We start from the raw sequence: 121,896 nt of genomic DNA on the forward strand, positions 1-121,896 counted from the left end.
GTGCGAGGAACCAAAACTAAATGCAGTTGGTCTCTTATGTACTTGTACAAATATGTAAGACATGATACAATCTTTAATCTTTACAAGGAATACATGTGAACGGGCAAACACAATTGTTAATGCAACATTATTAAGTCATATATGTATACACTATCACACACACACACACACACACACACACACACACACACACACACACACACACACACACACACACACACACACACACACACACACAATGATATTATGCTGCAAGGCGTGCTGAGGTAGCTGCTGTCGAATAGTAATTGTAATTAAAATATTTTCGTCATTCACGTGAATTCAAATGTTGGAAATTTCGTAACAACAGTTTGTCATCTATAGATTAACAATAGTATTTGAATAGGGTCCCAATGTGCAGTAAATAATATATAGTTCTAACAGCAGCAATAAGAATATAGATGAAGGAAATTTTACGGACACAAGTTTCATTTGAGTGCAAGAACCTTGTCATCACTAGAGCCCATATATCCGTTTGGCTGACACATCGGTTACTATTTAACTTTATTTTTTAAATAAAGCCGATTTGTCCTTTTTAAAATTGTGAAACACTTTGAGTTGTGCTTAACCCATTTTGGGCGGAACCCCTTTTTATGTTTTAAACATTATGTTATAATTTAGCTATTGAAAAATAGCAGATCTACAAGCTCATAGCACGCCACTGAGTGGCGCACTACAAGCTTGTAGGTCTGCTATTTTTGAAAAATTGAGCACCACTAATACAGAAACATGTCAGAAAACTGTCAGAATTTAGAAGATGTTCTTTTAATTTCGACGTCAGGCCTAAATGGATTAAGCGGTTCAACAGAATAAAGTTTCACTATATTTGCCTATTTTACATTTACTTATTTTCTTGTTGATTGTATAATTTAAGTTAAATGTCATTCTACTCATAATAAATATAAACTTTAGTTAAATAGATTTCAAGATTTATTTTCTATTACAAAATATGGGTAATTGGTAGTCTAGTACTCTCCAAAATGGGGATCGGCGTCAGACCCACACATTGTCATCCCTCTTTTAACATATTACTTTAACGTATTACTTGACCAAAAACAGTAATGTTATAATATTACATTACTATGTAAAACATAGTACACATTACATATTCCTCAGGTTTTGTTGGCTGCCTTTTGAAAATATTGCCGCTTTATTTTATATTGATATCTACAGTACATCATTCTGGAATATAGAGCAGGAAAAAAAAAGAGTTCAAAAGATGAGAGACTGTCGACTATTTTGTTTTATAGCCTTGCAATTATTCAGTTTGGCTGATCGGTGACTCTTATTAGTTCAATAAATTTAAGTGTATTGGGGGGGGGGGGGGGGGGGAATAAGTAATATAATATTACATTTTTAAGGAATAACATGTAATAAGTAACATTACTCTCCTGAGTAATATTGCCCAACACTGCCCATTGAACAAAAGGTTCCATGACACAATTAAAGTCCATTATTCAGTCTTGTGAGTGTGGTCAAAATCCTTTTGATCAACCATGGGACGAGACGTCATACAGCTAGGTTCCAGTCAGGTATCCTCCGCACAAGAAAAGTCTTTCCATGTCCAAAAAGAAAATCATTGACATTCCACCATAAATATCCGTCGAGCGCATTCATAAGCGAGGCCTTTGAAGTTCCACCTCGGAGGAGGAGAGAGAAAAAAAGAAAGAAAAGAGAAAAAGAAAAATCCATATTTTTCCACAGCGAATGTTTATAATTAGCTCTACTGGGGCACTCGATTGATGAGGATTCTCCAAAGGATGAAGTTTGCCAGTGTACATAAAAATGCAGTGTGTGTGCGTATGTCGAGACAGTCATTGTTGGTCTGTTGCAAGGAGAGGTGCTTTATGCTATATTCGAGGTCCACTCGGGAGGTATATCAGACAGGTACACAGATGTGCCATAGAGTTTGACCTGAGCTGGATGATGCCCTACTGGATCCCACTACGGAGTCGCACAAAAGCATCAAAAGTAGCCAATCCGCGAGCCCAAAACGCGGCGCCAAGAGAAGCAGATCTGCTACTTTTGCTATTTTATTATTTGAATCTTGGGAAAGTAACAGCTTTGGACATATGAGATTTCCGCCCGACAGTGCCGATACATATTGCACGCTCATAAAAAAAAGGTGAAGTCGGATTTGATGTAGGCGAGCAATTATGTGTGAATCAGGAATCACAGAGTTCGAGCGGAACGGTTGAACTTCTGGTGTGGCATTGGCAAAAAAAGAAAGATACCACTGGAATACAACAAAATACAACGCTATAGCGTTGTTGAAGAGTACAGTATAATTACAGAGAGGGGTCGTATAATGCACAGAGCGGAGGAGGTGATGATAAATGGCAGAGGAGGAACAGGCTTTTGGAAGGATTCAAAAGGCGGGCTGAGAAGTCCTACAAGTATGTCCGTTTTTTTATCGCCCACAGCTGCTGTAAGCAGATGTTAAAAACGCTTGTTCCAAGTCAGCGGGGAATGATAACGCTTCTATAAAACTCACATGCAATTTAGCCGTGTCGTTTATTCCAGCGCAAGTGAGAAGACTGACAAACGGTCCCACACAATGGCCCTCGCTTGCAATTTAGAACGTGTACGGTGGGAAAATCGGAGGTCTAATGTAACACTGTGTCTAACGTCGTCAACTTTCAACTATTCAGGCATGCAAAGGACTTGTAGAAAACCTGTTTTAAGACTAAACATCTTTGAATTCCCTAGTTTCTATGAGACTACTAGAGCCTAGCAGAACAGGACTTGTTTAGAAATGAATAGGGAGTCGTCCTGGGAGGAATAATCCCATCCCTCAGCAAAACATTTGACATCACCTCCCTAAACGTCCACTGAGATCCCTAATAGGATAAATACATGTACATTGGGATGAAGGTGTGGACACCGTCTCTTGTCTCTTCACAAGAATGTGTGATTTTTTTTATGTTGTATTCAAACTATAAATTATTATAGTTCCTTACGCTGTGATTTCCTGCGTCTCAGGTTTCTCAGGGTTTCGGTTCAAAACTCTATAGATCCATTTTGAATAGCAGAAGCAAAACAAAAAATAACAACATTACAGATCTGAACTTCTGAACATGAGAACAGAAGTTCTGCTCCCAGACGGATCATCCGCGAACACGGAAATCCTGCACAGAACCAGAGCAAAAAAAGATCAAACGCGCGAGAATGAGGAGCACGATCGTCTGGTACCTCTTTACCGAAACCTTTTGAAAAGTGTAGAGAATAATCCGCCGCGGCGAAATTCAGCAATCGACGCAGGATCTAATAATGAGAAAATCCAACCTTACGACCAAAACATTTCCCTGTGTCTGTTGGGTAGAGAGTGTTAAAAGTTCCATCACCAGCATTTGGCCAGGGGCGTCAGCGGAGTTTTCACCCTCCGGCTGGGGCTGAATATGTCCCTCACCTCGGTCTCCAGCCGCACTCCTGGAACCTTGAAGACGGACACATCTGTAGAGGGACAGACCAAGGGACGTTGGTCAGAACAGGTCAGCGGCAGTGGTGGAAAAACTACTCAATACTGCAATATAGAAATACTCTGTTACAAGTAAAGGTTAAAAACAATACGTGTTTGGTATCAAAATATACTTAAAGTGCCAAAAGTAAAAGTAATCATTGTGCAGTCTCATTTCACAAGTTCAAAATGTATAAAAGATCTTTTGAAAAAAGCCGATCTACGAGCTCACACTGCGCCTCATCGCGACGCATTGTGAGCTGTTAGATCTGCTATTTTCAAATGCCTGAAATATGGAGTGGTTAGTGTGTTTTGTAATGAAAATTAAAAAGTAACTATTAACTAAAGTTTTCAATTAATTGTAGTGGTGTAAAGGTACAATATTTTCCTCTGAGAAGTAGTTGACTAGAAGTAAAAGTACTGAAAATTGGAAATACTCCAGTAAAATAAAAGTACCGAAAAATTGTGCTTAAATAAAAGTACTTAGTTACCATTGAGAGCGTGCAAATGGAACAAAACGGACCCGCGTACACATCCCGTTCGGTTCCATTTGCACACACTCAGGCCCCTTTTCCACCAAAATACCTTTGGTTCTAGAACTTTCACGGAATTGGCGGCCATTTTTTGGTTCAGGTTCCGAACCAGCTTTTAAGGCTTCTGAACCAATTCATTGTCGGTGGAAATGCTCCGAACCCGTTCAATATTAGGTGGGAAAAAAAGAACCGATCAGGTTCAACTCCGGTGGGAAAGGGGCCTCAGAGTTACAGAACCGTAAGGGTCCATTTGGCTCGGTGTGTCAATGGCGCTCAGGGCTCACGCACATACATAATATAAAGTATCAACATGATGTAACAGGGAGCCTACGTGCACGTGGAGTCTACATTTTAGGCAGAGAGTAGTGCAATGGGAGTCGAGGGCTTTAACCACCTCCCAGGGACCTACACCCCCCCCCCCCCCCCCCCCCCCCCACACACACACACACCAAATAGCAGATGTACTTTGTCCGCCATTTATTACATTTTTGGATGTGCTACCTTTTGAATTTGTTTTGAATTCCTATTTTTTTATGTATAGTGGATTTGGGTTTAGCACTCCATGATGCGCAACGTCTTTTTGTCATTTAGCAGATATATAGAATAAACTCACAATGAGGTGCAAAGCAATGTGAGCTTGTAGATCTGCTTTTTCCATCAAATGTTTGCCTATAAAATGTCATGCCCAGAATAGGAAAGCTAGAGTTCACGTGGATAAACAGGTACGTAGGTGAAAATAATTCCTTGGCAGACGTTAACAGGGTAGAATTCAGCATAGAGTCGATATGACTAATAGTTGCTCTCATTAAAACACTCTCCACCAGCAAAGGAGGGGAGGGGGTGGGGGGGCGTCATCATTTAAAATAGCTAGACAGAAAATAATGGAGAATCTTCTTTCTCAGCCAATTTATTCGCTCCCTTTTCGGTTCTTTTTGTCTTGGTTTCTTGCGGTCGACTTCCTGCTGCTCTACTGATGATCTCTCTCTCTCTCTCTCTCTCTCTCTCTCTCTCTCTCTCTCTCATTTATCTCTCTCTCTGTCTCTCAGTTTTTGCTTTCAAGGTCTGGCGGGTGTCTGCTGTGTCTGTTTCGTGTGCTCATTCTCTTTTCTCGCTCTTCTTTGTCTGCCCCTCTCTCTCTCTCTCTCTCTCTCTCTCTCTCTCTCTCTCTCTCTCTCTGTCTCTCTGTCATACAGTGAATGTCATACTCATATGTTCATAACCCTTTCATTCCAAGGACCCCCGGTTTGATAACCCTATATGCTAGGCCAAGGAACTCCGTTTTAGACGAGTGTTAACTCGGGGGTGCCAATCTGCACTATAAAATCCTCAGTGTTAATGTAACCCTGAAAACACCATTGGGAGCTAAAATAAAATAAAAACACACACGGACGCGCATGCACACGCACACGCACACACACAGTTACTTTACAGATTTTTGCAGATTCAGATACTGCAGGGAATACAAAACATGCATTAAGACAGTGACACATGTCATCATGACACATTATCGGTTGCCCAGCCTGACCGTTACCAGCTTAAACCACATTAAATGAATGCACACACATTAAATGCATTACTCATTACATTCCAATAAGGCGATGGTGAAATGGACCTGCACAATGAGAACTTGCTCTAGTTGTAAGTGTACTGCATATTCCGATACCTACCTACGACATTTAGTCTAAAATAATCTATACAGGAGGATTTCTACATTGTGATTATTGCTACTTTAAGCACCCAATTTGAGTGCTTCTTCTACAGCTGAGGAAAGGCAAGTTGATTTGAACAAAAACAACAGACGCCTGCATCTGCCATCAAACAAATTCCCGCACCTGCCCCCCTCCAAACAACAACATTGTTTTAAAATGTGAGGGAATCGCCGGTGCTTGTACTTTAAAACCTGCTTTCTTTTCTGCCAGCTGGCCCTGCGGTGGTACTACTGCTACACCCACGTTTCAAAGAGCAACAGCCAACAGCCAACCCACAGTCGTCACTCTACCGCCAAATTACCCCCAAAACACTCATCGTCCTTAAAAGCTTCCACTTAAAAGAACATGGTTGTATTCCCCCCCTGCCACCGTCCGTCCGTCCGTCCGTCCGTCCGTCCTTGGGGAGACGGGTGGGTTGTCTGTGTTTGGCAGCACACTCTCCGACAGCAGTGAAAGTGTAACCAAACGGACCCGCGAGAGTCCGCTTGGTTACATTAAATGAACGCTGAGGATTTGACAGTGTAGCTAGACAGGCAGCCGGCCTTCAAAACCTACGGTACACTTCATGTGTGCGCACATGCGTGTGCGTGTGTGTGAGTGTGAGTGTTAGTGTTAGTCTTAGTGAAGCGGCATAGCAGAGCTGCTGGATATGGCGGATATGTTGAAAGAGCCCATCTGTGCGGCCCGGCGGGGGGTCCGTGTCTTTAATCAGACCCTCGCAGTGCACACGGCGACAAAGAAAAACACACACACACACACACACACACACACACACACACACACACACACACACACACACACACACACACACACACACACACACACACACACACACACACACTACCTTGTAGTCAAAGCTGTCAATGATACGTGCACAATGTGTATGTGTCGCTGCATGGGTGTGTTATGTGTGGGTATCAGTGTTGAAAGATACAAAAAAAAAAAAGTATCCGGGCAGCATTTTGAATTCTCCCACTGCTGTGTGTGTGTTTGTTAACCACTTTAAATCCTCTAAGACTTTAGTCAACTGGACACGAGTTGTCTCTGTATTAGGGACACTTCTTTCCCTTTTTGTCTACAACAAATGTCTTTGTCGAAAATAGCCGATCTACAAGCTTGTAGATCTGCCAATTTGTGGCTAAGTAAGTATAGACCCAGGGTGCTGGGGTTCAAGTGGTTAAATAGACGGACAACGCTTCGACCTATGAGGTATCGATCAGGTTCATGGACCTGATGACGACAGAAGAAACCTTGTTCCTTTATTTTGGACTGAAGCAGATTCTAAAAAGCCTTCTAAATCCTGACCTAAGTTTTCTGAAAAACGTCAAATATTTATATAGCAGCATCAATTTCTTGTCATTTTTTAATACTGCACATACTATACAGATCCCCAAGAGGGGTTCCCGTCCAGAAGGGTTAGATCACCTAAAGGGGTTCCCGCCCAGAATGGGTTAAACGTTGTTCGTTTAATAAATATTCACTCAGTGGTAGGCAGCATTCAAGATGGTGTGTGGAAAACGTTTTAGTTTTTTCAGTTTTTTATCTTTGAACTTGACATTTTTTCATCCAGCAGCACCCGTGGAAATTCGTTCAGATTGTGCATGAATTATTATCCTTGAACTGTGTGTGTGTGTGTGTGTGTGTGTGTGTGTGTGTGTGTGTGTCGACGTGCGTGTCTGCCCGACCGCGCAACGTGCGCGTACATGCTGTAAGACGGAGGAGAGAGAGACCATCATTAGAACACAAAGTGAGTGTGCGCTGCGTACTGTCTCGTAGCTGCGTGACGGGCGGAGGCAGCGTGCTGAAGTAGGGATGGTTCAGGGCGTCCTGGGCAGAGATGCGGTCCTTGGGGATGGCCATTAACATGTGCTGGGCCAGGTCCTCCGTCTTGTAGGGGAGCTGGGAAAGCCTGCGGGGAGAGAGAGGAGAGAAAACATTATCCCTGATCAGTCCACCATGTTTGCTACAGCTTCTCTCTCACACACACACACACACACATACACACACACACACACATACACTCGACGGGTACAAGGCCGGCTGCCTGTCTAGCAATACTGTCAAATACTCAGCGTTCATTCTCACAGCGCACGCACACACACACACATGAATGAATGAATGCACACAACACAAACACACAGGTGTGAGGTGTCTGTGATCATCAGACATATGAAAATACAAAAAACAAGACATCAATCCACATGTTATCCAAAGCAGTGGTTCGCTCATTATCCTGTCTGTCTGTACTCCTTGCTCTACCACAACAACATTGCCAATTTTATAAGCTCACTATTTAGAGTGTGCGTACGTACGTGTGCGTGTGTGTTTATGTGTGTGCGTGCATGTGTACTTTCATAATTCTATTTTTGCGAGGACCAGATGACATAAAGAGGAGAACGTGTAAACTATTAATAATATCCTGTGGTCCTCACTGTGTGACTGTTAGGGAGGTCGGAGGTCATGATTTCAAGGTCAGACATTTGGAGGAACCGAATTGAGTATATAGGTTTTCTTGGCTTAAAATCCTCTTAGCAGACATTCTATCGAACTGTGCTTTCCTCAGTTTCCTGTGATTATTTTCCTGCAAACTGTTAATAAAGTATTCAAACAACCGTGGAATGGTTCCAATTTCCAATGGAAATCAACAGAGGATCCTCACATGTATAGTAATACTAACGTGTCTGTGCGTGCGTGCGCACGTGTGTGTGTGTGTGTGTGTGCGTGCGCACACGTGTTTTTCTCTACATAGCCGTCCGTGCATTTGGAGAAAGAGAGCCTTTGGTCTCACCAGGGGGCCCGTTTAATTAAATCTACGGACAGGCAGAAAAAAAAGAAGAAAAAGGAGGAAAAAAAGATATAGCGAGAGAGAGAGAGAGAGAGAGAGAGAGAGAGAGAGAGAGAAAAGGGGTTTTGGGGTGTAGTAGGGTGGGATGGGGCGGTGGGTCTCTCCCATTCATCGGCTTTGAATAGACTTCCATTGAAGATTCGACCCAAACTCACCCATGCCCGCCCAATATCACTACTATACCCCCTTCACTGTCACTCTTCTTGTTTCTGCCCTCTCTCTCTCTCTCTCTCTCTCTCTCATGTATGGAAATGTTTGGAATGACTTTGATGACCACAAGAATTCTCTCTCTCTCCCTCTCTCTCTCTGATTTCTCCCCCTGTGCGTTTCTTTTGCGTCGCCATCGTTTTTTCAGTGGTGGAAAATGTACTCAATTTTTTTACTTAAGTAAAAGTATCAATATTGCAGCAAGTAAAAGTCCGGAATTCAAAATGGACTTGAGTAAAAGTTCAAAAATGTTCACATCAAAATGTACTTAAAGGACAACTTTAGTTTTTTTCAACCAAGGTTCATGTTTTAGGTTGTTATTAGAGAAAGTAAAAGGTGAGTGTAATCTTTTTGTCCATTTGCTGCTTTCTTTAGTTTTTGGGATTTTTCGAGCATGGGGCTAAATATGTATTTCTTTACAAAATGTTATAGCAATTTATTTTTTTATTCTTTACTATAGTCCTACTAGACCCCAATAAATTACATCTGGCCACAAAAGATCACAGGATCTACTGAATGTGTCAAACTTTCAGAGACATATTGAGCCTATGACACACACAGTGTGGCTTCCCCCCAGTAGGCCTCCTTCACATTCAGTAGATCCTGTGATCTTTTGTGGCCAGATGTAATTTCTTAGGGTCTAGTAGGACTATAGTAAATAATAAATTAATAAATCGCTATAATTTTTTTTTTTTAATAAATACATATTTAGCCCCATGTTCAAATGCCCCCGCCCCCTGTCAAAAATAGCTAAAATCCCTCATCTTTTACTTTCTCTCATAACAACGTAAAACATGAACCTTGGTTGAAAAAAACTAAAGTTGTCCTTATGTAAAGTACCAAATGTAAAAGTACTCAGTATTCAAATGTATAAACATCTCTTGAAAATAGCAGATGCGTCGGCGTCGCGTTCATGAGCTTGTAGATCATATATTTTCAAATGGCCAAAATATATGTGGTTAAGGTATGTTTTGATACTAATCGAAAGCTACAAACGAAGTAACTAGTAAGTAACGTAACTAACGTTTTCAAATAATTGTAGTGGAGTAAAAAGTACAATACTTGCCTCTGAGATGTAGTGGAGTAGAAGTAAGTATTGAAAATTGGTAAAATACCTCAACATTGTGCTTAAGTACAGTAGTTGAGTAAATTTACTTAAATTACTCACCACTGCGCTTTCTTGGCATTGGCAGAGGACACGTCCGATGGGCGAGGTATACGTGCGTGCCAGTTGAAACTACTAACGTTGTGCTTTTTCCACAAAGACCCGAGGCAAGAGAAAACAAAACGTTGTTAAGCTTGATCTCCGTCCGACCGACCGCCGTCGAGTGCATTTCAATCAATGCGTTTGAAACGTTTCCAAAAAAACATAAAAGACTAAAAACAAAAACAGTTTTTCCAATCGAGAGATGGGGAAAAAAAACCTTGGAAAGCTTTAAGCCCGATGGTCGGCCGATACCTCATCGTACCAAGTTACTGACGAGGCCGATCTACGAGTCCGCAACGAGAGTTGAGTCAAACAGAGTCATGGTGCTGCTATTGTGCATGTTGGCTCACTGGAAACACTCTGCTCCACCAGTGGGTCTCAAAGTGTCCTTGAATGGGTTCCAAATAGCCCCGTACGAGTGTGTAACTCTGAGTGTACAAATGGAACCGAAAGGGTCCATTTGTACACTCTCAGAGTTATGGGTGCATGTCCTTGAAATTAGAAATTAAAAAAAAATTGGATCCACTGCACACTAAATGGAACAGAGCATTAATTAGTATCATCGGTAACACCTGTGAAGGAAGCAGCCCGGAAGCAAGGAAGCTTAAACAAGGAAAAGTCATGGTCACGTGACTGGGCCGACACTCTCAGTGGCAAATCTCGCAGCGGAAGTTCGATGAAATACAGCAGTGGATGGAGCCGGCTGGACCAGCTCATGAACAAACACTATTTATAAAACATTGAGACCTTTAGATGTGTACACTGTGTAATTTTAGAGGAATCTAAAGAGCACAAACTAGTTTCTGAACGTGCCAAGTATCACAGGACTCCACCGTTTCCTGTCTGGCAAGCAAATCTTGCGATACCCAAGAGACAGAAACGATACTTGCCGCTGTTTAGATGCCTCAATAACATGATGTACTGTGCACATCGAAAAGCAAGTTATTGGAAAACAACCAGTCATATGTACTCTTTTATATTCCTGACCCGATTATATGACAAAGGTTCAATGTTTCATAATTAGTGTTTGTTAATGAGCTGGTCCAGTTGGCTCCATTCACTGCCATGCATTTCATCCAACTTCCGCTGCGAGATTTGCCACAGAGAGCGTCATGCAGTCATGGTCACGTGACCATGACTTTTCCTTCTGTAAGCTTCCTTGCCCGGAAGCAAGGAAGCTCTTAGAAGGAAGTGAAGTGGTCACGTGACTGGGCTGCGCCATGACACTTTCATGAACACTTTCACAGGAGCCAAACTACACCCGGAAGTTCGGCAGAATGCACTGGAGCCAATGAGAGCTCAGTGACCAGCTCATGAACAAACATTATTTATGAATGACTGAGACCTTTTGTAAAGTGATCGCTTCTGGAAAATAAAATAATATATATAACACGTTATTTTAGGCTGTCTTATTTTTTGATGTGCATACTACTTAATGTGATTTATTTTTTCAAAGAGCAGAGAGCAGCCCAGGCAGAAAACTTACTATGTGCTCTTCTATAAATACCTCAATAAAAATAAATAGTTATTAAGTCGAAAAACAACCACTCGGAAAAAACGTGTGATATCACTTATGTCTTCTTTCATATTCCTGAACCAATTATATGACAAAGCTCGCAATCGTTCATGTATAATGTTTGTTATGAGCTGGTCCAGCCGGCTCCATTCACTGCCATGTATTCATTGCACTACCGGTGTGAGTTTGGCTCCCATGAAAGTGTCCATGAAAGTGTCATGGCGCAGCCCAGTCACGTGACCACTTCACTTCCTTCTAAGAGCTTCCTTGCCCGGAAGTAGGAAGAGTTGAGAAAACCCTTGGTATGGAAGGAACTCCTGGCTATTGCAAAGCTTAGACGAGAACGTCGGCTAAACGCCTGAAAATGTACCGCTCCATCTGTCAGCGGTGGAAAGTAACGTAAAGTATATTTACTCAAGTGCTGCAAGTAAAATTTGGTATTTCTGTTTATTTTTGTTTTACTATACTGGAGTATTTCCAATGTTTTATTTACTTTAACTCCACTACGTCTCAGAGGCAAATATTGTACTGTTTTACTCCACTACAATTATTTGAAAACTTTAGTGAAAAGTGATTATTTAATTTTTTATTATTATCACTTAGCTGTATATTAACCAGATTGGCTATTTTCAAAACTTCTGCATGAAGAGTACATTTACTTTTGGTACTTTTTGGTACATTTTGCTCCCCGTACTTTTGCACTCAAGTACACATGGTACTGAAAATGTTTGCAAGTCCTAAATGTGCGATTTGTGAGAGCCGCCCCACACACTAGTGCTGATTCCTAAACAATCAACACAATATGTAAAATGATCTTTCGTTCGTGTAGGGCTACACAGGCAATTTGGACATCAGCCAAGAAATGCTATCGTCATCCAGTTCAATTAGTCCGCTGACTCCATGTGGTGATTTGAAGGTTGGGCATTCACTGATGATGTGTTCAACAGTCTGTGGTTTTCCACATTCGCAGAGATCAGTGGCAGACACTCCAATCATAGACAGACAGACAGACAGACAGACAGACAGACAGACAGACAGACATTGGAGGCATGTCGCTGTGCAACATGCATCGTGCATTGAGAGCATGTAGATCATCTATTTTCTCTGTGCAACATGCCTCCAAAGAAGACATGATGATGGCTTCTATGGATTCAAAAATACTGAAATCAGTCGTGGCGACTGAGAACTTTAATCCATGAGTACACTTTGAATACCAACCTTTTTACCCTTACAGAATATGTCTACACTGTGGTAAGGTATTGATACTGAAATAAATACTTTAGTAAAGAAAAAAAGGAAAGAAACATGCGAGTACTTTGTCAATCCCCCCCCCCCCCCCCACTCCGTGTACACTGCTACAAGACTGGAGCAGTGTTAGGTCAGATGTCAGTGTGTTGCTAAGAGAGAGAGAGAGAGAGAGAGAGAGAGAGAGAGAGAGAGGGGAGGGGGTTCACCCAGCTTGTCAGACAAAGAGTCTTCTGTGCGTACAGACGCTTCCTGACTACCTACCTCCTAGTCTTCTCTCCGGTGGTGGAAAAAAGTAACTAATTATATTTACTCAAGTATATACTGTACTTTAAGCACAATTCTGAGGTGCTTTTACTTTACTTGAGCAGTGTCCATTTTTCCCAATACGTTATACTTCTTTTATAGCTAATTTCAAAAAGGTTGGTACATTCAATTTTGTTTCACCAAAATGTACTTTTACTAAAGTAAAATGTACTTTACTTTAAGTACATTTTTTAATATAGGCCTTTTAGTTAGTAGAGTATTTTTACAGTGATATTGCTACTTATATTTTACAAAAATAAAACACACACACACACACACACACACACACACACACACACACACACACACACACACACACACACACACACACACACACACACACACACAAACGTGTGTGTGTGTGTTGTGTGTGTGTGTGTGTGTGTGTGTGTGTGTGTGTGTGTGCGTGCTGTGCTGTGCTGCACATATAGTATTGATGCAGTCGCAGGTTAAACAATCTGAAGTACAATCCAACAGTAGTCGGAGCACCACAAACATCTGTTAAACATCTGCATTAGCCTACTTAATTTACAATAAGTCAACCATTAGAAAATGTAGAAGAATATACTAGCAGTCGAGACCCAAACGAGAGATTAGACGTTTGCCCGAGACCCATAGACTAGTGAAAATAGCAGATATACAAGCGCATAACGCCTTCCGTTTTGGCTACTGTATAGAATGTGGTCTCACTTGGAAAAGAGTTATTTTTTAATTTTCTTAATCTCACTGTGACTTCCTGGATAAATAAAGTTTAAATGCGGTATATTTGCTTTGCGGGTTAAATGTGCTTTGCAAATAAAAGTGAGTTGACTTCTACCTTTCTTAGTTGGAAGTTTTACATGGTCGTTTTACATACACGGGCCAAGTACCTGCTGTGTAACTTCAAAGGTACGGTACACGCACATGAATGATTTTCAAATAAAAACAAATATAGGCTAGATATTATTATTTCTGGAAATATTTCTTGCAGATGTGTGCTTTTTTTGTCCTTAAAGGAGCACTTCACCACTTTTCAACCTATCTTCATATAATTGGTCCTCACTAATGATGATGAAAATGGCACAATTTCTTTCTACTCGGTCTGCATTCCATATACAGTATGTGATTTATCTTGCTTGTTGAAAGTATAGTAGCTCTGGATAAGAGCGTCTGCTAAGAAACTGTATTTTTATATTGCGGTATCGGTACATTTAAGTAAAAATATTCCTTCCACCGCTGAAAGAATTGCAGAAGCCCGTTAATACCAGAGCAGCGGCAGGGTTGATTTATGTTATCTCTCAGCTGATGTTTTCCACTTCGGAGGTTGTTTAAGTGTCTGGCAGCGCGGGCCAAAGCACAGCTCGGCTCGTTCAAATATTCACAGACCACATGCAAATATGACTTAACCCAGGTGTATATGGGTCTCTGGCCAAACGTCTTACATCGGCACTTTCCATCGGGGGAGGGGAGTGTTGATGAACGCCAAAGAAATGCCGGACACAAACTAGAGAGCAAATAAGCAGTTATTAACCACTTTCTGAAAGGCTGCGTAAGTTATATGGTCAATATAATGCACAGCTAAAAAGAAATACCCTGTGGTAAATGTAAACGGACAAAATGTAAAAGAAATGGACCGCTAAACTCTGAGCATGCACAAAATGGAGCCAAATGGAACCGTATGGGTCCATTTGGTTTCATTTTTACACTCTCAAGAGTTAAATTGACACTCTGTACATTACTGTGCATAAGTTGCATGACCTGCTACATTAACCATTTTCGCTTTCCGCCCCTTTTGGAAAAACTAAATACAATTTCAATGTGACATGGGAGACTGAGGGTTTTGCATAAAACACAAAATGGTCTCTAATGTGTTCGCTGATTTGATTTGCAGGGACTGTGGTTGAGGAATGCCAACTCCTTTGTGTGTGTTCCCATGGATCCAATGTAGGTATTATTAAGTCACAAGCTGTTAATACGTTTCATTGGTTCAATATTTCGTAAAACCCTCAGACAGACCCAACCACTTTCAGTTAAAACTATTTAAAAAATAGCAAGAGCTAGCAAAACGCATCGTACCGTGACACGTTGTGATCTTGTAGTTGGGCTATTTTTTCTACTTTTGTGCGACAATCTAGAATGACAAAGTAGCACGTTCATTTACAAAATAATAAAAATAAAGTTGAAATATGGATGGAGATAATACAAGGTTTCTGCCTGACGGCAACGATTATAACGTTCTTTGGCACAAATCAACAGTCAGGGTGCTCGAGTGGCGCAGTGGTAAAGTGCCCACCACTGCGGAGGTTGTGGGTTCGAATCCACCGTGATGCATGTTTGGGCTTTGTCGTAGTACAGTAGTAGTAACAGTAGTACAGTAGTACTAACAACTAGCCCATGGGAAGTCGGGTGGGGAGTGTGATTTGTCACCCTATGGGCTGGGAGGCGGCAACTGTCAGCGGGTGGAGTGGGACGGGGGCTCTAGTCTACGTCCTTCCCGGTGGGAGCTCCTCACTGGTATGGTGAGTCAGTGGGATACGATACAGCAGCGACAATACACAGAAATGTGTATGGGGAGGAATCGATTGGCATTAAACGACTAAATTGGGAAGAAAAGGGGGTTAAAAAGCATGTCTCACCTTTTCCAAACGGTTCTGAACTGCTGTGCTTCACAGGGATGGAACCATTCTGTAAAGAGAGAGAAACTGTGTTGATTTTGACAGCATAGTATATTATAATTTCATTTAGTTTTAGTCATAGTCTTTTGAATAAGATTTCATTTTGTTTCACTCATCTGAGGCCTTTTAGTCTAGTCTGAAATTGTAAAATTTAGTCTTAGTTTTAGTCGTCATTGCTTAGTTTTAATATAGTCAGTGAAAAAATGCAGTCGACGAACATTTTTTGTCATGGTTTTAGTCGACGAACTGAACACAGACAGGACAGAGAGAGCGAACGCATGCAGCAGCATGGTTTCAAAAGCACTACGTCTGCAGGAAAACATTTTATATTTGAAAACCTCGAGTCTGGAACAATACTTATTGGGGTAACAAACACCACACACTATATATCGTCGCTGTCGGGCAGAAACCTCCTATCTCCATATTTTAACTTATTGTTTTTTTTGTAAATTAATGCCCCTATACTTGATCATACTACAGCGTCACTCAAAAGCATAAAAAGCAGCAGATTCCACAAGCTCGAGTCGCAACGCGAAGTGTTTTGTGCTTGTCCATCTGCTGCTTTTGCCGTTTGTTTTTTATTTGAATCCTGAAAAGTAACAGTTTTTGGGGACCCCCCCCCCCCCCCCCCCACCCGACAGAGACGATATAAATAATAGCTAAATAACAGAAGATCCAGTTGGCCAAAGTGTGTCTTGTAAAAATACAGAAATGTGAGTTCCCCACAGCCCCTTTAAAATAGTTTTATAACTAATATTAAATCTTGTGCTGCCATCAGCCGTTTTATTACGAGTCAAGGTCATTACCCACCGGCAGCGATGTGAGTAACCAGCAGCACAAATGTATGAATAATTCAGACGCACATTCTGACGTGCCTGACTATTAATTGGTCAGATGTGTGCATTCTGATGTGCCTGACTATTAATTGGTCAGATGTGTGCATTCTGATGTGCCTGACTATTAATTGGTCAGGTGTGTGCATTTCGGAACTGAAACATTGGAAAACTCGACCTTGATACCCCCCCTAAACCCCCCCTGCAACATTGCTGATGTGAAAACGTGAATTGACTAGATATAGGTATGTCAAATTGCAAATGAAAGCATGAAGAAGAATGCGATTTGGATGCAAGGGCCTTTAGTGCAACCTTACTCCACCCCGCTTCCCCATTTCACTGGAAATATTCCGCTTGCGATCGTGGAACCTGGAAACTTTGAAACGTAATGCTACTGGATATACTCCGATTTAGAAATGTAGGGTTTTTTTTTGTGGACAAGGAAATCAGCTCGTCAAAGATTGAATACCAGTATCTCCCTGTGACCTCACTCGCACGCACACACAAACACAACACGCACACACCTGCATAACCCCATCTCCTCCCACGCATCTCCCGACTCTTTGGCCACTAAACGGTTCTAATTCCACTGCTTGATTCTGGGAGATGAGCCGCAAAACACAATCCCCCCGAGTTTGTCTCTCCCCCATTTCCGTGTTGGACCACATTTCAGAGGCAGAGCAGCAGAGGACGTGCATCGTCTGATTCTCCTCGCAAAAGGAAGGGCTGTAACTCATCCTTTTGTCTCCTTAGTGTCTCTCCCACGCAGCCGGGAAACCGAGGGCTATGGAGTCGATATGGCTGTGGGACCGAACCCAGTGCTCATTATCCCTGCCCCGAAAAACAAAGTCCTTAGCGGGAGCGAACGAACGCCAAGAAATCTCGGGCTGAAATTATGATGCAGCTAAAACCAAAGCAGTAAAAAGACGAATACCTTTGAGGGAGGGTTTTTTACGGTAAGGAGAAGCACAGTGGCTTTGATGAGTGATGAGTAATGACGCCGACTCGCGAGGGGAAACACACGACCTCTGTTCTGTGGGTTTCTGAGGATACACTCACTTGTCGAGATTTTAATGGGAGGGGAGGCTTTTACTGGTGGCGCGGGCCAGTGCTTTGGGGCATTGGAAGGTTCGTCGGTGGAGTGGGTGTCTGTGTGTGGGGCCGATTTTCTTGTTATTTCCACCTAAAAGGCAGTGGTGGAAAAAGTACTTGTGTTATAAAAAGTATCAATACTGCAACGTAGAAATACTCTCTCATTTGAGTAAAATTACCAAAAGTAGAAAATACTTATTATGCAGAATTTTCAAACATTTCAAGTTTTCAAATGTATAAAAACCTTTTGAAAATAGCAGATCTACAAGCTCACAATGAGTTGCATTGCGACGCTTATAGATCAGCTATTTTCAAATGGCCGAAATAGGGCTGAAGTCGTTAATGTATGCTTTGTAATAATAATCAAAATCTACAAAAAACTAAAATGTAGTGGAATATTTGGATCTGAGATGCAGTGGAGTAGAAGTAAAGTAAAGTATTGAACTTTTGAAGTGAAAATACCTCAAAATTGTACTTAAGTAAATGTACTTTCCACCACTTGACCATCTCAGTGGCCTTGTGGTTAGAGTGTCCGCTCTGAGACTGGGAGGTCGGGGTTCAATACCTGGCCGGATCATACCAGACTCTAAAAATGGGACCCAGTGCCTCCCTGCTTGACACTCAGCATCAAGGGTTGGATTGGGGGTAAGTCCCTGCGACATACTAGCGCCATGTCCAGGCAGTGTACAGTACTTGTACATCAAGCTGCCTCACGCTACAGAAACAGGAGATAGGCTCCTGCCCTGTGGGCCTCATGGCTCGGCAAGGCTACTTACTACTTTCCACCACTGGCACAAAAGGCACAAAAGAAATGCAGTCCCTTTTTGGATTCTAGGACTCTTTTTGGATTCTAGGCCTCTTTTTGGATTCTAGGACTCTTTTTGGATTCTAGGCCTCTTTTTGGATTCTAGGCCTCTTTTTGGTTTCCAGGACTCTTTTTGGATTCTAGGACTCTTTTTGGATTCTAGGACTCTTTTTGGATTCTAGGCCTCTTTTTGGATTCTAGGACTCTTTTTGGATTCTAGGCCTCTTTTTGGATTCTAGGACTCTTTTTGGTTTCCAGGACTCTTTTTGGATTCTAGGACTCTTTTTGGATTCTAGGCCTCTTTTTGGATTCTAGGACTCTTTTTGGATTCTAGGACTCTTTTTGGATTCTAGGCCTCTTTTTGGATTCTAGGACTCTTTTTGGTTTCCAGGACTCTTTTTGGATTCTAGGACTCTTTTTGGATTCTAGGCCTCTTTTTGGATTCTAGGACTCTTTTTGGTTTCCAGGACTCTTTTTGGATTCTAGGACTCTTTTTGGATTCTAGGACTCTTTTTGGTTTCCAGGACTCTTTTTGGATTCTAGGACTCTTTTTGGATTCTAGGACTCTTTTTGGATTCTAGGACTCTTTTTGGATTCTAGGACTCTTTTTCGCCCACTTGGGGTTTGAGTTCTACGAAGACAGTAGTTTTAAGTGAACTTGGGAGAACCTTTTCAACCCATACGAACTGCACACACTGCACCGAAAATAAGCCAAGTACAAGCTCACAACGCATCGCGGAGCAAGCCCTGTTTGAGCTTGCAGATCTGCTGTTTTTGGCACGCTATACACCGTTGTGCAGTGTAAACCAGGCTTTGGTATGATTTATGGGATGAAGGGCTTTTACTGGTCGCTTTAAAAGTGTCGGATAATATTTTGGTCACGGCGAAAACAAATTAATCTGACTCTCTTTGTCGCTGTCTCTCTCACACGTGTGCGCATGCACGCATGGCACACACGCACGCGTGGCGCGCACACACACACACCTCCATTGCATACAGTGTGCAAGACACATTTTGATCATGCACATAAAACCTACTGTAAGCACAGAGGCTGCACACATGTGCAGGCACGCACACGTGTACACACGCACACGTGCACACACACACACACACACACACACACACACACACACACACACACACACACACACTCCCCTTCCCGCATAACATAAACTACAACTTATGCCGACGACGAGACACACACCGTCTCAAACACACCTTCCAATGCACGCTTGCCATTTTGCTTGGCTCATTTTTTCCAGTAGCAGCGTTGACGTTTGCCCTGTGCGGTGTGTGTGTGTGTGTGTGTGTGTGTGTGTGCGCGCGCGCGCGCGCTGGCCACCCGCCCCACCCCGGCCTGCCGAGAGCAGCCCGGTCCAGGCCTTTCTATCGGCCCATTCAGCCCCTCGGGCACATCTGGAGGGTACGACCAGGTAGTCGAGGGAGGGCGCCACCCAGGAGCAAAAAGGGAGAGAGATACTTTATTTCCCCCACCTTTTTTCTTCTTCCATTGCACAAGTACTGTGCTGTGTACTGTACAGTGGTGGAAAAAAGTACCCTTTTTTAAACTTAAGTAAAAGTATCAATACTGCAACATAGAAATAGTATTACACGTAAAAGTCTGGAATGACAAATGCATTTAGTACAAAATGTATAAAAATCTTTTGAAAATAGCATTTTAACTATTTTTTTCCTAATAAAGTTGGTCTTATTTTGTTTTCTGTAAAGCGACATTGAGTATCTAGAAAAGTGCTATATAAATTGTATGCACTATATTTATTACTAGACCGGTGTTCGGCTGTATAGAGCACCAAGTCAGGGGACGATGGAAGTTGGAGATCCATGCCCCACCCGGCTATGCAATACCCGTTCCACCCATCTGTCTGTGTCCCTTTTATGCCCATATATGGAGATTTCTGTATCTGTCTCTCTGTGTCCTTTTATTCCTATATATGGAGTTCTGTGTCAGGCATGCCGCATGCCCAAATATGGAGTGTTGTGATGTCAGGCCAGCTGACATCACAACAGGCATCACAACATGCTCCATATATGGAGGCCAGCTCCATATATGGAGCATTGGGCAGGGGCCCTGTCTAGAGCCCGGGCAGAGGCCTTTTGTGGCGGTTCTGGACAACCGTGGGTCTGACCGGCTCGACACGGGCACTGCACTCCCTGTGGAACGTGTATTTGAAGTCGGTGGGGCTAACGGTTCTTGAGTTCCGTGAACCGTATACGTACAGAGAAATGCTGTGCATTTATAGATAGATTTAGTATTATAATCATTTTTAAACAAATATATTTTATGATATGTTGCATTTCAATTGTCTTTTGCGTTTTTGTGTGGCTACTGTTTTTTACAGTTTTTTACTGTGTTACTGCGAAAGTGCTGCACTACCAGTAGTGTCCCGTGAGGACAAATAAAGTCCCTTAAATCACCTTGCTTTACCTACTGTATAATGACATGGCCAATTTAAGGGATGCCAGGTTGAATGTGGGTTAGCTCAGAGAGAGCAACAAAAAGGACCCGTAACCTTTACGGCTGTAGCCCCACTGCACCAATAAAAGTATGTTGGTATTAGTGCAGTGGGGTGAACCAGAAAGCAGCAGGGCTGGCCAATGATATTGTGTGGGCCAAATTAGGATGTGCTATTGCACAATATTGTGCTGTGCTATTGCACGCAACACAATAGACCAACACAGCGCTCTATGCCAACGCAGATATTATTGCTGACAGCTGGAAACCTTGTACGTCCAAAACATTTCAATTTTTAAAATGTATTACAATCATTTGAAAATAGCTCACAATGCGTCGCATCGCAACGCACTGTGAGCTTGTAGATGTGCTGTTTTCAAATGGCCGATATATATAGGGCTGAAGTGGTTAATGTATGTTTTGTGATAATAATCAAAGTAACTATAGTAACTAATGTTTTCAAAAATATATAGTGGAGTAAAAGTACAATATTTGCCTCTGAGATGTAGTGGAGTAGAAGTAAAAGTATTGGAAATTGGAAATACTCAAGTAAAGTACAAATACCTCAAAATGGAACTAATTACAGGACTTAAGTAAATGTCCTTAGCTACTTTCCACCACTGATTACTCCGCAGTGTCCCGTCTGCTTCATTACACACAGTGTCAGAAGAGGGATCCGAACCCACGGCTCCATTCGGAGGCCAGAACTGGAGACCCGTCTCCTTCATTATACAACAGAGATACAGGGTTTCTGCACGGCACCGGGAAATAAACTATTAAAACCCCTGACGATTCCTGCTCTACTGCTGGCTCCATGTTATGCTCTACATGGGTGTTCAGGAACCGCACACACACCCGCACTCGCTTGCATACGAACAGAGCACTCTGCAGTCTTCATTGACTGTACTGTAGATATGTATACACGTCTCGGACACACGCGCACGCACACCCACACACACACACTGTCAACTGCATCTCAAAACACAGATGGGTATATTTTGAATCTGTCATAGAGGTGCAAGCCTCCACACAGCTGGCACGCACGCACGCACGCACACACGCACGCACGCACGCACGCACGCACGCACGCATGCTGAACCTTCTCTCCGCTCGTCTGTCATCCCCGTAGCCTCTATGCCCTGTTTACTTTTAACATATTTTATGCAGAAGAAAACAACTTTCTTCCTGCCAGCACCTCCTCTCTCCCTCTCTCCCATCTCCTCCTCTTATGCTATATGCTTCTCAAGCGTTTTCATGTCATGTCCAGGGATGGGAGATCATGGGACGATTATTCGCTTTATTGAGATAACAAAGCGCTAACAATAATCGTATCACAGTGATTCATACACCAGGATGAATTAGCTTTTTGTGGAGCTAAGCAAATTCAGTACCACTTTAGGCCCATCATAAAACTGACCTGTAAAGAGTGCATTTGATATGCTCTTAATTTCACTGTACACAAATTGCCAGAACGTGTTGTCAGCTTGTATAGATTGGCGACTGTTCACCCTCGGAATAGCGATGCTGGGGGTTCAAGGGGTTAACAAAGGTGGCATTTTAAGTTTTAAGCATATTGTGAAATTCATATATGTTATTTGTCTGCGGACGACCACCTGAAAAAGATTTGGTGCCAAAAAGTCCCAGGACCCCCAAAAGATGTTTGTGTTAAACACAATATATGAAACAGGGTTTAAGTGGTTGAATCTAAGCCACCCCCACCCCCACCCCAGCTGATGTCTGATGTCGTCTCGTGCTAACCCAGAACGGCGGGCTGCAGACAGGGGGAACTTTGTGACGCCTGCACACACTAATCTGTGCATTTATTCACAATTTATAAGATCCTGTGTTTATTTATTCCTGTCTGGGCAGAGAGTTCTCTCTCTCCCTCTCTCTCTCTCTCTCTCTCTTTTTTCAGCACTTATTGAGGCGTTTCTTTGGAAGCTGCCGAGAGATGGGAGAGATGGAGGGAGGGATGGAGAGAGGGAGGGATGGAGAGAGGGAGGGATGGAGAGAGTGGGAGATAGAGGTGGAGAGAGAGAGTGAGCTGCAGCAAAGAGAGGGGGGGGGGTGTGCTCACAATTTATACTTAAAAAGTACTGTACTGTAAAAGTACCAATACTGCAATATAGAATACTCTGTTACAAGTGAAAGTCCATAATCAAAATTAACTTGAATAAAAGTACAAAGATATTGGCATCAAATTAGTACTCCAGTTACATACATTTCAAATGTATAAAATCTTTTGAAAATAGCAGATCTTTTCAAATGGCCGAAATAGGGCTGAAGGGGGTAATGTATGTAATGTAAATCTAGAAAGTAACTAGTAACTAAAGTTTTCAAATAATTGTAGAGGAGTAAAAGTACAAGAAAATGGTAAATACTCACGTAAAAAATACTTAAAAATTGTAGTACAGTACTTTCCACCACTGGTGAGAGGTTAGTGTGTCAGCTGCACCCTCACCACGCACTCTGATGGAGGTGTGTGTGTATGCATGCATGCGGGCTTATGTGTGCACGCGTGTGTGTGTGTGACTGTATGTGTGTGTGTGTGTGTGTGTGTGTGTGTGTGTGTGTGTGTGTGACTGTGTGTGTGTGTGTGTGTGTGTGTAAGAGGAAGTGCTGGCTGAGTTGAAGCAACTCAGCGTGGGTCTGGATTTAAAGATCTGGCTAAGTGAATAAGGCCGATTGCTGTTTCTAATTAAAAGATTATTTATATATTTACGTACGGTTAGATTTACTGTAGTAGCGTTGTTTTCAAATGCGTTCCCTATACACACAGTAAAAATCCCAGGTGTTAATTTAACTCAGAGAGGGTGTGAAAATGGAACCCGAATGACATGAATATGAGCGCAGAACGGTGGTGTAAAGTAAATACATTTACCCAAGTCAAAGTTTGAGGTACTTTTACCTTACTGGAGTATTTCCAATTTGTTATGGTTTTACTTTTACTCCACTACATCCCAGAGTCAAATATTGACTATAGCTTCAGCCCTATTTACACTTTGGCTATTTCCTAAAAAGAATTATACATTTGAAACCTGTGAAATGGGAACTTACTTTTGGAACTTTAAGTATATTTTCATGCCAATACTTTTATACTTTTACTCAAGTAAATTTGGAATTCCGGACTTTTCTTCTGACTGAAAAGTCCGGAATTCCAAATTCGGAGTATTTTGCAGTATTGGTATTTTTACTTAAACATTTGAGTACTTTTTCCACCACTGAATGTGAGCGCGGAGTCAAATTCCTTGTTGGTACAAAACAACACTTGGCTCAATGAAGCTTGTCCCAGTGTGATGTGAAGTTACGATTACGAAGCCAGTCGTAAATCTGTCTTGCTGCGTTCACACGGGCAGATACAAAGATACAGTCTACCATTCATTTTCAATGGAAGCCAGCGACATGAAGATACAAAGATACATCCAATGTTTGTAGCTGCATGCTGCAAAAGCTGCAAGAGCTACAAAAAAGTTGAGCTGGTTTCAACTTCAGCTACAAAGAAAGATACGAAGATACAAATACGCTGTGTAGCTTTGCATCTTGCATCTGCCCGTGTGAAGGCAGCATCTCTAATGTGGGTTATGCTCCCTTTACAGGCTCAATAATGGCCCAACTATCTGTGTACTGTATGTGTAATGCCTCGTGACCGTTGCATAGGCCTGTCGGAATCATTGCATAATCACCTAATCGCAATTATTTTGCATGTAATCATCATAATCGTTTCCATGTTGAAACATTTTTCATGCATTTTCTAAAAATGGCACGAATGGCAGGTCTGCAAGCTCATAAAGTACTGCACTTCTATAAAATAATCTAATATAAAATAATCAAATAAGTCAGTAATCTCTTATAATATTTGCCATATCTGTCCTGTCCAATTTGTTATTACGAAGCCTAAAAGACATACAGAAATTAATATGTTCAATGCCAAAAAATGAAATGCCGGTGAAAATCATTCAATTATTTGTCTGACATTTTAATCAGGGTTTCCACCCTGGTCAAATGAGAGGCTGGACATATAGACCGATTCAGTAGCGGGTCTCATGGTCGCAGCCTACGTATTTCCTGTAGGCGGACTCGACATAGCTGCGGGAGTAAAACCCTCACCAGGCGCACCTCTTCCACTACAGTGAACGGCAGAGTGACTGATGTTAGTTTGCCTCAATCTTTACTCCTTTACCTGCTTTTTTACTAACACTAACATTACAAAGATGCCCAGAACATCGAGATGAACCTGTGTAGTTTATGGCTGCTCCAACAGTAGTGGCAACATAAAAATAAAATAAAAACGGAATGTCTAATATCCACCGCGATGGCGGAGACCAGAGCCATTGAGTAATGGTTGAGACGAAGCAGTGAAAGATACATAACGCCAGTCTTACCCAATACCAAATATTTCTGTTTTATTAACACAAGGCTGCTGTACTTTATACCTCATACTTTAAATGCTTAGTATGAGGTATAAAATACAGCAGCCTTGTGTTCATAAAACAGAAAGATTGGGTATTGGGTAAGACTGAAATTATGTATCTTGCAGGATTCTTCACTGCTTTGTCTCAACCATTACTCAATGGCTCTGGTCTCAGCCATCGCGGTGGATATTAGACATTCCGTTTTATTTTATTTGTTATGTTGCCACTACTGTTGGAGCAGCCATAAACTACACAGGTTCATCTCGATGTTCTGGGCATCTTTGTAATGTTAGTGTTAGTAAAAAAGCAGGTAAAGGAGTAAAGTTTGAGGCAAACTAACATCAGTCACTCTGCCGTTCACTGTAGTGGAAGAGGTGCGCCTGGTGAGGGTTTTACCCCCGCAGCTACGTCGAGTCCGCCTACAGGAAATACGTAGGCTGCGACCATGAAACCGGTACAGAATCGGTCTATAGAGAAAACGGGAGACGTGACACTGACACACATCACATCACAGATGCTAGTACGGTAACAGATGCTTATCACGCCATGTCTGTCTAAGGTGGAATGGGACGGTACAGAGAGTTAACTACTAAACCAATTTTGACCCGAGGACGATTCTACAAATGCCTTCTAAATCCTGACAGTTTTCTGAAAAACCTATGTTTCTATGTCAGTGTTGTTCTCAAACTATTTCATGTCAAGGACCCCAGAATTATATGTACTAGTCCTTACCCGTTGTGAGATATTTGCCCCCCCTTGTGGCCGTGAAGGGTACTGCGCCCGGGTGCGTTTGTAATTGACTAATACATTAATTAATAATCATTAATGTGTCAAAACGAAAAAAGCCCTCCATATGCATATGGTCAATGCCTGTGTGAAAAGTGGGAGTGATTGGTGCAGGCAGTAAGGAGTTACCGCACTGTTTCTGACAGACACACACACAGACACACACACACACACACACTCAGACATTCGGTTAATTATAGTATGATGATATGATTTGGCCGCAGACCCCAATCTCAAAATATGTTGTTCCAGGGACCCCCCAGAATCAAAGACTTGAGTTAAAAACGTTCGCTCTGAAAGAATATACAGTATATATATTCAAAGATTTGCGACACATTTTCACGATTTTTCAAAAATAGCAGATCTAAAAGCTCATGAGCTTATAGATCTTGAGCTTGTAGAGCTTGTAGATCTGCTGATTATATATGCCTTCGTGTTTGTGTGTAAATAAGTGTGTAATAAGGATTTCACTGTGTAGAACTACTAGAACGTCACTCACAAAACCTCACTAGTGATTCCTAGACTGACAATTATTCTTCTGGAATGCACAGTAAACCTCAACTCTATGACATCACCTAAAGCCTCAGTCCTGTCCTAGCAGGAAGTCCTTTTATGGTAATAACATGGCATCACCTGTGTCATGCCTGGCTTCCTGGTACTGTAGGGCGGGCTCTGTTGCCATGGCAGCCAGACCATCACTGACTCAGCTCTCCTGCCCTACCTTAAACCAACAACTAGATCTTTGTTTTGTTTTACCCTGCTCGCTTCACTCATCACATGAATGAAACAACAGCCCTCTGTTGCTGTCAAAGCAGTAAATTAATGACCTGCTGTATTTCATCATAACCACAGTCCCACACAAAATGAGCACAAAAAAAACAAATAACCGAGCTATAAAGCTCACAACGGTGCTGTGAGCTTCATTGTATATCTGAAAATGTTAACCCATTAAGACCGTAGGGTGATTCTACAAATGCCTTCTGAATCAGTAGTTCGTCAAATTGAAATTTGGACGACTTGCGTAATGTATGCATAGCATTCCCACATGGATGGGCATGCTGTTAACAAACTGCCGTTTCGTGCCTGCCTGTGTGAGTGTGTGCACCAGCCTGCGTGAGTATGTGCATGAGTCTGTGCCACACGTGCATGCATGTCGTCACGCACAGTACAGATGCACTGCATATTGATGAGCAAGCAACATGTAGGCAGGTGCAAGTGTAGGCAGGCTGGCGGACACCCACACACAACCACTGCACGTGTGCGCATATACCCCACACACACACACACACACACACACACACACACACACACACACACACACACACACACACACACACACACACACACACACACACACACACACACACACACACACACACAATCTTTATTTTATTTGTTATAATTTGTATATTTGTTATTATTCTTGAGCTAGGTTTTACCCTAAGCCTGAAGCAGAAAATAGCTGAGCTGGTACATCTGTTATTTTTGGCACACAACTAAGTATCAGGAATAACTCTAGCCCCAACCCCTAAAAACCTAACCTCTATAGTGCATAATCCTATCAATCCTTTGTCTTTTCCACCATTCTGGTACGGTCTGTCCTGGTTTTCCTCCTACCTATCAAACAGAAGTTATTTTGTCAATCTAGCTGAGTTTGACTCAGACAAACACGACATCGGTTCTTGTATTCCACAGGGCTCGATTCTTGGTCCACTGCTATTCTCCCTGTACATACTGCCATTGGGAGAACTCATTACCAATCGCGGAGTCAATTTTCATTTCTATGCTGATGATACCCAACTATATCTTTCTGTGGCTCCAGATGATCCCTGTGCTTTAGACCCGCTGTTGACCTGTCTGTCTAGCATCAAATGATGGATGAGTGAGAACTTTCTCAAGCTAAATGAGGATAAGACAGAAGTTCTCATAATCGGTTCTAGTGAGCAGAAAGAATCAATAATAAGCAGACTGTAGAAAGTAACAGTACAGTAAAGAACCTGGGGGTCATTATTGATTCTGAATTTAATTTTAATTCACACATTAATCATGTTACCAAGATCACCTTAGAAATATTGCACGAATCAGAGATTATTTGTCTTTGGACGATGCAAAAACGCTAATCCACGCCTTTGTTTTTTCTCGGCTTGATTAATGCAATGCACTTTTTTCTGGACTGCTTAAGAAAACAACTGACAGATTATAACTTGTCCAAAATGCAGCAGCCAGAGTTTTAACTAGAACTAAGATGAGAGAACATATTACTCCAGTTTTGGCTTCACTGCACTGGCTTCCGGTTGTTTTTAGGATTGATTTTAAAATTATTTTACTTGTGTATAAAGCTCTCAATGGTCTCGCACCTTCCTACCTACATGACTGCCTGCCTAAATATGTCCCAAACCGCCCCTAAGGTCTTCCACTGCTTGTCTGCTCGCTTTGCCTGAAAAAATGGCAACTAAAAAATACGGGGAACTGCTTCTACGGGCCGACGGCATGGAACAAACTCCCACTGTACCTTCGACAGGCAGCCTCTGTAGACATTTTTAAAGCACAGCTCAAGACCCACTTCTACAACATTGCTTTTAATTGATCTTTTATTTTTTGTTATTCATGTCCTCACTGTATTGCATTACTGCTTGTTTTTTAATGTCTTTGCCTTGCTTTTTTTCCATTGCTCTGTAAAGCACTTTGAGCTGCATTTCATGTCATGAAAGGTGCTATACAAATAAAGTTTTATTATTATTATTATTATTCAAAAAACCATTTCTTTTGTAAGGAGGACCAGGAAAATGGTCCTAAAACAAACAAAAGCTGTACCCTCACAAGTGTGACCCCAACTACAGTAATACAAGCGTGCGCACACAGTCGCACACACACACACACACACACACACACACACACACACACACACACACACACACACACACACACACACACACACACACACACACACACACACACACACACACACACACACACACACACACACACACACACAGCGCTCTAACATTAGGATGAGTCAGAGGAGACATAGTCGTTGTAAAACCACACAGTCTGGAGGTCGTCTGCTGTACTTTTTCCATCAATTCATCATCGGCCTCTCCCACAACCCCCTCTGACCAGAGACACTGCACGCGCACACACGCACACACAGATCATAGAAATACTCACACAAACACAACTCCACCCTGACCATAGATACATAACACAAATACACAACCCCAGAGCTGGCCTGACTATAGAAACGCAACCCATAGTCACAACGGACACACACAGACAGACAGACAGACAGACAGACAGACAGACAGACAGACAGACAGACAGACAGACAGACAGACAGACAGACAGACAGACAGACAGACAGACAGACAGACAGACAGACAGACAGACAGACAGACAGACAGACAGACAGACAGACAGACAGACACACACACACACACACACACACACACACAATGGGTCTATACAACTGAGTCCATTTAACTAAGAGAGTATACACATGAACGCATAAAAGCCTGATTTATATTCAGGAGCGTGCCAGTGTCGCGCTCGCCAAATAGCAGATCTGCAAGCTCACAACGCGTATAGGCTACACAAGCGCAAGTGACTCTTGCACTTGTGGCTCTGACGGCCAGGCAAAAGGTTATGCTCAGGAGTTGGTTCTGGGAACCCATCAGAACTCACAACTTCACTGTCACATGCAGTCACAGTCACAGCCCGTCTTGTCTAGGTCTTGCACTTCTATGTTTGATTTATTGAAATATGTATTAACAGTTTGCAGAATTACAGTGCATTTCAAGCACAACTCAATACAAAGACTGATAACTGTGAGTGGACGACACAATAAGGCATTACACTTGTTTACAAGAGGGTCCACCTTGTTCAATTCATCAAAACATTTAGAGACGTACAAATAGACACATCTATATAGCCAAAGAACAGAACAGGAATTCGTCGACCCTAAGCCATTCCAGCCTGTCAAAGTGGGCAGGGGTGAGGTGGGTTCGGGGGGTGAGGCCAAGTAGGAGCCTGACCAGTTTGTTTTGGGAGGTCTGGAGCCTTGTTTTAAGGGCCTTTGAGGTGCTGTGTTACCAAGAGGTGCATGCATAGTCGAAGAAACCTTGTATGAGGGCTCCTGTTAGGGTCTTCAAGGTGTTTTTGGTGACCAGTGAGTGAAGAGATCCTGTAAAGGAATCTTGTTCTTTGATTGACTTTTTTGATTACGTTGGTGGCCATTTTATCACCGGAAAGATTAGCCTCCAGGATGGAACCTAGGTAGGTAATTTAATCTTTTCGTGTGATAATATTGCCACCCACTCTAACCAAGAAGCCATCTGCCTTGCTGAGATTACTATTTGATCCAGTTTTTCTCAGGTGTAAGGATAGTTTGTTATCAGCGAGCCAGGTGCAGATTCTACCGAGTTCAGAGCTGAGGGTCTTTTCAACCTGCAGTATGTTCCTGTCTGCGAACAGGAACAAGTTGCAGTCACAAGCTGATGTCATGTCGTTTACATATAGGAACAGTAAAGCCTCTAGTATGCTTCCTTGTGGAACGCCACAGCTCACTGGTTATAGTTCATGATCTGGTTTTCATTGTTCCTGTTCTATATTCATGTCTTCCCCAGCTGTATCTCATGTGTAATCAGTCCTCATAAAAGTCTTGTTCCCCAGTCAGTCGTTGTCTGGTCATTGGTTCAGTGTTGCATCCTGTTAAGTTTGTGATTGTGACGTCTTCTCTGTCATTCTGTATTAAAACACCCGACTTATCAGGGTTCTGAACTCTGCCTGCTGTGCTGTCCTGTCTGTGTTTGGGTCCTCACCACATGTGACCGCACACCAGTAGCCTATGTGTGACATACTGTATGTGAAACAGCAACAAATAGCTGCTGCTGAGCCAAGTCAAACCAAGCTATGAGTTAGGCACAGAGCATGTTAGTTATATTGGATCATGGAGACAAACACATTGACAGAACGGGTCGTGGAGGAGTTCCGGGTTATGGAAGGTTCTGGGTTAGGGTTATACCCTTCAAAGTGAAAAAAACAACCGCCACAAGTAAAAAAGCACGCCCCAGTGCTGCATACTGTACGTCCCCCGTCATGTAAGACTCATTATCACAAGCTCTTACGAAAGGCACATATTAGAGAAGACAGTCAGCCGTGGAGCGGTCACAACTCTGGCCAAACGGAGCCACATTCACAAACATTCAGCAGAAAACCATGTTTTCCTGCATGGGCGCACCGACCGCACGACGTTACTGTAGGAACATACAGTACACACCTCCCCCATGGGAACTAGTTCACATTAATTCATTCCCGTAGAAGAACACCCCCGTGCCTCCCCGCACCTCTCCATACTTGTCCTTTTTCTTAAGAGAGTAGACATTCCTCCCCATGTGATGTAGGATGACTCTTGGAGTCTGAGGCAACGCAGAGTATAGGATTACCCGCTGGCCCAGACTCAAGACTGCACATTCCATTCTTATCTGCTCATCTTTACGCAACGGGACGGGGAGAGAGACAGAGAGAGAGAGAGAGAGAGAGAGTGGGAGGGAGGGGGAGGGCAGGGGAGATATGAAAGGGAAAAGAGAGGCTAAAGTTGTTGGAGATTTTTTTTAAACAAAGGGAACCGATTGTCCTGCAGGTTCGGCAGGTCAGGGCGGGTTCGGTCGTCTTGGTGATGTCACTCGCTCGCGTCCGATTTATGTGCCCACTGCACAAATACGCATGCACATTCACAGGCACACACAGACACACACGCACGCATGCACGCATGCACGCACGCACGCACGCACGCACGCACGCACGCACACACACACTTTTCAGTTCTTCCACTCTGTAATATCTAATAAAGCAAGAAATGGCTTGAAAAAGCGTACGTTTGACCGGGTCGGCACTTTGATGTTCAAAAAAACGTCTCGTGAGACTTCAGTCGATGTGCGGGTCATAAGGCAGTGTAAAGGCATGACCCACATTAAAAGACACTTTTACGAGCCCGCTGCAGAATCGTTAGCATCACATCAGTGGAATCAGCTTTTTTTTCCAGGCCAAGTGTGTTTGCGAACCTCCGAGGAATCCGCCTCGCTCTGCGGTTCGCTCGCGTACCGGGACGTGCCGAACGGAAAACAACACGCTACAAAAATGTTTGTTTTTTAAGTTCGAGAAAAATAAAACACACCTTTTGTGTATCACAGCCGCACGTCGTAAAGATTTTTCAACTTTGTGCACTTTAATGTTTCGATCGTAATGCCAGGAGAAGTTTATAGTAAATGCTTATAAAGTGCACAGTGCACTTGAAGCAAAGTGATACCAAATGTGCTGGCACAGTGTTGGTGCACAGAGAGAGAGAGAGAGAGAGAGAGAGAGAGAGAGAGAGAGAAGGGGGGGCTTTCAGTTACAGACTGGCTTTTGAAATGAGTTTGACTCATACCAACCAGAGACTGGAGAGGTCTCACCACAAAGCACAACTTTCCCTTCATGTCGTTAGCCAATGGCGCCCTCTAGTGCATTGTGTCTGCATGGCAGTAGATCACAGGAATAATGTTAATGCCTGGGTGGGTACAAAACCTGTGGTCCCTAGAAGTAGAAGATGTTCGAAAATAGCTGATCTGCAGCGAGTCAAATCACGGCGTATTGTGAGCCTGTAGATCTAGTCTATCTTCTAAATGCAATCCCATTGTGTGTCTACCTCTAAATTGGGTTTAAGCACATAAGCTACATTTTAGGCAGTACAGAAAACAATACTGAGGTTGCTAGTGTCAGATGTAACCACTTAAAAACATTCTAGACTTAGTAAACATTTGCTGCCAATGTATGCGGATTCAACAACATCCATTGAAAGATCAAATGCCTCAGTAAATACACTAGCTGACTTCAATAAGAGAGGAAGGAAGCAGTTATTTAGATCAGCTGATGTGGGTGTAGTTTGATCAGGGTGGAATTTTGCACGTGGATGGACCCTACCGCTGTCATTATATAGGACAGGCTTTATACCAGAATAAGCTAATAATAAGGAGTAGTTCACCCAGGAAATGACTTACACCAGTGGTTCCAAAACCTTTTCATGTCAAGGACCCCCAAATTGACACAAATTAGCCCGCAGACCCCCATTTGAAAAGATATGCCAGGGACCCCCATAAGAGAAGATATTTACGGCTCTAGCAATGATTCTCAACCCGATTAAATTCAAGCACCCCCAGTTTGACAATTTCTATTTCTGAGACCACAATTTATATTGTAAAATCAATGTTAATTTAACTCTGAGAGTGTACGATCCAATGTGCGATAGATGCCACCAGGCTCCAGCTAATCTTCTTCATATGTTTTGGACCTGTCCAGCCTTACAGTCTTTTTGGTCAGCTATATTTGATACTATTTCAGATGTCTTACAGTTGCCCATTGATCCATCCCCTGTTATTTCCCTATTTGGCGTCCTTCCTGTAACCACCCCCCCGCCTGAACATCAATCTGACATCAGTCTTTTGTGACTCCTCTGGCAAGACGTCTTATTCTTATGAATTGGAAAAACATACCCTCACATTCCCGTTGGATATCTCATATCTGATATACTATACTTTTTAAAATTGGAAAACAAATATTACACATTGCGTGGCTCAATCTCCAAATTCAGTAAAGTATGGCAGCCTTTTCTGTCTCATGTTGACCGCCTTACACTCGTGCCCCCGATTGAACCTGAATATCTGTCACCTGACTAGCCAACCTTGTCTGGATGATGTGTGTGACCATGAACTGATTTGTATAATGACTAAATTGGAGTTGTTTTTAGTTTTTGTTTCTTGTTATCTGTACAAACGGGTCCATTTGGTTCCATTTGTACACTCTCAGAGTTACAGACCCATAAGGGTCCATTTGGTTCCAAACTACCATTTAGCTGGGGACCCCCTGGAACTCCCTCAATGACCCCTGGGGGTCCCCGGACCCCACTTTAGGAACCACTGAATTACACACCCCATGAAGCCTTAATTGAACTCATGGAGATTACATTTTTGACGTATTCCTAAGCCAATAGTTTGACAGACAGACCTGGTTTGTAGTTGGGTAGTTCACTCACTCCTGGCCAACTCTCCTCAGTGGGAACTCCAATAACCTGCAGGTGAAATAGATTCAGACACCGTGTAAATGAAAGAACACCATACATGGGCAACTGGCGGCCCGGGGGCCCACCTTCACTTAATGTGGCCCTCGGGGAAATATCGGAATACTGTTATTGATATAATTTGTTACAATTCCAAGTAAACATGACCCGCATTAATTACTTCTGTAATTATTAAAATGTTATTGTCCTTTTTATGTCTGATGAATTTGTATTTAGTTCTAGTTCTTTAATTAAAGGCATTTGAAAGGCAATGAAATTAAACAAATATATAATTATAACAAGTATGTATTAACCTAATTGACACTGCGTTTCGCTGGCTATGAAGTGTATTATGCTGCTGTATCGTCATGGTAACTGAGCGGCCTCTATACTCACTGCCCAGATCTTCTGGAGCTGTTCAAAGACGTCAGCCACACCTGGGAACGCCGGCGCTCCGTGCAGCATCTCAACGAAAATACACCCAGCTCCCCTATGAAAATCAAAACAAGACAATGTACAATTTAGGCATTTAGCAGGCGCTCTTAATCCAGAGCAATTTACAATAAGCACAAAAAAACAACAACACAAGGTAATACATCAAATGCATAGAAGTAGTCATCTAGGTCTATCAGAAATAAACCAAGAACCTAACATCAGTCTAACAGTAGAATGTCCCTACATTGAAACCCATACGTTGTTGACCGGAGTCCCTCAGGGCTCTATACTAGTATATCTTTGTTGAAAATAGCCCCATCGACAAGCTCACAACGCGCAACGCATTGCGCCGTGACCTCTGACACTTTCAATTCCTTAGCATTCTTTTTTGTGTCCAGCGTTGATGTATAGGAACATGACATTTAGGGGCTAAACTTACCCCACTCACCATGCACTATCACACAGCCAACGTGAAATTATTTCAAACGTTTCTGTTGATCAAACATAATTCATAAGGTTTCCATGGACTAATTATTCATCTGCGTCAACAACGATGAAGCGTTTCCTTTTGGCCCTTTGAATGTCACAGATCTCTACAACCAGTGAATTCTTCTGTCAGGTTATTTTATCGGAGTAAGTGGGTCAAGCTTGAAAAGAGATGTTTAAGGCAGTGTTTCTCAACCCTTTCAGGCTGCGACTCCCCAACATAATCATATTTGAATGGGGACCCCCCCACCCTGACAAGCACTTGGGATTGTAGGAGTTGTGGCATTACATTTAGTTTGACTCCGTTCCATGACCACAGATCTATATTGTTGGACCATTTGTTATACTATACGTTATTCTATGTGTGTTGAGTCCTTTTGACACAGTAATGCCTTATAATGCCACACACACACACACACACACACACACACACACACACACACACACACACACACACACACACACACACACACACACACACACACACACACACACACACACACACACACACACACACACACACACACACACACACACACACACACACACACACACACACACATACACACACACACAGTTTGAGAGCCCCTGCTTTAAGGGGATGGTACTGTAGCTACAAATAGCCTTTCTCAAACACACAAATATGTGATGATTATTTTCCCTGTTTTACATCACAGCCATTTGACAACATGTGGTTCTAATAAATATTATCCGCTATCTGGAAAGACCAGAGAAAAATCTGTCCAAACATCATTAGGACACAAAAATATTGTTTTACTCCCTCCAATTAAACCATTAAGACCTGAGGGCAGGAAGATTTTTTTTAATCTTCTAAATCAAGGTCAAGTACCCCTAAAATGATTTTGGTCACGGACCCACATCTAACTTTGGCTATTCAAAAATAGCACATCTACAAGCTCATATCATGGCACGAAGTGACACACTATGAACTTGTATATCTACTATTTTTGAATAGCCAAAGTAAAAGATATATGGTTAAAATCTACAATGACACATGCAGAATGCTTTCCCGGTTTCATTGCGTTAATGAATCTCTCCGCAGCTTTTTGGGAAAATACTTAACAAAAGAGATACTATATGTATATGAGGTACTTAACTTCCAAAATCCAAATATCTTTTTTATCTTTTTTCCTTATTTTCTTTCTCTGGCTCAGAAAGATGATATTGGGAGAAAGAAGCCAAGAGGCTAACTTTCTCTCCACACGCAACTGCCCCGTCCCTTGCAGCCAGCCAGCCAACACTGTGCTCAGTGTGCTGGCAAACACACACCAACACTTAGTGAATTAAAAGCTATTTAGTTGTCCTAAAAGTCATGTCTGATCTCCCCGTTACGTTGCTATGATATACAGTTACAGTATAGGGCAGTGGTTCTCAAACCTTTTTGTCTCAGCTGGTCACGCCTGCAAATAACATTTTCATTCACGGCATTCCTGAATTATATTGTTACTTCATACATTTATCATGACATTGATATTGCGCAATGTAAATGTACATCTAAATATGTAAATCTTTATGTACAGATAAAGTATGTCACGAGGTGAACGTGAGAGATTAGGACAGAGTAAGTAACTTTATTAAACTTTGTTTAACCACTTGTACCCCAGCATCCCAATTCTGGATGGAATATTCACCCACATAGATTTTTGGTGAAGAGATTTGATTTAGGTAAATAATAATAATAATAATAATGCACAAAGTACAGTGATACTCAAGTCTATTTTACTAAGTAAAGACGAAAGAGGGTAATCAAAAAGTGATGAATTCCAAATATTATCAAAGTGTGAAGTGTAAGAAACCCTGGCATAGGGTATACCCCATGCACTGCACTGCCTGCATGCACATGGTGACCAATTGAAGAGTGAACACCGCAAAGTACCAAGTGCTGATTTAAAAGGTGAAGTGGAAACAAGCAATATTAAAGGGATACATTTTCCCACCCTGCAGGGGGTTTTCAACGTTTTCCAGGCCAAGGAACCCTTAGCTAAGAGTAAGAGAGAGATGAAGCAGGGACCCCCACTACATATACTATCTATTATTACAAACCGCTTCATTCCACGCCTCGTTTGCGGCTTCACGTTTGTCATGAACGTGCAACGTATCATTGCTGTCGGGTGGAAACCTCATTGTGTCCAAACTTTTACTTGTCAGGATTCGAATTAAAAAAACACCAAAAGTAGCAGACTCCAAAGGTGGCGTGAGGACACGTTTCATGCTTTTCATGTGAGGCTGTAGTGTGATCAAGTTACGTAAAAACACAAAACAGTGAGAGGTTTCTGCTCGACAGCGACAGTTATGTCTTTTTGCACAGTCCTTTTTTCACTGTAGGAAATCTGGGTCAACTTGTTGGTAATTTGAGGTTGTGTTATTGCTAGATTTCTGCGAAATCTGCTGTGACATATAATTAACATATAATCAGCGAATCAAGGCTGCAGTGGAAAATGTGTGCTTCAAAAGCTACAATCAATAACTGCGTCTGATTCGATTATACTCGATATTGGATGCAGTGGTGTAAAGTAAAGTGCATATCTATTAAAGTACTGTACTTACTTTCTTCAGTATGTACAATACTTTTACTTCTAACATACTACATCTCAGAGGAAAATATTGTACACTTTGCCTCCACTACAATTATATGAAAACTTTAGTTACAATTTACTTTGTATATTGTGAAAAACAAAACACTCAACCAGCCTATTTATATCTGATCTACAAGCTCCCTGAAATGTTTTAATACATTTTGAACTTGTTCAAACATTCTGCACAATGTGATTGGATGTTTGAATCAAGACGGCATGCGTGACAGATTAAAAACATGGAACCCTAGCGTCCGTTTTCTGGGCACGTCAAAATGGGCGAACACTCGTCCGAAAATAGCCGAGTTCATAACACGCCGCAACGTCAAAGAGATTTGGTTTGGACAGAAAGGAAGGAGGGGGTGAAGTACAGATCCTTGGGGGACCTCACTCGGTCAACAAAATATATTGAGGCTTAAGTGGTTAAGTTTGATCCCCGCACCATATGATTTTTTCCCTTAGTCTATCATTTTTAATGTAATTGATAGACTGATGGATTAGGAGAAATGCGTACTGTCACTACAAACACATCATTCATATATACACAATCAGTTGTAGGGGTTGTGCTTAAAGGAGTAGCTCACCCCAAAAATTGACTTACAACACATGAAGCCTTGAATTAATGTACATATGTTTTTAGTCTTTGTTGTGTAGAAGAGATCCTGTGGAATGAACACAAGCCATCATGGGTGCGTGCGGGTGTCAGAGACCGAAAATAGCCTTTTCGATGCCATCGTGGCCCACCAAAAATACATTTTACTAGAACTAGACAAAGAAATTAAAAACTTTTCACATAACTAATATGATAAAACTAAACATAATTCTATTCAAAAAGACTATGACTAAAACCAAATCAAAATTGTCTGTCAAAATCCAACAGATAGGACGAGGTGATACTGTGATGAATTGAAAATGGAGGACCCTTATTATGTAAACAAGCCTTATTGCTTTTACTGGATTTATCCTCTTAGAGGATGTTGTATTGACCTGTACTTTCGTTGAACTGTATCCATTCTACAAACTGTTAATAACACTTTCAATCAATGGATCAAACTGACCATAAGTCCAGTGCCGTGGAATAGTCCGTGGAGCCCAGCAGAACGTCGGGGGGTCGGTACCACAGGGTCACCACCTCAGATGAGTAGGTCTGGCAGGGAATGGACTTGGAGCGGGCCAGCCCTGTGTGTGTGTGTGTGTGTGTGGACAAACGCAAAATGTATGTACACATTAAAAAGTGCTATTTTTTAACTGCCGGCCCAGCCCAAGCTCAACGCTAACCTAAACCACCAACCTAACCGTAACCTCAAAATCCCCATCCCTCACTACAACGTAACCTAAAACTCTAAACCCCCAACTTTTTTTTTCTTTCAAGTTATTTTTTGGCAGATAGTGTAGAGAGAAACATGAAATATGGAGAGAGTAGGACAAGTGACAACAAATCACAAACTGACCAGACAGGAATTGAACTAGGGACTCGCTGTCAGGCATTAGAGCCCATGTGGTAATATGCACCCTAATCATTTGGCTGTCAGGTTGCCTACCAATCTTTCTAATCCCAAAATGACCCTTTTCCTCATGGGGACCAGAATGACGTCCCCACAAGGGTTTACTTTTCTTGTGTTTTTGAAGGGCTCTAGCCCCCTTAGCAGCCAAGTCTAAGGACTTTAATGTTTGTTTAGAGCACTTATGACGTAATTCATTTGCCAGCCAAGTCTATGGACTTATTGCTTGTCTAGTGCACTAAATGACGACATAAGACGCTGTGTGGTCACCCCTCACACGTGTGATTTTTACTATCCTCGCTGGGATATTTGATCCCCCAAAAAGATAGTGAAACATCCTTCAGACAGACACAGATACTCAAAACACAGGTAACGCACGTTTTCAAAGCACTGTCTATGTCAACTACATGAACACATTGAGTGCCACCTGGTGGCCTAAAGTGGAGGTGCTTGGGTGCCACGTGATGAGAATCAATTCCACTATGATGCATGTCCGGTTTTGGGTTCCATCTTAGTAGTATTACCGAGCTAAAATGAGGCCAATCCTTGCTCTAGAAAACGCTGGCAATGTTCCAATCACGATAATCACAAATGACCTCCGAACATCGACGATTTGTTCAAAACAGCGCCGTAGTTTCAAAGAAAAGAGCATGCAAAGGCCGCGGCTAATACAGCTAATGGTTATGGAGAAACAGAAGCAGTGCTGGCGAGGCCTTAGCAAGCGTCCTTAGAAACCGGAGCGATTCCAAACATGAAATACAGAGATGGCTGCCACCTGCGGGTGAGCAGCCATCTTGCTCATGTGACCCACACCTGTACTGAAAGGTCTGGTGGTATTTTTATATGCTCTCCTCTCCTCAGTTCTGTTCTATTATAGTGAGTTGTGCCATGTTACACACCTACTTTTACTGTATTATTAATGTATTATTTAATCTAGGACCACCTTGACGAACACATTATCATCTAGGCTGATCTACAAGCTCACAACGTGGCGCTTTGCGCCGCGTTGTGAGCTTGTATATCGGATCTTTTCACTAGTTTGGGTCGCAGGGGAGACATCAAATTTCTCTTTCGGATCACGTCAGGCTAAAAGGTTTGGGAAGCACTGATCTAGGCTGTGGGAGTCACAGGGACGTTATGGCCTCACCAAAGTCGGCCAGTTTGAGCTCTCCCAGGTAGCTGATGAGCAGGTTCTGGGGCTTCAGGTCTCTGTGGAGGATCCTGTGACTGTGGATGTACGAGAGGCCTCGGAGCAGCTGGAACATGAAGATCTGCAGAGAGTGAGAGAGAGCATGGATTCAAGTAAAATAAAAATGTTTGTATGACCAAGCCCTAATGTGCGAGAGAGAGAGAGAGAGAGAGAGAGAGAGAGAGAGAGAGAGAGGGGTGCACCCAGTACATTGGCTGAGGTGATTTCTATACTAAATCACCTCAGCCAATGTACCAATGTACTTATAATATTATTATAAGATACCTACGCTATTATAAATACTTTATTGTCATTGTTTTTACACAAAAGCAACGGAATTACGTTTAGAGCTCCACAGGCAATAAATCAACCCCAAATGAAAGAAACCCCACAGATAAATAATAATATACCCAAAGTGCAATTTGCTGTGTGCAATGTGCAAAGTCCAATTATGTTGTAGGGCAGGCCGCGATGAATGTGAATGAGGTGTCTTATTGGTTTTGTGTTGTATTGCATTGCATTCCATTTCACTGTACTGTCTTGCGTTCCAATCAATTGTATTGCATTGTATTGTGGGCAGCTGGTCTTTGTCTCAAGACACATTTGAAAGAGAGAGAGAGAGAGAGAGAGAGAGAGAGAGAGAGAGAGAGAGTGGTGTTATACTGCAATGTAGAAATATTCATTTACAAGTAAAAGTCCAGAATCAAAAATGTACTTGAGAGACGTTGTGAGGGACAGAAAGAGAGGACAAGAGAGTCCACGTTGGAAATAAGGCTTTTGACCCTTTGTGTTATCCTTTTCACTTTGTCCTGTGTACATTGCTTTGTTCTGTGCACATTGTACATCAATCATTCAACACAACACGACACATTGCGTTGCAACACGTTGTGAGCTTGTGGATCAGCAATTTTCTACAAAGATATTTAAGGTAGAGCGAAAACAGAAATAGACCCTAGTATAGAGCCCTGAGGGACTCTGCTAGACACAGTGTGGGGTTTATGTGGTTAATTGCACGGGAGCAATGATACATAATTAACGTAAATAATGGCGCCCTGAGGAGTGTCTGAAATGTGTTTTTACTGCGTGGCTCAGTATGGGCCGAGCCGTCTAGACCAGGGTCTGTTTGTGTGTCTGTCGGTGTGTGTGTTTGCTTGCTGTCCGGAGGCTGATCTTTAAAATCGTTGGACTGATCAGCACCAAATCTCTTGTGCATGCTGCCAGTAGTAGGTCAACGAAGTACCTTGATGTATTCTATATATCGTTGCCGTCGAGCAGAAACATCATATCTTGAAATTTCCACTTCTTCGACATTTAATGCCCTAATTCATCATACAAGCGTGTCAAGTAGTAAAGATATCCGACCTACAATCTCACAATGTGTTGCGGTGCGACGTGAGCTTGTAGATCAGCTATGTTCAGTATTTCGTATATATATTCTTTTAATAGTAATAAAACATGAACGGTTTTGGACCACCTGTCACCTATGCAGTTTTTCAGAATTCAAAACCGGTCCAAAACTGTTACTTTACAGGAATTAAATGAGCAAAAGTAGCAGATCTACAAGCTCAATGCGTGTCGCCTCGCAAAATGCTTCGAACTTGCGGACCTGCAACTTTTGTGTGATGCTGTGGTATGTGATCAAGTAGGGTGTTAAATTACAAAAACGAAACAAAAAATGAAACACAAAAAAACCCGTCCAAAATGGAGATAAGAGGTTTCTGCCCCACGGTGTTGTTAATATTTAACTGAGCATGAGCTACAGACAGACAGACAGACAGACAGACAGACAGACAGACAGACAGACAGACAGACAGACAGACAGACAGACAGACAGACAGACAGACAGACAGACAGACAGACAGACATACCCTGGTGTTGTATGAATGCAGGCCCCCTGGGTGTTGGATCATGTACTGAGCCAGGTCTGTTTGCTGCAGGCAGAGAGAGAGAGAGAGACAGAAGGGGGAGGCATTTACAACATGTTATATACGCGCTTAGGAGGAGACAATTAGACATCCCCTCGAGTTGACCCACTATTATCCTCCCTGCCAGAGTCATTATTTTACTTACGATCCGTTAAATAGTACCATTTGTGCAATCAGAAGGTCTCCCGCCACCACAGCGCCTTCTAGAGCCAAGATGGCCGACATTTCTTGTTAACCAATTAGGACCTGAGGCCAATTCTTTAATAAGAAAATTATCTTCTAAATTCTAACAGATTTCTGAAAAAACATATGTTGACTATATCAGTGGTGCTCAAACATTTTCATGTCAAAGACCCCCCAAATTATATGTAGCCTATTTGGCTGCCGACCCTCCATCTAGAAATATTTTGGTCCAGGGACCCCCCAGAAGCAACGATTTTGTTAACCGTACACACATGTACGCACACACGCAGAGACGTGGCGCATTATATAGTAGATATTGTCCCAATGAGGTACGGTGGAGTCTGCACATGGTACGACTGTGGAACAGAATACTGGGGTTGAACCCTAACAGAATTGTAAGAAAGATTCTTGAGTGGGATATTTTGATCAAGGGTGCATGGGCTACTGACATGTACGATATTCTTACGAGAGCTGGTTATGATTCTGAAGACCATTATTATAATAAACAACAAGTAGAGGTTAATGTAATAAAATTAATTATTTTTCAAAATGTAAAGGATAGATGGGCACTGGATATATGGTGTAAACCAAAGCTCCGCACATACTGTGAGATAAAACATGTCTACCAGACAGAAAACTATGTACTGTATAATCTGTCAAAAAAGAAACGATCCTTATGTGCCCAAATTAGAGCTGGCATACTCTGCATATTGAGACAGGTAGATATGTAGGCACGGTGGAGGAGGATAGACTATGTATTATGTAGTCAGTGTGATCTAAAGGAAATCGAAAATGAAATGCATTTTGTTTTTTATTGTCCATTCTACAACTCTATTAGGGAGAGACTTTTTAATAAGATAGACCCAAACCATGAATTTGTATGGTTGGAGGACTTCGAGAGACTGAAGCGCCTGTTTCAAAAGTACACCTTTTCATTTGCCTCATTCCTTGAAAAGGCCTGGTCAATTTACATTTACATGTAAAATGGCCTTGTTATGTTTATTTTCATTTTGTTTTCTTTTTTGTTCGAATAATGTACAAATATGTTACATATTTGTACATTATTCGAAACAAAATATTATATGTATGAACAGGAAGGACTGTAGTGTCAGTTGTATTCAATGTACTCTGTGAAATGTGTCATATAATCCCATATGGGATGGGCCAAAGTGGCATGACACGAAAATAAATAGTTAATTCATTCGTTGTTGTTATAATGGTTATCATCCAGCTTGTGTCCAAATCTCTTCTCACAATGTCTCTAAGTGGCAATGCCCTCATCATTAATCCAACAATAGTAATGTCAAATCTAGAACAGTTACTTAATATAAACAATAATGTCATTGTGATTAATGTCTGCCATTCACTGGAAAACCCTAGCATCATTGACCCTGTAAAAAAGGATTTGAGAAATATGATACAAGAACTGTTAATTATGTTAAGGCAGTTTGTGCAACAAGCTGAAGTCAAAATATGATCGTTATGATGAAATAAATGGTGCATTGGTGCAATATAGTGCTCACACAAACATTCACATACAGTAGGAAGGAAGGAAACCATGCAAAGATCTGGTAATTAAGGGTTCAGTGGCCGCTCCACCATACCTCAATACCCTCATACCTGTCTAACTACTTCACTGACTGTATTCGTGCTCTTTACGAATGCTGACAAATAAATATATTATTTTTAAGCCGTGGCTCACCTGGCTGGGTATGTGTAAAGATGATCAGAGACCACAAAATGAAATGACACTTCATAAAGTTACCAAAGGGGCATAATTCAGCTTTTCAAAGGGCTTTGTGTACAGTGCGCTCTCTCAAGCCACACTTTCTGATGAGGTCTGTCTATTAAGGATTTAATTTGGGCTGTTAGTGTTGACTGAGTGTTTCCATTGCACTGGGACGTGAGCCCACAGTCTGCCATTACCAGCACTATGCAAAATAATGGGTGTCGGTGTGACTGCAAATCATCGCTGTGCACTTGGCACGCACCGTACTTGTGCCTTGCTAAAAGCAACATTTGAGTAAGCTATATGACAGTAATTAGCCTGCAAAAAACAAAATGTAAATGTCTCAGTGAGAAAATCAATCTATATTGTTTTAATGAATAGTTTTAAACTTATTTGGGCAGCAGCAACTCCACGGCACACTGGAGGTACTCCGAGTCCCACCAGTTGAGAATGGCTGATCATAATATATATATACAGTATGCATGGATTAAAGCAAAAATAAAACCTCACGGCTGAAAAAATGTGCCATGTCCTATTATGCTATTTGTGTAACGGTGTGAAAGGAGCCCCTCACACTAGTGCTGATTCCTAAACCATTAACATAATATGTACAATGATGATGTTCTAGTAACATTGTTCCTGCTGTTGTACATACTTAACCTTCGCCAGATTGTGGCAGTATTGAGTTCACAAGTTCCCTCCTCCTGCCTGCATCTGGGCTCTCTCAAGCAGAAACGATGAACCCGGAAGCAGCGGGACAAATATCTGATATCTCCATAATCATTTCGAGTTGTAGTCCTGTTAGGTTGAGTTTACATTTGCGCTGTGGCAGCGCTTCAATATGTCATACAGTAAGTCTTGCGTTGATCCCACCTCTAGCGGCCCCATACAGCCGCATATCTCTCTGTCAAGAATTGGTCCGGAGTACATTGTCTCTGCCTGAGAGATTCCAGACTCACTTTTCTGGCAGAATGCAAATGTTGTCCAGCAGGGGGAGTGGTTCCACCAGGCTAGTACATACTGCCACCCAGGTCAATAAATCACAGATTGAGTCTTTAACCTTTGCTTTTATGAAATATCTGTGACCATTAGGGTTTTATGGAAAATGCTTCTGAAAATATTGCCAGTTTGACAACTTCAAATGGCTTCTATGGAATCCAATATCAGTCGTGACGACTGAGACCTTGAATCCATGAGTGTGTTCTTGTTATAATGCGTAATCGTGTTACTCACCACATATTCAAACACAAAGGTGAGAGACTCTCTGGTGTGGATGATGTCATGAAGCAGCACGATGTTGGCGTGCTTCAACCCCTTCAGCAGGGAGGCTGTAAACATAGAGTATACACACACGCACGCACGCATGGATTAATGTGGAGACTCGCTTGTGGTCATTTCTGTGTGTGTGTGTGTGTGTGTGTGCCTCACCTTCTCTGATTGCAGTGAAGGGCACTCCCTCCTCTGTCTTCATGCGAATCACCTTCAGAGCCACCAGATGACCATTTATCCTGTGTGTGTGTGTGTGTGTGTGTGTGTGTGTGTGTGTGTGTGTGTGACAGACAGACAGACAGACAGACAGACAGACAGGAGAGGGAGAGAACACACTTTTTAGCGGTTGTTCTTTAATGAATCAACCATAAAACTCAAAAAGCAGAAATCCAGACATGAGTATTACAATTTACAGTTCAGACATTTAACAGACTCATTTAACAGAGCAACTTGTGCAAGTTGAGAGTAAATTGCATGAACCCTAGTGCAAGGGTTCCCAAACCTCAGGCCACGATCCCCCACAATAATCATAATTGAACTGGGATCTGTCAACACTGCAATCTATGACGTCACGTCAGTCATCTACTGTATGCCGTTAAAAGTCTTCTGTAATACAAGTAGACTCCGTTCTATAGCATATAATTACAGTTTTAGAAAATCTAAATATTTGAAAAACTAAAACTAAAACATGAAAGACGAGGAACACGTGTGGTTCCCATGTGTGCTGGCCTGGGATCAGTCGATCCCGCTGATCCCACAAAATATTATACAGTATGAAAAACACACAGACAATTAAAGTGCTACAAAATAACTATGTTTGGACAGATGCTGCATGGGTTTGAAGTTCACATGGTATCCTAATGCTATCTAAGTAACATTGGTAGCATTTTGTGGTCAAGCAAACGGTATGTGAACATGTTAACATTATGTGAACAAGTAAACTAACATACATCTGCTTGGTGTCAACTATCTATCTAAAATAGGCAACAAGAAGTGAAACGCGGCTACGAGTGTAGATCTGCTATTTTCAAAAGGATTGAAATGGGACATTCTGCATAATTAGTACTTTTACTTTCTGGACTTTTACTTGTAAATGAATATTTCTACATTGCAGTATAACACCTCTCTCTCTCTCTCTCTCTGCACACGTACAAATGCGGTTGTATGTGGCCTGGCCTCGAATCCGATCCCACGAAAAAAGCGTTCCCCCACCCCCACCCCCACACGCACACACACTTCCTCTTCCTGCATTGAAAAAAAAAACACAAATAAAAATAACCTAAACATCTCCTCATGAACCACTTTACGACCCAACAAACTCCTGGCGAATCAAACTTCAGAGAGGCCCCTGATCCAATTAAAACCCATTTCCTCCGAGGTGTTTTCCACTGAGCCAATTGGTGGTCTTGTTATGGGATTTGTGTCGTTTCCTTATATGGAAGGCAAGCGGATTGTGCATGTTGCGGTCGCCAGAAAGAACTTACTTCTAGGCAACCATCCATGCTCTGTTTTTTACGCGGCGGGGATGACCTTATAAAATGAAGACGTTTTATGAGATCTGAGCCTGTTATTATATAACTGACTAATAAAGACTTCCAGGGAGAATGCATGGGCATTTTACTTGGCATATATTCAGTCAGAATAACCTAAAATGGTGTGTGTGTGTGTGTGTGTGTGTGTGTGTGTGTGTGTGTGTGTGTGTGTGTATGAGTGTGTGTGTGGGTGGGTGGGGGGCTCACTGTCTTGCTTATCGTCTCTGTCGGGTGGAAACCGTTACTTTTCAGGATTCAAAATCAGCAAAAGTAGCATGTTTATGGTTAAAGGATCCCCATTAGAGACACATGAAAGAGCCTCTAGTCTTCCTATCCTGGGGTCCTCAGCTCAACATGCGTCGTTTCACGTCGCATTTCGAGTTTTTGATGCTTTTGTGTGACTGACGCTGTAGTATGATCAAGTAGTAGGGTGTCAATTTATTTAAAAAATCACACTCGTGTGAAGTGAGTCACACCTGGTAATAATGTTGAAATGATTTGAAGCATAATTTAGACTTTTAGAAGCCTGCACATGATGTGGCAGAGTCACTTTCATTCATTGCAGATTCACTGCCACTATTATACAGTATACGTTCCGAGACATGAATGCACTGTGTTATTGTATAAAACAAAATCAGACTCACAAGTCGATGTGTTTATATTGGCCACGTGACATCTCACGTCGTCGCGCCAGTGCTCTAAACAAACATTAGAACTAGAAGTCCATAGACTTGGCTGCCATATCGTATGACATAATTTCAAAAGCCATGCATTGGATAGGCTAGCTATAGGAACCCCTCAAAAACACAGAAAAGATAGATGTAGGAGGTTTCTGTCTGACAGCAACGATATATGACTGAGTGGTGGACACACTGGCTGCTGCACGGGAATGGACATATTTGTTTTCAGTTAATTTAACCCACTAGTCCTTAACCGTTGTGAGATATTTTCCTGAATTAATAATCATTAATGTGTCAAATCGAAAAAAGGGCTTCGTTACGCCCTCCACATGCATATGGTCAATGCCTGTGTGAAAAGTGGGAGTGATTGGTGCAGGCAGTAAGGAGTTACGGCACTGTTTCTGACAGACACACACACACACGGACACACACGGACACACAGACATTGTTAGAATTATTGGATGATGATGATGATGATAGTATGATAGTATGATGATTTAGACGTCTACATTTTGAAAATGTATTTTTTTCTGAAATACCTCATGTTTCTGTATCAGTGGTGCTCAATATAGTGTCAAGGACCCCAAAAATTATATGTAATATGCCTCCGCCCCCCCCCCATCTGAAAATATGTTGTTCCAGGGACCTCTCAGAAGCAAAGAATTGAGTTAAAATGCTCACTCTGTAACAATATATATTCAAAGATTCGAGGCACATTTTCACGATAAAAAGAAAATAGCAGACCTACAAGCTCGTGGCGCGCTATGAGCTTGTAGATATGCTATTTTTCAATAGCTAATTTATAACATAATGTTTAAAACACCAAAAGGGGTTCCCGCCCCAAAATGGGTTAAGTGCAACGACACTACAGGCAGCAAATGCTGCATTGGCAGCCGTGGACAGACTGAGGCCGAAAGGTATTCCTTTAGTTTACACCCTCTGGATGGAAATGAGACCTGACAGGTGACTCAGGCATTTGGCAGACGTGGCCGAGCCACGACATCTGCTTTCACTTGTAGAACAGTATGGAATCGCTGCAGCAGCCTCTGGCAATTCGTTCGCGGTACACGGTACGCCCAGACCGCTGCCTGGTCTATACGGGATGGAGTCCCACTGGAGAGCCTTCCTCCTGTGGCCTGTGTACCGATTCCCTCTCATCAGTGGTGGAAGGTAACCAAGTACATTTACTTAAGGTACTGTCTGTATTTAAGTACCAATTTTCAGTACTTCTACTCCACTACATTTCAAAGTCACATATTGTACTTTTGCTCCACTACAATTATTAGAAAACGTTAGTTACTTATGGTTTTACTTTTGGTACTTTAAGTACATTTTGATTGCCAATACTTTTGTACTTTTACATACATAGTACATTTGGAATTCCAGAATTTTACTTGTAACTATACTGTACTATACTGTAATTATTTCTATATTGCAGTATTGCCATTTTTACTTACAGTAAATCAAACATTTGAGTACTCTTTCCACTTCTGCCTCTCATCTCAGTGTGTGGATGGATGGCGGAGTGGACCGTTCACAAATTAAACAAACAATTTAGAAGACATTTTGTAGAATCAGCATGGTTTAAGTGGACAGGTGAGTGGTGCTGACCTGCTGATTCCCTTATAGACGGTGGCGTACGCGCCCTCTCCCAGCTTCTCCAGGTTCAGATAGGAGTTGGCCGTTCCAAACTGCAGCCCTGTGTTCTGACACAGCGCGCATACGCACGCGCACACACGCGCACACACAGACACACACAGACACACACACACACACACACACACACACACACACACACACACACACACACACACACAGATGTTAATTTCATCGAAGCATGACAACTAACTTTTTTCACTGACAAAATCTAAGATATGATGACTAAAACTAAGACTAAATGAATTAATTAGATTAATATACTGACAATTTCGTCTATGAATAAAAACTAGACAAATATTTTAGGGAGGTACTAGTGGAGAAGTGATCCAGTGGAACTAAAAGACAAGTCACTTTATGGTTGTGCTCTGAAAATAGCAGATCTACAAGTTCACAGTGACACGTTGTGAGCTTGTAGATCTGCATGCAACCATGTGTAAAATCAGTCATTAAGACACCATCAAGGCCTGCCAACATACATTTACTGTCAAAATCAACACTAACACACACATTAAAGACTGTAGGAACATGCAGTGTATGCCACCTGCTGGACACGTGCCTTTATAAACAATTATTTTGTTTATTGGTTATGACTGGGCTGGGCAATAAAAAAATAAAAAATCAGAACCAATAACAGATTTAATCTTGTTCATGTTGAGAAGGGATTTATTATGTTTGTTTTTTATTTCATGTATATCAGCAAAACGAAGAAATTCTAATAGATTTTTATAATCAACTAAATAAATTAGTTTGTTTATCCACTTAATAATAATAATAATAAAGCTTTATTTGTATAGCACCTTTTAAGAACGAGTCACAAAGTGCTTTAACAGAGAGACATATATAAAAACATAGCAAGGAGGCACACAATAGAATAAAATACATTGTCAATAATACACAAAATCACAACAATAACAGAAGAAATCAATAAAAAATCACAAATCACATGGGTAGAGGGTTGAATGCAGCTTTGTAAAAATGAACTTGAAACTTAAGGAGTGATTTAAAACACGGCACAGACTCGGCTAGCCTGATCTCGCACGGATAGCGAATGCCCGGTCGCCTACAGTTTTTTTGCAGCCTGATTTTTTTGAGAGAAGGCTCGTAGGGGACGAGTAGTTCAGATATGTAAGAAGGAGCGAGCCCGGATCTAGCTTTGAATTTGAATACAAGTATTTTGAAATTGATTCTGTATGAGACAGGCAGCCAATGTAGGGTGGCCAGGGTAGGGGTGATGTGATCGTATTTTCTGGAGGAGGAGGCGAGCTGCAGCATTTTGAATGAGTTGTAACCGGTTGATGGATTTTTTTGAGAGGCAGGAGTATAGGGAATTACAGTAGTCTAAACGAGAGTAAATGAAAGCGTGGATAACTTTAGTGAGGTCGGGGCGGGAGAGAAAGGGTTTGATTTTTGCTATGTTTCTAAGGTGAAAAAATGAAGACTGGACAACTTTTGTTACGTGACCGTCCAAGGAGAGGTCGGAATCCAGAAAGACATTTGTTGTACAATGGTGGCATACAGATTTTCTTTTAAAAACCCAATCCACAAGCTCACAACACGTCGATTGGCTATTGGCACTATAAAACAACATCATTATAATCAATAGCTAAAATCACAATAGAGGCAATAAAATTGTGATACTGATTTGGAGTCATTTCGCTAAGTGCTTTACAGAGTCGAACATAATCGACACAATAAGCACTAAGCAACAGAGGGTGAGAGAAATGTCTCGCTTCCAGTCCGTCCCATGCGTCATCTGTCGGTCTGGGAACGACCCCCAATCCAACACAATGCAAGCAGTGCAAGCAACGGTCCTCGAGGCATTTTTGATAAAAGTACCCCTGGTGACCTTTGGCAGCAGAGCGCAAGAAGGCTTTTCCTCCTCTGCTCGACCCCTTCTTTCTGTTTCTGAAAGAGGATGACACTTCCGCCGGCACGCGTGCATGTCCTAGTTAGGATGTGTCAACTGCAGATGACAATTTCAAGGTGGATTTGTTCTTACGTCCGGATACCCCGTCCAGAACAGGCTTCAGACGCGCCTCCTCAGGAGACTTGGTTCAGATCTGAACACATTTGATTAGTCGTTAGAAATCCGTTGCGACCGCATGCTGACGTAACTTAAAAGTGGAGTGTATTCCAATAGTAGTCATAGCTATTGCGGGTGTTTCTTCAGTTTCTTCAGTTTCTAAGCTCCACTTTTTAGGTCAAGATAACAATGTCATCCAATTTCATCCAATCGGGAGACCGACACCAGGATGTGTCACCAGTGAGGTTGAAAGTGATGAAACATCAAAATGAGCACACACAATTGGAACACTATGACATTGAAGCTGATAAAAGGGGTTCTCTCTCCATCTCCTCACCTGACAATTCAGTTTATTACTAAGCTGGAGGCTGGGTGGGTTTTTTACTCGTCAAGGCCAGGGGTGGATGGGCCCCGAACGGTAGGCTCCTGTTTTAACAACCCCCAAGGCCCGCTCACAGGTGGCCGTGCGGCAATTTGTCGGAGCCAAGGTGCGAGGCAGCCATTTATTAATTTCCTAAGGGAGTCGCGTGACTATCAAGCGTGCCGCGTCGCTCCCTCATCCCCCCCCACCCCCTCGCAGAGTGCACAGTTCAGAGCCTCGAAACGAGCACGCCTTTACTGGTGAATTTAATTTACTTACTGGTTTCGTACTGTAAGATAACATATACAGTACACATTAAGTAAGTGAAAACTGATACTGGTGGTCACCATTCTCACATTTGAACCTTCTTGGGTAAAGAATACAAATGTGGAGTCTGACTGAAATATACAGTATATATATATATTAAAAAAGAATACATTTCTCGAATGGGGAGGCAACATGCTGGAGACAGTGTTGGTCACTGGAGGCTAACCATTGGCATATTTTCTGGGGGTGCCCATTGATTAGAACCCTCTGGACAGAATTTCAGAGATCAATAAATACAATAATTGGTGCAAATTTACCCAATAATTGGTGCAAGTTTACTACATTATTTTTGGGACATGCACATTTTCAGACTGGAAGATCTGATGAATACCCATTTGGTATTCTGATATCTGCATGTAGAAAAGTATTTACACAACACTGGTTGCTTCCTGAGGCCGCCACCATGAAAGAATGGATAGATATAGTAAATGATATTAATAAATATGGAACAGATCACTTTCTCTCTTAGACTGCAGAAGGAGAAATGTATAAAGTTTTGGTCTAACTGGGTGGAATATAATTATTATACCTTTACGACCAGATTTTGTAGCGGCAAGGATTGAATGATTCTGTCTTACTCATGTCTCTCTTTTTTGGTTTTGTTGTTTTTATTTGAATTACTGCTCAAAGCTTCAAATACTATCTTATGTCTTGTATTATATTGTATTGTACTTTAACATTTCTGTACACATTATTCATCTCTCCCATATGCTTTATTTTATTATTATTTTTTGTTCCTAAAAATGTTCTAAAAAATAAATAAAAAAAGAACCTGTGGACAAAGAAATACTATTTGAAAAAATAAATAATAATAATTAAAAAACCATTCAGTGAAACCCTCCAAGAGGACGCAAACGAAACCCAGACACAGTTGGTCGTCAGTCGGCTGGCCGGTCACTCACCCACTTAAAGTCGGTCGGCTCGAAGGCCTTTCCACCCAGGGGGTCGCTGTTGCTCCGCCCCCTCGGCACACGCAGCCTGCGCACCTGCAGCGTGTGAAACCAGTGGGGCTCGGACTTGGAGAAGGACGGGTCCGACGACGGGTCATTCAGCTGAGGAGAGAGAGAATGAGACATAGTGGAAGATGAATAGAAGGTAGATGAATGGACGGACGAAGACAGCGACGATAATGTGACTTTTCAGGACAAAAAGCTTGCGTATCTGCTACTTTTGATGCTTTTGACTGAGCGACGGTGTAGTGTGATAAAGCAGGGGGTTGATTTACCGAAAAAATATCACAACACGTTTGAATAATGGAGATAAGAGTTTTCTGCCCGACAGCAACGATATGTTCTATTCTATATTAACTTACAATATATAACTTTAACGTGCTTCATACAAGAGCTAGAGAGGCTTAAGAAGGATAGAGAGAGACAGACATGAAGACAGACAGATAGACATGGTGAGAGACATATATAGCTCTCCATTAGCCGCTGACAGTGCAAGGTGTTACAGTGTCGACCCAGGAGATGCACAGCTCCGTGGGGCCCAGGGGTGCCCAATCCATCATCTGCCCACGCAGTGGCCCTCCCATCTATTCACTCTCTGTCAACTTTAATGGGAAATAAAGTGGATTTTTAAGGTAGCACAGCAACTCCCAGTCCTACTGGGACACGGAGACGTGGTGGTGGTGTACATACTTTTTGGGGGGTATTTGGTGGGTTCAAGTTGTTGAAATACTCTTATGTAAAACCATTACCTTATTTGCTAAAGTCTTTCTTTTATTTTAATTGTTGGAGCACTCTTGAAAAACACTTTGAAATCCTTGATCCCTTCTGCATCACCTTAGCTTTTAACCACGTTAACCATTATTTTAAACTTCAGCTATTGAAAAAGAGTAGATATACAAGCTCATAGCGTGGCACTCTGTGCCGCGCGATTTTTTGAAAAGTCGTGAAAATGTGTGCAATTCTTGGAATATTATATTCTTTCACAGCAAACGTTTTTAACTCATACGTAACTTCGCTTCTGGGGGGTCCCCGGAACTACATATTTTCAGATGGGGGTCGGCGGCCAAATACATATATAATTTCTGGGGTCCTTCACATGAAATAGTTTGAGAACCACTGATATATAGAAACATAGATTCTTCTATATATCAACATAGGTTTTTCATTTGTAGAATCTGGTCTGAGTCCTAAATGGGTTAACACATTAACTGTCCCATGTAAAGCCCCATTAATCTCTATAAATTAGAAATATCATGTATTTATTTATAACTATACGAGCAGCTGACAGAGTCATGATCATTCCATGTCTTGGGGTTGTCATCTGCACTGCGTATACAAGCGGCCTTCAGACATGGTGAGTTTATGAAGCACATGCATGTAACGAAACCTCACTCTACTTTCTGCCTGCTCAACAGAATGCATTACGGTCACACGAGTTCCACAAAGAACTGATTCATTTGCCATGTTTTGTTTTTGTTTTTGTTTCGTGTGTATTCATAACGTGTGTATGTATACTGTATATATATGCACGCCGCTGACCTTCATGCTGCATGCTTGCTGAATGTACTACTTAAAAATAACATTTTGTCTACAGTGTGTTGTAGGCACACAATGCTGACAGCAGCAACAAAACAAACGGGAATCCAGCAACAGCACAGCGACGACGTCATACGAAGTGATTCCTGAAACAGGACATCCAAAATGATAGTTTGGTTAATACCCTATTGTGCTGAATATAAGCACATATATAATTATATAATAATAATTGGGGACTAGACTATTTTACATTCAATGTGTTTTTGTTCTCACAAATTAGTCTTGAAAGATGGGGGTCATCTTATAATCAGAGTCGTCTTATATTCGGCACAATACGGTATATACAGTACATGTATTATTCATGAGTCTGAATAGCATCGTTGTCATGTATAAGGAACCCTGTGAGGAGCTGCACTAGATACTGATAGACATTGACCTGTATTTATAACTGTCACAAATGCCTGTCTAACATGTACATTTGGACTGTTTTGTATTGTATCGTATGTATGTGTTGTTATTGTGTTTTTATATGGACCTTTAGTCTGCAATAAAGACATTCATTTGTTCATATACAGTCAATATACATTGACTTTAGTTTATACCTGCCCCCCTCCACCACACACACACACACACACACACACACACACACACACACACACACACACACACACACACACACACACACACACACACACACACACACACACACACACACACACACACACACACACACACACACACACACACACACACTACCTCGGTCGGCGGTAAGGAAGTGGCACTCTTTTTAAACGCACGCCTCTGCAACTCCATCTCCTTCCCTTCCTGTCCCTCCTTCTCCTTCTCCCCCTCCTCCTCCACCTCCACCTCCACCGTCTCCTCCACCTCCTCCTCCTCCTCCTCTTCCTCCTCCTGCTCCCCTGGCCTGTTCTCCTCGTCGGGCTCGTCGCCTCGCCGCCCGACGCCGCAGAAACAGCCGACGCAGCGTGCCCCGAAACCCCTCAGCCGCCATGCCAAGTCACACATCTTTCTCTCCCGGCCGTAAATAATCCACTCTTCTTTTTCCTTCTTTTCCTACTTTTTCTTTCTACTACCCTCCCTCTCTCTCTCTCTCTCTCTCTCTCTCTCTATATATCTCTCTCTCTCTCTTTCACTGTATTCTTCTCGTTTCATGAGGCGGGCCCGGCCGGGACGTCTAGGCCGCTCATATGACTCAGGTCAGGCTACGCAAACATGGTCTCATGACTCTGTCTCTGAATGGCTCCGCCATATCTCCCCCTCTCCCCAGTGGTGGAAGAAGTACTCAGATGTTTTACTTAAGTAAAAGTATCAATACTGCAGTGTAGAAATAGTACAAGTACAAGAGTGTTGGCGTCAATACTTGTACTTAAAGTATTGGCTTGTATTTAAAGTACCAACAGTAAAAGTACTCATTGTGCACTGCAGTCCCAAGTTTTCAAATGTATAAAAAGATCTTTTGAAAATAGCAGATCTACAAGCTTGTCTATTCAAATGGCGGAAATGAAGTGGTTAATGTATGTTTTGTAATGTTTTCAAATAATAGTGGAGTAAAAGTACAATATTTGGATCTGAGATGTAGTGGAGTAGAAGTAAATGTACTGGAAATTGGAAGTACTCGGTAAAGTAAAGTACCTCAATATACTATTGAAGTATACTTGAGTAAATGTGTTAAGGTTCTTGCACTGTTCCTCTCCTGTCTGGCGCGGTGGCCATACTAGTAACTTAAGTCATGTAAAAAGTGGTAGACATGATACTGGGACATAAGAGTTCACATATTTGTAGCACAAGGGAGACCATGCAAGACACATAGATACAGTAGACTACTGTATGCATCTCACACGCACGAGCACACACAGTCACACACACACACACACACACACACACACACACACACACACACACACACACACACACACACACACACACACACACACACACACACACACACACACACACACACACACCCCTACTGTATCACTAAGTGCATCCAAGCAACAAAAAAACTAAACCTAATTACATTTCCTCTTAACATGTGTCACACAGAGACAACAAGACCTCACATTCACAGTGTAATAAACCACACAGTGGTGGAAAAAGTACTACATGCTTATAATTAATTATCAATACTGCAATTTAGAAAAGAATTCCATCAAGTAAAAGTACGGTAATCAAAATTTACTTGAGTAAAAGTACAAAAGTATTGGAATCAAAATATACTTTACCAAAAGTAAACGTACTTGTTATGCAGAATGTCCCATTTCACAAGCTATCATAAATTATGTATAACATGTTATGACCATACTTTGAAAATAGCAGATCTACAAGCTCACAACGTGTCGCAATGCAGTAATACAGCTTGTAAATCTGTTATTTGTGCCGTTTTTGAAAATGTTTGAAAATAAAGAAAGAAATAACATATTATTGTCACAAAAACAAGATCGAGGTATTGTGATATTAGATTTCGCCCATATTGCCTATCCCTAGCTAGTGAGACTGAAAGGAAGAAATTATCCATTTTGTTGAGGTGTGATCCTGGCATGGGCCCATCCTACATCCATGAACACCTACGGTCCGCCCACTCGACACCCAATTTGCCAAGCCTGAAATATTATTTTTCATTATTGTCATGAATGTTTTCCTTTGATGGTGGCTGAGCTTCTCTGCTTGAAAACTGTATGCCTGTGCAATGATTACACATCAATCGATCAATCAATCAATCAATCAGCTCATCTGTGACACTACAGACGGTGATATTTAACACATAAAAACTGGGCCATCTGTATCATTTTAGATTGTGGGACGTTGGCTATTGAAACATACACGTAGCAGATATATGTACATCTGCTATTTTTGAATATTCTTTACATAATTTATATATCATACAGCATTTATATAGTGCCTTTATCCAAGGTGCTTTACATAGATTGTGCAACATACACCGATGGCGGAGGAAATCATGCAAGGCACCAAGCTACTCATCGGGAGCAAAGGGGTTCAGTGTCTTGCTCAAGAACACTTCAACACTAACTCTGTGGGAGCCCGGAATCGAACTAGGAAACTTGCGGTTCCTGAGCCACAGCCACTGAGCCATTGTCGCCCAGTGCCATTTAACTGCTGGCAGTCCACTGAGAGGTCTACCTCAGTGGTTCTCAAAGTGGGATTCGGGGAGCCCCAGGCGTCCTTGGATGGGTTCCAGGGTTTGTTATCTTGGCTATTCAAAATGATATATATACACGCTCGCAGCACATCACAATTTGAAATGTCTTCTCTTGTGGTGGTCCCTGGCACAAAACATTTCCGGATGCTGGTCTCGGGCCAATTATATATTAATTTAGTGGTCCTTGACATGTTTTGAGAAGCACTGGTCTGTACATCAGTGCTATTTAACTAATGGCAATCACAGGTCGGCGGAGAGGTCTCCAGTGCCAGTGCTTATGTACTGTAACTACTGTAGTGACAGGTCACCCGTCCTTCAGGGATGACAGCAGAAAGTGGGAGGGAGGGAGGCTGCATGGCTTCTATTTTGGTTCTGCCTCACAGAGGCATTGTGGGAGCTTGCTGACAGTCTTTATGCTGCAGCGAATGGGCTGTTTAATGGACCCTGAAATGATATGCTGCTCTAAGACTGTGTGACAAGAACTATTGAAGATGAGAACTACTGCTGTGTGTGCACGCGCGCGCGTGTGTGTGTACAGAGAAAGAGAATTGTAAAAGCAGTGCAAGATTGGTGTGTGCGTGTGCTTGCTTGCGTGTGTGCGTGCGTGCGCCTGTGCGTGATTGGTGTGTGTGTGCGTGCGTAAGCAAGAAACGTGAAAGACAGAGAGAGCAAGAAAATATCGGAGAGAAGGAGACGAGTGAGAGAGCGAGAGACACCGATATTGTACATACTACATATTACGCAAGATGTGTGAGCATGTGGACATGTGTGCAGTTAGGTGTGTGCATGTCGACCCACATGTGCAGTTAGGTGTGTGCATGTCGACCCACGTTTGCAGTTAGGTGTGTGCATGTCCACATGTGTGTAGTTAGGTGTGTGCATGTCCACATGTGTGTACTGTAATAAGGCACAATCAAACAACAAGCTGGCACACAACTTCAGTACTGATGTCATTCTATCTCTCTCTCTCTCTCAGCGGGGGACAGTGCTGACATCCTCTGCAAATCTCATTCCTCTCCAGGAGGTAAATGCCTCGCAGCGAGAGACAGAGGGCAGCATGCACGTGAGTGGGATGTGTGTGTGTGTTCTGTGTGTGTGGGTATCCACTATCCGTGTGTGTGTGGGTAATTATCCGTGTGTATGTGTGTGTGTGTGTGTGTGTGTGTGTGTGTGTGTGTGTGTGTGTGTGTACAGGCTCACCTCTTCATATCCCAGGTGCCTTTGCTTCAGACCTGCAGATGGGGTAAAGAAGGTGACAGGTACAGTATGAGAGTGGTTAAGATGTGGGGCTATCAAAGTTTTGCAGGGTAAAGATCAGGACTTGAAAACACATAAAAGTACATATATTCATGTACACATTCCAGAACACCACATATACAGTATACTATGTTATGATATACACACATGAATACAGTGGCTGGGGTAAATTTATTAAGAGACTAACACCACTTAAATGTGTCCGTTTGATTAAAAATGATCCCGAATACGGTTGCCTGTTCCCATGATTCACATTGGCTTTGAGTCTTCTGCACCCAAGTACACTTCATTCAATTGTATTCAATGCTATCACATTGCATCGATCCGTATCCGAGACTTCCGAGTACACTTTAATTGGTCCCGATGCGGTCCCGGGAACGGTTGGGTTATCCTCTCCCGGGAACGGTACGCCGCATTCACACTACCACTAACCACAACTTCTGCCAAGAGGTCCTGAGGACCATAGTGTGAACCTATACATTTTCTCATGATTTGACTCTCTGAAAGAATGCCATTTCATTATGAAAATCTTGGGACGATTGTGTGGCTTTGTGACCATTGGGCACAATATTTAGTTCAGTGACCAGAGCTCGAAAGAATGGTTCAGAAGCTGTGTTCAGGCTCACTCTTCGATTGGAAATAACAACTAACTACAACCTGCTTCCGGTCTCCTAAAAAGGTGGCCACGCACCTACTGTACTTCACTCAAGATACAGGAAGTAAACCGGAGATGGCATGACTTTGTTTTGTTTTAGTAGACGCTTAGCACCTTATCACGCTGCAGTAAACACGTGGCACACAAACAAATGAAAAAGGGGAAGAAAATGCCTTGGTGGACAACAACCCTTAAAGTAACTGAGGCAGCACTCTTTAAAAAGGACTTCAATTCAGCATACTGTAAATATTTTGGAGAATGATGACAAAGTGAAATGGGCACAGGTCTCCACCAGGAGGATAGGAGTGTGTGTGATGTTTGGCAAAATGTTTAGGATAAATATAAACATGTTTTTTTGTTTGTTTCTTGCAAAAAATTTCTTCATTTTGTTGAGGAAATGCAGAGCCAGATCACTCATAGCATCTCTGAGGATAGAATTCTGGATGAGCAGGACATGTGCAGCATTTTGTACAAAACAGGCTACTCCTGCAAACTTTGGAAGGCAATCTTAGCCAATCAGTGTAGAATCAGAGAAATCCAAAAGGCTCGTCTTGATCACATGACTACAGAGATCATGTGTGCCGATTTGCGTGAGATTTGGATTAAATCTGTGCGACTAACATAAACAATGTGTTTTGCAGAAATCGGCCTCAATGGTGGCGCTATAACCGGCAGATGTGGAGGGATGCAGGGAAAATGTTTTTCCATGGCCTCTAGGGAGTGCGCATACATAAGTTGTACAGTATACAGATCGATGCAGTTATAGCTAAACCAGGAATTCGCCTGTTATAACGCCACCGTGAGGCTTATTTGGGCAAAAAATTGTGGCATGTCGTCCTCGGCCTAGTGGAAATGTGTGGGTATAATTTCATGGAAATTGGACACTGTGGCATTTTGTTCGAAACGGACCAATCATGTGAGCTTTGGAAGCCAATCAGGATGGAAGATGGGAAATTGTGCAGATCCGTGTTGATCACATGACTATGGAGATAGTGTATACCGAATTGTGTGATGTATGGATAAAATGTGTACGAGTTATCTACAGAAATGTGTTTTGCCTAAATCGGCCTCATGGTGGCGCTATAACAGGCCGTTGAGGAATATTTGGGGCAGAGGTTCGTCGTTGGCATCCAGGGAGTGTGTGTGCACAGTTTGGCATGGATCGGGCCAACTGTGCCGGACATTAGCTGATAATGGACGGACGGAAGGACGGACGGAAGGACGGACGGACGGACGGACACATGGACGGAGTGCAAAACATACTCTCTCCCCATGCCTTTGGCCTGGTGGAGACAATAAAAAAAGCTTGAAGAGCCTGCGGGGTGACATAAATTCAAATGTCAACTTATTTCAAAGTCTTTGAAGTTCAGTGCAGAGGAATGCATGCTTCTTACTGTATGACTAAGGAGAATGAGAAAGTACATCAGGTTAAAATGTCCCATGCGCTCTCTGTGGCAGGACACACAGTCTGATGGGACGGGAAAAGTGGAGCAGCCCTGTGTGTGTGTGTGTGTGGGTGTGTGGGTGTGTGTGTGTTTGAGAGAGAGGGAGAGAGAGTGAAACGTTGGTCAGGCATAATGGCCTATGTAAAAGGCCCTAAACACAGAGCACTCCGTCCTCTAGTAAAGGATCAATGTGACAGATGTTTAGGCCGTTCTAAATCCATAACATTTTGTCCTCTGTTGTCCTCACACAACATCTGATGCCGCATAGTACATCCTAAAAGCTACTGTGCAAAACCATAACTTATAACTTAACCATAACATCATTCGAACTGGGGGACGCCCCACCCTGACAATAACTTGGAATTGTAGGCATCACATTTTGTTTGACCCAAGCTTGTAGATCGGCTACTTTCACAATGTTTGCCTCTTTCTGACGTACTATTTGACAATCTGTCATTAAAGGGTCTTAAATTGTCACTTATGATAGTGGCAGATAACAGAATGCACACACTTACAGTATACAGTATGTTGGTTTGTTTACTGTTGAGTGAGAAAACAAGGTTGCACATTAAGCTAATCAGAGTACAAGTTTAGAGTACAAGTAGAGTATGTTTAGTACAATACTAACACACTATTGTCGTTAAAGTTAGTCTCTCTCTCTGCTGAGCTCTATTGAGAAATATATATCCTGTGGTGCAGTATAGGACAACTATACTGCTTGACAAGACTGTTATCAAATCACATCACATACTGTAAGCCTATTGGATATGAATGGAATACTATGGCTTCTAGATAAACAAATGAACCACATGCGTGTGCTTTGGTAAATGGTTAGCAGTAATAATGTCAAGTACACCACCGTGAGTTGTAGTCAGTGCATGGGTTAAATAGAGATGCTCCGATAATCATTGAACGGAGATTTCCGTTTTGACACTCTTGACGCTCAGGGTGTTAAGTGGTATAAATGTTAGATATCAGATATATATCATTTAGCATTTTTGTGACAGGCCTAACCATTCTCCCCTTCCTCCCCACACGCAGGAACAGTTTTGACGTGGGTTTTGACAATCATTTTGGAAATATTCAAATGTTCCCCTTAGACACAAGATCGGTATCGGTCGATCATGAGAAAAACAATCGGTGATCAGAAAAACCTGATTGGAGCATCCCTAGGGTTAAACATACCATACCAGATGCATGGGCCTTTAAGCCTGTGTGAGTCACGTTAATGTATTACTCAGAAATCAGTAACGACAGCACGGTTACAGATGACAGAACTGAATATGAAAAATACTACAGATTTTTTTGCATTATTGATCCAATGCCACACACACTGTACTGTATGTTTCAATTTAGGTAATAAAACAAGCTCATTTGCTGCAGAAGATACTGCTCATGTGACTTTTCATCAACTAAAACCATATTTGGCTGATAACTCTCGGTAGCCATCAAAAGGAGGTGTCACATGACGTCACCTCTCTTCTCTCAGCTCTTTGGTTAACGATCCCTCACATAGATCAAACGGCAGCAGGTGGCAGAGCTTGTCAGCCCCTTGTCTGTAAAAACACACCTTTTTTCCTTTTTGTCTGAACCAAGCACATTATAGTCATCCATTTTTTTAACCTTAAATTGCTATTTTCATCAAATATGACTAAAACCAAATGGAATTTTATTGAAAAGACTATGATTAAAACGACATAAAGAATTGCTGTCAAGTGTCAACGTGCATGGTTTAGAAAAATGGCATGTTGATTAATGTGCATTGTCCCTGTCAAGAAACTGGTCCTATGCCGACATTTACTGTATCAAGGCCAAGGACCATGGTGTCCCAGGGGTCCCGCAGAGAGCCAGGAAATGCCGTGTGAGCAGATCCCCCTCCTCCCCCCCCCCCCCCCCCCCTTCCACAACTCCCATCTGTCAGTCCATCTATCTATCCATCCATCCATCCGCATCCATCCATTTGTTCGTCCCACTCTTTGATTTATTTATTCCTTCCTTCATTCCTTATTAATGTCCTTCATCGTCTGTCGGGTGGAAACCTTGTACGTCCAAAACTGGACTTCATACCTAGTGGTAGTCTTTCAGGATTAAAATTCTAAAATAGCAATAGTAGCTCAAAGCTTTTCGAGCTTACGGATCTGCAACTATTGGTGCTTTTGAGTGATGCTGTAGTAAGATCAAGTAGGGCGTTAATTTACAAAAAAAAATTGATTGGAGATTGGAGGTTTCTGCCCGACAGCAACGATATCTTTCTCCCCCATCTCTTGTGCTTTCGATCTTTCTTCTTAACCCACCCCTGTCTAAAGTCGTTCTCCTCCACCTGTGTGCCGGTCGGGGCTCATCAGTATTCACCGAGCGGAGCTTTTAACTGCGGGGAAGCGGCGAGCAGACAGCCTGCACGGGCAACTGTCAGGCCAAGCTTGTTAATCCCGAACCCACCTCCATGTGGCAGGTGGGGGGGAAGGAGCGCATGCACGCACATGCTCGCACACGCACACACCTACACAAACAGGTCTGTATTACTATACTTGTGAGGACATCAGCATTTTATGATGGCTATTTCCTGAATGCCATTTATTTATTTATTTTTGCCATATATCCTAATTCCTATTCCTAAACCTAGAGCCGAAAAATAGCAGATCTACAAGCTCACAATGTGTCACGCTGCGACATGTTGTGAGCTTGTAGATCAGCTATTTAATCGGTGCATGACACTGGCACGCATCGAAGTATAAATCATCTTTAACTCAAATTCCAAGAGAAAAGAATAGTCTGCAACACTGGTAATACTCAGCTCCACTAGTTTATTAAAGGGATTGTGACAAAGTTGTAATGTTTTCTGAGCTCAATTGCACCCAAAAAACCTGAACTTTTAACATTCAGTAGATTTTCTGTGGTCTGGGGTTTTCTGGCTCAAACAAGTGCTCAGATTTTCCTGCTGACCTGCAAATCCCATATATGACGGGGATTTGCCAGCAGATGTCACTGTTCTCACTGTTTTGCCTGTTTTCATTGCAGCTCAAAAGGCTCCACAGACAGAAAATATCCCAGACCACAGAAAATCCACTGAGTGAAGTTCAGTTTTTTGGGGTGTAATTGAGGTCATAAAACCTAAAATAAAAACGAAAAATAAAAGTCATGAAACCTTTCGATCACTACTAGGATCTTCTTCAGGAACTCAAATTCCAACCCCCTAAACCTAGACTTTGGATGTCTATGCCTGATCCTAACCTGAATATTTTTCTAATTGTATTAATCTATAAAAATGAAAAAATAAATAAGATTTTTTTCTCTTGTGAGTACCAGGAAAATGGTCCTCACAAACAATGTCTATTTCTCATGTACTTGTAAGTTGTGGCCTGTGGGGACATTTGGTACGCACGCACCTTAAATCAGATCCGCCTCTCTTGCGAGCCTTTTCTGAGCAATTAAGCATGATATATATAATAACACTTCCATCTAATTAATTAATTCACAACATTCCCATTTCTCATCCTGACAGCTCACTGTTGCAGCAGTATCATGTTGAACATTCTAGTAGGTCCATGGGGTATATCCGATGCATTAACATCGTTAACGTTCTACTACGACCACAGGTTATATCTGCTACATTACCATCTTGAACATTCTACGACCACAGGGCATGTCGCCTGCATACTGATTGAACCATGTCAATTGAATATTGCTATGCACTATTGACGATCTAAACTGTGAAAATTAGGGGTCCACTTGGGTTACATTTCTACACGTTTGCGGAGTAAAATGAACGTGATGGATTTGACTGTGTAGGAACTGAAAAGGTCATGTTGCTGTCAGCTGTAATTCCTGGATTTCTGCAGGAGCGAAGTACGTAAGAATTGTAAAAGAATATGTGAAATATAATCTACCGTAGCTTGCATTTCTTTGCCCAGCTTGTCTTACACATTCACGATAGGGACACAGGAATATTCCCTTTAGCGTTCATCTCTTGACTACACTTATCTACCATATATTCTACAGACAGGGATATGTATTTCCTTTCCCCCCTGGCTCCCATTCACCTATTGTAGCACTTTATCATAAATCAAGGTAGAGAAATGTGCATATTTGCCACATCTATTCTCAAGAATATATGCTTTCATCGTGATGTACCGGTATTCATTTTGGGAATACATTTTCCAAAAAAAAAAATATATAGCAAACAAAAATTGTAAGAATAAATATGAAATGTTACATGTTACAATGAAAACATGCAAGATAAACATCACATAAACTAGCAGTAGTAGTAGTACAGTATGACACTGCAGTATTACTACTTTGATTTAATTGTAAGCAGGTCTGGATGTAATGAGAGCCTGAATAATCTAAAATGTCCCCCGATGTACTATACTAGGCTTGCTGGTTGTGTACAGACATGCAAATACATTTGGCAAGTAGTAAGCTGCATGTAGGTGGACTGGTCGGACAGTGCGCGCGTGCGTGTGTGTGTGTGTGTGCGCTGGTGGGGGGGAGGGAGGTCTTCTGCTGATAATATTTTGGATATACTCAAAATACATTTTCTTCCAGGGTCCATCCAGGATCAGCCATTTCTTTGTACATTTCCCCCATGTGGGCACATGACAAGTGTCATAGTAAAAGAAAAAGCACCATTACCTAATCTCTGGATTATGCTACAAATATTTTTATTTTTTAGCTCTACTTTGAGCTGACTCCACCAGGCAGACACTGCCCTCGTCATCATGTCCCAATGTGGTGAATGTGCCTGCGTTACAAAATAAGGTGTCGGATATTGAAAAATACAGTCACCTATCCAAACGAATCGCCAGGCTTTGCCCCAGAGAATATGCTGAAAGATGTGTTTAATGTCAATGGTGGGCTGGAGTCATGCTTTGTTTTCTCCAGTTCAGTTCTCACAGACAGAAAGACTTACCTTTCTTTCCAACCAATTCAATTGATTTAGAATTCTATAATAAAATTCTGCAGCATCTCTTAATGCGGGCTTGTTCGGTGGAAGGAAACAAAATCATCGCCCACAGCCACAATTTGTCAGCATTTGACTGGTGGCTGTCTAGTAGTAATCTAATTCCCCACCAGATTATGGCATTAATAATTTGTTCATAAAAGCCGCTTGGAGTCAAAAGAATGTGTGATTCCGTTAAAGCTGTGTTGTTCTGGCTGCAGCTGCTGAGGGATGCATAATTCAGTGGTCAGTCTGTGAGGTCCACTGCCTATACCTGTCACTGCAGCCCACGATAACAAACCTACACGCCCCTGACAACCTGCTTCATCCTACACGCCCCTGACAACCTGCTTCATCCTACACGCCCCTGACAACCTGCTTCATCCTACACGCCCCTGACAACCTGCTTCATCCCTGGGGGGCACTCGTTGCCATCACTCTCGGGGGCCATCACTCTCTCTCTCTCTCTCTCTCTCTGCTCACATCACCCCCCCTGCCTACCGACCGTCATCTCTTCCCTGTGGTCCTTAAGGGTGTTCCAGGTGGTCCCCCAGCTAAATGAGTTGGGAACCAAATGGACCATTATATACTGTAGATCTTTAACTCTTGAGAGCGTAAAATTAAATGCACCCTTCATTTTACGCTCAACGTCTGTCTGCCTGTTCTCTCCTATGGTACCACATCAATACAGCAAGGAATTGTGGACAAAATCTTATCCAATGATAACAAAATATTCAAAGTTTTGGGTCTGAGAGGCTAAATCAAACCACCAGTCCATGGTTCAAATGCTGAATAAAGAATGGGCCTTGATCATAGATTACAATAGGGTGCATTTTGCATCCCAAAACGTAGTGTATAGTTAAGGGACGCAATAAAACAACGACCCCTGCATCCATGGGATGCACTACTGTACTACTGTACTGTTTTTTATTCTAGTTTATTTTGCTAGCTTTAGTTATAATAATAATTTCTTCTTCTGTTTTCTACATGAATATAACCACATTATAACCATATAAAATGAAATTGGAGTTAAATTCTGCAATTTGTAAAAAGATTTATGTATAAGAACAGAGAGATACAATACCACACATCTTATACAAACAATTGTCATACTTGAAAAGTTTGAAATTTAAAACATTAAATCTGAGTGGATAACGCTTTCATTTGTTTAACCACTTAAACCCTAGAAAACCTCCACCCAGGGCTCTATACTTGGTCTGCTCCTAACTCAGTGTACAAATGGAACCAAATGGATCTGTACACTCTCAGAGTTGAATTACCATTGATTTTACAATATCAATTGGGGTCCCAGAGATAAAAAGAATGCCATAAATGGTAGTCTGTCCGTAGCCTATAATGCATATCAAACGTGGGGTCCTTGAAATGAAAATGATTGAGAATCACTGCTAGAGCCGTATAAATCTTTTCAAATGGGGGTCCTTACTTGACATGGAAAGGTTTGAGAACCACTGATCTAGGGGGAAGCCCTATAGGGCCCTGCACCTTCATTAGCCATGGACCTCTTCGAGAGCTGGAGTGGATTTTTCCGCTTAGCGAGCAAAACAGACAGCCCCCCCCCCCCCCCCCCCCCCAGCACTTCCCACTCTCTACCGAGTAGCGTCTGCAGAACAGCACTGAAGTGTCACGTTCTTGCCAATTAAGTGGGATGCTGAGTGGAAATCGGTCCATCAGGAGTGTCATCATCTCTCCCCCCGCACGCACACACTCTATTGACACCTCACCCCTAACGAGGTGTTGTCGTTTCTCTCTACCAGCAGTTGAGTGTTGCCATGCCGACAACATGCCACAGTATTTTGTCCAAATGGATTTGTATTCTGGGACTGCTGTGTTAGGTTCTTGCTAGTACCTGCATACATTATCCATTACATTGTGTAAGTAAGGTCCCGTCTAATTAATTTGCTTGAGTAACACGCAAACACCTGCATAACATGTGACGTGTGAGAGCCCGTATAAACTATGATCCGAAGACAGGATACGGTAAGAAACAGGATGGATGAGAGCCAAAGCAGGGGGCACAGGGGCTGTCTGTACATCAGGGAATAAGAGATAAAAGGAGAGTAGATCTGATTCAAGAGACAGGCGGGGGAGGGTGCCAGTTCCACCATAATTGAATTATGCAAAATGAAAATCCAAGTCTGATGGGCATGAGCCACTCCTGTAGACTCCTATAGACAGCAATGTGAGTCCATATATGTCTGTCCCTGACTGTGTCCGAGTACGGAAATAGCGCTTGTTGACAACCAAGTGTCACTGGCGCACGCACTGGCGAGCGCGCGCACACACACACACACACACACACACACACACACACACACACACACACACACACACACACACACACACACACACACACACACACACACACACACACACACACACACACACACACACACACACACACACACACACACACACACACACACACACACACACACACACACTTTCTTATTCTTTTTTGACATAATTAAAAACAATGTAGGAAACTAAAAATAAAGGGACCCATAACAATGTGATCCACAAATGGGTCCAGACTCCGTGTTTGGGAAACACCTTCACTACACTTCCTGTGAACTCAGATCCGATTTATACTGTACTTGGTTACGCATAAATAAATGTGCACAACGCGTTGCGATGTGACGTGCCGTGAGCTTGTATACAGTACAGTAGATACTATTTTCGTTATGCAACACAATGTGCAACCAAATATAAATCAGGCATCACTTGTTGGGGCGGCACCACGTTTTATACAGTAGAAACCGGCAATCAGTATAATGTTGATCTACAGTACGTCGATTGATTTGCAGTGTCCCTGCACCTATTCTGTAAATGATCACACGTGATAGATAGTGTCTCAAAATACAGAAAAAACAATTTGTCTTGTTCTAAATATACGTACAGTATGAGATATTTACTACAGTACAGTATATTCAGAATTGCAACATATATTAAGTAAATGCACTTTAAATTATTTCAAACATAATATATTGTGCCTAATAAGAGACGAATAACAGTCTAAGTCCACACTAATTATACATAATGTATAAATGATGGATTAGAGGTCAGGACAGCTAGGCCTTTCCGGGGAGGAGTCAGAATAAATTATGGATTTAGACTGTTATTCGTCTCAACTGCTCAATTGTTCTATGTGTGAAATATACATGAAATATACTGCATAATTTGGGGGATATCAGTTGAGATGTTGATCATAGTGCAAATGCAAAGGATTTTGCAGTGTATGCTACAAAAAGTGTTGGTGTGCCTCTGCACCATCTGGCTAATTCTTGCGCAGCTGCTGCATCTTTTTAAATAAAGTTACTTTGATACAGGAGCACTTCACTCATTGTTTCCCACCGCTGAATATGCATACTGCACATGTCATGCACCCTGGACTATATCGCAGAGTGACAGAAGAACCCAAACAAAACAATCTACACAAGTGAGCAGCATTGCCTCTTCAGTCACCGTAGATGAAGCACCATTGTCACCAAGCTGAATTCCTGCGCAGCCACTTGGCAAGTAAAGTAATTATGACAGGAGACGCACTTCTGTTACAGTGCATTTCTCCCTCCAATGCTGACTACGTAAATTCAAACACTACTGTTAACTCTCCCCCTGTAGTGTGTGTGTGTGTGTGTGTGTGTCACCTTATCCCCGGACAACCTTAAACACCTGTAGGGGTTAGCGTGCCGCTGCTTACCCAGTCGGTGGAAAGCCTCCGTGGCTGCGTGGCGCAGGTTCTGCATGTCTGAAACCCCCCGAGCTGGTGACTGTGCGCAGCAGAGAGCAGGGTCCGCGTGCGTCGGTGTTGTTGGCGTCTAACGGGACTCAGTTGAACAACACGGCGGCAGCATCAGCAGCATCAGCAACACTCCCGCCAGTTTCTGCCTCCTCCTCGTCTCATCATCAACAAGCTGAAGGGCACATGAGAAGAGCAGGGATGCTTGCTAGAGTCTCTCCTCCTTTCAATGTCTTTCTCCTCTTTGTCCTTTCGCCTGAAGCTGTTCTTTTCTGCTCTATTAGGCTCACTGTTGCTCTCTTCCCCTCTCTATCACTCTCCCCCTCCCTCCCTCTCTCTCTCCGTTTTTCTTTCACTCTCTCCTCTCATGATGATATTACTCCCACCCTCCCTTATCTCTGTAACGCCCGCCCCATCCCTCCCGTCCCTCTGTTGCCTGTGACTGGACCAATGAGCAGTGACAGAATAGTCACCGGCCAATAGGGTGAGACTGAGCCGACATGAGGCTGGTGCTGGTATGTTTTGAAAAGGTCGGAGCGCCCCGGGGTGTTTTCCAATGCTGCAGTGTGTGTGTGTGTGTGTGTGCGTGTGTGTCACAGTGTGTGTGTGTGTGTGTGTGTGTGTGTGTTAGCTCCTGAGGGCTCCTAGGGGCACTAGTGAGACAAGTTTTGTGTTTACCTTGCCAAATGTACTGCATCTGCATCCATCCTGAGATTTGAAGCTGCATGGCATCAGCATTCTGACATCTCCATCTCCTGCCGGAAAGAAATGCAGTTTAAATACATTTGTTCTAAATAAATTCATAATTGAAGAGGAACTTAATATTTGAAGAGGAAAAAAGTAACAACCTACTGTTTCTATACAATTTGGGGAATGCTGTTGTTTTTGGGGGGTATTTCTCTTGATTAGGCCTATAACGTATTGTGTCAATATTTGTATAGAAGGGACCATGGGACAAGGTTCACATTATCACAAACTTCACAAATGAATTAGCCTTATAGGAACTACACAGTTGACAGTATAGCCTATGATGCAACGTAACGGTCTTGTATTTTTAATAACTTGATATGGTACAGCTGGGCTACTTGTTAAGTTGTTTTTGCTGTCAAATAGACCTAAATAAAATAAACTTATTCAAAGCAACTTACTGCAAAGTAGGCCTATCAAGCACAATTATGGTCTTGAACAGCAGGTGGCCCCAATAACCTTGGTTAACAAAATGTTCATCATAGACTGGATACGTAGCTATGCCGGAATACTTTTCATTTGGCTGTTTTTACACCTTTAACCATATCAAATTAAGAAATTAAACTCTTATATACGGACTAAACTCAAATAATAAAGTGGTGAAGGTAAATGCAGGTTAGAAAACCATGACAAAGCAGAAACATATCATTGCTTACCCATATACAAATCAAAATAACGTCACACCTGGTCCTTGCCGCCAATTAATAACGCTCGCGCTGTAACATAAGCCTATTTCAGGCTATTTGACTAATAACTCGACGTTATTTCGTTGTTGTGTGTCACATACAGTATCAACAATATCAACATACAACACGTACGGTCACCAGCTGTAAGATATGGAGCGGGTTCGTCATAGACTGTTCTGGATATTGGGACATGTTTTGACACGTTTTTTAATGTATGCAAACTCAAACTCATGCAAATAAAGTACGGTAACTGCATGGCCTATGACATGACACCCAGCTTCGACTTTCCCATTTTGAGTCCTCTCGTTTTCCGTTGTTCCGCGCATAAGGTATGTTTTTGCCTTTCAGAATTTACATTTTTTTTTAAATATAATTAGAAATGCCATACATGAATAATAATAATACATACACAATAAAATAGCCGATCTACAAGCTCACAACGGGCGCAAAGAACCGCGTTGTGAGCTTGTAGATCGGCTATTTTATGTATCCAAACTTGAACAGGACGATGTCTTGTGCAGGGACAAATAACTTACCCTATGCTCTGTCACAACAACACAGCAGCAGCCCTGAGCCCTCAGACAGTAGATGACTAAACATCTAACCAAGTACACACTACTGTAGCACACACACATGCACTGTACACACACATCTTGTTGACGGGAATCAATCTGCGAGCAGAGGAGCGGTGAGTGGAAACAGAGAACAAGATTGTCTGTAACTTCTTTATCTCGTCTGTGGATCCAACACCTGTGGCGTGACTAAAACGATTATTAGCCATAGCTAACGTTAGCTCAAAGCAGAGCCTGTAAATAGTACACACACAACAGTGTGTCTGCCTGGTAATCTAGGAGCTGGTAATGTAAGAGAGAGGGTGGATACGTGGGTGGGTGGGTGGGTGGGTGGGTGGATGGATGGATGGATGGTACCCTCGGTCCCAGCCTTACTCATCTGGACACAACCTGCATGGTCACCGTCCTGTGATGATTAATATATTTAGGTATGTGTTGTTTACTTTACACAGAAATATAGGGGGCTAGGGCATAGCAGTGCAAACATGCCCCCCCCTCCCCCTTGAGATGTCCCTAAATCGGAGTAAGGACGAGGTTAACCCTAGAATTAAATGATCACAGGCATTCTAGGTCTAGGACGAGGTGTATTTTCTAGTGAAATTGCTGCTATTTCTTTAGCCCTAGAATGGCTCTTGTTGTTCCATACAGTATGTGAAATACTGTATGTAACAACAAGAGCCATTCTAGGGCTACTATTTCTTGTGGTTAATCTTGCCATTACACTACCTTAGGGGCCATATTCTGGTTAGTATAGCCTAACAAGTACACATATAAATCAGACCTTTTTCTTGAATTATGATTTATTGTGGTATTATATATTATTATTATTATTATTATATAAAAGTCCCAGCACATAAGACATACCCCTAAACAAAAATAATCAGTCAGCCAGTTTGTACACTGGTGGCTGGCTTGCGTATGACCAAGAGACATGACTTTCTTGACATTCTTGACATCCCATTTTTGTTTTTGATTGCTTTGCAGTTACAACCCCACCGGGGGCACTATGCTAAGTAAACAAGAAGTGAGTGTGTCTGTTGTCTGTCAACATTAAGCTTAAAACCTGTTTGCCTATTAAATGCCTTGTAGACACTAGACACTACAGACGGACCAGATGTTGGCAGTGACTCTGCAAAGTCAATAGATTAATGTCTTCTTCTCTTTGATCGTTGTATAGGTTGACATTTAGGAATATATTCGGGAGGCAGGCGACGAGGCAAGTGTCATCATCGATGTTGAGATGTTGACGAATAGACCCCAGTGATGGAAAGCCAGAGAAAGAGGTATGTGGACCCCCTCCTCCTTCATTTAAAGAGGCTTATAAACAGTGGTGGAAAAAGTACTCGCATTTCTCTTTTAAGTAAAAGTATTAATACTGCAATGTAGAAATACAAGTTTTACAAGTAAATGTCCGGAATTGAAAATCTACTGCAAAAGTATTGGCATCAAAATGTACTTTTCCAAAAGTGAAAGTACTCACACTCACAAGTTTTCAAATGTATAAAATCTTTAGAAAATAGCCAAGCTACCAGCTCACAATGCATTGTGAGCTTGTAGCTTGGCTATTTTAAAATGGCTGAAATGTACATGGCTAATGTAAGTGTTTAATGTATGTTTTGTAATAATAATAATAAAAAATGTACAAAGTAGGTAGTAACTCAAGTTTTAAAATAAATGTAGTGGAGTAAAAGTGCAATATTTGCATCCGAGTAGAAGTAAAAGTATTTGAAATTCAAAATACTCAAGAAATACCAAAATTGTAATTAAGTAGTTCCAACTTAGTTCCAGTACTTTCCACCACTGATTATAAATATGTTTCTTCTACTGTGCTAAATAGATGTGATGTGATCACCATGTGACAGCCCTCAGATAGACTGTTGCTCAACACTTCTCTTGCAATGCTTCAGGGTTTTTCTTCATTTGCCTTAGTTGGAACATACATGGATAATTACAATTCTCTCAGTCCCACATTGTTCTTTTTAAGCTATGATGATACATGCCAAATGCATGTGAGTTCATCAATGGAGGTGCACTGATAAATAGTCAGCGTTTGTAACTTTTCACCCGGCATTTTGACTTGCGGATAGAGTTAGTTTCGTGTCACATACCACTTCCACTTAAAGCTAATTTTGCACTAACTTCAGTGACATCTGTTCCACATAGTATTACAACTTTGTGTTGCTGAACCTTCGGACACGTGTGCGTGCGTCTATCTCTCTGTCACAATGACTCAGTCACTAAGTGCCTCTTCTGATTCCCGAATCCCAGCTCTGAGGAGGACAGCTCCGGGGAGCGAGGCCTACTCTACTCCTGGAGGGGTTACTCCTACAGCCTCACCCCAGAGAGACTGCTTCTGTCACGGCCTGTCCTCCAGGCAGCCCTGGGCACTCGGCATGGGGTCCTGTTGGTGGAAGGTAAGACTTGTCATGTTTAACATGCGTCACTCATTGCAGAGTTCAAATGTGGTGACGCAAGGTTTATATGGAGATGCCTGCCTATATGCTTTATTAACAGTTTGCAGAATTACAGTACATTTCAAGCACAAACTCAATACAAAGACTGTTAACTGTGAGTGGACGACCCAATTAAGCATTACACTTGTTTACAAGAGGGTCCACCGTGTTCAATTCATCAAAACATTTAGAGACGTACAAATAGACACTTCTATACAGTCAAAGAACAGAACAGGAATTCATCATAAAGGAGGTAAAAAGGGAAAAGAAACATATACAGTGAGGGGAAAAAGGGGGTGGGGGGGATTCCGATTTTACGGGGGCCAGTTTAAATGGTAACTACCGGTATGTAACTAATAACTGTTTAACTGTCACTAAAGCTAAGTGATATATCAACAGCTTTCAAATAGAATGGTACAAGTTTTGACTATGGAAATCATGTATACTGTCACTGGAGACTTCTGCATGTGGTAACACGTCATTTTATAGTGCCCCTATTCAGTGTATAAACCGCTACATTAAACTACAGCGTACTTTCCCACGTGCGTGGCTCGTAAGTTAAATGAAAGGAGAAGAAAGCAAGCACAGGTATTTGTATTTGTATTTATATAGGCACTGTGCATATATACATAAAAGTACCTGGAGGATGCTTATGTGTGACTACTGGCATTCTTTTGCTTGCTGTGAGAATTAGTGTCATAATACTTTTTACGAGTGGTGCAACCACTCCCTTACTAGCTGTGTGGGTGGCTGGCTGGCTTGCTGGCTGGGTAGCTGGCTGGCTGGGTGCGTCTGAGTACGAAACCAGCACACACACACACACACACACACACACACACACACACACACACACACACACACACACACACACACACACACACACACAGTCACACACACAGAGATGCACCACTCACTTCACACGGGTGTGATTCTTTTAATCCCTAATGATTGTCTTGTTACCGGACAGGAGGCCAGGTGTACAGCTTCGGCCAGTTGCCCTGGAAACAGAGCCAAGCGCACGAGCCAACAACGCCGGTTCTGGAGAGCGCGCTCAGCGGGCAGCGCGTGGTCTCAATAGCGGCCGGGGACCTCCACAGTGGCGTGGTGACGGAGGACGGGGGCGTCCACATGTGGGGGGACAACTCGTCTGGGCAGTGCGGCCTGACGGCGCTCAGCACCGTCCCCAACCCCACCCCCGTCGCCCTGCTGGACTCGGACACGGCCTGCTTCCCATCGCCGAACACCGTCCCCGTCCTGGAGCTGGCCTGTGGGGGCCGGCACACCCTTGCGCTCTCCTCCCAGCACGAGGTGTGGGCCTGGGGCAGCGGGTGCCAGCTGGGCCTGGCCGCCGCCTCATCCTTCCCCGTCGGGAGGCCGCAGAAGGTGGAGCACCTGGCGGGCAGGTACGTCCTGCAGGTGTCGTGCGGCGCCTCTCACAGCCTGGCGCTCGTGCGCTGCGCCGGCGCCGGCGAGCCCCGCCGACCCCCACAGGACAAGTGTGGACAGTGTCACCAGCTGCTGTACACCATGACGGACAAAGAGGACCACGTCATCATCTCCGACAATCACTACTGTCCCCTCGGCGTGGAGATAGCCAGCGGAGATGGGAAGCTGCAGGCGCCCGCCGCCTCCGCCCAGGGACTCAGAAGCTCGCCGTCAGAGCCCATCCTCTCCTCCCACACCTCCACGTCGTCGATAACTGCGGCTCCCAGCGCTTCCTCCTCTACCCTGGCTTGCGACCCCTCCCGCCCCCAGGGCCCAGAGAAAGGAGAGTCGGCGATGGCCAACGGAGAGCTGCCTGAACATCCCGCCCAGGTAGACTGCACTCAGTCCGCGGACGGTGCTGCTGCTAGTGCCCCGGGCAAGAACTCGCCCTATCCAGACGAGCAGGCTGTCAACGACTATCTGCGGAAGTTGTCAGACCACACTCTCATGGAGCAGACTGCAAAGTCGCACTCTTTACAGGTTAGTCATCTGGAAGCTTGACCCTCTTGCATAATTAATTTTCTCGCTACATGTGTTTTGTCGCTTTCACATTGGTATCTGTTTTAGCTCAAATTAGCTGGAATCTGTTTTCATTTGCCAAAGAATGATTTTCATCAGCATTGTCGGGTCAAGTTGACTTTTGACCAGTGTACATTTTGACAGCACATTTTGAATAAAATTTCATTTAGTTTTAGTCATATTTTAGTCATCTGAATAGTTTTAATCAACTTAAATATTATACGATTTTTGTGGTCTAAATCTACAGTTGATTTTGTCTATAAAACGTTATTTTGGCAGCCATTGATGGCGTCGACTTTATTGGTTGCATGCTGAAAATCTACAAGCTCACAACACATTGCAGAGCTTGGATCTCTTCTCCACTAGCCCCTCCCTAACATTTTAGTCTATTTTTGTCTCCACCAGGCCGAAGGCATGTGGGGAGAGTATGTTTTGCACTCCGTCCGTCCGTGTGTCCGTCCGTCCGTGTGTCCGTGAGCAGCTAATCTCGGCCACCGTTAACCCGGTCGATGCCAAATTTTGCACACACACTCCCTGGTTGCCAACGATGAACCTCTGCCCCAAACTTTCCAGAACGGCCTGTTATAGCGCCACCAGGAGGCCGCTTTGTGCAAAACAAGTTTTTGCACAGTACACCTACAGATTTTGTCCAAACATCACGCAAATTGGTACACAGTCTCTCTAGAGCCATTCAACGAAACCGGTCTTTCAGATTTCTCACACTCCATCCTGAATTCCTGATTGGTTAAGATTGGCTTCCAAAGTTCACAGGAGTGCTCAGTTTCAAACAAAATGCTGCAAATCATGAACACATCGCGTGATTTCCGTGAAATTGTGCACCCACATTCCCACTAGGCCGAGGACAAAATGCCACATCAACAATTTCAACTCAGCCTCAAGGTGGCGCTATAACTGGCCGAAAAGTGTTTTTACCTCTAACTGCACGGATCTGTGGATAACTTTGTATGCCAACTCCCTAGAGGCCAAGGAAAAACCTTTGCCTGGAATTTTTCACATCTGCTCTTTATAGCGCCACCAGGAGGACGACATATGTAAAACACATTTTCTATTATTACTCCTTCAGATTTTATCCAAATTTCACGCAAATCGGTACACATGATCTCCATAGTCATGTGATCAAGGCAGGTTTGTTTGATTTCTCATATTCCATCCTGATTGGCCACGATTGGCTCCTACAGTTTTCAGGAGTAGCCCGCTTTGTACAAATCGTCACAACTCCTCAACGCAGCGTCCGATTGCGATGAAACTGTGCACGCATATTCCCACTAGGCTGAGGAAGAAATCCTGGTGGAGACCTGTGCCCAGAAGGGCACTTTTTCTAGTTTATGTTTGTTTTTGCAGCACGTTTTTTTCACCCAGTGTCAATTATCTAATGTAATCCTGGGCGCTACACTTCCTCTGCCAACCTGGGGGGGCAGCGGACTGACCTCATGCTTCCTTCTATGCATGAGTAGTCCAAGGCTCCAAGCTGCTTCTTTTCACCTGACAGGGGAGAGTTTCCCCGGCCGGAGGTAGTGCGTGGAAGGAACACGTTATTCTGACCAGTTCCTTTCCCCTCCATCAGGCGCTGGCCAGGGGGAGGTAGTTTTAGAGACCAGGATTACTGCATGTTTTTTGTGAGGGTACCTACCCTAGGGGACACGTAGTCAATCATCATAGCTTAGTTTTTATTTCGTTTTCATCAGTGAAAAAGGCAGTCGACGAACATTTCACAGTTTCAGTTGACGGAATGAACGCTGCTTGTTTTGACTGGATTTGCAGGCCGCCGCCACCACCACCACCTCTGCCCTCAACAGCCTGGTGACGTCGTGTGCCTCGGCCGTGGGCGAGCGGGTAGCCTCGACATACGAGGCCCTGTCCCTGAAAAAGATGATGAATTTCTACCTGCCTTCCACGGGGGCAGTGCCCGGGGGAGGGTTAGGGATGCCGGGATGGGCAGACGGGTAAGGAATTATTTTCTGTACTGATTTATACCTCACCCATGCACGCTTATCCGACATGACGGAGAGTTGGTAACCAAGTGGACCCTTATTCGATAGAACCCATTGAGACCTGAAACCAGATTCCACAAATTGTCTTCTAAACCTATGTCAGTGGTTCTCAAACTATTACATGTCAAGGACCCCCACAATGATATGTATTTGCCAGCGGACCCCCATCTGAAAATATTTTGTTCCAGGGACCCCCCTTAAGCAAATATTTGAGTTAAAACGTTTGGTGTGAAAGAATATATATATATTCAAAGATTTACACACATTTTCAAGATTTTTCAAAAATAGCAGATCTACAAGATCGTAGTGTGGCATTGGGTGCTGCGCCATGAGCTTGTATATCTGCTATTTTCCAATAGCTAAATTATAAAATAATGGTTAATGTGGGTAAACGCTGAAGTGACACAGATGCGTTCCAGGTCTCAATGAGAGCGTGTATGTGTGTGTTCAGACTCTCTCCAGGGGCTCTTTCGGGGGCTGTCCCCGGGCCGGGAGAGGAGCGCGTGCTTCTGGAGGACTCCATGCAGGCCAAGAAGAGCTCCAGCACGGGGGACATCCGCGAGGAGGAGGCCGAGGGCCTGAGGCGCCGGCTCTCTCTGCCAGGACTCCTCTCTCAGGGTAGATACGCTGTTCAACTCTTATCCTCCTCCTATACCACGCTGCTGCGTAAGTACGCCTGCGTTCCGCCAGCACGTGGCTGTCTGTGGATGGGTCTGTGTGTGTGTGTGTGTGTGTGGGTGGGTGTGTGTGTTTACACACGTGTACACAGTCACTAGGGCTGCACAGTATGGATTTCAAGAAAATTATTTTGCAGTTTTCCGTTTCCGTTGAACTTTTCTTCTATCCAGTATGCAAAAGTTAACCACTATCCCTATTAATGATGTAATTATATAATATATAAGCTCGCAGCATGTCGCATGAATCATGCATTGTGAGCTTGCAGATTAGAATATAACAAAAAACATCGCATGGATGCACCTGGGACGTATCCTCAGTGATGTATCCTGAGGTCTGCTCTCACCAGGAGTAGAGTGAGGACCTGTGCGTTGCACCAGAGTCCCAGCACCAGACAGTTCATTCAGGAGTGGTGGGCAATGGTTCCGCAGGGTCATGGTACTGCGGTTCCGCTTGCTGCTTGCATGGCCTTCCTAAAGGCCTCACCGAGGGTTGTTGGGCTTCCTCCTCACGGAGGACACAGGCTGGGGCGCTAACCCATACTGCTCACCCGGTTGCTGTCTACATTCCGGCTGTCACCCGTCTCTCCGGTGGTCACCAGACTATACCTGGTTGTCACATAGTCTAACCATTCCTATGAGTCACTATAAATAGAAGAACTATAACAAAAAACATCGCATGGATGCACCTGGGACGTATCCTCAGTGATGTATCCTGAGGTCAATGGGGTTTCGGGTCTCGCAACATCATACCCCTCACTCAGGCGACCCAGCCGGGAGTGATCAAGTCCCGACTTACGTCCCAGTAGCTACCCTCAATCAGTCCCACTAGGGAAAAACTAGGGGCACACAATCCGTTGGAACTACTCCAGAACTACTCTGCCAGGGCTTGGAGGTACACTTCTGGCACATGGAGGGACTAGGCTCTGTGGGTTAATATAATTCTTGTATGGCTTAAGTGGTTAATCAGACTACTACATCTAGTAGATCTAGGAATCCTCTAGGAAGAAGGAATCTTGTTTACATGAGGATGCTAATGTGGGACAAGGCATCCTGCAGAGAGTCAGAAAACCCTGATCAGGACTCAGGACAGGAGTCTTATCTTTTGAAATGTGCAGGATGACCCTCCATACCCTTGAAAAAATGTACAGTATATCGATATACGTTTGTGAATCATTGTGCAGCCCTGGTATCATCAACCTCCAGCTTCGCCATTCCAGCTTATATACCGCACTCACATCAAGGTCTGTCAGCATTGCCACATTGTACAGTAAGTGCACACGTCCGTGTTGTGTTCCAAACAAAGTCTCTGTGGGCCGTTGCATGCGCGCTCCAAGCATTCGCAGGGCACTGCGGTACGCGGCCTAGCAGCTCTTGACTCAATGGTGGCCTTTGTCCTAGTCTGATTAGAAGTACTGAGCCTTAGAGGAATGCAGGCCAATATGTGTCCTTGTAACGTTGTTAAACTGCTCTTTGCGTAGGGAACAGAGGCATGAGAGAGAGTGTGATGCCAAAATGATGAGAGAGAAACTCTAAATATAACACTTTTGGATTGATTGCTTGGCGGATCACTGCATAGAATGCTTTAGCAACAGTAGTGGGACGGAGAGACTGAGGCCAAGAGAGATCGATAGACACAGAATCAATAAAACTCTACACCATGTGGTTCCAACAATTTGCTTTGGTACGAACGTGGCTCAACATAATACCACTTAAACCCTATATACTTACTATATGTTGTGAGCTTGTAGATCGGCTATGTTGGCCCTAATGTGCGGGCGAACATGGCGTTTGGGTTCCAGTGGTTACACGATATATGACTGACATCACAGTGCCAATGTCACGGTAACGTTTGTCTGTTTGTCGAGGGATAATCTTGCAAACCATTGAACCAAGTAGGGTGCATACGTTTGTTAGACATGCTAACAGTTTGACAGGCATTAGTTGGACAACACTGTTGCTCCCGACATACACTGCCGGTTACAACTTGAACTAACCCGTGCTGCGGTTTAAAACGTTCCCGTGGCTCCCGACATGCGCGGCGCGGCAGGTTAAAACTATTGATTGATTGATTGAAATATTTATTAACAGTTTGTAGAATTTACAGTACATTTTAAGCACAAACTCAATACAAAGACTGTCAACTGTGAGTGGACGACCCAATTAAGCATTACACTTGTTTACAACAGGGTCCACATTGTTCAATTCATCAAAACATTTAAAGACATACAAACATTTAGAGACATACAAATAGACATTTCTATGTAGCTAAATTCATCATATGGGAAGCAAAAAAGGGAAAAGATACAATATACAGTGAGGGAAAATGGGCTGGGGGGGGGATTCAGATTTTACAGAGGCCAGTTTCGAATTGCAGCCATCCGTAGGTGCCCTTTGAGAGCGGTTTTGAAGGAGTCAAGGGATTCACATGTCTTAATGACTGTTGGTAGGGCGTTCCACATTTTGGTGGCATAGGAGCGAAAAGTATTTAGTCCCTTGTTTGTGCCGAATCTGGGTTGTACATGGTTTGTTGCACTCCCTCTGGTGTTGTGGGTGTGGACTTCGTTTACATTAAGGAAGTATTTAGACAGGTACATGGGTATCTTGGTGGTGTATCGAATCTTGTGGACCAGACCCATTGCAAGATGCTGTACTCTGTACTAACCATTGGCTTCCTGTGAGGTTAGGTTTAGGTTTGTGTTTTGGGTAGGTGTCAGACTCATGACTGTAGGACTGTTAGTACGTCGGACCAAACACATGCACCCGGACATCTCTTGTGCACACTGCCCGTATGCAGAGGAGAGGAGGTACCACCATGTTTGATTGTGTTTTCATTCCATATATTACATTGCCTTCTTGCGGGTAGATGGTGTGAATCCAGTGTTTTATATTTTCTGAAATATGACTTAAATTTTATATGGGCTGTAACTGTAATTCCATATTTGGGCAAGGCTGATGATGTAAGCAATGACCTCATCAAGTTGGTAGCCTATATTAGGCAAATTGGCCCCTTCACTCAATCATTCATAGTAATACTTTGGCGGCTGTGAGATTAATTTCAGAGGAATACAACTGAGATACTTTCTAGCACTTCACGGTAGCAATTCAAATTGTGCAGATCATGCAGATCTTTGTCAAGACCCTAACCGGCAAGACCATCACTCTGGAAGTTGAACCGAGTGATACCATCGACAATGTCAAGGCCAAGATTCAGGACAAAGAAGGCATTCCCCCCGACCAGCAGAGGTTGATCTTCGCTGGTAAACAATTGGAAGATGGCCGCACTCTCTCCGACTACAACATCCAGAAGGAGTCCACTCTCCACCTAGTGCTGCGGCTGAGGGGAGGAATGTAGATCCTTGTCAAGACCCCCCACCTGCGAGTTGAACCAAGCCATACCATCCAGTCTACCAGAAAAAGCAATTTCTGAATTTGAAGCGATTACTGAACTCTGTACTGCAGAATAATCAATAATCATCTTTCTTTTTTCCCCCCATATTGTCTTTGTACAGCAGAATATTTAACTTTTTGGAGCTAGCCGCTAGCCCTTCAAATGCATGGCTTTTGAAGATTACGTCAAATGGCAGCCAAGGCTATGGACTTTTTATTGTTTGTTTAGAGCACTTATGACGTAAATGAAATGGCAGCCAGATCTATGGACTTTTTATGTTGCTTCAGGGCAGCAGTTAAACAAGCATCGACGGCGTGAGACGTCATGTGGGCGATATAAATTCCGTGGGCGCCTTTCACTTCACACAAGTGTGATTTCTTTTTAAGTAAATTAATGGTGACATGCCATTTTTAGACCCTGTTTTTTGTATACCACACTGGACTGAAGACACAGTATGGTCAGGCTACAGGAGCTTACCTTTTTATTGTTTCATTTTTGTATTGTTAGAATCTCTTTTTTTTTTACTTTTAATAACTGTACAGGAGTTTTTATATTGATATTATAGCTATTTTCTCCAGCTCCCTGTGGTGCATGAACCACCCACCACTATTGTGAGGGGTGGGTCTATGATGGACCCGCCACGCACAATTGTGGTGGTCCCCAGGTTGCTCTTAGTCAGGATGGTGGTCCCCAGGTTGCTCTTAGTCAGGATGGTGGTCCCTGGGTCAAAATCAGTTGAAAACCCCTGGGTTAGGACATAGGGACATATACATTGCTGTTCCTTGGAGAGGTTGCACCACTCAAAAATCACACTTGTGTGAAGTGAGGGGCCATACATCATCATACATCGCTTTTTGTGCTCAGCCAATCAGCTGAGCACATTCCGTGCTCATACTGCCAATAATATCATCACATTAACACACACAAACTTGTACAAAAAGAGTGACTTCTATCAATTGACTTTCTATCAAATTCACACCCCATGAAGCCTTGTAGACATCTGCATAGACTCCATATTTGGGCAAGCCTGAAAAAACGAAAATATATGTGCATAAAATAGACACAGACATAACTAGAACTGCACTCTGTCGAGTGCCTACTTGCTTGTTGCACACTAGTAGGCCATAAATGGCCTACTAGTGCGCAAGCTGGACTCAAGGCACTGCAGCTAGGGTCTTGAGTCCAGTCTTTTGCCCCTCCTATACACAGCTTTTGTCCCCACAAAATGTCTGCAACACAAACATTAAATGCCATTGACATTGAAGGGAAAATGTATGTAATCTTGTCCCCACGCGTCTCATATTTGCCATCGACAAGGAAAGGAGAAATTAGGTTAAATGTCCGCAACACAAACATTAAATGCCATTGACATTGAAGGGAAAATGTATGTCATCTTGTCCCCACACGTCAGGAGAAATTATGTCAAATGTCTGCCAAATATGACGTAAATTTGTGGCGACAGGCATTCTGATTGGCCAGTATGAGATGATACATGATGATGTACGATGATAAGAGTGCCCCTCACTTCACACGGGTGTGATTTTTATAACTTTACACATTGTTGATATTTTTTTGTATTGTCCCTGTTGAATAAATGTATAAATAAAAAATAATAATGTGTCCGTATTAAACAAGCGAGCCCCTCTCTGAGCGTGCCTGCTCTCCCCCCTCCACAGTGTCACCGCGTCTCCTGCGGAAGGCCATCCGTCCCAGGCTGCGTGCAGTGGCCCTCACCCCACTGGGGGCAGCGGAGGGGCTGCCCCAGGGGCAGGAGGTGCTGCCCTCCCTGCAGACCGAGGTGTGGAGCTGGGGTCAGGGCGAGGACGGCCAGCTGGGGCATGGAGACAACCTGCCCAGGTAGGGCATGTGTGTGCGCGCGCACACACACACACACACACACACACGTGCATCTTCCCTCCAACGTGAAATGGCAGCCAATGATGATGTATGATGATAAGAGCAGATTTTTATCGTACCCCCCCACCTTTCTGCTCTTTATCATTGGGCATGAATGAAATAAGAAATCACACTTGTGTGAAGTGAGGGGCGCTCGTATCATCATTATATCATCATGCTCAGCCATTAAATCATCACAAATTTGGTACACACAAACACACAAAGCTAGGCCCAGACGGTTAGCTCAACCACCTGGGCTGCTGAGCCAGCCTGACGGCGTGCCGCGGGTTCAACTCCCGAACCTGACGGCCTTTGCCGTGTGTCTTCCCCCCCATATCTCTCCCCATTTCCTGTCAGACTACTTTCAACCTATCAATAAAGGCAGAAAAAGCCACAAAAAAACACACACACAAAGCTAGGCATAGGAGGGCCTAGCGCCCCGCAAAAAAACAACACTGGGAACTTATTCTGTGCATTGGCTTTAAGATTCTGACTTTGCTTTTTGATGTTGTCACTGAACAGTGAACTTTTCTGAGGTCACCCAATGAGAGCAATGAGGGATGAAGGCACGCTGACGTTGCATTAAAATGAAATTTCATTGATATTCTGTTGAAAGAGCAGCGATGTAGCCATGATATGTCATGCTTCAAGCTTTCGCTAAGTAGAAAGTTTCCTTCAAAGCAGTGCGTCTAATGTAGATAATCACAAAAAAGTGCTTGACTGGAACTGTTCTTTTGGTTTAATATCATATAATTATCATGGTAGTCTGTAGTGAGAAGAAGCCCTGTGATTCTGTGCGGCAGTTTTTTGGGCTGTAGCCGAGACGTGTGTTCCTTTTTTAAAGGCAAACTAAACTGAATTATAGATGCAACTCAATTTTGGACTAAAGTGGACTAAATCGATCTAAACTAAACCGCCTGAGCTGCGTTGTGTCTCTCTGTTATTTATTCTACTCTGTTCATCTCTTGAGAGTCTCTAAACAGACAAAAATGTTTACACTCTCAGGGAAACAGCATTCTTCTTAGTGTGACTTTTATACGTTGGTGATTCAAAAACAGCACATCTACAAACTTCCATGCAGCGCGTCACTTCACGTTTTGAAAATATTTACATGAAAAATATTCACGGCCCCTGGCACAAACAGGGAAAAGGTTTGAGAACCACTGCGCTAGTAGTTATGTCCTTTTGCATATACTGTACGTCAACAACAGAGGTGCATCAGGATTGATTGTAGTTCATTGAACAACAGAGAGGTGTATCAGTAATGACATTAGTATGTCCTGTGTTTTAGGCTCCAGCCGCTGTGCATCAAGAGTCTCGGTAACAAGGAGGTGGTGCGTGTGTCTGCAGGGGCTCACCACTCCCTGGCTCTGACTGCACAGTCTCAGGTTAGTTCGCCCTCAACTCACGTACAGCCCTCAAGTTTAGTTAACTCTTGTTAATGTTTTGCTTGCGGCTTCATCTGGAGCAACTTCCAGTGACAGGGATTCTAACTGATGATTTTTGGGCTCTGTGTGTGTGTGTGTGCGCCCTGCAGGTGTTCTCGTGGGGCAGTAACAGCTCAGGACAGCTGGGACACATGGAGTCTCCCAGCACCATTCCCCGCCTTGCTAAGGTCAGAAACCTCGATGTCCCTTTCTCATTTTAACGTTATTATTCGTCACCGTTGTGTGGAAACAAGTCCAGTGGTTCTCAAAGTAGGGGTTCCTTCCTTCCCTTGTAACAAATGAAACCAAATGGTTGTGCACTCTCAGAGTTATGGGGGTCCTTGAAAATAAAACAACCGAAGGGGGAAAAAAATTCTCCCACCCACACTGCCCTATAGAGAGCCAAAGTGCAGTAACTATGTTTTTGGACACAACAACTCATTTGTGTATCCCAAAGGTCAAATTATTATTATTATCTTTTTTTATCATTTTTATCCCATAATTTTTGCAACCCGCAGCGGACTGACCTCATGCTTCCTTCTATGCATGAGTAGTCCAAGCTGCTTCTTTTCACCTGACAGGGGAGAGTTTCCCTGGCCGGACATAGCACGTGGAAGGAACACGTTATTCCGACCCAGTTCCTTTCCCCTCCATCAGGCTCCCCAGAGGTAGTTTAGAGACCAGGATTACTGCATGTTTTTTGTGAGGGTACCTACCCTAGGGGCCCTTTCGCCAACCCCGCCTCGGGTATGGGCACTGATGACGCGGAGGAGAGAACATGCCCCCAGCGCCCACAGCGTCCCCAGTGGGAATCGAACCCTGGACCTTCTAGCTGTGAGGCGACAGCACTACCAAATTAGCCTTTGTGATTTTGGGGGATAAACAATTACCTCAAGAGCAGATATATAACTACGGTAGTTTAATATCACTTTAACTGCATGTATCTCATTTTGCTGACCAGATGAAATACTTTCAAATCAGTAAAATCTTCTCTGTGGTTGCTGCACGTTGGCTTTGTAGGGCAGAATACTGTTCAGTGATATTATATAGGATTTTATTTTTGGATAGTTCTATTCTATTCCAACCCGCTGTTCTCTGTTAGGAAAGACAATTATCTCCGTCATCAATCTGGCCACCAGGCCCCCACTGCCCCCCAAAGTGAATAAAGTCACAATAACTCTCTCTGTCTGTCCACTAATTGGATCTGCTTCCGCTCTCCGTCCATCCTCAGCTGTCGGAAGGTATCAGGGTGTGGGACGTCGCGGCAGGGGACAAGCACACCCTGCTCCTGGCCGACGGAGACTGCATGCAACCCATCCTCTACTACAGTGGGCAGCAGGTGAAGGAGGGCGAGGCCAGGGAGCAGCCCCCGGACCCTCAGGAGAGAGACGAGGAGGAGGAGGAGGAGCAGGCCGGAAGCTACACTCAGCAGCCAGTCCTTCTGCCCTTCTGTATGAACGTAAGGAAGAGACAGCAGAGTTGCTGCAAGTTATCGGAATCAGTATCGGTAACTAGTATCGCTATAAGACAGTAGGAAAGTGATAGGTCTAGCGGAGACAGTTGTAAGACAGACGGTAGGCGTTGGTTTGTCCCAAGTTGGTTACTGTACATATTTATTTATTTTTCCTTTGTTCCCTACTCGTTTATATGATGTTTTTGCATATTGCTGTATATTTGTGTCTATCGTTAAAGGTATATTCAGTGATTTCACTTAATTCAAATATCACTTATTCTTTTGTTTTGTCGTGATAATCCTCTCTACTATAGAGTGTGCTGACCATATAAGGAGTTCCTCCCTGTCCCCAGTTAACCCCTGGGGGTCAGAAAACCTTAGGTTTCGTTTTTGGCTCTCTATCCTGATTGGATGAACGGCTTAGGTCCCAGCCAAAAACGAAACCTAAGGTTTTTTGAGTGAAATCACTGAATATACCTTTAATGTTTTCGATGAATTGAGTACACGTGGACACCAATGGAAACAAGCCTGGTTTCATCCTTTTAGCAGACCTTGTGTTGTACTGTACTTCCCTGTGCCTGTCCATGCAAACTGTTAATAAAGTAATCAATCAATCAAAGGAAAGCTGAGAGGGAGAAGGTGTAGCAGAGACGGACAGAAGGAAGTTGAGATGGAAACGTGAAGGAGGGACAGGACTATAGAGAGGGAGATGGTGTAGGAGAGAGTATTAAGACATTAATTCTAATGCTGTAAATTTTTTCATTGGTGTGTGTGTGTGTGTGTGTGTGTGTGTGTGTGTGTGTGTGTGTGTGTGTGTGTGTGTGTGTGTGTGTGTGTGTGTGTGTGTGCGCATGTGTGCGTGTGTGCGTGCGCAGCTGGGCTATGTAAGTGGCGTGTTCGCAGGCGGGCAGCGGTGCCTGGTGCTGTCGGACCGTAACGTCATGGGCTTCATCGCCAGCCTCCACGAGCTGGCCTCGGCGGAGAGGAAGTTCTACTGCAAGCTCTGCAGCATCAAGATGCACATACTACGCCCCCTGCTGGACCTTGGTGAGCGGCACACAGTGACGGAGGCAGAGACTTTTGAGTGCTGAATGTGGCCAGTTTTTGATTTGTCGCATTCCTGAGCCAAACATTGGGCCGGCAGTGGCTCAGGAGGTAGAGTGGCCATCTTGAAATCGAAGGTTCCGGGTTCGATTCAGTGTCCTTGAGCAAGACACTGAACGCCTAGCCTGGGGTCCACCTATGCTTTCTAATTGCTCGCACCAACCTGCGCCGATGCGCAGGTTGGTGCCTTGCATGGTTTCCTCCGCCATTGGTGTATGAATGTGTGAATGTGAAGTACATTGTAATCTAAAGCGCTTGAGAGAAAGGCGCTATACCATTTATAATTCGTGACCGGGTCATCAGTCAATAGTCGACTCTACCATCAAATGATTGGCTTAGGAATGTGACAAAAACGAAGAAAATTAATCTCCATGAATTCCATGCTTCATGGGTTTGGTAATAGCTGTAATCGATGTAGTCGAAAATAAATGAGTCCTCTTTTGGGTGAACGACTCCAATCTAACCCATTCTGACCGGGCACCCATGTTGGTGTCGGCATCATGTTATGCTTTAGCTATTTAAAAATAGCAGATCTACAAGCTCATATCGCGCCACCGAGTGGCGCGATACGAGCTTGTAGGTCTGCTATTTTTGAAAAATCGAAGAGCGACTGACATTTTTAGAATCTGATCTCAGGTCAGAATGGGTTCATCAGACCAGTGTGTGTCCGGCGGAAACCTCGTATGAATCTGATCTCAGGTCAGAATGGGTTAAAGCAGTGTTTTGAGTGTCCTTAGGCGTTTTCTCTGCAGAGAACCTGAGCACGGCCCTGGGTCCCACGCTGCTCGGCCTCCTCCAGACCCTGGCGTCCAGACTGGGCCTCCTGTGCCACCTGACGGGCCAGCACTCTGCCAGCCTCACCGCCAACCTCCGGCGCGGCCGCGACGTCAAGGGCCTGCTCATGTTGGACCACGCCTCCATCTTCATGGATGCCTACCACGAGTAGGTGTTGCAGAGAGGATGGGAAATGATCACGTGCACCTTCTTTTCACGGATGAAAAAAATGAATACAAACTGATGACTGATGATGACTAAAACTAAATATATTGGCAACTAGGCTAAAATGTTAGGGAGTGACTAGTGGAGGAGAGATCCAGTAGAACTAAGTAATTATATGTTTGGTTGCGCTCGGGTGTTGCGCTACGAAAAAAATGCTGTCAAAATCAACCCCCGAACTGATCCTAGAAGCACCTTTATTAAAACAATTTAGTTTTATTTGACAACTCAACGGACACGTTTGTGATTGTGTCATACTGTCATTCATCATGACGTCATGTAGAATACACAATGATGTTACTCAAATTTACTCAATGTTTTTGATCTATCATCAGAATTCTTCCATCTCTCTTTCCAAGGTATTGCAACGCAGTGGGCAACTTCCAGGTGATGGGAGGGTTTCACACGCTAACCAAGCCTTCACTGTGAGTGTACACACACGCACGTGCGCACACACACACACACACAGTTTATTTCTGAAAAAAATTACAAAACATTTACGTTGCTATATACTTTATTGTACCAAAATGGGTCTTGAAAGGTATGGTTAGAAAAAGGGGTTCCCTCCCATAATGTGCAACGTTGTTTTCTTACTCAACAGTAAACAAACCAACATATTAATATAAACAGGGTATATGCACATTTGTAAGACCTTTTTCTTTTCTACCAAATTGTCAAATATTTCCTAAGAAAGAGGCAAACAATGTGATAATAGCTGATCTACAAGCAGTGGCCTTGTGGTTAGAGTGTCCGCCTTGGGACTGGGAGATCGGGGGTTCGATTCCTGGCCGCGTCATACCAAAGACACCCAAAAATGGGACCCAGTGCCTCCCTGCTTGGCACTCAGCATCAAGGGTTGGATTGGGGGTAAGCCCCTGCGACATACTAACGTCATGTCCAGAGAGTGTACTTGTACATCATGTCCAGGGGGTGTACTTGTACATCAAGCTGCCTCACGCTACAGAAACAGGAGATGGGCTCCTATGGGCCTAATGGCTTAAAAGTTCTCGACGCCTAAACAAACTAAAAGTAATGCCTACGATTCCAAGTGTTTGTCAGGGTGGGGTTTCAAATTGGTACACCTCCCCCCCTCTCTCTCTCTCTCTCTCCCTCTCCCTCTCCCTCCCCCATTGGCATACAGAGATTTCTTCGGGAAGAGTCCTGAGCTGCTCCTGAAGTTGGCGGAAAGCAGCGAGGAGTGCGCGCCCATCGCCGACCTGCTGGCGGCGCTCTTCCACCTCCCGGTGCGACACCTCCACGAGTACGGACGCCTGCTGCTCAAGCTGGCCACCTGCTTCGAGGTGGTACGTCACGTTGATTATGTTTGATTATATTCACCTGCTTGAATATAATGCTTGTCTTTGTTCCATGTCAAGACATCAAAAGCTATGCTTGAAAATGTAGGTGAATGTAAAAATGAAGTCAGGTGCAGAACAATGCATCGTGGGAAGTACATTTAAATTAAAACGTATACTTACTTTTCAAGGTGGCTGGTTATGAATCACAAAACACTTCTTTTTTTTTTATCCCTCCAATACAAACAGGCAGAAGTACAGGTATGTTCCTCATTATAGGACGCTTATTGCCCGCTTGCGTCACCAAGCCCTGCTTACATAGAGCTGACCTCATGACCTGTAGAATCTCGGCACATTCGGCAAAATGTCTACTGTAGAAACTAGATCTACAAGCTCACAGCATGTCGTAACGAGACGCGCTGTGAGCTTGTTGAGCGGTTATTCTCAGCAAACAAATGTTAAGATTTAAGTGGTTAACTGTGGGATGCTTATATATTGTTGAACTAGATATGCTCAGGCGTTGAGCTAAATGTCCCACTTGAATTTGAAAAACATAATAATGTGTGTGCGTGCACTGCGTGCGTGCGTGCGTGTGTCTGTGCGTGTGCAGAGCTCCAGTGACTACCAGAGGCTGCAGGACGGCTGCTCTAAGTTTGAGGCGCTGGACCTGCACCTGAAGAGGAAGAGGAAGGAGGCAGACTACACCTACCACTTCTGGAAGAGCTTCCCTGGCAAGATGACGGTACGATGTGCGTGCACGTGGTGAAAGATGAGACCTGCTTGTCTCAAGCCATTCCATTCCCTGGGCATTAGCCTATTCTGGGCTGGAACCCCTTTTGGTGTTTTAAAGCATTGTGTTATACTTTAGCTATGAACTTGTAGTTCTGCTCTTTTAGAAAACTCGTGAAAATGTGCCTCAAATCTTTGTATATATATTATTACAGAGTGAACATTTTTAACTCTAATCTTTGCTTCTGGGGAGGTCCCTGGAACAACATATTTTCAGATGGGGGGGCGGAGGCATATTACATATTACATTTTTGGGGTCCTTGACATGAAATATTGAGCACCACTGATACAGAAACATAAGGTTTTTCAGAAAACTGTCAGGATTTTTTAGAATTATTTTAAATGCCTAAATGGGGTAAAATTCCTAGATGACATAAGCCGTTCATATACGACGGTATGCATGTGCCTGGCCTCTCCCCTCATGCAGGACTCGCTGCGTAAGCCCCACCGCCGTCTGATCTGTGAGAGCAGCAACAAGGCGCTGACCCTGCAGAACGCCGGCCGCTTCTCTGTCAACTGGTTCATTCTCTTCAACGACGCCTTGGTGCACGCACAGGTCAGCAACACGCACACGCATGGAGATGTCGTACACGCACGTGCGCGCACTAGTACCATGGCTAAGTATTGAGCATGTATTTCACCAATACATCCAGAAACAGTGTGACTGTGAACACTTCCCCGGTCGGCCTTACTAAAAGGCAACCCCTAACGTCTTCTCTCAATCTCTGCCACGTCGCACGCGTGCGACAAATGAATGCATAAGAAACCCTGACCCGCGCAACACTAGCGCGCACACACAGGTCAGCAACACAGTAAGATAGGCAACGCAGATAGACAGACAAAACAGACATTTCCATATAGGCAATGCAGATAGACAGACAAAACAGACATTTCCATATAGGCAATGCAGTTAGACAGACAAAACAGACATTTCCATATGCATAATTATGCACATACCACAGCACATACAAAAGTCAGCTACGCACGCACACACACACAGCAGCTCCTGTTCCTGGGATGTGTCAAATCCCTTTCTGAAACGCCGACTGACTTTCAAACACTGTTCCTGGTGTGTGTGTGTGTGTGTGTGTGTGTGTGTGTGTGTGTGTGTGTGTGTGTGTGTGCGTGTGCGTGTGCGTGTGTGTGTTTGTCTCCGTGCTGTCAGGGCGTGGCGCCTTATAAAAGTCTCGTAAGTACAAGGAGTCAGATAAACCACTGGTAGCGATACCCCCCAATCTAGTCGTCTCACTCTGTCTCTCTCTCTCTCTCTCTCTCTGCGTGTGTTCATGGGCTTGGCTTGGGGCTGAACCTCGAATCTGAACATTGTAACACAACAGTACTGTAAAGCAGGGTTGGATTTGTTAGGGGGGGGGGGGGGATCCATGCCTTTTAATATATAACACCATTACTTTTTATCACCGGCACCGGGGATTTGTTTTATCCCTGCTTCTGGTCATACTGAATGAAATTAAATTGAGACTGTACAGACAGTCTGATAGATTTGCTATGATTCACTCATATTTAGCGTCAACATTTTGAGCTTTGATTTGTTATTATGAAGTACAAGAAAAGCACCCCCAGCCTTTTTCTTTGTACAAATCGAGTGAAATGCTAACTACAGTGTGTGTGGAGAGGCTGGAGAAAGCTCTTCAGCCACAGGGTCACAAGATAACAGCCACGTTGCCCACGCTGCATGCTATCAGCGTGTGTATACATCACATTCAACACTGATTATCATCATCTTGATGCGCGCACACACACACACACACACACACACACACATCCTGCCTTACAAGCCAAGCCCTGGCCTCTATCCCTGCTCTCCTCTACTGCCTGTTGGGAAGTGAATGGACAAAACTGAACGCACGAGAATCAACGTCCCGCAGCATATATGGACTAGAATGTAATATACTACAATGCATTCATATCGCAATGTAAAACTAACAGTGTTGGAAATTCAATAGCCACTTTGACTGACTGGCCATGTTGGCATTGGCAACTAGTCAATTTTGCCGTCCAAAAGGTTTTTAAAGCCCGACCAATGGCACATTTTTGGGGCAGATATCGACCTAGACCACCGATGTTTTGAATGTCAACAGTTTGAAATACTACAGTTTGAATTATAAACACAGCCCAAATAACCTTTTTGATTGTGAAATGAACACACAGACCTAAATGTATTTAATTTGACCACTTTAAAGGTAGTGTAAGTGATTTTCTTTGGTTAAAACAAGTGTTAAAAATCTCTATTGTGATAGTACTCATTGCTAGTGTTTCAGTAACAGGAGTCTCCATGTCTCCAGCTTTTTATTAAACAGAAAATGCATTTTCTTAAACTGAAAAACTGGGATACCAATTGTATCCAATCAGGATGGAGAACGCAGTCAGGATACAGATTAAACAAGTGGAATTGTAAGTGATGACACAAATAAATGACACAATTGGAACTGGAACACTATAAAAATTAAGCTCGGCTAATACTATTCTCTCCTGACTGGCTGAAATTTTGTCCTCTACCTGAAAATGTATTTTCTGTTTATTAAAGAGTTTAAAGGGATAGTTCAGATTTTTTTTAACTTAAGTTGTATGAAATACTTGCCATTAATATAGTGGTTGCAACTGTATTCATTGATTGCCCGAGTCCTGTGGTGGGAGTTCTGCTCTGGTTTTGGTCAATATTAAGTAGTTCCGGTCATTTTGTGGGGGGCACTGGGGCCACGCAGTAAAATACAAAACTAACGTAATTTGTATTGTTGACCTATTTCTAAAATATTAGCGCAACTTTCGTTCAACTTTGACCCCTCTATCACATGGAAATACTTTTGGGGCGTAGTGATATGGACACAAAAAACATAGTTCCGTGTGATGGAGGGGTAAAAAATGAACGAAAGTTGCACTAATATTTTAGAAATAGGTCAACAATATAAATGATTAGTTAGTTTTGTGGATTAATTTACTTTTACTGTGTGGCCCCCTGTGCACCCCACAAAATGACCGGAACTACTTCATATTTCACCAAAACCAGAGCAGAACTCCCACCACGGGACTCGGTCAATCAATGAATACAGTTTATATTAATGGCAACTATTTCATACAGCTTAAGTTTAAAAAATCTGAACTATCCCTTTAAGAGACAGGGAGACCCCCTGGTTACTATCAGAATATGGTGATTTAACCTTTTTTACAACAAACTTTTTGTTTTAACCTAAAAATATCACTTACACTACCTTTAACCACACAAGCCTTTTCAAAAATAGCTGCTCCACAAGCTCACAACACGTCGTGCCGCGACCATGTTAAAGCATGCTCAGCGTGCCAATCCCTCCTGAGTCTCATACACACGCTTGCCATTGGATAAATTAAATTCCCATGGCGATGCGATGGATGATCCTACGGGAACTATTAGACATTTACTGTATAGGCCTCGATAGATTGCCTACTCTCTGTATATTTGTGGGACCAGCATTCTCTCATTCACTTCTCTAAAGAAAGTTTCCCTCCATCTCTCCCTCCTCTTATTGTCTGTCTCATTTGTTTCTCTCTCTCTCTCTCTCTCTCTCTCTCTCTCTCTCTCTCTCTCTCTCTCTCTCTCTCTCTTTTCCGTCTCATTCTCTTTTTTTCCTACAAATGACTTCATCTTCCTCTTTCTTTCTCTGTCTGCCTTCACTTCCCCTCCCTGTCTAGTTATGCACCAGTCCTTGGGGGGGGGGGGGGGGGGTCCCTCTCTCCCCTCTTGAGCATTTTGGTCCCACTTCCCGTGTGATGACGCCCGTTTTTGTTTGACTAGCACTCTTTTTGTTTCATGATCTGACTAAACAGTGTTCTCTTGTTGAAATGTCTCCTTTTGTTCCGTCTGTTCCGTTTAAGCTGTGCAGGCAGCATGCACAGCTCCCAGGCATTGCACGCGTATCTCCTTACGACCACGGAACGAAAATAGAATCCAATATCCTCTTTTGGAAAATGCAGAGCTCTAAAAATATAAAGGAATATTACCTCATATTTGTTACGTGCATGCTTGGCCACTTGGGAGCTGTGTGCAGTGACACACTCAAATGGCTAACAAAGGAACATTGGTCATTGAAGCCGGGGATTGAACCTAAGGCTTTTGCAGTCTCCCTTACCTATTAATAGGCTTGTGTTTTTAATTGACATTGGCATTGATAGAGGACATGTGTCTTTTACAAATGGGTGCTGTAATTATGTAACTCCTGCCCATCACTAATGTGTAGTGTTTGAGACCATTGCAGCCCAAATCCCATGAGAACCCTCTTGTCTATCCTATGTCTACCCTGCCCTCCTACGTTAATATACTGTAACACTCGCAAATGGACCCTGACAGGTCCATTTGGTTCCATTTGTATACTGTCAGAGTCACAGACTTGTTAGGGTCCATTTAGAATCCACTTGAGAACCATTGCCATAGAATGCTAGTGTATTCAGCAACCCCTGGATATGACATGACTAGTATTTGCTTGTATTTCAGGTCCTGTTGTGAAGCACACCTTAATTCATCCTGCTGCAGCATACTCCCAAACAAAGTCAAATGTTTTTCGACTTCGGCAGGTCTTGTCGATCTGTAGTGCTGCTGCTCGGCTCTGAGTTCTGAACATTAGACTTTCCTCCCACTGTATATGCTGCACTGGAACAGTGATTTTACCACAGTTCCCAGCTGTTTGTTTACATACTGTACACATCAATGACGTGGCATCATTCATTTTGTCTCGATTTCTCTTTTTTTCCCTCCTAACTATCATACAAGCTGTCTTCAAAACTGTCCATGGTACATTGCCGGCGGATAACGTCAAAGTGCATTGAGTTTCTGACCAATCACACACAAGTTTGCATTATGGCGATATTCGGCTAGTTAGAATATCTTGGAGGTGCCGAAAGAAACTACGTTTGCGCCACATTTACGCTATTTTGTTCTATTATTAACCTGCCTAAACCAAAAAAAAAGATATGACTTCTTTTGGGAGAATACTGTAGCCATGTAGTTGTATGTCTTTAGAGTTGTCTTTCCTCATTAGTCTGACATCCTTGAAGTAGCGTTCATGCCTTACAAACACCTCCTCATGCACATGCAGCATGTGACTGTAATCCCATTAAGCTCGAGCACATTTAATCATCCAACATTCAGTTTATATAATTACAGTATGTATACTCCTGACTTCGTAGCTCGCTGAATAGGTGTTACCGATGATACTAACTATGGCCAAATTCCAATACCCCTAATCTCGGCCACTGGACCCATAAAGGGTAAAAGGTTTGATAACCACACTGTACACTAAATGGAACAGAGCCTTAATTTTTCAGATAAAAAAAAGGGGGTTTTCTGACGTGCACGCGATGTGCACATGGATGCGCCCACGGTTATTTATTCTTTCAATTGTCCCATATCTCTGGCAACTGCACTGCGTTTCTGTTTAACAGGTGGGGCAGATTGTGTTAATTAGTATCATCGGAAACACCTGTGAAGGAAGTCGGAAGAGGCCCGGAGGCCGAAAGTAGAATGAGTTATTTCCAAAATGTGCATCGAGCCTATACAGTAACATTCATAAAGCTGCCCAAGCTTAATTAAAATAAAATGTAATTGAAAGAATGCCTAACTCACCTCCATCCTTTTCCCTCTCGCTCCCTGCCTCCTTTCCTCTCCTTTCCTCCCTCCTCTAGTTCTCTACCCATCACATCTTCCCGCTGGCCACGCTGTGGGTGGAACCCATTCCAGAGGAGAACACTGCCACTGGCCTGTGAGTCTGTCTGTCAATCACCCCAGATCTGCCCAATCACGCCCAGTCACCTGTTACTGGCAGGTCGGGGCGAATTAAGCGGTTCCTCCTCCAATTCGTATTATGATTATATTATAATAATTGCGAATAACTAATGGTCAGCTGTGGATCACTAAGGCCTTGTCATCTACAGACACTATCGGCTTTGAACAACGAGGCTTTATATCCAGTCAATACTGTGTAGATGGGGGACATTTAACCACTTTAAACTCTCAATACTTAGTAAACATGGCTCTGTACTTGGCCTGCTCTCTTTTTAACTCACCGAACCTCTTTGCCGAAAATGGCAGATCTACAAGCCCAGAACACGTAGTAGTGTGATACGCTGTGGGCTTGTAGATCTGCTATTTTCACCAAAAGTTCCACAAGGATTTGGCAGCCCGTACCCCGGACCACCTGTTGAAGACCCATGGTGTAGGATCAAAGGGTGGACTTTTGAAACGTGTGGCGTCTCCAGTGTGTACAATTTTAGCATCGTTGGGAACAAACGAGAAGAGTGACATGACTGTAGCTAGAGTAGGAACCATGTACCTGTGCAGTGTTGATTTCGTCGACTCAAGCCCAACACACACCGGCTCCGTCCGACGCGGCGCGGCGCGTTGCTGCGCGGCGCCGCCTGGAAAATAGAACTGGTTCTATCGGCGCGTCAGGCGAGGTGTCAGCGCGTGTCGGACGCCGCCGGTGTGCGATGGGCTTAAGACGAAAAATGTCCGTCGACTACCTTTTTTCACTGAGGACAACTAAATTGAAACTAAATGAAAACTAAGCTATGCTGACTAAAACTAAGACTAAATATACTGACAATTTTGTCAACAAATAAAAACTAGACTAAAATGTTAGGAAGGGACTAGTGGACAAGAGATCCAGTAAAAGTCATTTTACACTTGGCTGCATGTGGAAAATAGCACATCCACAAGTGCACAACGCGTCACGCTGCGCGTAGATCGGCTATTTTCAGCAAGTGTAAAATCAGCCATTACGACGGCATACATTTACCTGTGGATTTAGTCGACTAAAACTAGACCAACACAAAAACATTCCAAGTGACTAAAATGTGACTAAAAACAAAATGAAAACTATTCATAAGACTGAAATCGAAATTTGCTGCCAAAAACAACACTGATGCAGAGTTGTGCTGTTGGTGTTTTTGCCTTGTCCAGGTACGGCTTAAAGGTCATCTCCCCAGAAGAGACCTTCACTCTGCTGGCATGCTCACCCATGGAGAAGGTACTGTATGAGCCTAGTCTGGCTGTCAGCGGATTTGTTTCAGCGATGTGTTTGTGTTTGTTAAAATAAGCGTAGCGAATGTGTAATCTGATAGTAATCCGAGAGAAGGGGGGGGGGGGGTGGGGGGGTTACCCTTGTTACTGAATAAACAATCTATAGCAATAATTACTACGAGAATATATATATATATTTTTTTTTAACCCATTCTGACCTGAGATCAGATTCTAAAAATGTCTATTACATCCTGACAGTTTCATTATTAACCCATTCTGACCTGAGATCAGATTCTAAAAGTGTCTTCGATTTTTCAAAAATAGCAGACCTACAAGCTCGTATCGCGCCACTCGGTGGCGCGATATGAGCTTGTAGATCTGCTATTTTTCAATAGCTAAAGCATAACATGATGCCAACACCAAAATGGGTGCCCGGTCAGAATGGGTTAAGAAGTGGTCAAACTACATTAGCAAAAAAAACAACTAAGGTTTTATAGAAGGTGCTTCTGAACATTTTATGTTCAGAAGCATCTTCCATAAAACCTTATATTAATGGTCTCGCATATTTCACATAAAAGTTAAGATTAAAGCCTCAATCTGTGATTTCTTCACCTGGTTGGCAGTACAGTATGTAGGCAGTACAGTGTGTAGAACAGCATGCAGGAACAAAAAAAAAGGACTTGGTCATGCAAACATTTTCAGTCGTGAGGTTTTATGTTTGCTTTAACCCATTTAGGACTGAGGCCGAAAAACAAATACTGAACTAACTTTTCAGAAATGTTTCAAATCTGAACAAAAATGCTATGCTGCTAATTCACTGTATATGGCAACAAGAAGTCAAGAACCCCAAAAGGGGTTTGTCGTATTGAAGGGGTAAAACACCAAAAGGGGTTCGTCGTCCTGAAGGGGTAAAACACCAAAAGGGGTTCCCGTCCTTTATAACCCATGTGTGTGTGCTCATCACGTCCGTCTTCACTCTTCAGGCCAAGTGGCTTCGCTCCATCAACCAGGCGGTGGAGCAGGCGCTGAGCGGGGCGGGCCAGGAGCCCGCCTCGGGGGCGGGGACAAAGGCGGAGCCTCCCATGTCGAGGACCGCCTCCTACACCTTCTACAAGGACAGTCGGCTCAAAGAGGCCGTCTACGAAGGACGCTGGCTGGCCGGCAAGCCCAACGGCAGGTGGGTCTCTCACGCAATGGGGGAGATCAGGATATAAACCCTTTATTGGCACGGTGTCCCACATTTGACACGGTTTCCTACATTAAAAAGAAGCTTAAACAATCAACTTCATCAATAAATAGAAAAAAAAACTAATCTAATAATTGCCATAAATAAAAACAAAACAAAAGGTTTTATGGTATAAACATATTCTACCATCAAAATAGAACATTTGTCTTGACTCAACAAGTTCTGGGTTGCAGCCTTTAAGCACCATCCTTGTTGTGTTCTGTCGTGTGTCTTGTCAGGGGATTGTTGAAATGGCCTGATGGGAGAGTCTACACGGGGACCTTCAAGAACGGACTGGAGGATGGGTGAGTAATGGAACTGCTACATAACTTAACCCGGTAACTCTCAGGACCCCCAGTTTCATGTATTAGGCCAAGGACCCCCATTTGTTGTACAGTATCTTGACATCTCTGGGGCCTACAAGACTACAATATTCTACATTATAAAACCCTAACTCTGCAAGAGTCTGCAAATGGTACCAAATGGACTTCTCAAGGAACCCTGACTGTGAGAATCACTGACTCAACCTACTTTACTCCCAGTTGAAAGACATACTGTAGGCCCAGGCCGTAGCGTAACGGTCTGGGCACCGGACTGGTAATCCAGTCGCAGTGTGCCGCGGGTTCGACTCCCGGACCCGACACGGCCTTTACTGCATGTCATCCCCCCATCTCTCTCCCGTTTCCTGTCAGCCTACTGTCTGTCCCTTCAAAAATCAATAAAAGGCGTAAGCCGCAAAAAATATCTTAAAAAAAAAAAGAAAAAAAAAAAGAAAGACATACTGTATGGCCAATTGTCCTGGTCACTGACATACATTATTATAGCAACAGCACCAGTCTACATTGGTACCATGAAGTAAACATTAGAAGGCATTATAGTTCGATTCCCGGTCGGAGCGCTGTGGGTGCTGGCGGCGTGTTTCCTCCTCCACGTCATCAGTGCCCATACCCGAGGTACGGTTGGCGAAAGGGCCTTTCTGTGTGGAGTTTGCATGTTCTCCCCGTGTCCCCTAGGGTAGGTATCCTCACAAAAAACATGCAGTAACCCTGGTCTCTAAACTGCTTCCCCCTGGCCAGCCGGGGCGCCTGATGGAGGGGAAAGGAACTGGTTGGAATAACGTGTTCCTTCCACGCGCTACGTCCAACCAGGGAAACTCCCCCCTGTCAGGTGTAAAGGAGCAACTTGGACACTCAGGCATGAAGGAAGCATGAGTTCAAGTCCGTTGCTCTCCCCTTGTCCCCCATATATAGGGACTACTGTAGGACCAGGTTGGCAGAGGGTGTGTAGAGCCCAGGATCACATTAGATAATTGACACAGGGGTGAAAAATGGGTTGCAAAATTTGTGGGATAAAAATGTATTAAAAAAAATGAAAAAAAATAAGGCATTATAGATGATAACACAATCTACTAATGTACATTTAGTATTCTTTCACTAAATATAACAAGCATTCATTCGTCATATATGTTGTTGGTATTAGTCATATATTTGCACCTGAGTGCATGTGTTTCTATTTGTGTGTTCAGGTTCGGTGAGTACGTCGCTCCCAACAAGGCACTGAACAAGAATGATCACTATCAAGGCTTCTGGAAAGAAGGCAAGAAGGATGGCTTAGGGACATACAGGTGTGTGAGCATGTGCGTGTATCTGTGTGTGTTTGTTCCAACTACACTTTGGTAGCTGCATGCTCTCTGTTCTGGTCTGTAAAACTGTAAACTTCAAGACAATAAAGATGTGAAATGAATTTGTAATAGAGTCACACTTTCCTGAAGAGATAAAGTTCGTACCCTGTATATGATCTGAATGTAGCCTATTAAAATAATATTTTAATATTTATTTTGAACATTAATATAATATGAAATTTGTTTGTAGCATAATAGCATTTTCAATGCTACTAAATCAGGCAGATGTATGTATCTATGACAGTAGTAGTGTTTTGAATTGTATTGAATCATGCATATTCTTGGTTTAAGTCATTTGGATTCCATAGAAGTCGGCATATCTCCTATGGAAGCGTGTCACACTGAAAATAGTGATCACTGGAACAATATTTTGAGTCGGGGGTCCAAATTTTGGGGGTCTTTGACATGACAAGATTTTAAGAACCACTGATATAGAAACATGCGTTTTCCAGAAAATTGTGAAGGCCTATTCATGGTCCAGTTTTCGGTGAAGAGGTGACCACCGAAACGATGGTTAGTAAAAACAGAGAGATGTGTTGTGTCACTTGTGTGAGGGGTGACCACCGCGGCGTGACGTCATGTAGTTTTCGGTGGTCACCTCTTCAGCGAAAACGGGACTCTGAATACACCTTTAGAATTTAGAACAGTGTTGATTACTATGACAGAAAATGTTCGTCGACTACCTTTTTTCACTGACGAAAACTAAATGGAAACTAAATGTCTAAGCTATGATGACTAAAACTAAGACTAAATATATTTGTCAACAAATAAAAACTACACTAAAATGTTAGGAAGGGACTAGTGGACAAGAGATCCAGTATGAGTCATTTTACACTTGGTTTTCATTCTGAAAATAGCCAATCTACAAGCTTGTAGATCGGCTATTTTCATCGTAAAATCAGTCATTACCAGCATCAAGGCCCGCCAAAATACATTTTAAACTGTCGTTCCCTGATGTCATCACTAGGGACACATGTATCAGTAAGCAGGAACTGGGGATGGCAATGAAGGACCGGGAAGTCTGGCGTGGCATTGTGAAATCCATGATCTCGACCGCGGTCGAAAAATGATGATAAATACATTTAAGTCGACCAAATCAACTGTGGATTTAGTCGACTAAAACTAGACTAAAACAAAAGAATTCCAGGTGACTAAAATGTGACTAAAACTAAATGAAAACTATTCAAGAGACTTGACTTACGTTAACCCATTTTGGGCGGGAACCCCTGTTGGTGTTTCAAGCATATTAAAATAGCAGATCTACAAGCTCATAGTGCAGCACCGAGTGCCGCACTATGAGCTTGTAGGTCTGCTATTTTTGGAAAATCATGAAAATGTAGTTCAGAGCGAACATTTTTAACTCAAATCTTTGCTTCTGGGGGGTCCCTGGAACTACATATTTTCAGATGGGGGTCGGCAGTTAATTACATATAATTCTAGGGGTCCTTGACATGAAATAGTTTGAGAACCACTGACATAGAAACATAGGTTTTTCAGAAAACCGTCAGGATTTAGAAGGCATTTGTAGAATCGTCCTACTGTCTAAATGGGTTAACCCATTCTGACCGGGCACCCATTTTGGTGTCAGCATCATGTTATGCTTTAGCTATTTAAAAATAGCAGATCTACAAGCTCATATCGCGCCACCGAGTGGCGCGATACGAGCTTGTAGGTCTGCTATTTTTTTTTATTATCGAAGAACGACTGACATTTTTAGAATCTGATCTCAGGTCAGGATGGGTTCATCAGACCAGTGTGTGTCCAGTGGAAACCTCGTATGAATCTGATCTCAGGTCAGAATGGGTTAAACCATGCATATTGCCTGTCGCGTCTCTCTCCAGCTATGCGAGCGGTGAGGTGTACGAGGGCTCCTTCCAGGACAACATGCGCCATGGCCACGGCATGCTGCGCAGCGGCAAGCTCAACACCTCGTCGCCCAGCGTCTTCATTGGACACTGGCTGCACGACAAGAAGACGGGCTACGGCGTCTTGGATGACATCACCAAGTACGTGTTGTTTTTGTAATCGTTTTTTTTTATTTCGTTTTTTGTGAGGGAGGCAATTTACAATTTACAATTTAGGCATTTAGCAGACGCTCTTAATCCAGAGCGACTTACATTTAGGCAAGAACAAAAGCATGGGAATACATCACATAAAAGCATTTATCATGAAACATGCGTAAGATAAGAAGGTAACAGTGGAATATCTATATGATGAAACTATACATACACTATACATAATAAACTATACATATTCACTACTATGCTATACATATGTACTATGGCGTGCTATGACTATATACAATACAATTATAGTGCTGTCTACATAACATGCTATAAGTCTGTGTCAAATGCTATCTAAGCCAACAGAAATGCTATGTAAGGGTGCTATTTAAGGGTGCTATTTAAGGCAGTAAAGGCAGTAAAGTAAGGGCATATCATAGGTCCTTCCTGAGGCACTAAACATCAAGACTAGGACCCTTGATGAGTACACCAGCGTATCTCGTATTTGTTTTTATTTAATATTTGTTTCCTACAATTAACATAGTTAAATTATATATACTAGACCTCAATTTGCCATATTAGGGAGACCAACGTCGCTTATTTCAGAGCGACGCTGGTCCAATTCCTATATGCCCCAGTCTGAAGACCTTATGCAAGCAAGCGGTTGTTCAGTACAAGCTGGAGTGGTCTGGACTCCCGCATGACATGAGGTGGGAACTGGCAGCCATGACTACAAACGGCAACAAACAAAGAAAAAGGAACACTTGTGTGGAGTGAGGGGTGCCTTTTTTTCGTAATGATCACCACGTACATCATTTGCCATTGACTTGCCCTTGACTTGTCCTGAAAGTTTAATTGGACGAAAATGTTCCATAAAAGCCACAGACATGATGTCACGGGCGGCACACACAAAGCCAGGCGTTGGAGGGGCTGGCCGCCCCTCGAAAATCACACTTGTGTTAACCCATTCTGAACGGGAACCCATTTTGGTGTTAGCATCATGTTATAATTTAGCTATTGAAAAATAGCAGATCTACAAGCTCATAGCGCGCCACCGAGTGGCTCGATACGAGCTTGTAGGTCTGCTATTTTTGAAAAATCGAAGAACGACTGACATTTTTTAGAATCTGATCTCAGGTCAGAATGGGTTAATCAGACCAGTGTGTGTCCAGTGGAAACCTCGTATGAATCTGATCTCAGGTCAGAATGGGTTAAGTGAGGGGTGCCTTTGGGGCACCCACTACGTCATAGTAAAAGTCCATAGTCATAGACTTGGCTGCCACATGGGGGGCACGCACAAAGCCAGGAGGGGCTAGCGGCGCTCAAAAATAACTGAAACCACAGCAATAAATTGTGAGTCCAGTGGCCCAAGTATATTTTAATCCCCACCTTTTTAGTCTCCACATTGAGAACATAATTATAACATTTGACCGGCCCGGTTGTGCACACAGATCCAGACATAGTCTGCATAGTCTGCTTAGCCTGTGAACGCGTATGGAAACAGATAGACAAGAATAATGCAATGACTATCGGGTTTGAAAGAACCTTTCAAATCTGATAGAGCACCGACTCTGTGCTCTACAGCCGGGCACCGGTCTAGTATAACCAACTTTAGGTATTCAGAATTCCTTAACACTGTAAAAAAAGAAATGAAAAAGAAGTATAATCCTCTGTGGTAATTTATCCATTTGTTACTCTGTGCTGTTTTTTGTGTCTGTTTGTTTCACACACAGGGGGGAGAAGTATATGGGCATGTGGCAGGACCATCAGCGTCAAGGCACCGCCGTTGTCGTCACCCAGTTCGGTCTGTACTACGAAGGCTTCTTCAAGGACAACAAGATGATGGTGAGCATTCAGGACTGTCATTCTGTTTGCTGTAGCTGCAGAGGGTAGACTCGGAAGGTGAACGCGTTTCGACCCTCAGCTTGCCCAGTCAAGGTTCCCACGGTAATGGAATTCCTGGAAATATTTACAAATTAGAAAAACGGTTTTCCGCCAGGCCTGGAAAAGGTTTGGAATTAATCAAAATAATGTTTAGATAAAAAAAAAAAATCCATCTCTGTCCTCTCTGTAAAACTGTTACTTTTCAGGATTTAAATTCCAAAATAGCAAAAGCAGCAGATCTACAAGCTTTTGTGTCACACTGTAGTATGCTCAAGTAGGGCGTTAGTTTACGGAAAAAACACAAAAGTCAGACTGCAAGAAAATACATTGTTTTTGTCCAACATGAAAGATGTAAAATGGAAGAAAAAAAAAGATACGTGGTTCGCTTGTAGATCTGTTATGTTTGTCGTGTTCACTTAAGTCTGTCTTTGTGCATTGATACCACAGCGGTGTAAGAGGCTCATTATTGCACCATGATTGCTAGGCCTTTGGAAAAAACAAATCATTTTTTTAAATGTGCTAGAAACTTGTCCAGTGTATGTGCGTGTCATGGTGACCCTGAGCAAGACACATAACCTCTAATAGCCCTGTTGTGCACTCATAAGCAGTAAAAGTCATTCCCCCTTCCCCATTATGACTAGATTCCTTTAGAATTAAATGGCTCTTCCATGTGACAGTAAAGGAGACAAGCCCATCGGTCACAGTGGAAATGAACTTGATGTTGGCATTTATTAGACATCTATTAGACATGTATTAGACATGTATTAACGTGTATGTCTCCATCTCACTCACAGGGGACAGGGGTCCTCGTCTCCGAAGACGACACGACCTATGAGGGGGAGTTCTCGGAGGACTGGACCCTCAACGGCAAGGTGACCCACGCTACATTGACCCATTAAGACCCATTTTGACCTGGGAACGATTCTACAAATGTCTTCTAAATCCTGACAGTTTTCTATGTCAGTCGTTCTTAGACATTTTCATGTCAAGAACCCCCAAGATTATATGTAATTGGCCGCCGTCCGCCGACCCCCATCTGAAAATATGTTGTTCCAGGGAGTGGGACCCCCCCCCAGAAGCAAAGATTTGAAAAAATAGCTGTGTGTGTGTGTGTGTGTGTGTGTGTGTGTGTGTGTGTGTGTGTGTGTGTGTGTGTGTGTGTGTGTGTGTGTGTGTGTGTGTGTGTGTGTGTGTGTGTGTGTGTGTGTGTGTGTGTGTGTGTGTGTGTGTGTGTGGCAGACCTACAAGCTCGTAGCTATGAGCTTGTAGATCTGCTATTTTTCAATAGCTAAAGTATAACATAATGCTTAAAACACCAAAAGGGTTTCCCGCCCAGAATGGGTTAATACCGATTCTACATAATACTGTATGTCTTCTAAATCCTGACATTTTTTTGAAAATCATGTTGTTGCATCAGTGGTGCTCAAACGTGTCAAGAACCCCCAAAATGATTATGTTTATTATGGCCCTGGACCCCCAATCTTAAAATACTTTTGTTCCCAGGGACCCACAGAAGCAAAGACTTGAGTTAAAAGATGTGATTTTTCAAAAATAGATCTACGTATATGCTCAGGTTCGGGTTTATTTGTCATATGTATCGATACAGAGTATAAATACAGTGACATGCTCAGAGCACTCTCAGTCTTATAGACACAGGACAAAACCAAACATCTATAGTGCAAAGAAAGATCACAAACAAAGTGAAGTGACAATACAGTTCAAGGTCAGCTGTTAAGCAGCCTGACTGCCTGGGGGAAGAAACTGTTACTGAGACGGCTGATTTGTATATCTGCGATTTTTTAATAGCTAAAGTATAAAATAATGGTTAAAATGATTGTGACGCTTTATAATCTGCTTTTGCTGATGCGCGTGTGTGTGTGTTGTTCACTCTCAGGGTGTCTTGACCATGGCTAACGGAGACTATCTGGAGGGCTCCTTCAGTGGGGAATGGGGCTCCGGGCTCAAGGTCGCTGGTTCCTACCACAAACCCAACCTTTACGACACAGACAAGGACAAGACGCGCACTGTGTAAGTCAACCTGTGTGTGTGTGTGTGTGTGTGTTGTTATGTATGTGGTAGTTTGTCTATAAAATCCATCAGAATAATAAAAAAGGTAAATGACCTTTAGAGCAACACATACTGTAGTACTTTAATAAACGCTGACCCCTGGTGGTTGCCGTAAGTCATTTGCTTAACATGAATCCTTGGCTTGTAATATTGATGATCTTACTGGTTTTTACTGAAGTCATCACACAGGTACAAACTAACTCTCGCCCACATCTGGAAAAAACAATTTGAAGAATACAAAAATCTAAATTTTGATCAATGTCTGGACATCTGGACAAGAGGTACAGGAATCACAGTACAATAATTGTGAGTCTATCAGAAAAGAATATCCAATTAATTTCATCATCTTCCTCTCCACTGCACAACCCTAGTTGTAGCAGCTAATCTACTTGCATTTTCTGTTTACGTTCTTGAACACTTGCTGTGTGTGTGTGTGTGTGTGTGTGTGTGTGTGTGTGTGTGTGTGTGTGTGTGTGTGTGTGTGTGTGTGTGTGTGTGTGTGTGTGTGTGTGTGTGTGTGTGTGTGTGTATGTACCTGTGTCGAGGCAGTAAGCTGGGTCGTCTGTGCGTGCGTGCGGAGGATAAGTGGCAGGCTGTGTTTGAGGAGTGCTGGAGCCAGCTGGGCTGTGAGCCCTCGGGTCAGGGAGACCAGTGCAGGGCCTGGGACAACATCGCTGTGGCCCTCACCACTAGCAGACGACACATCCAGGACAGGTTAGACCCACACACACAAACACACACACACACACACAACCTCACAAACACATATTGTACCTGGGCACTTCAGGAGAGACTACCCACATATAATATTATACTGGAGCATTGTACTTGAGAACCACTGCTGTATATGTCACCAGCTCACCACAGCTCACCACCCAGGGGCCCACCAGGGTCACTCAATTAGTGGCAAGAAATATACAACAGTACCAAACATTCCCAGAGTAGCAAAGTGTCTAAGACTGTGACTATCCATTATGAAAGTATTATAACAAAATAAAATAAAAGATGTTGCTATATACTGTACATATTAACAACAGCCCTAAAAAGGGGTTCCCGGATGGAGGTATGTTATAGTTAGTTACGTATCGGGGTTCCCGGTCTAAATGGGTCAATTATATCGACTGTTGCACCCCGACGAGTTTCAAGTATTCTTTCAAGTGTCTGAAACATAATTCTAACTGTGTGTGTGTGTGTGTGTGTGTGTGTGTGTGTGTGTGTGTGTGTGTGTGTGTGTGTGTGTGTGTGTGTGTGTGCGTGTGCGTGTGTGCGTGCGTCCTCTCCCAGTCCTGAGCTGCTGTCTCGGAGCCACAGCAGAATCTTGGAGAGCCTGGAGTTCATTCCTCAGCACAGCGGACCAATCACCATGGAGAGATACCATGTCATACGCTGCTACCTCCTCAAGGTGTACATTCACACACACACACACACACACACACACACACACACACACACACACACACACACACACACTAGGGCTGTCCCCGACTAAGGATTTGTATAGTCGACTGATAGATGAATAAATTAGCTGTTAGTCGACTAATAGTCGACTAAGCAAAAGTTTGTTTTTTTTTTGCCCCAAAAAATTGTATATAAAAATACAATATTTACAAAAATATTGTATTATTCCACTAGGTCTGTGGGGGACATAAACACATTTGAACATTCTGACTGTTCAAATCTTTCTTTTTAACAACTGAGAGGCTTGTCATTAGCCAGATTGAGCACAGCAGGTGAGATTGAGATTCTGGAGTCTATCAGGCCAGCGCACTGTGCGATTCAAGTCACAGGCAGTGGCACATTGCCACACAGGCAGACACACTCCAGATGCACATTGGAGATTTGAACAGTCAGAATGTTCAAATGTGTTTATGTCCCCCACAGACCTAGTGGAATAATACAATATTCTTTTTTTTTTTTTTTTTTTAGTCGACTATGAGGTGGTCAGTCGCCTGACCCGGCCCTAAAAAGTCGAGTAGGATAGGGTCGGGTTTGAGCAGAATGTGAGCACTATCTCCATAATAGATGAATACACAGACAGACAGAACAGAACCCGACCCATTTTCGGCCTGGCCCGAAAACGTCGGGTCAGGTCACCCTGGTGAACTCATTTGTTTTTGTTTTTCAACTTTGACATAGAAACAGAGCAAACCCTGACGTTAGACCTAATAGATGAGAAATGCGCTCACACACACTGACTGGCCGTACTGTATACTAAATTATTATTTGTGTCCACCTCTGTAATTAAATATCTGTTAATGTGAACATGGTTGCAAGGAGTTGCATGGCAGATCATTGGTGTGGTGTGTGGCTTTAGATCAAGGGTCTAATTATCTAGGGCATCCTGCCTGACTTAATCCTCCCTGTGACAGATGGAAACACACTGACACACTTTGCACACTCGCCGTGTGTGTGTGTGTGTGTGTGTGTGTGTGTGTGTGTGTGTGTGTGTGTGTGTGTGTGTGTGTGTGTGCGTGTGCGTGTGCGTGTGCGTGTGCGTGTGCGGGGGTGCGTGAGCGTCCAGACTGCCAGATTAGCCCAGGTGACAAGTGATTGTTTACGATCCCTTGCACTAACTGAACAACTGCAAGAACTCAAAGCATCACAAGTGCCATTGCAGTCACCTTCCAAGTGATTATTCTATCGATAACTATTTTTGATTAATCAAATAATTGAGAAGATACATTTTGGAATAATCTTTAAAATCTTTGCAATATATCAAATGGTAAATGGTGCATTTATATAGCGCTTTTATCCAAATACACACATTTGAATTATTTTATTTGGATCTGCACAAGAGGCGTAATACAATAGACCCAAACACTGATCAGAATTAGGTTATACATTATATGGTCCAACCAGATATAGCTGCTGCACATGCTTAACACACAGAGGGAAAAGAAGGATTTTTCTTTTATATATAGCACATTGTTTACATACTATTACTTGACACTACTAGACAGGTTTTTTTTTTTTTTTTTTTTTTAAGCCACCTAGGGATAAATGAAACAACGCCTTCTCCAGACAGACAGACTGCCCATAGTAGCTGAGACAGAACAGTATTTAGCCAGCTTTTTTGCATTTGTTTTTAACAATCCACCCAATTGCAGACCCCTGAGCACAAGTTTATGGACATGGCCCAGACTTCCAAATACAAGGACAATAAGTTGACAGTTATATCCCAAGGCCATAATACGTTCCACCAGAAGCTGATATTTCATAAGTTTGGATGTAAAGCAAGTGTCCATATACAAATCAAATGGGCAGCCTATTTCAAATATAGTAACAGTTTTTCTAATTTCATTGATGAACACAATATCTGGGGTATTTGGAATATTTTGTAGTGAATTGGCATGCGTGTCATACTGTCATTGTGATCAAACCAGTCTATTTTTACAGTGCTGTGTTTATACATTATTGTTGTCCTGTCCTGTACACACACACACACACACACAGTCACACACCGATGGCGGAGGAAACCATGCAAGGCACCAACCTGTACATCGGGAGCAATTTGGGGTTCAAGTCTCAAGACACTAATTAACTCTGCGGGAGAACTGGAATCTCGTGGTTCCTATCCGGCCCCTGAGCCAAATCAGTGTGAGGACTGGCTCAGATGCAACTTAATTTGCATCTGAGCCAGTCTTGCGTCTTTTATTTTGGAGTGGCACGTTCTCCACTTTTGTGGTTTTTGGTTTAACCCTTAAAGGCAAGAGTTTTTCAAAGCGAGAGGCGGGAGCCGCGGTATTACGCGGGCCATCTCACGCAGGCCCCTTTTTCCTCCGGGGTTGAACCGGCTACAGTTACTTCTTTTCCCGCCTATTATTGAACCAGCTCAGAGTATTTCCACTGAAAATGAATTGGGGCAGATCCCTAAAAGTTGGTTTCCGTGTGTGTACGCGTGTGCGCTTCTACTTTGATGACCGTACTCATGTGTTTCCTGTTCTTTCCTTCTGGTGTCTATGTGCGTGCGCGTCCCATCCCAGGCGTGTGACACTCCGCTGCACCCTCTGGGCAGGCTGCTGGAGAACCTGGTGGCCGTGTACAGGATGACGTACGTGGGCGTGGGCGCCAACCGGCGCCTCCTGCTGCAGGCCGTCAACGAGATCAAGTCCTACCTCAGCCGCATCTTCCACATAGTCAGGTGCTGTGTTCATTTCCTCGACTAAAACTATGACTGGAAAATATCCGTCGACTACCTTTTTTTTCACTGATGAATACCACGTCAAAACAAACAGTACAGTAAATGTACAGATAACGTCGTCATTTTGTGCTTGGTTGTGCTCGGTTGTTGTGCTCTGAAAATAGCAGATCTACAAGCTTGTAAGTAGATCTGCTATTTCCAGCATTCAACCAAGTGTAAAATCAGCCTTTATGACCCCATCAAGGCCTGCCAAGCATATCTGCTATTTTTGAACAGCCAAAGTATAAAAGGAAGTTGTAATTATGGGGTTTTAATTTAATTTTAATTTAGGTAATGCAGGTTTATTTGTAAAGTTCAGACACAAAAACTATTCAAAGTGCATGAAATAAAGAAATATTTAAAGACAAAGTCTCAACCTTTATATTTGTATACAATTATATTGTTATGTTGATGATGGATAGGAACATATACACAGATGATATTTTGTGTACACAATATAACATAGCTTTGAAAGAATGCATTTCATGTCTGCCTTATAGGTTTCTGTTCCCTGACCTGCCAGAAGAGGGCGGTGTGATTCCAGAGCCCTCCACAGAGGGTCAGGAGAAGAGCGAGGCGGGCTCCACTGGCGCTCCGCTGGAGTCTCCTAAACCTGGGTATGAATCTGACATAGACCAGAGGCGGGAACCCCTTTTGGTGTTAGCATTATGCTATGCTTTAGCTATTGAAAAATAGCAGATCTACAAGCTCATAGCGCGCCACCGAGTGGCGCGCTACGAGCTTGTAGGTCTGCTATTTTTGAAAAATCGAAGAACGACTGACATAGAAACATAGCTTTTTCAGAAAACTGTCATTTTCAAACAGACATTTTTAGAATCTGATCTCAGGTCAGAATGGGTTAACCTGGGTATGAATCTGGCATAGACCAGTGCTGCTTAACCTGGGTATGAATCTGACATAGACCAGTGCTGCTTAACCTGGGTATGAATCTGACATAGACCAGTGCTGCTTAACCTGGGTATGAATCTGGCATAGACCAGTGCTGCTTAACCTGGGTATGAATCTGACATAGACCAGTGCTGCTTAACCTGGATATGAATCTGGCATAGACCAGTGCCTGGGCACGGGTTTTGAGCTCCATCCCTAGTTATATGTGGACCCCAGGAAGATTAGTGACCGCGGCAGCGGGAAGCTAATGGGGATTTTAATAAATATTGAATATTGTCCTGTGTGTGTCTGTCCTCCCCTCAGGCGTGTGGTGAGCTGCTGTGCCCTGCTGCTGCCCGTGCTGCTACCACGGCTCTACCCTCCCCTCTTCACCCTGTACGCCCTGGACAAGGAGAAGGAGGACGACATGTACTGGGACTGCGTCCTGCGCCTCAACAAGCAGTCTGACCTGGCCCTGCTCGCCTTCCTGGGAGTCCAGCAGTACGTCGTCCTTACAGAATCGATGGAATGTCCCCCCCCACGTGCCATAGACCCCTGTGTATCCGACCGGTTTGGCTGAATAGAAGCCAAAAAGCCATGCATTTGCACACTCGGATCTTATACAGCAACACTTTATACAGGAAATAACATCAAAATGAAAGATGGAAAGAAAGTCATGTTTCTGGGAAGAAGCTGTGCATGTGACCAAGGTCATTAAATACCAACCACTGCAGAGATAGCCTAGGTATAGTTACAGACTACTTAGAGGTCAAGCTCGAAGGGGCGAAGAGTCGAAGACCCCTTATTGTTTTGTACTTCGAAAAAGTATTCTCCCATAGTATTCCCACATTTTTCACAGTTTTGTCACTTCTGTGCTGTCGTTTTCCACAGAATTCCGCAATATGGTAGAGGGTTGTGGGAACTGAAGCTCACAGTCGTTTGTCAAAGCTCCTTTGTAAAGGACCTCTGACCAATTCATTGCGACCAAAAACCTTGCGTTTTTGTCACGACATCTAACTCACTCAATCTGTCACTCACAATCCCCATAAGGGGGGGGGGGGGGGGGGTTTGTGTGTGTGTGTACACGTGCATGTGTGTGTTTATCTTTCTTTTTTTTTTTTTTCAGGAAGTTTTGGCCCGTGTCTATCCCTGTCTCCATGGCTGTGTTGGGAGAGAAGCAGCAGGTATACACTGTTTTATAATTTGTTTTAGATTTATTTTATTTTATTGTTTTATTTAATGTTCAGGTACATACTGTAATGCCAACACAAAGTTTCATGTTGCTACAAAACATGAAATAAGCACTATTTAATACAGTGATTTAATCAGATCAACAAGCTCTCAACGCGTTGCGAACGTGACGTGGTGAGAGCTTGTAGATCTGCTGTTTTCAGCTTTTTGAATCACGACTTAACAGCACTGGACTGTGTGTCTGTCTGTCTGTCCTAGACAGAGCGTGACGAGTTGAGAGCTTGTAGATCTGCTGTTTTCAGCTTTTTGAATCACGACTTAACAGCACTGGACTGTGTGTCTGTCTGTCTGTCCTAGGTCCTCTCCAGCACTAAAGACACCTGCTTTGCCTCAGCAGTAGAGACCCTGCAGCAGATCAGGTATAGCTCTACATGGCAGTGTTCATTTTGACCACCGACGGGCCTAGTAAATCATTGTCAATGAGAGGCGCGTGTTTATTTTGGATGTGCAAAGAAGTTGAGTGGCGATTACTGCAAGCGTATTTTCACTGGCGAAATTGTCGCGCCCGTGCTTGTTTCGTGCGCACGCCAGTGGGCGAATAGACCTGGATAGTGGTGAGGTTTCTTTCCACCCTACGTGTCCCGCGCCCCTCATGAGCAGACCTGGAGCAGACAATAGAGCAGACCTGGAGCAGACAATGGAGCAGACAATGGAGCAGACAATGCCTGCGTCACTCGCTGCCCACCTGAAAGGGCCTATAGTCTTTGGTTTAAGTAATATTTTAGTCATCTGTCAAGTGTTTTACGTCTAGTTTAGCTACTACAACAAGAAATTGTCAACTATATCCATAGTTGTATTCCAAACTTTTATTTTGTCAGGCCTCGGTGTCTGTGCGTCTGGGTGTGTTCCAAAAATCTACAAGTTAGAAAATGTTACCACACTAATGTGGGAGTAGCAGCACTCTAGAATAAGAGGATGCATTACAAAGGCTCAGTTAATCACTCTAACGTGTTTCGGCACCAGCCTTCCTCAGAGCAAAAAGCAGCCACTTCTTCAAGTGATTGATTGATTGATTGATTGATTTGATTGCAGCACCACGTTCACGCCGTCGGACAAGCTGCAGGTGATCCAGCAGACGTTTGAGGAGATCACACAGGAAGTGCTTAAGCTGCAGAGGGAGAACTTCCTGTGGTCCATGGACGACCTGTTCCCCGTCTTCCTCTGTGTGGTGCTCCGTGCACGGTCAGCACGTGCACGCTCACTCACTCACTCACTCACCCTTTTACAGATACTGTACGTATTGTACAGCCACCAATTTACTGATGGATAGCTTTATTGTCAATCGACAATACATCAAATGCATAATTGAATGACATTTTCGTGCCAGTGGCTTACAAGTACTCTAAGCCTAAAAAAACTCCACTAATAAAATCACTGGCAGTTCATAATGAGACAAAATCCACCCAACAGACCAAAAATCAAGGAGTCCTCTCCGCCGCATATTACAGATGGAGCATATTCCACTTATTTAGAGTTCACAAAAGTCTGGTGGCTTGGGGGGAAAGGAACTCTTATTGCAGTGAATACAACGGTTGCTGTAAGTGAAGAATGTGTGCTGGATATTTTCCTTTTCCTACAGTATGTGTTGGCTGTTGTTCACTCCTATGCGCCTGTCCTATATTAAGGAGGATAAGCAGCATATGTACACTGACATTCACATTCACAGCATACAAGCCAATTCTTTGTTATTGTATTGATTCATGTATTTCTGCGCCTGTGGACCAATGCCCCTCTCCTCTACCCTCCTCTCCTCTCCAGGATCAGGAACTTGGGGTCAGAGGTCAGTCTGATTGAGGACCTGATGGATCCATGTGTTCAACATGGAGAGCACGGCATCATGTTCACCACACTCAAGGTAACACTGACACGCACGCACGTGCGTCACTTCGTGCCGCGCTTAGAGCTTGTACATTTATTTTTTGCGGTGCAACCACTCCTATAGACAGCTATGTGTGTGGCTGGGTCCCTGGGTCTGCCCCTGTGTCCCTGGCTGTGTGGTTCGAGCACGAATATAGCGTTATAGCGTTTGTTCACCTAACACACAGATGCAGACACACACAGGCCAGGGAGGAGGGCTTGTACAGTACAGTACAGTACAGTACAGTACAGTACAGTACAGTACAGTACAGTACAGTACAGTACAGTACAGTACAGTACAGTACAGTACAGTACAGTACAGTACAGTACAGTACAGTACAGTACAGCACCACCCACTTCAGATGGGTCTGATTTTCTTATTATTTTCGAAAGATTTTACTTTTTGAAAAAGTTGAAAATTAATTGTATTGTTTCATTTACGTGTGTGTGTGTGTGTGTGTGTGTGTGTGTGTGTGTGTGTGTACGTGTGTGTACGTGTGCGCGTGCATCACATAACCTCTCCCTCAGGCGTGCTACTACCAGATCCAACATGAGAAGATCACTTAGAAAGGACGTGCGGGGGGGCCGCGCTCCTCTGTCATCACTTCCCTCCCCCGCTAGAGCAGGCGGGCCACACAGCCAGCCAATGGCAGCGGGGCTGGAGAGGTCTGAGAGCTTTGGGGGATGACGGACGCACGGTGCTGCCAATAGAAGACCAAGAGGAGGAGGAGGAGGAGGATCACGTTAACAGGTTGCCTGCAGCTCCATCTGCCGCTGTTGTATAGACCACCCACTCCACACACACACACACACACAGTATATTTATATAAAGGCCGCAGGACTTTGAGCTGACCCTGACCGGCCTCAATTTCTATACGGAATCGTCACTGTTTCAATCCACTTTGCTGTACTGTATATCCTGCACCAGTTCCGTTCCACACTGCCAGTGACAACATCCATTTTAGCCTGGAAACTAGACAAATCTGCCACAGGAAATGAAATCCCTGGGGAGATTGGTCTGGCACTCCTCAGTTTGGATTACATTTCGCTCACCCCCATAGTTGTGGGTGACCAATCAGAGCCCACTATTCAAAGTGAGACTTTTTTTTTTTTTGCTGTGACGCTGGAATCTGTTTGGAAATAAATCTTCCACACCGAAGATCCAGACTAATATCTACACAGTGATATTCTGGAGTCTTTGGTCTGCCAAGTGAAGGATGCTTCCCCCCCCCCCCCCCCCCCCCCCCCATTGGACGTCCTGAATGAATAACCATGGCTGCAAAAAAAAAACTTGTTTTCGGCGTGGATGTCACAGCACTGTGACCTCTGTTTAATTTATTGATGCTGGGTGGTGGTTGGAGCTCACACCACCAACCTCCACGTCTTTGTAGGTTTGGCATTCGACTCCAAGGAACCGCATACAACATTGAGGAACCAGGAATCGGTTCCATCACATTTGGAAACGGTTCCTAGAACCGGGTTTTATCACCCTGTCAGAGCTGGTATGCAGACTTCACGTCCTGCTAGGCAATGGCAATGGCGGTGGTTTTCTCAAAAGTTTTCATTTCAAGGAGAGAGTGTACAAATATCATTCATTTGTGATTCATTTGTGCGCTCTCAGGCCCCTTTTCCACCGGGGTTGAACCGGTTCCGTTCTTTTATTCCTGCCTAATTTTGAACCAAATTAATTGGTTCATATCGCTAAAAGTTGGTTCGGAACAGGAACCAAAAAAATACTTGCCCTGAAGTGGGGAACCAAAGTGGCCGTGTCACTATTCAGGTTGGAAGATGCAGATGTGATATAAACCATCATAAATAATAAAGAACAGTTCAGAATAAAAGTTATTTCGGTGGAAAAGTGGCCTCAGACTCAGAGTTACAAACTTCTAAGGGTCCATTTGGAACCCCAGGGAGGAATGGTTAAAGGGAACCGCTAAGGAAACAGACAGTTAAGAGGGAATTGTTAAGGAATGGGAATTGTTAAAAGAGATCCCAACCCTACACTCAAGCCTGACTACTACGCGCACATCTACCAAGTATAAATGCGGGCTTCAGCTGTACATCAGGTTACTGCTGATGCAAAGCCTTCCAGGAACCTCCGTTGTGAGGTATTCCAAGCGAAATGGCTGGCAAAACTATGAGATACTAAAACAAACTGTGAGGAAGTTTCATCGTTTCTTTCATGACAATCTGAATGCCAAATCCAGCCACCGTTTTCAGTATTAAGGAATCTGCACAGGCAAGCGAGGAAGGAGGTTGCATTCCCTGTCGAAGATGGTTCTTCTGCCACGGTAGCGAACTGTAAAACACTGACATTACAAATACTTTGTCTCTACGAATACAGGATGCGTTTCGGGTTCCTTTTTTTTTTTAAATACAGGAACAGTTTCTTCTGTAGTGTGTACAGATTCAAGAAAGAAAGTCTTAAAAAGGTATTAACCCATTCTGACCGGGCACCCATTTTGGTGTTAGCATAATGTTATGCTTTAGCTATTGAAAAATAGCAGATCTACAAGCTCATATCGCGCCACCGAGTGGCGCGATACGAGCTTGTAGGTCTGCTATTTTTGAAAAAAATCGAAGAACGACTGACATTTTTAGAATCTGATCTCAGGTCAGAATGGGTTCATCAGACCAGTGTGTGTCCGGCGGAAACCTCGTATGAATCTGATCTCAGGTCAGAATGGGTTAAGCATCATTATGCTCATGAATATGTGCAAGTAGTAGCGATTACTGATGATTCTGAGAGACATTTTATTCTCAAGGACAGATCTCCGTCTGCCTCCGTCCAACCCTGGTAAAAACAAAACAAAAGAAAGCCTTTAATGTGAAACCCACCTCCACAAGTCTAGTTTGTACATGCATAGTTTGCATACATATATACATGCATACTGTATGTACAGTATGTGTGTATTTATTCTGCCGCTGCACACCATCTGTTTGTGTGTAGACTGGTCTTTTTTACCATTTAAGGTAACAACTGTTTGATGACGTCATAATGTTTATGATAGCACTGCATTACATGCAGCCCATACACAGAAGTGGCTTACACATGATCTAACAGGGCTTAAAAGCCTCATTTAGTTGACTTGGTTGCACGTCGTGTGTGCGCCACAAATAGCAGACCTACAAGCTCGCAATGCTACCGCGGTGCAACGCGTTTGTGGGCTTGTGGATCTGCCATTTCCCGTGCAGAGGACGCCTTCATGCCATGGAAGCATAAATCAGGCTTACGGGTGATACGGTCAATGACTAAGCCTTTTTCTTTGATATTATCTTATGATCTGTGGTTAAGAGCAGGAGTAATGGATCAGATTAATACATTCTTTCACAATACTGTATTGGTATATTGACATGAGGTTGTCAGCAGCTTAATTTACATGCAAGGCTCCCAATAGTGCATAGCAGTGGCAGTCATTTTCTGGTTCCATAAAAAAAAGAAAAAAGAAAAGAAAATCCCATAGAGATTGATTCTGTGTGAAGAAAATAGGATCTACAAGCTTGTAGCTTGTAGGTCTGCTATTTTTGAAAAATCGAAGAACCACTGACATAGAAACATAGCTTTTTCAGAATCATTTTTAGAATCTGATCTCAGGGCAAAATGGGTTAATTAAATATTAATTTATTTTTCACAGAATCAAAGTTTTTATGGTCATGATTCACCAGGAGCCTCTGCCTGGATGGCTTGATTCTATAGGCTTAAGATCTATCTACTGAATATGACACCATCAAACAACTTTGCTAAAAAACAAAGAGCCTTAATTCAAACTTCCCATGCTTTCCAATGCTGTTTACACTACAAGTATTATTGATTAATGACATTATGTTGTTGCCTTAAGAGTTATTATTTTTGTCCAGTCAAAACAGACAATTAAATAAATGTATTTAATTAAGAACACAATTTTACATTGTGCTTTAGTTTTTGTGGTAACTGCATTCTTTGCCCTACTAGTATTGGGTCCCAGACTCCCAGCTGTGCGTGACCATACGTGCCTATGGGTTCATGTCCAATGACCGCCACCAGTGATACACTTTAGCAATGCAGTCTTTGCAATAAAGGGGCCAAAAGAAAATGCATATATCCATTTAAGAAAGAAACAAAAAAAAGAGAAATTCACATCTACGTATAAAAGACAGCCGATCCGCTACTTTTATTTTAGGTGTCGACTTTTGTTAACTGATAGAAGACACAACAACTTCTACAATCATTACGTTTTTATAGTCACCTTAGGCTTAGATGTCATGTATCGATATATTTTTATTTTATTTTTTGCCAAAGGCTGAGGAGATCAGCTGCTGTATAGAACTAGACAGCAACATTAAATAATACAAGCTTATGACGTCTTCAGGATGCTGCTAGGGGAACATGGAAGCTGATAAGTGGATTTTCCCGGGCAGGCGCCACAATACTGAAGGCTGCCAATAATTTACATATACCTACACAAGGAATAATCCTTCCCTGAACTATATAGTACTATAACTATATAGATTATTTTTCATAATCTGGCAATGTCTGTGATCTCATTTAGGAGGTATTTTCGATGGCATTTGTATTATTTCTATTCTATGTGTGACTGCAATAGTAGCACAGTTTCGATTGGATTACTGGGGGGGAAATCTGCAGTAATAATGAAGTGCTATTTAACCCATTCTGAACGGGAACCCCTTTTGGTGTTTTAAGTATTATGTTATACTTTAGCTATTGAAAAATAGCAGATCTACAAGCTCATAGCGTGCCACCGAGTGGCGCGCCACGAGCTTGTAGGTCTGCTATTTCTTTTTAAATCGTGAAAATGTGGCACAAATACTTGAATATAATATTCTTTCAGAAGACTTTTTTGAGTGGTGCAACCACTCCAAGGAACAGCAATGTCCATGTTCACCTATGTGACGTTAATGAGCACCAGTATGTACCAGCAGGGGCCAGTTGGGGCGCTGTAGTACTGCACTGTTGCCTGCTAATGGGTGCTGCCACACTATCAAAAAAGCTGCGCACGTTCCCTGCTGCGCGCAGCTTCAAAAGCGGGTTTTTAGACAGCTGGTAGATGGGAATTAAGCTCCACCTCCGCGGACGATTGACGCGGAGGAGAGCGCTTCCGGGAAGCTGGCCGCAAGTCGTCCGCGGAAGTGGAGCTTCTTTTCCATCCACCAGCTGTCTAAAAACCCGGTTTTGAAGCTGCGCGCAGCAGGGAACGTGCGCAGCAGAGAGAGGAGGGGGGGGGGGGGAGTTGCACCACTCGGTTCACACGGGTGTGATTGTTTTTATTTCGACGTCAGGCCTAAATGGGTTAAAATGGATTAAATCCACGTGTAATAATTGTTGTTTGGTTGTTATAAGCTGAGATATTGTATGTTGAGCGGCGTCAAGCCCGATTTATACTTTGTCGAACGGTGGAATCATGTGCGAAAATAGCCGATCTATAAGCTCACAGCACATCGCAACCGCGTCACGTTGGCAGCTTATGGGTCGACAATCTTTGCCACGTGACGCCAATGTACGACGGAGCACGAATTATGCTTTATACGCTTCGCGCGAAGATTGAACTGTCAGATTGACCTTACCTTAGCACCTGTTTATGACCATAGACTGTAAAAAAAATATATATATATATATATATATATATATATTTCTGACACAAATACGGCACGTGTACAGCCACACCACCAGGCGCCACCAGTGGAAAAAGTACGCAGATGTTTTACTCAAGTAAAAGTATCAATACTACAATGCAGAAATAGTCTTTTGCAAGTGAAAGTTTCAAATTCAAATATACTTTTACTTATAAAAGTACAAAAGGTATTGGCATCAAAATGTACTCGAGGTACCAAACGTAGAAAGTACTCATTCTGCATAATGTCCCATTTCACAACATTTTCAAATGTAAAAAAAATCATTTGAAAATGGCAAGCTCACAGTGCGTCGCGATGTGATGTATTGTGAGCTTGTAGATCGTCTTATTTTCAAATTGCCGAAATGTATATAGGGCTGAAGTGGTTAATGTATGTTTTGTAATGATAATCAAAATCTAGTAAGTATACCGGTTACTAGTAACTAAAGTTTTCACATTTATGTAGTGCAGTAAAAAGTATGCTTTTTGGATTTGAGATGTAGTCCAGTAGAAGTAAAAGTATTGGAAATAGCAAACACTCAATTAAAGTATAAACTGTCCTAAAATTTTATTTTAGTCACTTCCCACCACTGCCAGGCACCTCCAGTATTCACGTCATGTCAAAGGAAACAGTGTGTTCATGACATTTTGTTTCAGCTGGCTGACATAGTGTGTATTTTACATGTGGACAAAAGTATTGTACCTTAAGATAATAACAAAGGGCAATAAAGACATGGATAATAAAATGTTCTGCGGCTCCTGTTCTCGGATAATGTCAATTCACGCGATGGTTTACCATTCTAGGTTTATAACACTTACACATATGCAAAGTTTACAACAATTATATGCTTCAAATTGCTTTCAAATGTTTTTACAAAAATGTCATTTTGCCTAGGCTATTTATTTATTCTGTTTGTTTTTCCCAAC

At 43.1% G+C, this 121,896-nt stretch overlaps 2 protein-coding genes across 5 annotated transcripts; one reads left to right on the forward strand and one right to left on the reverse strand.

Moving 5' to 3' along the window:
• Positions 1–3,325: 3,325 nt before the first annotated feature.
• Positions 3,326–69,969, reverse strand: cdk15 (cyclin-dependent kinase 15). Its single transcript, XM_083758633.1, has 14 exons — positions 69,781–69,969; positions 58,967–58,998; positions 53,005–53,154; positions 49,344–49,438; positions 45,680–45,759; positions 45,485–45,579; positions 42,283–42,345; positions 40,373–40,496; positions 38,782–38,902; positions 34,605–34,698; positions 34,157–34,220; positions 15,680–15,728; positions 7,505–7,647; positions 3,326–3,492 (listed from the first exon to the last, which is right to left on the reverse strand). Exons 1-14 carry the CDS (start codon positions 69,824–69,826, stop codon positions 3,380–3,382), a joined length of 1,269 nt encoding a protein of 422 aa, XP_083614759.1. The 5' UTR covers positions 69,827–69,969; the 3' UTR covers positions 3,326–3,379.
• A 1,850-nt stretch (positions 69,970–71,819) lies between these two features.
• Positions 71,820–117,793, forward strand: als2b (alsin Rho guanine nucleotide exchange factor ALS2 b). 4 transcript variants are annotated; one of them, XM_083758837.1, is made up of 36 exons: positions 71,820–71,940; positions 73,002–73,107; positions 74,093–74,238; positions 75,245–76,242; positions 78,064–78,245; positions 78,745–78,959; positions 84,035–84,215; positions 85,546–85,642; positions 85,792–85,869; positions 86,913–87,140; positions 88,010–88,181; positions 88,991–89,180; positions 89,594–89,659; positions 90,376–90,538; positions 91,140–91,271; positions 91,746–91,874; positions 92,484–92,507; positions 96,989–97,065; positions 98,265–98,331; positions 99,308–99,501; positions 99,789–99,854; positions 101,075–101,173; positions 103,072–103,236; positions 104,967–105,078; positions 105,912–105,989; positions 107,012–107,145; positions 107,734–107,898; positions 108,469–108,586; positions 111,168–111,325; positions 111,865–111,981; positions 112,577–112,753; positions 113,379–113,436; positions 113,801–113,862; positions 114,536–114,685; positions 115,262–115,358; positions 115,889–117,793. In XM_083758837.1, the coding sequence occupies exons 2-36, from the start codon at positions 73,088–73,090 to the stop codon at positions 115,925–115,927; spliced, it is 5,154 nt and encodes a 1,717-aa protein (XP_083614963.1). In that variant the 5' UTR covers positions 71,820–71,940; positions 73,002–73,087; the 3' UTR covers positions 115,928–117,793. The 4 variants fall into 4 exon arrangements, with proteins under 4 accessions (XP_083614963.1, XP_083614965.1, XP_083614964.1 ...); XM_083758839.1 differs by lacking the exon at positions 92,484–92,507; XM_083758838.1 differs by lacking the exon at positions 92,484–92,507 and having other exon boundaries at positions 78,745–78,911; positions 114,536–114,736.
• The last annotated feature ends 4,103 nt before the right edge of the window (positions 117,794–121,896 follow it).

The sequence above is a fragment of the Protomyctophum parallelum genome, assembly GCF_964188405.1.
Source record: "Protomyctophum parallelum genome assembly, chromosome: 23".
Lineage (NCBI taxonomy): Eukaryota > Metazoa > Chordata > Actinopteri > Myctophiformes > Myctophidae > Protomyctophum > Protomyctophum parallelum.

Bases quoted from the DNA above. Each gene is read 5' to 3' on its own strand.
- cdk15 (XM_083758633.1), bottom strand. From the start codon at position 69,826: ATGCAGAACCTGCGCCACGCAGCCACGGAGGCTTTCCACCGACTGG. The intron at 58,999-69,780 runs GTAAGCAGCGGC...CCCCATCTGCAG, and splicing joins GGAGGCTTTCCACCGACTGG to GTCTGAAGCAAAGGCACCTG. The intron at 40,497-42,282 runs GTATGTCTGTCT...CACTCTCTGCAG, and splicing joins TGCATTCATACAACACCAGG to ATCTTCATGTTCCAGCTGCT.
- als2b (XM_083758837.1), top strand. From the start codon at position 73,088: ATGGAAAGCCAGAGAAAGAG. The intron at 112,754-113,378 runs GTACGTCGTCCT...TTTTTTTTTCAG, and splicing joins GCCTTCCTGGGAGTCCAGCA to GAAGTTTTGGCCCGTGTCTA. The intron at 113,863-114,535 runs GTATAGCTCTAC...ATTTGATTGCAG, and splicing joins GAGACCCTGCAGCAGATCAG to CACCACGTTCACGCCGTCGG.